General features: G+C 43.2%; 8 protein-coding genes across 10 annotated transcripts in view; 4 read left to right on the plus strand and 4 right to left on the minus strand.

Moving 5' to 3' along the window:
* Positions 1 to 2,330: 2,330 nt before the first annotated feature.
* Positions 2,331 to 21,051, minus strand: LOC308324253 (large ribosomal subunit protein uL3-like). Its single transcript, XM_080776255.1, has 10 exons — positions 20,918 to 21,051; positions 14,928 to 15,120; positions 13,280 to 13,448; positions 12,711 to 12,846; positions 7,613 to 7,799; positions 6,512 to 6,672; positions 5,607 to 5,708; positions 4,849 to 4,944; positions 3,648 to 3,767; positions 2,331 to 2,856 (listed from the first exon to the last, which is right to left on the minus strand). Exons 1-10 carry the CDS (start codon positions 20,918 to 20,920, stop codon positions 2,785 to 2,787), a joined length of 1,239 nt encoding a protein of 412 aa, XP_080632381.1. The 5' UTR covers positions 20,921 to 21,051; the 3' UTR covers positions 2,331 to 2,784.
* Positions 15,860 to 16,807, minus strand: LOC308324374 (metaxin-1-like; the record flags this gene model as incomplete). Its single annotated transcript, XM_080776418.1, has 1 exon — positions 15,860 to 16,807. One exon carries the CDS (start codon positions 16,805 to 16,807, stop codon positions 15,860 to 15,862), a length of 948 nt encoding a protein of 315 aa, XP_080632544.1.
* Positions 21,052 to 24,321: 3,270 nt separating the features above from the next.
* Positions 24,322 to 29,506, plus strand: LOC308324227 (NADH dehydrogenase [ubiquinone] 1 beta subcomplex subunit 10-like). Its single transcript, XM_080776223.1, has 4 exons — positions 24,322 to 24,592; positions 26,229 to 26,367; positions 27,440 to 27,579; positions 29,342 to 29,506. The coding sequence occupies exons 1-4, from the start codon at positions 24,445 to 24,447 to the stop codon at positions 29,434 to 29,436; spliced, it is 522 nt and encodes a 173-aa protein (XP_080632349.1). The 5' UTR covers positions 24,322 to 24,444; the 3' UTR covers positions 29,437 to 29,506.
* Positions 29,507 to 30,763: 1,257 nt separating this feature from the next.
* On the plus strand, positions 30,764 to 34,241 carry rps2 (ribosomal protein S2). Of its 2 annotated transcripts, none has more exons than XM_080776868.1 (7): positions 30,764 to 30,784; positions 31,131 to 31,268; positions 32,322 to 32,411; positions 32,642 to 32,749; positions 32,951 to 33,284; positions 33,711 to 33,802; positions 34,113 to 34,241. In XM_080776868.1, the coding sequence occupies exons 2-7, from the start codon at positions 31,134 to 31,136 to the stop codon at positions 34,188 to 34,190; spliced, it is 837 nt and encodes a 278-aa protein (XP_080632994.1). In that variant the 5' UTR covers positions 30,764 to 30,784; positions 31,131 to 31,133; the 3' UTR covers positions 34,191 to 34,241. The 2 variants fall into 2 exon arrangements, with proteins under 2 accessions (XP_080632994.1, XP_080632993.1); XM_080776867.1 differs by having other exon boundaries at positions 30,775 to 30,802.
* Positions 34,242 to 35,347: 1,106 nt separating this feature from the next.
* Positions 35,348 to 44,311, minus strand: LOC308323278 (RING finger protein 151-like). The gene is made up of 5 exons (XM_080775000.1): positions 44,194 to 44,311; positions 40,729 to 40,898; positions 39,409 to 39,505; positions 37,709 to 37,986; positions 35,348 to 36,323 (listed from the first exon to the last, which is right to left on the minus strand). The coding sequence occupies exons 1-5, from the start codon at positions 44,194 to 44,196 to the stop codon at positions 36,035 to 36,037; spliced, it is 837 nt and encodes a 278-aa protein (XP_080631126.1). The 5' UTR covers positions 44,197 to 44,311; the 3' UTR covers positions 35,348 to 36,034.
* A 563-nt stretch (positions 44,312 to 44,874) lies between these two features.
* Positions 44,875 to 83,491, plus strand: tbl3 (transducin beta like 3). 2 transcript variants are annotated; one of them, XM_080775303.1, is made up of 24 exons: positions 44,875 to 45,030; positions 46,195 to 46,246; positions 47,231 to 47,326; positions 47,459 to 47,506; positions 48,544 to 48,685; positions 49,996 to 50,080; positions 50,614 to 50,784; positions 52,278 to 52,353; positions 53,114 to 53,213; positions 53,806 to 54,032; positions 55,308 to 55,449; positions 59,496 to 59,554; positions 60,522 to 60,628; positions 63,646 to 63,784; positions 65,784 to 66,029; positions 67,662 to 67,732; positions 70,766 to 70,922; positions 74,119 to 74,177; positions 75,081 to 75,184; positions 77,699 to 77,770; positions 78,698 to 78,856; positions 79,161 to 79,254; positions 82,397 to 82,823; positions 82,878 to 83,491. In XM_080775303.1, the coding sequence occupies exons 1-24, from the start codon at positions 44,999 to 45,001 to the stop codon at positions 83,079 to 83,081; spliced, it is 3,069 nt and encodes a 1,022-aa protein (XP_080631429.1). In that variant the 5' UTR covers positions 44,875 to 44,998; the 3' UTR covers positions 83,082 to 83,491. The 2 variants fall into 2 exon arrangements, with proteins under 2 accessions (XP_080631429.1, XP_080631428.1); XM_080775302.1 differs by having other exon boundaries at positions 82,397 to 83,491.
* Positions 83,492 to 87,823: 4,332 nt separating this feature from the next.
* Positions 87,824 to 101,185, minus strand: noxo1a (NADPH oxidase organizer 1a). Its single transcript, XM_080776282.1, has 8 exons — positions 101,063 to 101,185; positions 100,147 to 100,227; positions 99,963 to 100,035; positions 98,142 to 98,328; positions 97,208 to 97,410; positions 95,025 to 95,156; positions 94,123 to 94,240; positions 87,824 to 89,437 (listed from the first exon to the last, which is right to left on the minus strand). Exons 1-8 carry the CDS (start codon positions 101,132 to 101,134, stop codon positions 88,147 to 88,149), a joined length of 2,157 nt encoding a protein of 718 aa, XP_080632408.1. The 5' UTR covers positions 101,135 to 101,185; the 3' UTR covers positions 87,824 to 88,146.
* A 5,871-nt stretch (positions 101,186 to 107,056) lies between these two features.
* The window catches only part of gid4 (GID complex subunit 4 homolog), a 10,868-nt gene continuing 10,099 nt past the window's right edge, over positions 107,057 to 107,825 (plus strand). Inside the window, exon 1 of the mRNA XM_080775712.1 lies at positions 107,057 to 107,590. Coding sequence (XP_080631838.1) covers positions 107,252 to 107,590 — 339 coding nt within the window. The 5' untranslated portion in view covers positions 107,057 to 107,251. The remainder of the gene's footprint in view (positions 107,591 to 107,825) is intronic.

The following is a 107,825-nucleotide window of genomic DNA, read 5'->3' on the forward strand; positions in this document are numbered from 1 at the left end:
ACAGTCCTTGGTCCTAGGAGTGACGAGTATTGTACAGTATGGGTGGTACCACCCAGGGACGTGCACCTGCCCTTTTACCCTTCTTGTAAAACAACTGAGAGACTGCCCTCTCCAGACCACGAATGCAGCATTTGCTATGGTGAAAGAAATGCAAAACAACGCCACTACTCCTTTCCATGCCATACCATTCCGTCCGGAAGGCAGAAATTCCGGAGAATTGCTATTTTCCCGAAGTCTCCTGAACGCAGCATTTTGTGTTGAACAAATTCGTTTTTTTTAGAAATCCATGTCGTACGCCAAGGTTATCGTGCCACCGAAAATAGCTGATCTACAAGCTCTGCGACATGTTGTTATCGAGCTTGTAGATCAGCTATTTTCGCTATTTTGGTCCAAAGTTTCCCTCTTGCGGGATTCCAGCCCCTGCCTCTCTAACACTAGTCTCTGGTACCACCACAGAGTGGGAGAACTATGCTCTGAGACTGGGGCCACGACAGGTACAGAGACTGTGGTGTCACAGCACCCCCTGCTGTTAAGAAAGAGCAGTGGACTTAACTGCGTCTGTGACTATGATGAGTATTCTTCAGTGTATCCACACTTTTCCTGGGCTGTGTGTGCTCCAGTTCCTGTTGATTTCATTGGATATCATTGGTCATCTGACCAGTTTCATTGGCTTTCATTAGATCAAATCGACAGGAACTGGAGCACACACAGCCCAGGAAAAGTGTGGATACAAGTGGTTCTCAAAGTGGGGTCCTTGAAGGTGTTCCCACTCAGCAAAATGAGCAATATACCATCAATAAAAAAATTGACCACTTCATCAGCTACCTGTATTAAAAAAAAAAAAAGAAACTATCTTGAATGAAATCTGCAAAATGTGGAATATTGTTTTCAACACAAAACTTGTATGTGGGGTCTCAAATATATCCAGATGGCGGTCCTCTGCCAAATACGTATTCATTCTTGAAGAAGTTTGGGAACCACTGGAGCGGTCCAGAATTAATTGAACAATTGTAACTCTATGGACGGTTCCCGCTGTGGTCAGAGAACAGGGTGACCTGTTGGAATGCTGACTTCATCCGTCTGGAACCAGTGAAGACGATGAGGATGATGATGATGAAGAAGAAGAAGCTGTTATTTTTTTATTAGTGTGTGTGTGACTTAATTCATGCTCGTTGTTGTGCATGTCACCTTTGGGACGGTGCGAAAAAAAAAAGATGAATCTTGTATTGATCTGTCTTTGAAACAAAATAAATGATGGTCCAATGCCTTTGGATTTATTTCCGTACAGTAGGCCTATATGTTTAAAGAGAAACGTTTTGCAAAAAAATATATATGTTAATGACGTTTAGAAGATTTAGAACACTTTCCTGGGGCGGTCTTATGTGTGTGTAATATGTGGTTTTAGATCTTTTTCGATTTTAGCAGTGAGCCCATGCAGTACCGTCTCTGATGTCATGGACACTGGGCTGAGGGCTCACTTACTTCCTGGACTACGTGTTGTCTCGGTAAGACAGCCCTATACCCCTATCCACAGGGAGGAGCAGTGCACCAAAGCATTATGGGAATTGTAGTCCAGGAAGGAAGTGAGCCCACTGAGAGACACTGGGCTCACTGCTAAAATCTAAAATATCTAAAACCACACATTACACACATAAAGACCCCCAGGAAAGTGTTCTACATCTTCTTAATGTCATTATTATATTTTCTTTTAGCAAAAAGTGTCCCTTTAACGTCACATGTATGCATGTGAATAATGGTAGCGCACCGCAAGGCTATTCTAGTTAAACGAAACTAACGACATCATGCCAACTACTGTAGATGTGGGGGGAAAACACATTACTGAAATAAAAAGTGATTTACTACAAACCAAACGTAACAAAGCTAACTAAAACTAGCTAATACTATGGAGAAAATGTCCTTAGTTTTAGCCATACATAAATCTTGTATTTTGGGTGGATATGTAATATATATCCTCCATTTTCTTTGTTGTTCTAGTATTGAACTGTGAATTCATCATTTGTTTTGTTGAATTTTACTTTGTTTTTTCCTGGCCTTTTTGAATCCCGCTCCTAAAAAAAGCCAACACTAATCACTAAAAACTAAACTAAACTAAACTAAAAAAAAGAAAAAAAGCTTAACTAAACTAGCAAACCACCTAAAACAAAATAAGTAAAAAAAGAAAATACTGAAATTTAAAACAAAATTTGAAAAAAATAAAATATGAAGAAAACTAATCTTGTTGCACCCGGGACCAATACGTGTAAAATGTATGCATTCACCAGTCGGTCACAACTCGTCCACACGACTACTAGACCACCACTACTACACGGTAACTTTAGAAAGACAACTTTATTGCAAAGTCTCAGTTTAACAGCTATTGTGTTCTTTAAACTTGCAATTTTGAAGAAATAAAAAGAGGAAGCAAAAATTCAGCCTTTTTTGTGTGTGCGGTGAATATTCTTTTTTTTTTCTTTGGTTTAAAACCCATTTTGGGGGCGGGAACCCCTTTTGGTGTTTCAAGCATTATGTTATGCTTTAGCTATTGAAAAATGGCAGATCTATAAGCTCATAGCGCGGCACAGAGTGCCGCACTATGAGCTTGTAGGTCTGCTATTTTTTTAATAAACTGCTCGTGAAGGAGAACACGCAGCATGGAGCTCTGTAGAAGCAGCAGTGTGTGATGATCCGCTCCGCGATAGGCTAGTCAGCAGTGTGTGATGATCATCTCCGCTCTGCGATAGGCTAGTCAGCAGTGTGTGATGATCCTCTCCGCTCTGCGATAGGCTAGTCCTCCACGGGCACCTCTACCGGTTCCACAACAGGGAACTTCTTCAGGGCGTCCTTCTTCAACGGGCCCTGTGTGTGTGCGAACCAAACCAAAACAAAGGTCAGAGGTGTCTATATAGGCTTGTCACAATCATTACGTCAATCGTTTAATCACAATTATATCCACACTTTTCCTGGGCTGTGTGTGCTCCAGTTCCTGTCGATTTGATCCAATGAAAGCCAATGAAACTGGTCAGATGACCAATGATATCCAATGAAATCAACAGGAACTGGAGCACACACAGCCCAGGAAAAGTGTGGATAGAGTTTACAGAGCCTAAAACCCAAACGGATTGGGTGGATTTGGGTTAATATTAATTAATAAATTAATATTGGATAAACGGCGGGTGAAATAATGCGGGAAATAAAGTAATGGCATCTATTCTGTACGCTTATTATAGCTTTTAAAACGCACAAAATCTCGCAATCCGCAACCACCCGCAATCCGCAGGTGGTTGCGAATTTATAAATTGGAATAATTAATGAATACGGGCGGATTATAAATATGGACACGTGGACTCTTTTCAGCAGCGGTGGATGGAGGAAGTACTCACATTTACTACTCAAGTAAAAGTAGCAATACCACAATGAAGAAATACTGCAAATTGCAGTATTCAAAATATACTTCAGTAGAAGTATACAAAAGTACAAAATGTATAAAAAAAAATCATTTGAAATACGAGATCTACAATATATTTTCAGCATGCAATCAAATTCCAACAGGTGCACGTGAGGCGCGCACACATGCGTGTGTCCACGCAAATGCACCCACACACACACACACACACAATCACACACACACACACACACAATACACCCACCATGAACGCCCTCTTCTCCTGTGCGGTCTGGAAGCACCCATGACCGAACTTGGAGGTTGTGTCGATGAACTTGAGCTCAATTTCTTCCTTGTGTTTGCGTGACGTGTGCACACGCATCGACTGTGAGGAGGGGGGGGGGGAATACACAATTATGTTGACATCACTGTTGTTTTTCGGCAGCAAATTTTGATTTTAGTTTTAGTCATAGTCTCTTGAATTGTTTTCATTTAGTTTTAGTCACATTTTAGTCACCTGGAATGTCTTTGGTGTTTTATTCTAGTTCTAGTTTTATTCGACTAAATATATGATTTTTGTTGACTAAATCTACAGTTGTTTTAGTTGACTAAAAAGTATTTCGGCTGGCCTTGATGCCGTCGTAATGACTGTTTACACTTGCTGAAAATAGCCGATCTACAAGCTCACAACGCGTTGCAGCGAGCGCGACGCGTTGTGGGCTTGTAGATCGGCTATTTTCAGCATGGAAACAAGTGTAAAATGACTTACTGGATCTCTAGTCCCTTCCTAGCATTTAGTCTAGTTTTTATTTGTTGACGAAATTGTCAGTATATTCAGTCTCAGTCAAGATAGCTTAGTTTTCATTTAGTTTCCATTTCGTTTCGTCAGTGGAAAAAGGTAGTCGACGAACATTTTTCGTCATAGTTTTAGTCGATGAAAACAACACTGGTTGACATTGATATATTTTTTTAATAATTGATCAAATCAATCCATTCGACTGGTGACCATGGCCACCCCTAACACTAGGCCTTAGTTATGTTTCACCAGTTTCAATTGAAACGGGCCCCCACCCTCAGGTGGGGGGTCTCCAAGCTCCAACTGAACGTCAGGCATCAGTCAAGCCCCCGCCACTCTTGGCCCTCTCTATCTCGCTCACTCACTGCCTTGCTCTCTCCCACAATGTTAAGTTACACCTATTTTATGTTAATAACCTGGATAAATGTGCAGCATAAAGGGGAGACACTTTAATTGATGAGGAGAGGTGTTGTTGTTGCTAACTGTTGTCGAGAGTAATGGCTGCGTGTGATATTGAACAGTCAAACTATTTGTATCAATACGGCTGTATCAACAAAATAATGATGTCATAGGTATATATGGGGGGCATCATATTTGGTCTTGAAACGGGCCTCAAGATTCCTACTGCCGCCAACAGTGAGTATATTTCACACCAGACAGTATAGGCTACCTTTCTGAGCGTGAGGCAGCGTTTCTTGTGGCCGATGCAGCAGCCCTTCAGCATGATGAAGTCGTTGTTCACCTCGCCGTAGTGTGGGAAACCTCCCTATACGGAAAAAAGTAGAAAAAGAAAATAAGTTTTTATCGTTAAAATGTGTTTCCATTGTCAGAGTGGGATACGTGTTTGTTTTTTTATATATCGAAGGTAGAGAGAGAACAGAAGTCTGTCATCACTGCCACTATACAGGGCCGCTTATATTTCCCCTGGGTAATGTTTTCGATTGTTTTACGATTTTTTTAGAACTGTGTTCCAAAAATATCATCCCGGAGATTTTACTCGTATAGATACGCACTAATTTAGTAAAGGAGCTTGCACACAGCTGCTGCGTTTGTCTGATTAGGTCCTTGTAGACTGGTGCGTCTTTCGGGAAAAGTGGTGGAAAGAACAAGCGACTCTGATATTCGGGTCCGAAAACAGCAGTGTGCTGCAGGGACCGACAACAGTTGTTTTCCACCAAAACACAGACGTTATCAAATGTAACACAATGTCATAGAGATAGACCACACAGAGTCACATACCTGACCCCATTTGTTTATTTTTGGGACACATTATGACGTGATTTCTCTACGGGGGATTTTTCTTGGAAAAATAAGTTCCGTTAACCCAGGGGTAGTATAGTGTTGGAGTGACATCAGGACTTATGGGTTCTCTCTAGGAAGAGGACAGTGGATAATGAGGTCATCGCGTGGCCGCAGTATATACCGTACCAGGGGAGTGATGGACTTCTGGGTGACGTCAAAGAACGTGGAAGCGTTGTTACGGATCACCTTGCCGTCCTGCATGTGGACTCCCTTACCCATGCGATACACCTGGGTATACAAGAAAAACACAGTTGTCGTCATCATGACCGCAATACTGTCTGCCACGCAGGGTGCATTATAATAAACATAATAGCATGTCATTTAATTAGATGTTTACGCTATTTATTCATTCATTATTTTCCTAATTTTCTGAGGCGCCTCAGGCCCCTCCTATATATATGCCCAGCTTTGTGTGTCTGTGTGTGTGTGTGTGTGTGTACCCCATAGTGATGATTTGATTGGCTGAGCACGCGATGTGATGTATGATAATAATGATAAGAGCGTGAGTGTGACTTTTTTTTTAATACACCTTTTTCACCTAAATTATAATTGACCCTAATTTAGGACGGAAGGAACCTTCTTGCTGAGCTGCGTGCAGTGGTGGTGGTAGCCCTTGCGTTCTTGTTGAGTTCTCTGTGCGTTGGTGGGGGTATAAGAAAGCTAGATGGCTCACCCACGCTGCTGGCCAATGGAGAGCGACGTTGGCGGCCATCTTACCTCGGGGCAGCATGACATTGTGTCTATGGGGGCATGTACTTTTTAAATAACCATAACTTGCTTAATTTTCAAACGCTTTGGTTTGTCATAAACGTCCGAGACGTCCGCATACATGTATATGCTTTTATATGACATTTGTATTAAACAAATAAAATTAAGCAGATAAGCGTCCTGAATCATAGCCAACACCAACACGTTTGTAAATACGTCAAGATTTGAGCGAGTTATGACTGTTTTTGTTTGAGCTGCCATATAGAACATATAATACTGTACTGTGTAGTATAGCCCCTCAGCAAGATGGCCGCCCTTTATACCTTCTTGTTGAGCTCTGTGCGGTGGTGGTAGCCCTTCTGGCCGGCGCGGGCGATAGTGTAGCTGACCCGGGCAGGATGCCAGGCTCCGATGCACGCCACCTTCCTCAGGCCCTTGTGTGTTTTCCTGGGCAGCTTCTTCACACCCCAACGGCTGGTCACGCCTAGTAGTAGTAGGGTCAGAGACAGAGACACAGACATATAAGTCAACTGGATATTGTGTGTGTGTGTGTGTGTGTGTGTGTGTGTGTGTGTGTGTGTGTGTGTGTGTGTGTGCGTGTGCGTGTGCGTGTGTCTGAAAACGTTTAGTGTGAAAACGTGTGAAATGCGACATCCTCATCATAATTATAGTAGGCTACTTTCTACTTTTGGTATACTTTTAAGTACATTGTGATACCAATACTTTTCTACTTTTACTCGTGTACATTTTTAACTCAGGACTTTTTTTTTTACTTGTATAACAGTAGTATTTCTATACATGGACTTTTACTTAGGTATAACCAGAGTAATCTATAGTAAGAGAGTGGCAACACTATAGCGTTGACTCCAAGGGGCCAGCTATGCACTCCAATGTTGAAGCGCTGGGCCCTAGTGGTAAGAGGAAGGACTGCAGGCGGAGCCGTGGATTCTTGACGAGGAAACCCCGTGCAACCGAGCGCCCAATGTAAAGCCCAGGTGCACTCTGGGTGCACTTCCGCATTTGGACACCAAATTTTGGTGTCCAAATGCGGAAGTGCACCCAGAGTGCACCTCGGTGAAATGCTGAATCAGCGAAAAGACGGTACTTCCGGCAGCCTTCCGGGTGCTTCAAAACGCCACTGAGCAACTTCCACTGACATGAATAGCAGAGGGGGCGGAGCTTCGCGTTAGTTTAGTCTCTATCCTTTTAATACTCTATGGTTGACTCCCATTGTAAACAATGGAATACGGCAGTGCTCATTCTATCTCAATGGGATAGTTCCAATGTTTGGAACTATAGCCCATAAGGCACCCGCTTTGCGGCGAGATCAAAGCTACTCTCCTACTCTACACTCTGGTATAACCCACGCTCTGACCATAATAACCAGCTCCTCTCTCCCAGCCGAGAGAGAGAGAGAGAGATACCTTTGAAGCCGTGGCCCTTGGTGATGCCGATCACGTCGATCATCTCGTTCTGGGAGAACACGGTGAAGACGGGCACCTGCTGCTCCAGGTGCTCCCGGGCCCAGTTCACCTTGTCCGGGACGGTCCCTCCGTTCAGCTGGATCTCCATGACGTGGGCCTTCTTCTGTTTGATGGGCAGCAGACGCATCTGATGGTTGGGAGGGATGGATGGGGAGAGAGAGAGAGAGAGAGCATGGAGAGGCATTGAGATCAGGGATTATTTCATCTGATGGTGGATGGATGGATGGATGGATGGATGGATGGGGAGAGAGAGAGAGCAGGAGAGGCATTGAGATCAGGGATTATTTCATCTGATGGTGGATGGATGGATGGATGGATGGGGAGAGCAGGAGAGGCATTGAGATCAGGGATTATTTCATCTGATGGTGGATGGATGGATGGATGGGGAGAGCAGGAGAGGCATTGAGATCAGGGATTATTTCAACTGATGGTGGACGGATGGATGGATGGGGAGAGCAGGAGAGGCATTGAGATCAGGGATTATTTCATCTGATGGTGGATGGATGGATGGATGGATGGATGGATGGATGGATGGGGAGAGCAGGAGAGGCATTGAGATCAGGGATTATTTCATTTGATGGTGGATGGATGGATGGATGGATGGGGAGAGCAGGAGAGGCATTGAGATCAGGGATTATTTCATTTGATGGTGGATGGATGGATGGATGGGGAGAGCAGGAGAGGCATTGAGATCAGGGATTATTTCATCTAATGGTGGATGGATGGATGGATGGGGAGAGCAGGAGAGGCATTGAGATCAGGGATTATTTAATATTCAGATCAGGGATTATTTCATCTGATGGTGGACGGATGGATGGATGGATGGAGAGAGCAGGAGAGGCATTGAGATCAGGGATTATTTCATCTGATGGTGGATGGATGGATGGATGGATGGATGGAGAGAGCAGGAGAGGCATTGAGATCAGGGATTATTTCATCTGATGGTGGATGGATGGATGGATGGATGGGGAGAGCAGGAGAGGCATTGAGATCAGGGATTATTTCATCTGATGGTGGATGGATGGATGGATGGATGGATGGATGGATGGAGAGAGCAGGAGAGGCATTGAGATCAGGGATTATTTAATATTCATATCAGGGATTATTTATTTCATCTGATGGATGGATGGATGGATGGGAGAGCAGGAGACATCAGTGTTGATTTCGTCGACTAATATAGGCTACAAAAAAAATCATCGACTGCCTTTTTTCACTGACGAAAACTAAATGAAAATCGAGCTATATATGATGACTAAAACTGTGACTAAATATACTGACAATTTTGTCAACAAATAAAAACTGGACTAAAATGTTAGGAATGGACTATAGTGGACAAGAGATCAAGTATAAGTCATTTTACACTTGGTTGCATGCTGAAAATAACAGATCTACAAGCTCACAATGAGTCGCAAAAATATTGACGCATCAAGGCCCGCCAAAATGCATTTCAGTTGACTAAATCAACTGTAGCTTTAGTCGACTAAATTTCAGAGGAATTTACTCGACTAAAGCTACAGTTGATTTTAGACTAACTAAAACATTCCAGGTGACTAAAATGGTGACTATAACTAAATGAAAACTATTCAAGACTCAGAGACGACTAAAAAATAAAATAAAATAATGCTGCCAAAATCAACACTGGGAGGCATTCAGAACAGCATCTGGCTTTCAGATATGACGCCATGTGGAAGTCAAGTCTATGGACTTTGTACTGTATGTTTTGCTTTATGCCCCCACTGACGTGGCAGCCACAGTGGGTGCCCCTCACTTCATTGAAGTGTGATTTTCTTTCTTCAAGAAGGACCCCCATCTGTGGGACCCCAATTTACACTGTTACCGAAGAGTTTATTTTACTCCGAGTGTACGGAATGGAATCATAAGGGTCAATATGGTTCCATGTTGTTCCATGCTGTACACTCATGAGCATGATAAAATTCTCAGTCTCAGTCTATAGACGTTTTTACTTCATTTTGTTATACAGTGAGTCGTGTTCGGTCAAGTTTCCCTATAGTTTTTGAGACCACCACTCCTGTATAGTTAAGTTTGAAAAAAAGGACGAAGAAATAAGGCGCAACAGTTTTTTCAGTGCTCCATTTTGTACACTCTCAGAGTTACAGACGCATTCGGTGGTTTAGACTAGAGAAACAGTGAATTAGAATCGGGTGTGTGCGTGCGTGTGCTGTGTGTGTATGTGTGTGTGTGTGTGTGTGTGTGTGTGTGTGTGTGTGTGTGTGTGTGTGTGTGTGTGTGTGTGTGTGTGTGTGTGTGTGTGTGTGTGTGCGCGTGTGTGTGTATTACTATACTTTTGAGGTCCAAACATGAAGAATTTTCCCAGTATTGACTGTTGTGTCTGATAGCTCCATATTACAATGTCCCATTTGTCCTATATACTCCTTGCTGCTTAAAAATAATTGTAGAACCATTGTGTTGACTGTTATGTACAACTTGACCCCTCTGGATATGGTGATACTCTAGTATGTCACAGTCAGGGACTTTAGTCCCAAGCGAGTGAGTGCCAAGCAGGCATTGGGTTCCATTTTCATATAGTCTTTTCTTTGGTATGACAAGTCATGACCGGTCATATAGCACGTGACGAAGGTCCCAGGACCGAAACATGTCATGCTTTTATTCAACCTTCACTATCAGCACAGAGCACTTTGTGCAGCATTTAAAAATATCCTATGCAGCGAGCGAGTCTTTTTTCTGACTGGCAGTCTTCTTTAAAGGTTTCAGACGTACAGGTTTCCACCCGACAACGACAAATTCCTGTCATATCCTCCTTTGAGTTGTGTGTGTATAGAAACTGACGTTTCAAAACGCACTCTAAAACGCAACGTATTTTCCCCCCGCAGTGTGAATTTTACTACTAAGGATTTGCTACTAAAGATTAATAGCAACATATCTCATGATGATCTCACCACAATACCGTGATCTCCCACAACACTCACTCTTCTTCACACACAGAACAAGACCGTCCGTCTGTGAGTGTATTAGTGTATCTAGCATGCAGGCGCGGCATTTGACTGCCAACATAACGGTTTCCCCCGGGCAGAGTTGGAGCCAGACGATTATTTTTAAACTGCAATTTGAAACTTCACACTTGAGTGCCGGCCGCTATATACTCACCAACAGAGAGGAGGGATGAGGGAGACGTGTTTGTTTGTGAAGTCAAGGGGTTAGATGAGAAGTCTTTTCTTTCCATGGCATAATGTGACCTAACTCTGCCCCTTACCAGGTGCAGGTTATATTGTTTCCCTGTCATTCACTAATCACTAGCTGAGCATGGGACGTGTGCACACATATAGATATCAAAGGGGGCTTCAGCCCTTGCCCTTTTACCCGTCTGCAAAACGACTGCCCTCTCCAGACCACGAATGCAGCATTTTTTACTACATGGTGAAAGAAATACAAATGAACCCTCCTCTCCTTTCCATGCAATACCGGAAGGCAGCATTCATGAGAATTGTTTTTTTTTTCTTCTCCGAAGTCTCCTGAACTTGAACGCCAGCATTTTGTATTGAACTAATTTGTTTCGAAATCCATGTCGTTATACACCGCATCTCCAGTAGATAAAGAGTGCTGGGTTGCGCCCCGGAAATAGCTGATCTACAAGCTCTCAACACGTCGCAGCGCAACGCGTCGTGAGCTTGTAGATCTGCAATTTTCGCTATTTTTGGCCAAAAGTGCCCTCTGCTGAGCAGACAAGCCCAGAGGTTCTCCAATAATTCATGTCAAGGAAAATGTATATTCATATTTGCTGATGCTGTTGTAAACTTGTACCCTATACTACCCTGTACTAGCAGGCTCACCTGCTAGTAAGGAGCCTCCACTGGGAGGACGTATAGAGCTTTCTGTACAACTCCTAGACCAGTGGTTCGCAAACTTTTTTCATGTCAAGGACCCCCAAATTGACACTAATTATCCCGCGAACCCCCATTTGAAAAGACATGCCAGGGACCCCCCATATAAGAGAAGATCTTTACGGCTAGCATGGGTGACTCTCAACCATGTTTAATTTCCTGGACCACCCAGTTTGACATACATTAGTGATTAGTCTACGGACACCCCATTTAATGGCATTTCTATCTCTGGGACCCCCAATTTATATTGTAAAATCAATGTTAATTTAACCCTGCTGACGGGTCCATTTGGTTCCATTTGTACACTCAACAGAGTTTCAGACCCATAAGGGCCCATTTGGTTCCAAACTATCATTTAGCTGGGGGGACCCCCTGGAACTCCCTCAAGGACCCCTGGGGGTCCCCGGACCCCACTTTAGGGAACCACTGTCCTAGACTTCCTATAGACTCCACGGTGGTGGACCCGAGTGCCCAGAATGTGCTATACTATAGTGATATGTTATTAAGATATTCTCCCATATCCATATTGGTTCAAATAACCTTATTTTTTTTGTCATTATAAAATACAAAGCAATGCGAGAGAGGACTATACTAACTAGCCGACACCAGTGGACTCCCATACATGCTCTATAGTCCTATATCCAGTTTCAGAGTCCGTGTCTCTGCAGTGTTGTCAGCTCCTCTGTCGCACCGCAGTGTGTCTGGTGGTGCCTGACAGCCAGCCTCACCCCCCTTCTCGCTCTCTGACCTAGTCCCTGACCCTCGGGGGTGGGGGGGGGGGGGGTGACCTTGTCTGATGTGGTCATTAAAACATGTCGCGGATTGTATATATCTTTAAATTTGAACTTATTCTTCCCACTCTGAACAGAAGTGCTGCACGGGCGGCTGTGTGCATGACTCAGGTCGTCCAATGAATCAGTGGTTCAAATCCTGCCTCCTCCTCCCGTCTGTCCCCACGTCGAAGTGTCCTTGGGCAAGACACTGATCAACCCCACATTGTCTCCAATGAGTCGGTTGGTGTGTGTGTGTGTGTGTGTGCTTGTGTTCGCCGCTTCACCTCCCAATGTGTGTATGAATGAATGAACCATTGAAGATCGAGCGGCTTGCAGAAATCACAATGAAAAGGTCTTTACTTAAAAAAAAAAAAAAAGAAAAAAATGCAATTAATTTGTATATACCTGGGTGTGGACGATGACTCTGATGGCTGAGCAGTACTTCTTCATGGAATTGAAGTCCTTCTCCAGCTGCTTCTTGCCGGCCTCGTCCTGCCACTTCTTGCTGTACTTGGTGAAGGCCTTCTTCTTTCCCTTGGCCCTGCAAGGAACACAGCAAGTATTTTGAATACAATTCCATTTACTTTTCAGTCATATTTTCTGTCGTTAATGTTTTAGTTTTAGTCTATAGTTTCAGTTCACGAAATGTCGTGAGATTTTGTTTATATACCCAGCATGCTTACCCATTTTGACGGGTCATCATGTCATGCTTTAGCTATTGAAAAATAGCAGATCTACATGCTCATAGCGCGCCACCGAGTGGCGCGCTATACGAGCTTGTAGGTCTGCTATTTTTTTTTTAAATCGAAGAACGACTGACATTTTTATAGAATCTGATCTCAGGTCAGAATGGGTTAATCAGACCAGCGTGTGTCCAGTGGAAAACCTCGTATGAATCTGATCTCAGGTCAGAATGGGTTAATAAAGAGCGTCTGGCTATATAAATGCAGCATAATTGTCATTTCTTTGCGTACCAGTTTCTGTAGAATCTCCTCCGGCACTCGTCACTCATGTGCTCGGCGAAGATGGTCTTGAAGGGCCGCAGGCCGCGGTTGGTGGTGATGTATCCCACCAGGCCCACCACCACGATGGGCGGGGTCTCGATGATGGTCACCGCCTCCACCTCCTCTCGTTTGGCCTGCTCTGTGGACACACAAACCATAGAGTATTAAAAGGATAGAGACTGAACTGGCGCGAAGCTCCGCCCCCTCCGCTATTCATGTCAGTGGAAGTTGCTCAGTGGCGTTTTGAAGCCGCCGGAGGGACCGTCTATTTCCACCTTTTTGGGCGCATTTCCGCATTGGACCACCAAATTTTGGTGGTCCAATGCGGAAGTGCAACCGAGCGCTCAATGTTAAAGCCCAGCTGCACGGGGTTTTCTCGTCATGAATCCACGGGTCCGCCTGCAGTCCTTCCTCTTACCACTAGGGCCCAGCACTTCAACATTGGAGTGCCGAGCTGGCCCCTTGATACAAACAAACACAGCACGTTATCCACATGGAATACCGGATGACTCGCCCCGGTGCTTGCCCGTTTTTCCTCCCGGAATTGTTCACCAGTGAGAGGGATCACTTTGTAATATGCTATTGGCTGTTTGTATTATTTTTTGGAAAAATATAAAAAGATACTCCTGTGGAAAGGCTATATTATTTAACTTATATTGACCCTATAAAAAATTTAGTATTATTTAGTATTATGTAAGGTTTTGCCCACTCAAATGGTACCTCGTCAGATAATCCCCCACATATCCTACAACAACTTCTGTGAACAGACTTCACTGTAGTAGCTTTTCATAAATTATATTTGTACTTAGGCTGTCTGCTGTCGTGAAAGTTTATAGTTAGAGAAATTCAAAGTCCAGCCGTCTGCTGTCCAGCCTCTCCCACCCCTCGCTGGGGAAAATTCTGGGAGGAAAACAGAAACGGGGCGAGTCATCTTGTTACCTCCACATGAACCCAATTTAGACCTGAGAAATTATTCTACAAAATGTCTTCTTTAAATCCTGACAGTCGTTGACTCGTTCTCAAAACATATTCATGTCAAGTCAAGGACACCCCCCCAAAAAATATATGTAATTTACCGCCGACTTCCATCTGAAAATATGGACAACATATCTTTCAATAGCTAAAGTATAACATAATGCTTAAAACACCAACGGTAGGCCTACACCAACGAACAAAGCCAACTCGGATCGTGACAAATCATGACAATAATTACAATGCTTTGGGGCCGATCAAATAATTAGTAAGAAGAAAAACAAAACAAATAGTGTTGTATCCCGCCTTTATTTTCTTCTTTCAAACGATTTGATCGGCACAATATATTGTGTTTGTTGTCATGATTTGTCACGATACGAGTAGGCTTTGTCCGCGGCGTAACGTAACCGTCTTCATATAAATACTTTTTGAAAAGCCTATGGAGAAAATGAATGGAGAATCATTTCGTCGTTCTGAAAGGGGGTGGGACTGCGACGCTCACATGCATCAGTAAGCAGGAACCGGGGATATTATAGGCAATGAAGGACCGGAACGTCTGTCGTGGCATTGTTTGAAAATCCATGATCTCGACCGCGGTCGAAAAAAACGATGATGAAGTGTGTATGTATATATACTGTATACGTACTGAGGCCGGTGCGGTGCACCTCCCTGAGGGTGTGGGTCATGCCAGCCTTGTAGCCCATGAAGGCGCAGAGGTGGACGGGGTCGCTGGGGTCATCTTTTGGCCAGGAGCGCGGCCTCCCGATGTGTCTCCTGCTGCGCTTGCGGGGCAGGAAGCCCATGTGCCCATGGCGAGGCGCCTCGAACTTACGGTGAGACTGGCAGGGAGAAACGCACACGCACACACGCGCACACACACAAAACTGTTATATGTATTGTATTTACCCATGTGAGTAATATCGGTAGTCACTGTTATATGGCAGTGCTTTGTGTTGCGATGTAATTTTTATGTTAGGACTTTTAGCCCTGATGAAGAACACTTGTGGTGAAATAACCCTTTAACTCAGAGAGCGCAATACATGTATGTTTACCCTCCGAGTTCAATGAATACTCAGGATTTGCTGGTGATTGAGTTGTTGAGGAATGCATTTCCATTCTCCATTTTGCCCTTTCTTACAAAGCATATATATTTATGGAATACATTTGACGTTGCTTCAGGCATTTTCAATCATTTCAGTCTACTCACCGTGTCACTATGGTGGGCCGTGGACAGCTCAGAAACCACCCACATCATCGATGGGGATTCCAAGCAAAAATACAGCCTCTCTCTTTCTGGAAAGCAGGTCTACCGAACTGTCCAAAGCCCACCAATGAGACACAGGGCACGTTCGGATGCAAACAAATAGGCGAGTGCGCTCCGGTGCGTTATTTCCGAACGCGCCCACAGAGTGCATGAGCAGACAAATGGTACCATTTTTTAGAAGCATTAGTGATATGAGGACCATGCAATAAGCTTTATGCACCCCATTTTGGAAAGAACATGGGCCCCTTCCCTACTTCCTTCAGGTGTTACCGATGATACGAATGAAGGCTCTGTTCCATTCTGGTTAAACAGAGTCAGGTTGCGCTTCTTGTCGGACGAAAATGGCCGAAGTGCTCCTTTAACGCCCCCGTCAGGATGGCGTAGCCTAGCATGGCTCCCGCGGCGAACAGCACCGACAGCAACTGGTTCCGTCTCTTATGAGGCTCGTTGTCAAAGTCACTGCTGCTGCTGCCGCCGCTATCCGTCTGGCCTGGAGACTTGTTACCGGACGACGGAGGCTCTTGTCCTGCGTTTGGGAAGTAGAGGACCAGGATGTTGGCGCAGAACTGTCTCAGGTTGTCCAGGGAGCCGAGGTGTTGCTGCAGCTTCCCGTTGGGCAACTTCATCTTCAACACAGGAGCCAAGTGACCAAACACGTAGGCGTCCAATGACGACGGCGAATCACCGAAGAAGAACTTGTGTGATCCGAGGCGTTGCGATAGCAGGGTCATGCACTCCAGAGCGTCATGGTACAACTCTTTCTCCAGCTGTTCCCCAGGCTCCAGCGTGGGGTCTCCTCTGACCCCTCTGAGTTTGTCCAGCTGTTGGTTGTGCATGCGGTTCGGCAGGAAGAAGTTCAGCGGAAAGGAGATGTTCTCTCCATACCAGCGCCGCGTCACGTCCACATAGTTCTTACCGTCCAACCACTGGGAGTAGATCAAGGCAGGGAGCAGCTTCTCCTCCAGCAGAGAGACAAAGGCTAGGGTGTCTGCTCCCTCCCTGGCTGACAGGTCATAGTCAGCGTTGTATTTCTGTTTCCTGAGGTGAATGATAATATTAGTGGTTTTAGACACGCCGCCTTCCTCCTTGGTCTTCAGTGCAGGTAAAACACCTGTAGGACTCTTCCATGGGTTGGTGATCTTGTGGATTTTGAGAGGAGCTCCAGCAAACTTGGAGTAAGCCAGGACAATGAGAGAGTCTACGTCTATGGAGGGTAAGCCCCAGTCGCCTTTCCAGCAGTACAGCTCCATGGGGGCGGCCATCTTGGATTCTGCTGCTCCCTCTTTTAACCCGGATCTCGGAGTTTGTGTTTGTGTTTATTTTATGAGCTGGCCTCTTGGCCAGTTCTTTATAGAGCACCGAAGTCTGACGTCGTCACTTTCAGTAGAGGGCGTGTATTTTTGCGAACGCACTGAGCACTTACTATGAGACCTATAGCAGATCATGTCTGTGTCCGTCCGTGTGTCACGCTTTTGTGCCCATATATGGAGCTGAGTGATTTGTTTGCGATTGATGCAACACACTCCATATTTGGACGTAAAGCTGCTTTGGGGACTCCTTATATGGTTATGGCTAAGTTAAAAACTTAACTTAAAAATAACTTAACTTAAATATGTACGAGCTGCGTTCGCTTCCCGCGTTTGCGCGTCTTACTGGTTTTAATTGCATTGGGGGGGGGCCATAGGGGGATTTTAGATCGCTTCATATAAGAACTGTGTTTGACAAATAAACCGATCATCTCGGCCTTTCGGTCAGGGGGGTGGCGGCTGTGTGTCGTTAATGATGTTCATTAATATTTCATACAGCCAGTTTCTGGAGAAAATGGAATTAATGTGCAGGCCGCAAAAGCCTTGAATCTACATATGAAGGCAATGTCGCTGCTAATATACGTCACGCCCAGCTGTCGACACATTGCGTTCTGAGATTCCTCGTTGACATAAGCTCAGCTGGTGGTGACTCAACTCGTACTAACCACGAAACATTAAATATAAATAAAATAAAAATAAACGTAATTAACATTCAGTTTCTGTTGTGCGACAGGCAGATGCAGACAGCCGCCTACCCGGAAATGTAGTCTCTGGGTTATTTGACTCGTTTCTAATGATTATTTTGTTACTCTTTGGGTATATTTGTACATTTCCACCTTCAGTCGATGCTTCATATCCATATGAGTGAAAAGGCCGGGGTGATCGGTTTATTTTTCAAACGCAGTTCTTATATGAAGAATAAAATAAAATCCCCCTATGGCCCCCCCCCAATGCAACAAAAAAAATACATGAACCTGGGGACTGACGCCCTCTACTGAAAGTGACGTCAGGACTTCGGCGCTCTATTGTAAAAGGTTATAATAATAGTTTTCTTAACAGCTGGCAGCCCACCAGAACGGTAGAAAACGGTGTTAATTAATCGTCTAGCCTGCCAGAAACGTAGTGTTAAATAGCTCTATACATCCTGATAGCAATCCTTGCTATAGATCTGTGTTTGTTCCATAACAGAGGTCTCCCTAATTGTCTCTCCATGGCTCTGTGATGTCACAGTTAGGTCAGGATATGAATTCCGTCCAATCAGGATACAGAAATCATTTAACCATAATTACTCCACAGGGAGGCTTTAACCCATTCAGGATGGGAACCCGTTTTTGGTGTTTAAGCATTATGTTATACTTGAGCTATACGAGCTTGTGCTTTTTTCTTTTTAATTGAAAATGTGGCGCAAATCTTTCAATATATATATATTCTTTCAGAGCGAGTGTTTTGAACTCAAATCTTTGCTTCTGGAGGGTCACTGGAACAACATATTTTCAGATGGGGGGGGGGGGGGGGTCAGCTGCGAATTACGTGTATTTCTGGGGGTCGTTGACATGAAAATGTTTGAGAACGACTGGCATAGAAACATATTAGGTTTTTTTTTCAGAAAACTGTCATGATTTAGAAGACATTTGTATAGAATCGTCCTCAGGTCTAAATGGGTTTTAAGAACAATACCTCAAAACCAATTTACCCCCATTTTATGACAGTGAGGCTGTTGCAGTGCAGTGGTGTAAATTTATTTATTTACAGTACTAAGTACTGTACTTAAGTACAATTTTGAGGTACTTTTACTTTACTGGAGTATAGTACTATAATATATATCAGATGAAAATATTGTACATTTTATCCACTGCAATTATTTGAAAACCTTTAGTTACTTTGTAGATTTCCATTATTATTACAGAACATGCATTCATCACTTCAGCCCTGTACTTTGGCTATATTGCAAATAGACAATAATACATTAAGCTCAAATCGGGACCTGTTGTGAGCTTGTAGATCAGATTTTCAAAATATGTTTTATACGTTGATCTTGTGAAATGGGACATTATCTGCATGATGAGATCGTTTTACCTTTGATACTTAAAGTACCGGTACATTATGAATGATATCAAATTAAATACTTTTTGCACTTTTTACATTTGAATTCCAAACTTATACTTGTAACATTAGTATTTCTACATTGTGGTATGGATACTCTTCTTTAACCCATTCAGTACGGGAACCCCTTTTTGGTGTTTTAAGCATTATGCTTGTAGATCTGCTTTTCTCTAGAAAAATTGTGAAAATGTGGCACAAATCTTTGAATATTCTCTCAGAGTGAACGTTTTTAACTCAAATCTTTGGTTCTGGGGTGGGGGGGTTGCTGGAACATCATATTTTCAGATGGGGGGGTCGGCGGGCCAATTACATTATATTGTTGTGGGTTCTTGACGTGAAAAAGGTTGAGCACCACTGACATAGAAACATATAGGTTTTTTCAGAAAACTGTCAGGATTTAGAAGACCCGAATCGTCCTCAGGTCTAAATGGCTTTAAAGGAGAATTCCATGCTAGAATGCTTTCTTATCTTTCTTACCTTTCTTTCTATTTTCCCTACCATAAGCCCTCAATGAATTGCATTGCATTGAATGGGAATTCAATGGGGCTATGGGGTGTTATGCTAATTTGCTTATTTCCGTCGAAATAAGTAGTAAAGTGTGCCGCTTGGGATATTATTTACATTATGAAGAGAGGATATATACAAAAAATATATAATTTTGAGAGATGGAAATAAGCGAATTAGCACAATACCCCATAGCCCCATTCAATTCCCATTCAATTCAATGCAATTCATTTAGGGCTTATGGTAGGGGAAATAGCCAATAACGCACTTTTGCACAAAATAACACCTCTTTGGTGGGGACGTAACAACTACAAAGAAAGGTGAGAAAGCTTTTTAGTATATCCTTTAAGTAAAAGTACCGTGTATATATAAACACTGCTCCACTAGTGTGCACACACCACACGGACGGGGCCCACATGCCATTCTGGCCTCACGCCCATGAAGAGAACAGATGTCAGGAAGAGGAGATATCTGCTGCCGCTTGTATTTTGAGAATGAATAGGCATCACTATGCACTTAACGGCTACACGCGGTGTCTGTCCGTCACACATGTATAGCCGCGTTGTGTGCAGGAGGAACCACACTCACACAATATCAATCATCTGTAAACCGTGCAGGAATGACATGTGTTGCTGTCCGTCTTTTTGTATTCTGCACTGCTGTGTTTGAGAGACGAGTATAAACCTCTTGTTTGCAGTTTACATATTTCAAGTTCTTTAAGGAATTACGAAAAGTATGAAACCACTTTGTCTTCTGCTATTCAAAATTATTTCTTGTTGTTATTGTGACTATACAATCAAATCGTATATATGAGATATAGCAATGCAGATTTTGAATATTGAATATTGAAACAGCATAAACTGTGTCATACAATTAAACAAGGGGCATGCGCACCACCATGTCCTATTAGGCCATTAATAAGCATAGTAGGCTATGAATTATTTATTCTGTTTCATTTAAAATTTAAAAAAAAAAGAAAAAAATCTGTTATGGGATCATTTGGACTGAGACAGCTGGACACGTCTACAGCGCAGTCCAAACGACGTCAAGTCAAATCTACGCAACCACGTGCAAGAAAGTGGTGGCCATTTTCACCAATAGTCCATGTGGTCTCATCTTAGACCACCAGGGCGAGAAAGTCTGCGAAATCCTGAGTGTTAATTTAACTCCAAGAGCAAAAAAGAAGAAGAAGAAGAAAAAGGAAAAAAAAAGACTAACTCTGGCAGCATACAAATGGAACCAAATGGACCCTTACGGTAGTTAAGGGCCCATTTGGTTCCATTTGTACACTCTCCCAGAGCTGAATATACTCTAAAGTCACACAAATCAAAACAAAGTCAGGCGACTGTATACGAGCCACGGACACAATTAACAAACAGAGACAGAGTTAAGTGGACACCGCAGGTGTCCCCGGTTAATAAAACGAGGTCAAAGACAAGATAGATATACAGCACTGACCATGTCTGTGTGTGTGCCTTCGTCCAGGCGAGGCACGGAAAGAGAGAGGGACAAGTGCTGATGTCAGGGTCATGCTTAAGACGATACTCTCTCTCTCTCTCTCTCTCTCTCTCTCTCTCTCTCTCTCTCTCTCTCTCTCTCTGGGCTCTAATTCCGTGGTGGGGGGGGGGGGGGCGAGTTAAGGAGCCATATTCACTTTCAAACTTGGTCATTGCTGCCAAAAAAGGGGGGTGGGGGACAGCCCCCATAAGGTCTGGGGAGGTCAGGTGGTGGGGACTGGAGGCCCAGTGAAAAGGAACCGTCTTCAGGAGGAGGGTGCAGAGGGAGGAGTGCACATGGCTCCATAAGAAGACTGAGAAGGGGGAACAAAATAGGACATCGGGGGTGCCTGGTGGCTCATTCAGTTAGTGCAGTGGTTCTCTTATAAATGGGGGGGAACCCCCAGGGGGTCCTTGAGGGGGTTGCAGGGGGTCCCCAGTGAAATTAGGAACAGTTAATTTGCTAAATGGTACATGTATAGTCAATGCCTTCACATACATAACACAGCATGCAAGCTATAGGCACCAACCTGCTCATCGTGAGCCGTTTGGGGTTAATAAGCGTCTTGCTCAAGGACACTTTGACACTAACACACGTTCAACAGCAGTGAACCGAACTGGGAAGCTTCCAATTCACTATAGCAGCTGCTCTACTGAACCACTAGCTGCCACCCCTTTTCGCAGCAGTTTTGCCGGCTATAGACACTATCTCAATGAGAGAATTGGTTTCACTCTCTCCACTGTAACCTCATCTTCCCACCTGCATAAACAGTTGTAGAATTATGTTCTAAATCTATTATAACAACACAAATGTTATCTCTTATTGTGTAGGTCACTGACACATAATTGTTTCACGCATAGGATTTTCAGTCTAATGGTCCTTCACATGAGCATGTTGGAGAACCACACTGAGTTAATGCACTTGTGAATTGCGGGGACCAACGTTTGACACCTGTCAATTAAGTCTCCCTTCTCTCTGATCATATTTCCCTAGGTCTCTCTACACTAAAAGCTAAAATGTATATTTGAAATCCCCTCAAGGTTGTTCCTGAGATATTTACATTCACGGTGTTGGGACGGACGTCGTAGGCCTATACGGATGTACAGACAGCCAACACAAAAACATGATGGCATTGTTGTACTGTATTGTGAAAAGGAAAATACAATAGAGCACATGGTGGTGGTGGACCCTATTGTAAACAAGTGTAATGCTTCATGGTGTCGTCCACAGTTAACAGTTTTTGTATGGATTTGTGCTTGAAATGTATACTGTAATTCTCGAAGCTGTTCAATCAATCAATCTTCAATCCACTAACTAAACGCCAGGTGCTGTACCGAGGTAAATAATAGTTGACAGACCACTGATGAAGAGCCGTTCATTTGCCAGCTGCAGGCATTACATTTCAATGCCAATATACTTTTGTACTTTTTGCTCAAGTAATCATATATTAATTTACTTATATTGATCCTATAAACTATTTAATATAGGTATGGTTTAATTTGCCCACTCAATAGAGGATATATGCGCATGCATAAAGTGAATGGCAAATTGAGTGGCAAAGTTAATTTAATGTCGTTTAACAATAACAGTGTTTAACGCAATGCAATGCGGTCTTTTCTGTGTGGATGTATGGGGGGCTGTCAAGGCCAGAAAGTAGTTTTTTTGCCACTCGGCGTTCCCGGCCCCTCGCATAAGTTCCGGGTAATGGGTATGATGATGATGTCACTCGCATACCCTGTATTCTTTTAAATCCCAACTCAAGACTCACTTCTTCACTCTTGCTTTTAGTTGAGTTTTATAATATGTGCGTTCCTACCCTGTCCTGACTGATTTGCTGCATGTGGTGTTTTTATTTACTTTTTCTCTATGTTTTTATACTCTTATTTTGTTCTTTGGCATTGTTCTATCATTTTAACTACTTGTTTTATTGTACTCTATTTTTGTGTCCTGCCCTAGGCTGTGAAGCACTTTGAGCTGCATTTATGTATGAAAGGTGCTATACAAATAAAGTTTATTATTATTATTCATAATTAACGTTCCAATTTTGGAGGTCTGGCTCATGAACTAAAAACTGGTTCTGAACGGAACCGGTTCCCAACCGGTGGAAAGGGCGTCTGTGTGACTTTCCTGTCGTTGTGCAGTCTGAGAAGTATATAGGCCTACTCTGGGCTCTTTGGTGTGTAGAGCACATTAAAACCTTCTACAGAAACCTAGGTGTTTGTAAAGACAATGTTAAACTAGTTATGGTGACAACTGATGAGGTACTTAAGAAATTGAGTGCCCTCCAACACTACCCCGGCAACTACCACCCTATTTCTATTCTAAGCTCCGTCTCGAAAGTGAAATAGTCTATGAACAGGTTGAAAAGTATCTTGCCACAAATAAATTAATGTACGAGTTCCAATCTGGCTTCAGAACATTCCACTCCACTGACACATGCCTTCTCTATTTGAGCGACCACATCGAACATGAGGTGGATGCTGGCAAATACTGCGGCATGGTCATGCTGTACCTCCAAAAGGCTTTTAACACCGTGAACCACTCCATACTGGTTAACAAGCTAAAAGCAATTGGTTTTGATAGCACATCAGTGAGCTGGATGCAATCCTACCTGGAGGGGAGAGAACAGATGGTGGAGGTGAATGGAACACTGTCCCCCTCCCAGTGAGCTGTGGCGTTCCACAAGGAAGCATACTTGGGCCTTTACTGTTCCTAATATTATGTAAACGACATGACTTCAGCTTGTGACTGCAACGTGTTCCTGTTTGCAGATGACTCGGCACTGCTAGTCTCGGACAGGAACAAACTGCAGGTTGAAAAGGCCCTCAGCTCTGAACTGTGTAGAATCTGCACCTGGCTCGCTGATAACAAACTATCTTTACACCTGGGAAAAACTGAATCCATTCTCTTTGGATCTAATATAGTAATCTCAGCAAGGCAAATGGCTTATTGGTTAGAGTTACCTACCTAGGTTAGTAGGTTCCATCCTGGAGGCTAATCTTCCCGGTGATAAAATGGCCACCAACGTAATCAAAAAAGTCAACCAAAGAACAAGATTCCTTTACAGTATCTCCTCACTGGTCAACAATCAATCAATAAGATTATTTTCAAACAGTCCAACCGCGTCATCTTCTGGCAGTCCACGGCGCTACAACAATTTACCCGGAGCAGAACTTTTACCTTTGAAGCCAAGGAAAAGGAGAAAGAAGGGGAAAAAAATACTAATAATATAAAACAATTAAAAAAACTATATTAGTGAAACCGTTCACAGACCGTTCACATTGTAAATCCTTCATTATTATAACGCATAAAATAAGTAAATGGATTGGGTTTCTTTGACCTTCCTCCGCCATGTTTAGTCTTCCTCCTCTGCGCATGCGCTAACCTCCAAAGGACTGAAAGGAGAGCGGAAGGAGGACGAGGTCGTTGCAGGGTTTGTGTTTATTTCCTCCAAAAATATAACATTTATAAAAACATAAAGGGTGAAAATGCCGTCGGACTTTGATAAGGACGCCTACCCGGAGCCTCCTCGCAAGACGCCGGTCGCGGAGAAACAGACAGGACTGCCAAACCCGGCCCTGATTGTGTCCAAACTCTTCTACTACTCTGTGGATCTTCCTGTCACCACGTTCAGAGGTAAATAACACCGCATTGAGTCAGGTTTATATATAGTTACAACTCTTGACAATACAACAATTATAAGCCATGTCGGTTACTAAACTATCCATCATTTTTAGCTTGGGACCACCTTAGCTCTGGTCCATAGTCATAGCGTTATCTCTGATCCATAGCTCTAATGCGTTGCATTTGGAAACGCATTAGAGCTATTGACCAATACTCCTTCTCTAATGCTACAATGGCCCAGAGCTGTGGACCCCCTTAGCCATTGGTTCACATGACGCTCGTACTTCATTATGACAGTCATGTTTCAGGGCTGTCATGCATTATTAGACAGCATCCGTGATGATTCTTCTATTGTTTTCACTGACATTACTGAGCCAGTGAGTGGTACGAATGTAAACAAACAAATGGTCTGGTACTACCATATTGGTCAGGCTTTACCACTATAGTGCCCTACCACCAAACACTAATAAGTATAAGTATTTTAATCATCCTTGACAGAAGGACGTCTATAACACTACTAGACAAATGAAAGGTTGTGGCTGTGATGGGTAGAGTAAAACAGATCTGTATTTTGATTCATGATTTACAAATCAATCTGTAATAATACAAATAAAAAATCCCCTGTTGCAGTGTTTGTGAACATTAGTAGCTGACACAGGAAATAAACTTGGAAGCGCAACTTGATGCTTAGCAAGTTGGGGGCAAAAAGCATTTTATTGTACACTGACAACTGGGTCCTGATTTGCTGGACGAACTGACCAGGTCTACAATTTTAATTTATTGGATAAAAAAAGAATGTCCTAAGTTGCTGGACGAATTGACCACGTCTACAATTTGAATGTATTGGTTTGATTTGCTGGACGATGTAGATCAGTTCTTCTCACACATGTATGTGTCAAGCACAAGGACCCCTATACATCTGTGGCCACGGAGGCCATTTGCCAGACATGAGAATCTAACAACACGCATACGTTTGTTTTTAGATACGATTTAGTACGTCATTTGACAACTGTCTGTACTGTAGGTGGGAAGAGTGAAACCTATAAAAGTTGTTCTTAGTTCTCACAGAATCATTATAGGCATATATATATATTTGTATATATACTAATACCGGTGTGTGTGTATATATATATATATATATATATATATATATATATATTTGTTATGGAGGGACAGACAGTAGGCTGACATAAAATGGGGGGGAAGACATGCAGTAAAGGCCGTCGGGAATCGGGAGTCAAACCCGCGGCACACTACCAGACTGGATTACCAGCCAAGGTGCCTGGACCGCTGAGCCATGGCCCAGGCCGGCATAAATCTTTAAACTAAAAAAGAAAAAACCCAAAAATAATAATAATCTATTTATTTTTACAAAGTATGAAACGGTCCATAAGTGGTTAAACTCAACTGATCTTGATTTAGTTGGGGACCGCTGAAAGGACGCCCTGGCCATAGGGTCCAATGTGGGGTGTTGTTGTAACTTGTAATGTAGAGCATTGGATGTTATAACTCTGACAAGAAGACGCAAGCATTGACGGGCCAAAGTAAATGCCTGCTATAGCATGAATGAACTGAGCTAATGACATGTAGCCTTTCCTATCACACATATATAACCCTGCTGTGTCTACTCTGCACCCGCTCCATCCAGATGCCGTCGAAAAGATCCAGAGTGGCAACAAGGCCGCCTACTACCACCAGAAATTCCGTCGTGTTCCTGACATCCTCGACTGCCACGAGGGGGATTTCGTCTGCCAATACGAGGCTGAGATGCAGTGGAGGAGAGACTAGTAAGTAGTTCGATTTCCTCTGCTACTAAGAGGGCCAATATTGATATCGAGGTATTGGTTAACCCATTTTGGGGGCGGGAAACCCATTTGGTGTTTCAAGCATTATGTTATACTTTAGCTATTGAAACATAGCAGATCTACAAGCTCATAGCACGCCACAGAGTGCAGCGCTATACAAGCTTGTAGGTCTGCTATTTTTTTTTAAACCGTCAAATCATTTAATATTTATTTCAGAGCGAACATTTTTAACTAAAATATTTGCTTCTGGGGGGGTCCCTGGAACTACATATTTTGAGATGGGCGTCCGTGGGCCAATAGAGACAATTATGGGGGTCCTTGACATGAAAAAGGTTGAGCACCACTGACATAGAAACATAGGTTTTTCAAGAAACAGCCTCAGTCCAAAATGGGTTATATATATATATATATTGTGATTGCACTCTGTGACACTGGACTGTATGCATGATGACACCCATTTAGGCCTGACATCGATTTTCTTTTTTATGTATTTCTTTTCTGATAAACCTCATGTTTTCTATGTCAAGGACCCCGAAATTGATATGTAATATGCCGCCAACCCAGTCTGAACATATGTTGTTCCAGGGACCCCCCCCCCAGAAGCAAAGATTTTAGTTTAAAACTGAAACTCTGAAAGAATATATATTCAAAGATTTGAGGCACATTTTCACGATTTTTAAAAAAATAGCAGACCTACAAGTACTGGCCAATTTAGAAAGAAACCAGTGCTTCACATCTTTTATTTAATGGATGGTGTCGGACTCGGGGCATTCTACATTTCGGTGGCAGAGTAGTAGGATGAGAATCCTCCATGTTTTTTCTTCATGTGGGTAGTTACCAGATGATGGTCGCTCCCTCGGGTGTTTTGCGGCTGTGTGTTTTACTCACTTTGCAGTGAGTTGTTCAGGTATGAGGGTATTGAGGTCCCTTTGATTATCTTGAGAGGTGAACCTAAACGTTTTTGTAGTCTTGTTGATCCAGTTGAAGCACCAACCGAAACCTTTTTCACGTTTGTACCTCCACTGAGCACCTTGTCGATTTGTTTGTTACTCAGCAAGGTGGACCAGGAGATTATTAAGACGGTCCAGGACCGTATGAGGGCCTGTCACCAGAGAGAGGGTCACAGTTATCAGGAGAACTGTACGAAGGAGATCCAGCTGTTCCACGACACCACCAAGGCCTACAATTCACGATGTAAGTATTCTGTGCGCATGTGTGCGTGCGTGTGTTGGCCATTATAGGCAAAGAACCAATCGTGATGAAATCCTTAAAAAAAAACTAAAAAAAAAACATGCTGTTTTCTATCACCAGCTATGGCAAACCTTTATATCTGATGGTTATATCTGATTCCCTGATGAAGGCTTAACCGCCACAACTTTGGATTAATTTGTCTTACCTGCTACGTCCTAATAAAATATTGGCACTCTCTGGCTATTGGCGTGTGCGGACACCTTCTTGTTTTTTCAAGATTCCCTCTGCGAACCTTTATATCTGAGATTCTGCTATTCCAAAGATATAACAGTTTATATTATAAACATAGTTTATATAGAATTTAAATATACGATATTACACTGACAACAGGCATTGTTTTCTTAAATTCTTTAAAGGAGTGGCTGTCACAGATGCTTTTATTCAGATCAACTTAAAAAGTGAGAGATCAGAGTACATGACATGAACCCTAGTCCACTAACGACAGGGAAAATGGAAAAGTCAATTTACAATATGGCCAGTTCTATCCAGAGCACGGTAAAACATTGTCAAATGCAGAGAGACAGTGTAGTGCCTTTAGCCTGACACTCAGCCTGAATTTTCATTTCGTTTCAAATCGCCTGAACATAATTTTTTTATGTGGCTAGCGATTCAGGGGCTGGAGCCAGGCTATAGTGCCTTAGTACATTTGAAGAATTTGAAGAACCTACAACTTCTAAACAGTATAATATAAAAAAAAAGATATATATATATATATATATATATATATATATATATATATAATCTGTGCACAAACTATAGGATGCCAGGTCAACAAATGAACGTGGCATCTGTCTAAAATAACATGCTATACAAATTACATGTTCACCTTTGCATAAGACTGCATGGGAAATATGTAAGTGCTACAACACGACGTACTTACTGTATGTCTGGTGTAACTACTAGCATCTATTGAAATACAGTATAGTAGCTATATGAAGTAGTGATACAAGAAAATAAGGAGTGGAATCTGAAGAGGTGAGTTTTCAGACAGTGAGTGTCCTCAGTCCTGGGAGCCAGGAGAGAGAATGGTCGTTTTGTATGTCCTGGGGTCACTCGCTCATCCCCTCGATTCCCCTGCAATTTCTCTATTGAGAATAGCATCTTAATATTGTCTACTATAAGCATTGTGGTCCACAAATAAACAAGCTGTCTCTGCGTTATTCTCAGGGAGGTGTCTCCGTATCGTTTGAGACAGTCGCATGATACAGTCTGTTTCTGGCGAAAATGTAACTAATTCAGTAGCAGTAACAATAGCGTTTTCTCACAGTCAGTTGATTCTTCATATGCATATGAGTGAAGCGGCCTGGATGATTTGTTTATTTTTCAAACAGTCCCTATATGAGGCGATCTAAAATCCCCCTATGGGGATTACAATGCAAATAAAAAGTACATGAACCTGTGGATTTGCGCCCTCTACCGATATTGACGTCAGACTTTGGTGCTCTATATACATGTAGTCAAATCAGCGGCGACAACTAGTACAGGGGTGCCTGGTAGCTGGAGCACCCCTGAAGAAAATAGGAACACAAAATAGCATCCCCTGAGCTTCCCTCCCCCATGACTGGGGTTTTTTGTCACGTAGTCACACCTTTACGGGGGTGGTGGGGGTGTTCTCAGAACAGGTATTCAAATGCTGGTGGCCCCTGACAGTCATAAGAGGAATTCACCCCTCTCATTCGACATGTTGATGTTCATGTGTTTGCAGATGCTGACCTGGGAGCGTACGCAAGTGGAAGGAAATGTCTGATGAAGCAAAAGGAGAGAATGATGGAGGCGGCAGCCAAGGCTCAAACAGCCTAATAAACTGTTCTGAAGCTTTGCCCTTCTTGTATTTAATGTACTACTGTAAAATAAATCTTTATGGGACAAACGGTGTGCCGACGTGTTCATTTATTTACTGTACATCCAAGTGTATCTAGAACATTGGCCTTAAACCTGGTGGTCACCATATTTTAGGAATTATGCAGACGATGTCAAGTCTGACATCCTCCAAGCTTTCTTTGTCATATACATATTTTTTTAGGGAGGGAGGGAGAGGTGGCTTCAACATTTTAAGGTCTCGTACGCATGGAAAGAAAGAAAGTTACCATGTTTACCCAGGGTAACTGGACTAAGCTCAAGAACCTGTTTACAGCCAGGCCCTGCTCATAGAACATTTCATGGTAGGCGTTCAATGCCTTGTTCAAGGGCACTTCAACGGTGGTAATTGTAACGTGCCGGTCCGGCGATACGAACTAGCGACCTTCCGATATTAAGACCGCTCCGCAAACCGTTCGGCCACCGCTGCCTCATAAGGACTTTAAATGCCATTAAATGGGGGCCCGTAGACTAATGCATGTCAAACTGGGTGGTCCTTGCAATTAAAATGTTTGAGAATCACAGGTAGAGCCACACAACTCATCTCTTATTGGGGTCCCTGGCATAACGTTTTCAAATGGGGTTCTGCGGGCATGAAAAAGTTTGAGAACCACTGCCCTCGGGTTCTATACTGGGGGTGGGGGATAAAACTATGATGACGATCATTTTAACCACTTTATCCATTTATGTGTTGGCTATTCAAACAAAATCAGGTACAAGCTTGTGAGCTTGTATATCTGATATGGCATCACTTCTGCTATTTTTGAAAAATGTTGAATAAAATGCAAATCACGTCAAGCACAAACCTAGCAAAACATTGTGGGGGGGGGGGGGGGGGGCTCTCCTGCGGCCAATTATATTTATAAATCAATCTGTGGGTCATTGGCACAAAAATGTATGGTGGTATTTCTGTGAGAAGTAGTTTATTTCTTTCTACTGAATATCCTGTGGTTTCACATAGTTCTCTTAATACTGCAACAACCCCCATAGGCATAAGTTGTTGAATAATAAAAATACATTAAAACAACAACACAAAATACAAGCCAAATTGTGCTTATGAAAATATGAATGTAGACAAGGATAAGAAAATGGTGGGTGAGAGAATATAGCAGCAATCAATTGATCAAACTGAGCACTGCAGCAAGTAAACATGACCAGCAGAGGGCGCAGTTCTACCAGAGTTCTCCAAACTCCATGTCCGGTCTGCTCGAGAAGGAAGTATCGCGATAACACCCTGGTATAAAACACCACCGGAACTGGTCATCGGTCTTCTTCCTATTTTATACTACACGTAAGTCGTGTGTGCTGGGTATGTACAGAGCTGTCACTTCCATACAATCCTCTAATTATCTACTCAATCCGTCCATTAAACGCATGGGAATTGTTAAATAACTTATCATTGAACCTTTTAGAACCATTGGATTTTGTTATTAATTGACCTTGGATCGGATAATGTTAAATTAACATGGCCAAGCCCAATAGCCAAAAACATGGCGGTGATGCTCGTGTGCATTGTGAACAGAACACTCAACATGCTTAATGCGCAACTGCGCATACATGTCAGAAATACATTGAATCAAGGCCGTTTAAAAGCCTGGCCTTGTGGTTAATTGTACCATGTTTTTGTGTGCCAACAGCAAATGGCGGACAACGCCGGTGATAGAGGAGGTTTCCGCGGAGGTTTTGGCGACAGGGGCCGTGGTCGCGGCCGTGGACGCGGCAGAGGCCGCGGCAGGGGCCGTGGAGCCCGGGGCGGCAAGTCCGAGGACAAGGAGGTAAGTTGTACATTAAGAAAACGATAGGAGCCATAAAATGTACATTTACAGAAAAACATTGTGGGTAATTTCTTTTGGTACGCTAGGCTAGAAGACTTCTCTAGCCGGTCAGTTGCAAATGTCAGACAGGTTCTCTTTTGGCGGTTTTGAATGGAGCGTAGGGGAGTCCTACTTTTTGACGGGTGATGATGGTTTGGCAGTACACTTTTTGACAGCGTTCCAGTAGAATGAATGCAGCCCCATGTTTGTGCTTGTGTTGAGCATTTGCGAGGATGTTAATCATGCTTGTGCTAAAATTACAAGAACTTGAATCTAAACTGTCAAATGGCATGATGGCATATCCACAAACTCATAAAGCTGCCAGGCATTGTTGTTGTTGTAGATTGGCCATTTCTGTAGTTTTTGAAATGGGGGTGGTTCCATTGACTAAATGTGACCACATATTGCCAATTTGCCATTGATAACGAGTGTTATCAGCTTGTGGATCTCCTCCCTTTGCTATGAGGTTTCCACCCGACATATGATCACGTCTATGTTTACAATTCAAGCATTGTAAACTCAAACCAATGTTTGTACACAATTCTCCTGCTCTGCCCAGCTTCACCTGTACAGTGGCGATGCTGACTTACGAAGGAGAGACAGTAACGAGTATATTTAATGCACGGCAGAATGGCCTTGCTAGTGGTCTCTTCTGTTCCCCTTTTCTGTACTCTACACAACTTCCCAGGATATGAATCCCAATGCATTTTTCCCATAGGCATTTCTTAAATGATTTATTTAAAGACTTTTTAAGTGTCGTACGAAGCCAACTCTTGTCGTGACAAATCACAACACACACAATATTTTGGACCAAACAAATAATTACAAAGAAGAAAAACACAAAGTGTTGTTAACCTGCCGTTTTTTTCAAATTCTTTGTTTGGCCCGAAAAATGCATTGGGATTAATTTCCTGGGCCACTCGTTGTTCTGAAAGGGGAATGGACTGCGACGCTCTCTAAAGGAACACTCTGAACTGTTTAAATTAATTTGGATGCATTGTGTCACCTCCTCAGTGGGTTCCAGTCACCAAACTGGGCCGCCTTGTCAAGGACATGAAGATCAAGTCCCTGGAGGAGATTTACCTGTACTCTCTGCCCATCAAGGTAAACAGTAGTCACTTGTGACTGGTCCTCAAAGCAGGGGTGGCTAAATTATGTGTGCTTTAATTTTAATCATTACATTGGTCAAAGGGTATTTTGATGTTCACTGGACAGTAAATTCTGGAAGAAATGACCAAATTGTGTCTTACTCTTAACAATAAATATGTTCTTGGTTTGCTGTCTTGTAGGTCTTTAAGTTTTAACTTTGACACTTTTGTGACATTTGTTTCCAGGAGTCTGAGATCATCGATTTCTTCCTGGGCTCTGCCCTAAAGGATGAGGTCTTGAAGATCATGCCTGTCCAGAAGCAGACCAGGGCCGGACAGCGCACCAGGTTCAAGGTGAGCTGTCAATGCTTCTCTTTATGCTGCACTGTCGTAAAACTGTCATGCGCTGAAAATGGGTGGATCTACAAGCTCTCGACGATTTGTGAATGCCATGCGTTGAGAGCTTGTAGATTGGCTATTTTCATTGCAAGTCACAACAATTAAGTCTTCATCTAATTGGCTTTGAAAACCATATTGATATTGTGTCTTTTGCAGGCCTTTGTTGCCATCGGTGACTACAACGGTCACGTGGGCCTGGGCGTCAAGTGCTCCAAGGAAGTGGCGACCGCCATCCGCGGTGCCATCATCCTGGCCAAGCTGTCCATCGTGCCCGTCCGGCGAGGCTACTGGGGTAACAAGATCGGCAAGCCCCACACTGTGCCCTGCAAGGTGACGGGCCGCTGCGGCTCGGTCCTTGTGCGTCTGATCCCCGCCCCCCGTGGTACCGGCATCGTGTCGGCTCCCGTGCCCAAGAAACTGCTCATGATGGCCGGTATCGACGATTGCTACACATCCGCCAGGGGGTGCACTGCCACGCTGGGCAACTTTGGTGAGAATTATTTGATGATCCAAGGATCAGTTAATATGTTTTTTAGGTGATATTCAACTGTAGCAGTTCTGCAAGCTTAAAAATGTGTTTTGCGATCTGCTGCCTTTGCCATGAGGTTTCCACCCGACATATGATATTCACATGTCTATGTTTACAATCCAAGCATTGTAAACTCAAACCAATGTTTGTACACAATTCTCCTGCTCTGCCCAGCTTCACCTGTACGTGGCGATTCTGACTTACGAGGGAGAGACAGTAACGAGTATATTTAATGCACGGCAGAATGGCCTTGCTAGTGGTCTCTTCTGTTCCCCTTTTCTGTACTCTACACAACTTCGTACCTATAGTAGGAAGTTAGGATCCCACTCCGCGGCGCGTCACTGCTCTCGGCCCAGACCCTAACACTTGTTCTCCTGTCTCTTGCAGCCAAGGCAACCTTTGACGCCATCTCAAAGTCTTACAGCTACCTGACCCCTGACCTGTGGAAGGAAACCATCTTCACCAAGTCTCCCTACCAGGTTGGTACAGTCCAGTGTTTCCTTCCTGTCAGGGCTCAACTGTCAATACATTCCTTAGCAATCACAGAACATGAAAAGTTCAGGTAGATTTTTATAATGGGACAAAATCGAGGGGGAAAAAAAAAGCCTTCTACAGAACAGAAATCTGACACTGGTTATATTTCGTATATAAAATAATCCCAGACTGAATGGGTACAAAGACTATTTTATACTGAGTGATCAACATGCTCACAATGTGAGCATCAAAGAGACGTGTTCAGTAGAGATGTGAGCTGAGATGATGGAACTGACTGTGTTTCTTGTTTCACAGGAGTTCACCGACCATCTTGCAAAGACCCACACCAGGGTGGCTGTGGCGAGGACTACACCTCCTGTCCCGCCCTCCTAAAAATAATGTTTGTTTTTTTACAGAATAAAATGTTCTGAAAAGCCACTGTAAGCAAGTCTTGTGTGCATTTATTTTGTGTACGCATCCTCCATCTCTAGTCTCTACATGAAGCAGACATGCGCAAGGGATTTCTAAATTGGAGGTAGCACTGGAAGTTGAGTCCTTACAGTTCTAGGTTCCACAGATAAATCTGTAAAGTCTTAAACTGTCGTTTGCCCCTTGGCCATAGTTAGATTTTCTTGATTACTTTTGATGCAGTAAGTGGTCTAATTTTTCAGGGATTCTAGGCTACCTCCTTTGTGTGAATAATGGCGCTGATTTGGCTGAGCAAAGTACATATTGAGGATAAAAAGTGAATTGAGTACGCAAATTGTGATTGGCCGGAATGAGATGGTGTATTTATTAAGAGTGCCCCTCACTTCACATGGTTGTGATGTGTAGGTATCAACTCTGTATATTGGCTATGTTCACAATGATTTCTGGATCAAGACTAGTCAAAACTAAAATGCTTCTCTCATCAGGACTGAAAAGGTTGAGAACCTCCATTGGGATGTTAAGGCATTTAAGGCCAAGGGTAAATAACTGGTAAAATGCTGTGATTTTGCAATGGCAGGGAAATGAGCAGAGTACGCTGCAATGTAATCCGAATGCTACTGATGTAGAGGGGATTAATCATGTAGTCTGAACTGTAAGGTGCGACTAAAACGCAACATTCCAAATAAATTGTATATCTTTAAATTTGGTTAAAAAAAATTCAAGTGGGTTACATTTTCATCCACTAGGATTTATAAACTTGTGCTATTGCCTTTTTGTTGCATCATTTCAAATGTAACGTTAAATATATACTGTAGGAGTTTGCTCCTCATCGGATGGAATTTGTATCGAGTCCAACCTGGTTTACGGACTGGGAGACCCCTATAACGAACAAACACTAGCATTAGTTGCTATGAGAATACAGTATACAGCTATGTTTGTCAGTGAAATATCCCAGGCCCTCACTACAATGAATTATGCCGTACACCACTGTGTAGTACTGTATCATGTGTTAAGAATATGAGGAAACAATGTGATAATTCCTTTATTCACCGAGGTGGCAAAGCAACATTCACAAATCTTGTCACAAATTCAAACATTTCAATTTATATACCTGCCCAGATTTTGGGGCAGCAGTGGCTTAAGAGTTAGAGGAGCGTCCCGGTTGCCAGTTCAATTCCCTGGACGGGCAGTAAAAATCAGGGTCTGGAAGTGATTGTAATCACTCACCCAACACTGCTGAAGTGCCCTTGAGCAAGGCACTGAACCCCCAACTGCTCCAGTGGAGCTGTATAAGACTGTGGTTGTACTGGTCAGGTCCCAGGTTTTAATGTGTGTGTCTGTCTGTGTGTCTCTTAAGTCTACTGTATGTGCAGGGTATTTCTGAAAATGAGCACTTGTGCTCAGCTACTACCCTGGGTAAAAAAATGATTTAAAAACATCTGAAACACACTTTCAAAGAGAACAACGACCATGGGCATTTCAAAAATGAATTGCACACAAGCATGCACAGCCACACCAGTGGTTCTTGTGGGGTCCGGCCCGGGCAACCCCAGTAGCTCTCTCTCTCAAGTGAGTTCCAAGTGGTCCCTATAGTAAAGTTTACAGAAACAAAATTAACCTATACAGATCTGTAACTCCGAGAAGTGTACACAATGGAACCAGATTGGACCCGTAACGTTTCCATTTTGTACACTCAGAGTTATGGGGGGGTCCGTACGTATAGCCTAATCAATAACCAAACTGTGAGGGTCCTTGAAATGTAACTGTCAGTTTCAGAAGTAAAAAAAACAACAGCTCTCCTGTCTTCTTTATGAGCCGCTGCTGCTGCTGCTGCTCAGGGTCCCGGCTGCAGCGGAGGAGGCGTTGGGACTACCAGCAGCGCTGCTGGCCCCCTCCGCCCCCAGGCGGAGGTGTTGTTGTTGTTGGTGGTGGTGGTGATGGTGCTGCCGGTGGTCTTCCTCCTCCACCGGCTCCGCCACCTCCTCCAGGTCATCCATGACCTCCAGGCTCTCACAGATCAGGCCGATCTGCCTCTTCATGTGGGCCATGGTGCTCTGCATTCTCCTCATCTTCCTCTGCAGGGCAGCGGCGATGGCCCTGCAGTGGTGGTGGTGGGGGGGGGGGGGTTAAGTTAAGTTGGTGTCACCCAGAGTAATATAGTAAGAGAGTGGCGACACTAGCGTTGACTCACATTGTAGCGAATGCGGAAGTGCTCATTCTATATCTCAATGGGATAGTTCCAATGTTTGGAACTATAGCTCATATACTGTAGCCACCCGCTTTGCGGCGAGATCAAAGAGTGTCGCTACTCTCCTATACTCTAGTCTACACTCTGGTGTCACACTCAAAAGCTTTATTGTCACACCGGCAGGTTTATGAGTGTAAAACAGTGGGGGGATTTTTTTTGTGCAAGCACCTTTTTTTGTATTTATTTTTTCATAAAGGGAAGAAGTAGGTAACGGGTTATGGGAAGAGAGAGATATCAATAAAAAACAATGTATCTAACATACATAGTTTGTCTCTATTACGGTGTGGTATAAGTACAGTACCTGATGTAAGACATAAGGTGTGGCAAGTACCTCAACCTGAGGTAGGACAAAGTGTGAGATCATAGCAGCAGATACTGTACATACATCATTATGATACTGACATTAGTTAAGGTGCAAGAATAATACAAAATCATGGGCGAATGGGTCAAATACATTGCAAAAGTGCTTTGGACAATTCCGTATAATAACCGCCCGTTCAAATTTGATTATTTGGGGGGGGATCACAGCAGTGTTGTTTTCGTCGACTAAAACTAAGACGAAAATTTTTCGTCGACTACCTTTCACTGACGAAAACTAAATGAAAAGTAAGCCATGACAAAACTAAGACTAAATGTATTGACAATTTTGTCAACAGATTAAAAACTAGACTAAAATGTTAGGGAGGGACTAGTTGACAAGAGATCCAGTATAAGTCATTTTAGAATTGTTTGCATGCTGAAAATAGCCGATATTCGCGCTGCGCGACGCGTTGTGAGCTTGTAGATCGGCTATTATCTGCAAGTGTAAAATCAGTCATTACGACGGCATCAAGGCCCGCCAAAATACGTTTTAGTCAACCAAATCAATTGTAGATTTAGTTGACTAAAATCTTATGACATTTAGTCGACTAAAACTAGACTAACACTAAAACTAAATGAAAACTATTCAAGAGACTATATGGGCTCCATTTTCGTCACCGCTAAACCCCTTATCCCTAAACTTATTTGCCTTTGTTACTATTTTGCAAAACATTTTTGAATAGTTAAAAACGTGTCAATGTAGATTGGCTAGAACTATTCAAAAATGTTTTTCAAAATAGTAAAAAAGTTTAGGGATAAGGAGTTTAGCGGTGACGGGAAAAATGGAGCCCTGTGACTGAAACTAAAATCAAGCCCCGGAAAAAGCTTGATGAGAACCCGGCCGCATCACCCGGCCTATACTACAACAGCGTACCTGTGGTTCCTCTGGCGGGCCTCGTACTCCTGCCTCAGCTGCCTGTAGCAGTTGTGCTGGCTCTCGGTGCGGTGGGACAGCAGCGTGCCGCAGCCCATGTGGCAGGGCTGGCGCCAGTGGTCACAGTGGCGGGCGTGCGCGTCCAGGTCCCTGCGGAGCAGCTGCGCCCGACAGCCCTGGTAGGGGCAGGGGATGAGCTCGAACAGGCAGGCCATGCTGTGGCAGTACTGCTCCGACAGCGCCAGGGTGTCCGGGCAGCCGCGGATCTCGTTCTTGCACTGCATGTGGCCCAATGAAATGAGAGGAATGAGATTAAGTATAGCCTTGCCGAGCCATGAGGCCCATAGGGCAGGAGCCTATCTCCTGTTTCTGTAGCGTGAGGCAGCTTGATGTACAAGTACACCCCCTGGACATGACGCTAGTATGTCGCAGGGACTTACCCCCAATCCAACCCTTGATGCTGAGTGTCAAGCAGGGAGGCACTGGGTCCCATTTTTAGAGTCTTTGGTATGACCCGGCCGGGGATCGAACCCCGACCTCCCGGTCTCACGGTGGACACTCTAACCACAAGGCCACTGAGCTGGTAAGCTGAATGAGATTAAAATGCCTTCTAAATCCTGACGGTTTTCTGAAAAACCCTGTGTCATTCGTTCTCAAACATGTTCATGTCAAGGACCACCCAAAAATATATGTAATTGGCCTGCCGATCCCCACTTATGCAAAGATATGAGTTAAAAACGTTCGCTCTGAAAGAATATACATTCAAAGATTTGCGCCACATTTTCAAGATTTTTCAAAAATAGCAGACCTATACAAGCTTGTAGTGCAGTACTCGGTGCCGCGCTATGAGCTTGTAGATCTGCTATTTTTCAATAGCTAAATTATAACATAATGTTTACAACACCAAAAGGGGTTCCTGCCCAAAATGGGTTAATGGTTTCCATGCTAGAAGGCTTTCTTACCTTTATTTGTAGTTGCGTCCCCACCAAAGAGGTCCAGGTGTTATTTCAAGTGCAAAAGCGCATTATTGGCTATTTCCCCTAATATAAGCCCTCAATGAATTGAATTGCATTGAATTCAATGGGGCATTGGGGTGTTGTGATAATTCGCCTTTTTCCATCGCTCAAAAATCAATTGCTTTTGTATACAGTATCCTCTCTTCATAATGTAAATAGAAGTGGCACACTTTACTACAAATTTTCGATGGAAATAAGCGAATTAGCAGAAAAACCCAACCCCCATTGAGGGCTTATATTAGGGGAAATACTAGCCAATAATGCACTTTTGCACAAAATAACACAACAAATAAACAACTACGAATAAAAGGTAAGACAACCTTCTAGCATAGAATTCTCACTCAACAGTAAACAAACCAACATACTGTATAACAGCCTATGTATCTGCCCCTTTATAAAGGGACAATTTAATGACTTTTAAGAAATATTTACTACCAAATTGTCATAAGTAAGAGGCAAACATTGTGAAAATAGCCTACAAGCTTGGCTATACTTTCACAATATCTCTCTGTGGAACCATAGTCAAACTAAATGTGTATGTACGCCTACAATTTCAGGTGTTTGTCAGGGCGGGGGATCCCCCAGTTTAAAGAAAATAGGGTCGCCGCCTTAAAAGTACGTTTGGCTGTGCTCAGTGTGCTGTGTGTATATTCCAGAACTGTAGATGTATAAGATATTTCTTACCTTGACCTTTAGCCGTCCGATGGATTTACTCAACTTGAACATGACAAAGATCAAGTTATGGTTAACAGGCTTCCTGCAGCAGGGGCACGTCTCCTGCCTATAGAAGGGAGAAATGGAGAGACGAGGCGTTGAGAAACATTCTCAGTTGTTCTTGTTGAAGTAGTAGTATGGTTAGAATGCATTCGGCTCTCCTCTGTGTGTGTGTGTGTGTGTGTGTGTGTGTGTGTGTGTGTGTGTGTGTGTGTGTGTGTGTGTGTGTGCGTGCGTGCGTGTGATTGTTTATACTTCTTGTTCTGCCCAATTTAGTCGCTTTTGCCATTTGATTGGCTGCTGATTGACTCCTCATCTGCAGGTGTGGAGCCCCCGCTGCGAGGACGTCGTAGTAGAGCCAAATTTGTTCTAATCCTCCCATCCAACACTACCCATATACTGACAGGTGCCGCCCCACCCCATATAGGAATATGCACCGTGATACAGTGTTGTTTTCGTCGACTAAAACTTTTTCCACTGAAGAAAACTAAATGGAAACTAAATGAAAACTATGCTATGGTGACTAAAACTAAGACTAAATATACTGACAATTCTGTCAACAAATAAAAACTAGAATAAAATGTTAGGAAGGGACTAGTGGACAACAGATCCAGTATAAGTCATTTCACACTTGGTTACATGATGAAAACAGCAGATCTACAAGCTCACAACGCGTCGCGCTGCGACACGTTGTGAGCTTGTAGATCGGCTATTTTCAGCAAGTGTAAAATAAGTAATTATGACGGCAACAAGGCCCGCCCAAATACATTTAGTAGACATATCAGACTGTCTAGCACAGTGGTTCACAAAGTGGGGTCCGGGGACCCCCAGGGGTACCTGAGGGAGTTCCAGGGGGTTCCCCCAGCTAAATGATAGTTTGTAACCAAAATGGCCCCTCATGGGTCTGTAACTCTAAGAGTTAAATTAACATTGATTTTTACAATATAAGTCGGGTGGTCCAAGAGTTAGAAATGCCATTAAATCTGTCCGTAGACTAATGCATGTCAAACTGGCGACACGTTGTTGTGAGCTTGTAGATCGGGTATTTTCAGCATGTATAAAAACAGTCATTACGACGGCATCAAGACCCGCCGAAATACACCTTAGACTAAAACTAGACTAACACTAAGATATTCCAGGTGACTTTAAAATGTGACTAAAACTAAATGAAGTGTCAGTCCAAAGACTATATGACTGAACTAAAACAGAAATGTGCTGCCAAAAACAACAATGTTTCTGGTGAGGCGGTATAGTCGATAGAGAGTGCATAGACGAGCGTATAGTTAGTACCTCTTCAGCCATTGTAAGATGCACTTCTTGCAGAAGATGTGGTGACACGCCGTTCTCACGGGACACCTCAGCACCCCCTGGCATATGGTGCAGATCAGGTCATAGTCGGGGTTCTCCACGAACATGTCCACGTCGTGGCCCCAGCTCTGCGATGACACTTCTGGGTCCGCCTGCAGGACGCAATGTTATACAAAGAGAGGTTGGTTGATTGGTTGGTTGATTGATTGATTGATTGATTGATTGATTGGGCACGGAAGTACAGTAAGACATTTAGGCTAAAGGGAGGACAATGTTTCCATTGTGGTCCTATTATTAAAAAGCTGCAACTCCGCTCCCCCCCCCCCCTCTCTCTCATTAGCAGGCAACAGTGCAGCACTGTCTCTCTCTCTCTCTGTTTCTGGCACAACAGCGCCCCCTACTGGTACTCTAGTCATACTGGTGCTCATTAACCTCACATATAGGTGAACCGACACACATAGGTGAAGACGGACATTGCTGTTCCTTGGAGTTCCTTGCACCACTCAAAAAATCACACTCGTGAGTGTTATCATCTTCCAACATCGCTGCCAATGTATACATCTTTCATGACGTAATTATCAGACAAAACAAACATGGACGAGGAGGAGGGGGCACGGTCGGTGGCAACGTCGGCAGTGCTGTCGCCTCACAGCACGAAGGTCCTGGGTTCGATTCCCGCTGGAGACGCTGTGCGTGATGGGGGGCGTGTTCTCCCCACCGCGTCATCAGTGCCGAAAGGGCCCTTTCTGTGTGGAGTTTGCATGTTCTCCCCGTGTCCCCTATAGGGTAGGTACCCTCACAAAAAACATGGAGTAATCCTGGTCTCTAAAACTACCTCCCCCTGGTCAGCCAGGGCGCCTGATGGAGGGGAAAGGAACTGGTCGGAATAACGTGTTCCTTCCACGCGCTATACGTCCAACCGGGGAAACTCCCCCCCTGTCTGGCGAAAAGAAGCAGCTTGGACTCCTCATGCATAGCAGGAAGCATGAGGGCAGTCCGCTGCAGTCCGTTGGCAGAGGAAGTGTATAGCACTCAGGATTTACATTAGATAATTGACACTGGGTGAAAAGATAAAACAAACTAAAAGACATGGACAAAACAAACATTAAACTCTGTTCATTGTTAATGGCATTTAATGTTTGTGTTAGTAACAAAACAAACATTAAACTCTGTTCATTGTTAATGGCATTTAATGTTTGTGTTAGTAACAAAACAAACATTAAACTCTGTCCATTTCAAGTTTGTTTAAGGAAAAACAAACAACTCAACAGAGCATAATAGGCTATTAACACACCTTGTAATCAAACGTATGCATGGTAGAGTTGTATGTTAATACAATATAAAGCTATAATTATATAACAATTGGGGTGGTTATATTTTGTCTCCCTGTTCTTCTATTGAATGTTTAGATCATGTCAAAGGTCAGGTTTCAGGATCTGACATGAATTCTGGACCTGATGGTCAATATTAAATTCATCCCCTGAGCAAGCAGGCTGCAGTTTTACCCATTTAGACCTGAGATTGATTCTACAAATGTCTGAAAAATCTATGTTTCTATATCAGTGCGGTTCTCAAATGTTATATGTATTTGGCCGCTGGCCCCCATCTGAAAATATGTCGTTCCAGGGACCCCCCAGAAGCAAAGATTTGAGTTAAAAGTGTTCTTCTCTGAAAGAATACATATTGAAAGATTTGCGATCTGCTATTTTTCAACATACAGCTAAAGTATTACATAATGCTTACAAAAACAAACAAAGGGGGTTCCCGTCCTGAATGGGTTAATTGTAAAAATGTCAGCAGGAAATAGAGGGTATATGTATGCATATAGTGAATGGCAGATCGAGTGGCAAATCGAGTCAGGCAAAGTGAATCGAATGTTGTTTAAAGTCATTTCATGTAATGAAATAGGACTTTTCTGTTTGGATATATAGGCTGTTTCAAGGCCAGAAATAGTTTTTGCCACTCAGTATAGGCATTCCCACATAACTTCCTGGAATGATGATGATGTCATGCGTATATACCCTCTATTAGGTCCAAATCCGGGGTAGAAGAGGAATACTATACACAGCTTCAATACGTGACATCAACAAAAACAAAACGAGCTATATTTACAGAGGAGAAAAAGGGCTAAACCATCATTTCAATGGCGTTTTGATATCTATCTTCACTTCACTCTTCACATGATTCAATGGATGATGACAGCACATTCCATTCCACATTATGGCGACAAAGTATAGTACTATATAGAATGAAATATTTTTCCAATGTCTGTGCTAAATGTTGGGGGGTATACCAGATCGTAGGTGGTCCCTCTGGTGTCCTGTATAGCTGTGGGGGTCACTTTGGAGAAGTGGTATAGGCCTACTTTATTTTAAAATGTAGTAGGTTCAGGCCTGGGCCATGCGGCTCAGTGGTCCAGGCACCTTGGCTGGCAATCCAGTCTGGCAGCTTGTGCCACGGGTTCGACTCCCAATCCCGACAGCCTTTACTGCATGTCTTCCCCCCCATCTCTCTCCCCATTTCCTGTCAGCCTACTGTCTGTCCCTCCATAAAAAATATAAAATAAATGCAAAAGCCACCAAAAAAAATCATTAAAAAAGAAATTAAAAAAAAAGTAGTAGGTTCAATGTCGTTGTGTCTACCTTATGGTCACTATAATTTATCTATATATATAGTTTTTGGCTTTTTGTGCCTTTATTGATAGTTTCAGTGAAGATGGACAAGAACGAGGGAGAGAGAGAAGGGGAGAGGCACGCAGCGAAGGTCGTCATGAACGGGACTCGAAGTCTCGAACACACAACACACTGTCAGGCCAGAGCCTATATATATATATATATATATATATGTGGCATGTGCCTGGACCACTAGGCCAGCGGGCACCCCAGTCACTATGTCTCAGTTACTTTTTCTGAACAGTATATGACTTGTAGTTCTTGGCTAGCTATTTTTCTTTAAAGTATAGCTAGTTATTTTGTATGAGACCGTTCGTTGCTTGTCATATATTCACATGCCAACGAAATGTATACTTGCCAAAACATTGTAGGCCTAATGAAAAAGCACACAACTGCCTACAGCCAGGCTACATTGTTGTCAAATGCACTGAAAAACTGAAATAACAATAGCCTTTGTTCTGGAAAGTCACATGTGATGTAAAAAAAAAAGAAGCAGGTAAACATTATGTTCTCATATACAATTGCAATTACTAATCAAGACATTTGCCTAAAAAAACAAGTTTTACAGTGAATTTAATATTTGAAGCCTTTGAAAAAACACAAAAAAACTACAGTAAGTACATAATAATCAATCATACAGCCAACTTGCTCCTATTCAACACACCAAATTATGAATAACGGACACATCTCAAATAGGAGAACAAACACCAGCTACTGTAAGCTACATTATAAACAAATACAATAAATAAACATAATATGAAAGTTCACAACTCACCATGACAATTCCTCTATGTTTTTACCCCCCTGATCCTGTGTCCATTCCTGTTGTCATAATAATATTATCAGTCCCAGAGTCCCCAGCACACACCACACACGCCCCCATTATCAATGCGCCACACACATGAACATTCCTGACACAACGACGTGTCGCGCGCGCTCACACACAATCACACATACGAAACCACTTAAATTATTATAGAAGGCCGTTCGTTCGAAGCCCGCTGTCCTTTCCGTGGCGTTCTAGCAGCAAACCTCACTAGTAGTGTCATTCTGTGTCAAACATAAACTTTTGTCAGTCACCGTCTGAATGCTATAGTCTCTCTCTCTCTCTCTCTCTCTCTCTCTCTCTCTCTCTCTCTCTCTCTCTCTCTCTCTCTCGCACCATCCATTGTCGCTCTTTTGTCACTAAAAGTGTCACTAAAATTGTCATGTGTCATTTATACGTTAGGCGGTTAATAGGTGAACAACAATGATGAATTTAGGGAATTTTATTTGATTTTATTTACTTGAATTGAATCCACCACGCGGTGTTTCGCGTCATTTTAGTTTTTCCATTAAATATTATTATTATTTGTATGTTTTATTTATCATCAGAAACCTTCCAGCCAATCAGCGCGCCGTGCGTCTGGGATCTGGATGACGCAGAATGCACGCGACGCACATCCACTCTCACTCAGCATGCAAGCAAGCATGTGAGATTTGTTGATGGTTGTTGAATGTGCTCTGAGTTAAAAAATAAAATAATAAGTGATTATTGATTCGTTTTTTGGGGGGGGAAACACTACTGTGTTTTTGTCAGGATGGCAGACACCAGTCTCCAGTTCAAAACCAAGTAAGTGCTCGTAGCCTACTGCATGTGGACCTATGATGTGGACTGACTACAGAAAGTACACTCATTAGCTTGTTTAGCTCAATGTGGCTAAGCTAGCTGTAACTACACAACCTCCAATATTGTTTTCATTGCTATTAGCCCCAAATCTTATTATACGAGTAACGCAAGAGAGAGAGTACCATTCTTTGTTTGCGGTTTCTCAACATTGTTGCAGTTGCAGCAATAACAACAAATTAGTACATAGTACATAGACATACTAGTACTGTAGTACTAAATGTACAGAGAAAAAGTTACATTTATCATAGAGGTGCTACTGCTAATTAATACAAAGGTCTAACATTGCTAACTACTGTATATCCAATCATTTCAGGCATAAAGAAGAAGTTCATGCATAATATTATGTATTTCATGCATATTTTAGCATAGCACATTTTCCATCCAGGTGGTGCCCAGTTGCCCACTATTCCTTAGTGTCCACTCGTCCTGTATCCCTTGAAGGTGCTTGTGTGCATAGGTCCTACTTCAAATATATAATATCATATGTACACATTTTTGTTGTTACAAGTATCATAATCTATTTGTGTGTGTGTGTGTGTGTGTGTGTGTGTGTGTGTGTGTGTGTGTGTGTGTGGGGGGGGGGGGCGTGTGTGCATTAATTTGTGTGTGCAGGTGTTTGTGCACAACCAACCTTTAATTTGCAAAGTCTCAGGTGCCTGTGATTGCAGTGGTGTGTGTTTGAATATTGTAGTAGTAGCTTTGGTGTGTGAGGGTGAGGGCTGGTCGGACTGTCAATCGTCTGTAACCTGATTATCTGTAGCTTTTCCTGAGCATTATGCTTCTAGCCTTCTACGGATACCGTAGCTTCAAAGCACAGCTCAAGACCTATTTCTTCACACTTGCTTTTAGCTGACCTGGAATTATGTGTGTTGTCGTTCATGTCCTCACTGGACGCTATTGCTCTGTAAAGCACTTTGAACAGCATCTCATGTCACGAAAGGTGCTATACAAATATGTATTTATTATAATTATTATTACTACTTACAGCCTCCTTGGTCTTCTTGAGGATGCTGATATACCGAAGCATCTGCCATCGAGTCGTACAGTAACATCTACATTTCAGTGAACAGTGATTTGATCCATATCCTCTTGTCTGTTCCCTTCTAGCTATGCTGCCTCCAGCAAGATAGAACCGTTTTATAAAGGAGGAAAAGTGCAGGTGAGGTGTTGTTGACTTGCATTTTTAAATATCTATCCTGCTCGGTTATATTTCATGGTGAAAACCTCATAATATGGTCAAGTTGTTCAACACTATTTCAGGATTCTTGGCCGAATACCGAATGTAGGTGGAACGTTGGCCGAAAACCGAATATCCAAATTTTCTTTTCCTACCATTGCTGTCATGGCCGTATCTTAAAGTTACCTGATTCATGGCAAAATAAATGGTTATGGCAAAACTTAACTTAAATAATAATCACTATTATGGCTCCATAAAACATGTATTCAGCTCTTTTGAATGCATTAATTGCATACACTATTCGGTGATATATTTTCTGCCTATTCGGGCCTAAACCGAATAGGCCGAAAATCCATGTTTAGCCATTTTCTGCCGAATATTTTCTGCCGAATATTTTCTGCGGACGAATATTCGGTGCATCAGTTTTCTGCTCATCAGCAGCGATATATGCATCCAAAAGTGACCGCATGTCCACGCAATGGACACAGTGTTTCTCAAAGTGGAACGGCCGGGAGTAATTGATTGGGTCCCCGACAAAGTTTGATTTCACTTATATTTCACCTGTAGAAGTGTACTAGTGGATGTTATTAACAGCGATATAAGTTACTTTACTGTAGAATGGCTATCCTCATCATACCTCTCCACTCTTATGTCCACAAACATGTATATCAGTGTTGTTTTAGTCATGGTCTCTTGAATGGTTTCCATTTAGTTTTAGTCACATTTTAGTCACCTGGAATGTTTTAGTGTTAGTCTAGTTTTAGTCTACTAATTATGATAAGATTTTAGTTGACTAAATCTACAGTTGATTTAGTCGACTAAAATGTATTTTGTCGGGCCTTGATGCCGTCGTAATGACTGATCTACATGCTCACAACACGTCTATGAGGGTGCTTTACCGTTTGAGAACCCGACTTGGCATAATGTTCAATTCTACTTTGTGTTTCTCCTGTTTATCTTCCTCAGATCAGCACAGATGAGAAGTACATATTCTGCATGTGCGGTTCACGCGTCAATGTGCTGGAAATTAGCACCGGGAAGATTGTCCACAGCATTGAGCAGGTGAGTCCATAACCATATTACTTCATACTTCTAGTAGATACTAGTAAACACGCCATGTTAATTAAAATTTTATATTATCTGCCCTCATCATCATCATTATTATAATAATAATCATTATTATTATTATTACAGGACGATCAAGAGGACATCACGTCATTTGCGCTCAGCTGTGACGATGAGGTGAGCAAACACTTGAGACAAATGCTGTGATCTACTGTATGCTCATGTCACTCTGCTTCTAAAGCCTAAATCTATAAATGCGTAATAAGACGGTTTCACAAGCCAAAAAGGAACAGCGGACGTACAACAAGCTAACATGTTGGCTAGCATGTTGTTACCTTGTGGGTCTTTTTGGCAAGCGACATAGAGTCAGTACCGACGTCCTGACGTCACTTGTTCAGTCCCTGGTTTCACGGAAGTCATTTCTCTATGGAGAATAACATATAGTCATCAGTTAGACTCGTCTCATATACTGTCCAAACTGTACCCGGTCGATATTGTCAGGGAGGTGGGCTCTGTATCGTTTACGACAGTCGGTCACACATATTTTGATACAGTCCGTTTCCGGTGAAAATCTTAACTAATTTGGTAACATCATCGATGTCTCACCGTCAGTTGATGCTTCATATATCCATAATTATGAGTCAAACCTCAGGGTCCATTTGTTTGTTTTGGAACACCGTTCGTATTTGATGCGATATTAAACAAGTATATGGGAATTCAGAATGGGTGGAAAGAAACGTGAGTCCCAGGTACAGGTATAGGATGCGTAAATGACAGACTTCGGTGCACTATTGTAAATCAAGCGTACCCACTTTACCGTGAAGAGTCTTACTGCATCATCAACTGTGTCTGTCTTGTCCCAGGTGTTGGTGACAGCTGCCGTACCGTATCATCATGTCATGTGTCTCTGGCAGTGTTGTTTTCGTCGACCAAAACTAAGACGAAGAATGTTCGCCGACTACCTTTTTTCACTGACAAAAAACTAAATGGAAACTAAATGAAAACTAAAATCTTATGATATTTAGTCGACTAAAACTAGACTAACACTAAAATTTCCAGGTGACTAAGATGTGACTAAAAACTTAAGTGAAAACTATTCAAGAGGCTAGGACTAAAACTAAAACGGAAATTCTCTGCCAAAAACAACACTGGTCTCTGGTTCCAGGTGTTGGTGTCATACTGTATCATCATGTCATGTGTTTCTATTGTCCCAGGTGTTGGTGACGGTCAGCAAGGCTCTGGTGCTGAAGCAGTGGGACTGGAGGCAGGCTCAGTGCACGCGCTCCTGGAAGGCCATTCACACTGTACCTGTAGCCAGCATGACCTTTGACCCTACATCCACGCTCCTGGCCACAGGTCAGCCGACCCTGGAGCAAATCGCCTGGGCTACTTTTACTGTGTGTGACTTTGTGTGCGTGCGTGCGTGCATGTGTGTGTGCGTGCGTACGCGTTTTCAGAAGGTGAAATGTTTCCCTGCCCAGTTAATTTCCCATAGATTTGTTTTATTGGCTTGGCAGCAGATTTGAACCAGAAAAAGCACGTGACACCGCCCTTCTCATGTGTTTCCAGTTCAAATCCTATGCCGTCAATCAAACAAAGCTATTGGACAACCTGGGACTTGTCATTTTGCACGGAATCCAATAATCCACTACACATTATGTGCAATGATCCCTCATATGTGGTTATCAAACACTGTATATAAAAAAAGTATTTGACAGTTTTAACAATCAACTTTAACCCATTTAGGCCTACCATCGATTCTACAAATGTCTTCTAAATCCTGACAGTTTTCTGAAAACCCTATGTTTCTATATCAGTGGTTCTCAAAATATTTCATGTCAAGGACCTCCAAAAATATGTGTAATTGGCCGCCGACCCCCGTCTGAAAGTATGTTGTTCCAGGAACCCCCCAGAAGCAAAGATTTGAGTTAAAAACGTTCGCTCTGAAAGAATGTTTACCGGTATTCAAAGATTTGCGCCACATTTTTACGATAAAAAAAAAATAGCAGACCTACAAGCTCGTAGCACAGCACTCGGTGCCGCGCTATGAGCTTGTAGATCTGCTATTTTTAAATAGCTAAACTATAACATAATGCTTAAAACACCAAAAGGGGTTCTCGCCCCAAAATGGGTTAAGAGGAACACTTATCCTAATTGGGAATTTAACAAGTATAAATAAAATAAATAGTACAATGTCTAACTTACCCCAAGTGTCTTTTTTTTCTGCATTTTGTTTTCCAATATATTTTTTTATCCCACGATTTTGTAACCCATTTTTCACCCCTGTGTCAATCATCTAATGTGACCCTGGGCTCTACACACCCTCCACCAACCTGGGGAGAGCAACGTACTTGAACTCATGCTTCCTTCATGCCTGAGTGTCCAAGTTGCTCCTTTTACACCTGACAGGGGGAAGTTTCCCTGGTTGGACGTAGCGTGTGGAAGGAACACGTTATTCCAACCAGTTCCTTTCCCCTCCATCAGGCGCCCCGGCCGGCCAGGGGGAGGCAGTTTAGTGACCAGGATTGCTGCATGTTTTTTGTGAGGGTACCTACCCTAGGGGACACGGGGAGAACATGCAAACTCCACACAGAAGGGCCCTTTCGCCAACCCCGTTCTGTTCTGTATACCAAGTTCTAGACTCACGCTGGCATATTGTGTTGCAGGTGGCTGTGACGGGACCATCAAGATGTGGGACGTCATAAAGCAGTACTGCACTCACAACCTTAAAGGCTCGTCCGGTGTCGTGAAGTAAGGCCACGACTCTGTGCACATCAACACCAACCTACCTCTTAATTAACGCATGTATAGATACTATTGACAGCAAGTGTGTTGTCGCTCGGGTCAGCCAACGCTATAGGGAAGCTTGGAAGTACCGTCACTAAAAAAACGTTGGGACAATTAACGCTCCACACGTCCCAAACTCTTCTCCCTTCTGGCTCCAGAAACTATGGAATGCACTTCCCATTGCAATCAGAACGGCAGCCTCACTCCCAACCATGAGCTTGCCTTGTAGATCTGCTATTTTTCAATAGCCAAAGTATAACATAAAATAATGCTTAACCCATTCTGACCTGAGATCAGATTCTATAAATGTCTTCTACATCCTGACAGTTTTCTGAAAAAGCCATGTTTCTATGTCAGTCGTTCTTCGATTCTAAAATAGCAGGCCTACAAGCTCGTGGCGCGCCACTCGGTGGCGCGCTATGAGCTTGTAGATCTGCTATTTTTCAATAGCTAAAGCATAGCATAATGCTATAACACCATTGTGTTGTTGTGTGCAGCCTGGTCCGGTTCCACCCAGACATCAGCCGGCTGCAGCTCTTCTCGTCGTCGCTGGACTGTGCCATCCGGCTGTGGGACCTGCGCTCCAGTCAGTGTGTGTGTGTCCTGCAGGTCCACTACAGCGCCGTCACCTCGCTGGCCTTCAGCCCCGACGGAGACACCATGGTCAGGTACTACCACGCGCACACACACACACGCACACACACACACACACACACACACACACACACACACACACACACACACACACACACACACACACACACACACGCACCTATACCTAAATGTTAGACAGGCGTTTGTGACAGGTTATAAATAAGCCAATGTCTCCTAAGGCTAGAGGAGCATCCTAGTGCATCTCTTCATAGGGTTACTTACAGTGATGCTATTATAGAGCGTAGCAGTCCCGCCCCCCCCTCGAGAGACCCGGAAAATAATTCCCCGTTCATTTTCCTCATAGACTTTTCAGAAAGTATTTATTTAAAGACGTTTACGCCGCGGACAAAGCCAACTCTTGTCGTGGCAAATCATGACAATAAACACAATGTTTTGGGCCGAACAAATAATTAGAAAGAAGAATAAATCACACCCGTGTGAACTGAGTGGTGCAACTCCCCTCTCTCTCTCTCTCTCTCTCTCTCTCTCTCTCTCTTTAGTCGACTAAATTGTATTTTCGTAATGACAGTTTTTACACTTGCTGAAAATAGCTGATCATCTATTTTCAGCATGCAACCAAGTGTAAAATGACTTCTACTGGATCTCTTGTCCACTATAGTCCCTTCCTAACATTTTAGTCTAGTTTCTACGAAATTGTCAATATCTTTAGTCTTTGTTTCAGTCATCATAGCTTAGTTTTCATTTAGTTTCCACTTAGGTTTCGTCAGTGAAAAAAAAAGGCAGTCGACGAACATTTTTCGTCATAGTTTTAGTCGACGAAAACAACACTGCTGCTTGGGTCCTCCTGTGTGTTACGTGAGTTTTATCACAAGCTCACATCCCGATTTTGTGACCACTTTACGTGTGGACAAATACGGTGGCTGGCTGCACATTTACTGGAAAGGATATCGGCCCCCTAACATGCAACGTATAATCATGCCTGACCTGATTTGTTGGAACTCGAGACTCTGAGCCCTTTTTTAAAGATGGAGTGCCGTGATTTCTGTACTTTTCCACGTGTCTATGGAGTTAACATCACTCTAATATTGGTTATACTATTCAAATATGTCTTCACTGTGTATTTTTGATTTCTTCCTGAAAAGGCCCAATCGAAATAACACCATTTTAGTGACATCATACCCCTAACCCCTCCCACATTATCAAACAACAACAGCTGTGGGCGAGGCTTATGTTCAGGTGGGTGGTGCTCAGGTGAAAACCAGGCATACTTAATGAACTGGTTGGGTGTGGCCACATAAAAACATAATTGTTACACTTTCTGTACACTTTATTGAAAGAAACCTTCCTCCTAGTATAATCATAGTACCTGATGATCATGTTTTAGGGGGGGGACAAAAACCCACGGCACCCCGTCTTTAAGTTACTTCACCTTTATGTGATCAAGGTTCTCACTCTGTAAAAGCGTGTTGTGGCCGTTTTTTGAACCAAAAAAAACATGCGATACAAATGTTTTTTTTAATGACTGACTGTACTACGTTGTTTTCAGCTCCGGCAGGGATAACGTCTGTGTGGTGTGGGACCTACAGAAGCGTGAGGCCAAAAGAACCGTAGCCGTCTATGAGGTGAGACTTACGTGACTTGTGGGGTTATACGTACACGGGTATAAAACGTTTGTTTTTGTTTTGTGTGTGTGTGTGTGTTTGTTTTTGTTTGATGTGATGTGATGTGATGTGAAGGCCAAGCAGTGTTGATTTTGTCGACTAAAACTAAGACGAAAAATGTTCGTCGACTACCGTTTTTTCACTGACGAAAACGAAATGGAAACTAAATGAAAGCTAAGGTATGATGACTTAACCCATTGACGCCTGGTGCAACGTATATGTTGTTCTACCCTTGATGCCGGCGCGCTCTCTGTGTCTCATCAGCTATTGCTATACATGTAGCAACATAAACTATTTTAAAAAAATCATCAGAATTTGAAGGTTTTCAGAAACCTTAGGTCAGGCCCTAGAAGGCGTTCCCAGATTCGGCCTCAGGCATCAATGGGTTAAACTAAGACTAACTGTATTGACGACAAATAAAAACTAGACTAAAATGTTAGGAAGGGACTAGTGGACCCTTAGAGATCCACTAGTGTAGAGAGTGTAGTCTGATCTCAGGTCAGAATGGAAAACTGTCAGGATGTAGAAGACATTTTTAGAATCTGATCTCAGGTCAGAATGGAAAACTGTCAGGATGTAGAAGACATTTTTTAGAATCTGATCTCAGGTCAGAATGGAAAACTGTCAGGATGTAGAAGACATTTTTTAGAATCTGATCTCAGGTCAGAATGGGTTAAGCCTGTCTTGTCTCACATTGTGGTGGTGTTTTTTTTGCCCGCAGGCTGTGGAAGGCGTTGTGTTGCTCCCGGACGACGAGGACCTCGCACAGATTGGAGTGAAGAACAACGAGGACTTGCATTTCCTCACAGCGGGCAGCAAAGGTCTGTCTGTTTGTCTGTCTACTGACCTCACTGTCCGTCTGTCTGTCTGTCCGTCTGTCTGTCTACTGCAAATGACCTCACACACAGACAAACCCACATAGTAAATGATGAGTTGTAATTAAGTATTTATTTTGAAATTTCACTTGAGTTGCTGCAACTCGTTTTCAAAGGGGGTCCCCTCTCTCTCTCTCTCTCTCTCTCTCTCTCTCTCTCTCTCTCTCTCTCTCTCTCTCCCTCTGTGGGTGGATAACCACGTTTAACCACTAACTCAACCCGGCATCCCTGTTTTATACGCATGTCGTTACAGGCCAGGGGGGGGGGGGGTTCAAAAATCAGTTGAGTTCGTTTGAGTTTTTATTCAGCATAGAGGGAGTATAGGGTTCGCATATAGCGACACGTTGTGAGCTTGTGTAGGACTGAGAATACCCAGGTGGAACAAATGACAGCTAACGAGCAAGCTACAGTGACATGAGCTTGCGGACCCCCCCAACGACACAGTCTTACGACCAAGTATAAAACGGGCGTGTGTGTGTGTGTGTGTGTGTGTGTGTCTGCTTCGCCCCCCCCCCCTCCCCTCCCCTCCCTCCTCCAGGCGTGTTGAGCGTGTGGTCGGCCAGCACGGGCCGCTGCGTCTACACCCAGGTCATGACCTCCTCCTCGGCCCCCCCGGCCTCCGGAGAACGAGAGGAGATCGACGCGGGACCCCGCAGTCTCACCCACCTGCTGCCCATGCCCGCCTCCTGCAGGCTGGTCACCGTCACTGCGGAGCACAACATCCAGCTCTACCAGCTGCCGGCCCTCAGCAGCGCACAGCAACAGGTCGGTTGGGAGGGAGGCCATCTTTATTTTTTTCTTTTCTCCAGAGAAGCAAAGGTTAACCCATAATTTAGGCACTTACGTCGACGTTAAAGAGAAAAGCTACAGTATAACATAATGCTTTAACCCATTCTGACCTGAGATCACATTCTAAAAATGTCTTCCACATCCTGACAGTTTTCTGAAAAAGCTATGTCCTTCGATTTTTCAAAAATAGCAGACCTCTATGAGCTTGTTGATCTGCTATTTTTCAATAGCTAAAGCATAACATAATGCTAACACCAAAAGGGGTTCCTGCCCCAAAATGGGTTAAAAATCCTGACAGTTTTCTGAAAAAACGTTTCTGTATCAGTGGTGCTCAATATTTCACGTCAAGGACCCCAAAAACTATATGTAATATTCCTCCGGCCCCCCCCCCCCCATCTGAAAATATGTAGTTCCAGCGGCCTCCCCAGAAGCAAAGATTTGAGTAAAAATGTTCACTCTGTAATAATATATATTCAAAGATATGAGGCAGACCTACAAGCTCGTAGCGCGCCACTCTGTGGCCAAAATATGGCAAAATATTGTCTTATATATATATACACTGATCTTGGAATGGTCTTCGCTATTGGATTGATACTCAAATTCAGATATCCGGAGAGTAAAAACTTGTGACATCTCTCTAGGTGCCCTGTATTTGTTGTCAGGAAGGTAGACTTCTAAACCACCCGCTTTGCTAATAGAATAGGTCTTATCCCATTTAGACCTGAGGACGATTCTACAAATGCCTTCTAAATCCTGACAGTTTTATGAAAAATACCCTATGTTTCTATGTCAGTGTTTCTCTAAGGTTTTCATGTCGAGGACCCCAAATATTATATATAATTGGCCGCCGACCCCCATCTGAAAAATATGTTGTTCCAGGGAGTAGAGACCACACCGAAGCAAAGGGTTTCGTTAAAAATGTTCGCTCTGAAAGAACATATATTCAACGATTTGCGCCACATTTTTCACGATTTTTCAATAGCTATATCACAATGCTATTTTTCAATAGCTAACACAATGCTTAAAACAGGCCCCGAATGGGTTATAGTAATTCTTGTGCCGTGTTTCTCGCTTGTAAGTCTGCTATTTTTGAAAAATCGAAGAGCGACTGACATGGAAGACATTTTTTTTTAGAATCTGATCTCAGGTCAGAATGGAAAACTGCCAGGATGTATAGAAGAAATTTTTTACAATCTGATCTCAGGTCAGAATGGGTGAAGTCTTATTCTATTCTCTTCCCCCTCGGTGCAGTTTGTGGGCTACAACGACGAGGTTCTGGACGTGAAGTTCCTGGGTAAAGGGGACAGCCACGTCGCGGTGGCCACCAACAGCTCCCAGATCAAGGTGTTCCACCTGCTCAACCACAGCTGTCAGATCCTGTACGGGCACACAGGTAACGGAATCGGAAAATTGGGAATGACACTTTCATTGTCGCGTCACATTTACAACAACATAACGTAACATGGGTGGAATTCTTGTTTTGTGTGCGCGAGGCTCATCATTGCAGTTAAAAGAAAGACATAACGTGCATAGCACATGACTAATCTACATGGTACAATATGTATGCATATACAAATAAAATAAATAAAATAAATAAAATTAAGAAAATTAAGAAAATTAAGAAAATTAAGAAAATTAAGAAAATTAAGAAAATAAATAAAATTAAGAAAATAAATAAAATTAAGAATGATTTGAATAGAATTAACGAATAAAACTAAATAATAGTGATGTAGCCTAGTCTACTAGAACAAGAGACCAATTCCCGGTGGCCACCAGCAGAGGGCACTACATAACAGGGCAAAAATAGAACGTGTTGATGAGGTGTATTAATTATTATGCTCCTGCAGGAAAAGCTGGTGGTGCCGTGCAGTGTTGTGTTTTGGCAGCAACATTTTATTTTAGTTTTTGTTCATAGTCTTTTTTTTTAATAGTTTTCATTTAGTTTCAGTCACCATTTTAGTCACCTGGAATGTTTCAGTGTTAGTCTAGGTTTAGTCGACTAAATCTACAGTCGATTTAGTCGACTAAAATGTGTTTTGGCGGGCCGCCGTAATGGCTGATTATACACTTGCTGAAAATAGTCGATCTACAAGCTCACAACTCGTCGCGACGCGCTGTGAGCTTGTAGATCGACTATTTTCAGCATGCAACCAAGTGTAAAATGACTTATACTGGATCTCTTTAATGTCCACTAGTCCCTTCCGTTTTTAATTTTTTCATTTTAGTCTAGTTTTTTATCGGTTGACGGAATTGTCAATAGTCTTAGTTTTTTGTCATCATAGCTTAGTTTTCATTTAGTTTCCATTTAGTTTTCGTCAGTGGAAAAAAGTAGTCGACGAACATTTTTCGTCTTAGTTTGATTCGACATAAACAACACTGGTGGTGTGCCAGTGTGGAAATAAATGTGCAAGACAGGAATTCAGTTGACCATTTTAACCCATTTTGACCTGAGGCCGATTCTAAACCAAAAAGATTAGTTAAAAACGTTCGCTCTGAAAGAACATAATATTCAAAGTCTTGCGCCACATTTTCATGATTTTTCAAAAAAATACGAGCGCTATGGGCCTGTAGATCGAATAGAAGATAGAAGTATAACATAATGCTTAAAACACCAAAAGGGGTTCCGGCTCCGGGAAACCTTTCCACTTTGTTGTGGAATCGTTTTTTGAATTTAAACTGAAGCTGGAAGTACCTTCACTGAAAACGCCGGGACAATTAACGCTCCACACGTCCCAAATTCTTCTCCCTTCTGCAGTGCCGGTTCTAGGAGTCTGGTGGCCCTGGCCCCTATGCAAGATTATTGTATCTTGCATAGGGGCCACCTTTAGATTAAGAGACAAAATCTATAAAGAACATCATATTACATTATTATCATCTTTACGGTGCTAGCCTATTGCCAACATTTCAATCAACCAACTGCGATCAATGGCAAACCACTTCACCTGTTATGTGGGCAGTGGGCCACATGTATATTGCATAATGCAATTTTCAACGTATCCAAAAAGTCTTTGGATAAGGTGGCAGGTGTGGGCAACTTTGAGAGCGCACTATAAGCCCACTGTGCAATGCAAACTAATAGGTATTTCCGAACGCGCCCATAGTAAAACATAGCTGATCTATTGGTCATGTTTGCACGTTTGGAATTGTAAACAGCTGACTATAAAATGTCAGTCGTTCTTCGATTTTTCAAAAATAGCAGACCTGCTATTTTTCAATAGCTAAAGCATAACATGATGGGTTCCCGTTCAGAATGGGTTAATAGCCTATATGAATTGAAGCCTATTATGAATTCAATTCAATGTATGTTTAGCAGGCTGTGCAGCACTGCACCGCCCACGACAGCAAGTAAATAGTTACTGTGTCATTTTCAAAAATATATATTATAAATCCAAGGTCACACAGTTCTCTCACTTGACAAACTGGCTATTCAACTATGCACCCGCTTTGCGGCGAGATCAAAGCGTTGTCACCGCTCTCTTAACTAGATCACTCTGCTCATACCTTCTCCATTTTGTTCATCTCAATCTGTGACGTATTCACCAGTGCCAATTCACGTCACTTTTTTACCACCACTTTATAACACCACTTCATTTCATTTTATTTGATGGAGATACTTAACAAACAAGCTGTCGCAAAACAGCATGCATAGGGCACTCCACTTCATGAATAAGTATCTATATTCCATGTTCCCCCAGTAGTCTAAAATGATGTCCGTTATTACATCACTGTACTATATGCCCTAATAAAGCTATAATGGCAGCCAGTTATAGCTGAATGAGCCTGCGTGGGAAGCCAGCGGTCCCAGGTTTGATTCAGGCCTCAGCCATCTGTCAAACACTTTACCCCTAACTGCTCACGAGGTGCAAATTGAACCAAATGGACACATGTGACACGTGTGTGTACTGTGTACGCTCTCAGAGTTATTGGGGGGGTCCACGGCCTAATGCAAAGACAACTGGGGGTCCTTTTAAATTAAAAAAAAGTTTGAGAAGTTTCTACTATACCAATGATTACTATGCTATATATAGAGAGCTATTTCTATGGTTATTTATTGATGTTGGTTAAATGTAAGTACCTACTGCAGCCACCAGTGGGCGGTGGTGGTGCATGTAGTGACAGCAGGTAGCTCACAGACCTATCCTCATCATCACCTTCAAAGGTGAAAGGTCAACATGTTCCCCCTTTTAACCCATTCTGGGCGGGAGGGACCCCTTTTGGTGTTTATACTTTAGCTATTGAAAATTAGCAGACCTACAGCCACGCTATGAGCTTGTACTGTAGGTCTGCTATTTTTTTTTAATCGTGAAAATGTGGGGCAAATCTTTGAATATATATATATATATATATATATATATATATATATATATATATATATATACGTTTTTAACTAAACTCTTTGCTTCTGGGGGGGGGGGGGGGAGTCCCTGGAACAACATATTTTCAGATGGGGGGGTCGGCGGCCAATTACATATAATTCTAAGGGGTCCTTGACATGAAATGGTTCGAGAACCACTTGACTGTCATTTTGTAGAATCGTCCTCAGGTCTAGGTTAATGAAGATGGAGAACCGTGCAAGCCATTGTCTTCCCTTTGAACACATTGAGTCCACTCCAGAGAGAGAGAGAGAGAGAGAGAGAGAGCGCGAGAGAGAGAGAGAGAGAACGTGGGCTCACTTTATTTACACATGCCTAAACTCTGGGAAAACATTGGCTCATTTGTTTAACACGGTCAACTCGGGGGGGGGGGGGGGGGGGACTTTGATTAATTAGTTTACACTCATACACTGGTAACTCAGCCCCACGACCCCCAAAATCATGTTGTCATTGACTCGCGTGACCCCAACCTAACCCCAGAGGTAATTGTATGGTCATAAGCGTGCACGTTTGGTGAACATTTTTGTGTTTTAAGTATTATGTTAGGCTTTAGCTATTGAAAAATAGCAGGTCTCGTAGCGCGGCACTCGAGCTTGGTAGGTCTGCTATTTTTGAAAAATCGTGAAAATGTGCCTCAAATCTTTGAATATTATATTCTTTCAGAGCGAACGTTTTAACTCAAATCTTTGCTTCTGGGGGAATAACATATTTTCAGATGGGGGGGGGGGGGGGGGGGGGGGGTCGGGGGCCAATTACATATCATTTTTGGGGTTCCTTGACATGAAATATTGAGCACCTCTGACATAGAAACATAGGTATTTCAGAAAACTGTCAGAATTTAGAAGACATTTATTTTTAATGTTGACGCCAGACCTAAATGGCTCAAACTATTGAGTACTTTTTCCACCACTGATGAAAAAAGTGAGCAGTCACTTCCGACGTGACTCAGCCTTTCCTTAATTCCTCCCAGCTGGGTTCTCTTTGTGTCTGTGCGTGTTGAGTGGACTGGTCGTGCAGGTTGGACCGACGAGGACCTCTCTGACTCTCCTCCTCTTTCCTCCTACAGATACCGTCTTTGCGCTCGACGTGTTCAAGAAGGGATCCCTCTTTGTCAGCAGCGCCAAGGTGAGTTCCTGGTCCCCGAGTATAAAGGAATGTTCCGGCGCTAAAAAAATGAGCAAAACAAACTCAGTGGAAACTTGAGACGAAAGTTTGTTGTTTGAAGCTCATGGAATTTGAAACCTGTCAAAGGAAAAGTATTTTTCACAGGGGTGAAAAATGGGTTACAAAATCGTGGGAAAAAAAGCAAAAACATTGTCCTGCGCATGTGAGACCAACCAAACGCTTTTTTTTAAACATGCCCTAAAAATTGACTGTCTGACTCAGCATTCTATTTTTTTAACCAACCAAAGATGGAGCGTTCCACAGAGCTACCCTCCACACACACACACACACACACACACACCCTTAGATTAGAATAGATTTAGGTCTGGTAATGGTACCCATTGTCAGAATACTTGGTGCTGTACCACAGACATTTAGAGGGGCAGGTACTCAAGTGAAAAAAAAGGGCACCTTGTGCAGCTTGTGGAACTGGCCGGTTGCCTTAATAGTGTGAGATTTATAATATATAATATATTAGAAGCTTTTTTTTAATCAAGAATTGATGGGGACTAGGTTGGCGGAGGGTGTGTACTGTGTAGAGCCCAGGGTGACATTAGTTGATTGACACAGGGGTGAAAAATGGGTTACAAAATCGTGGGATAAAAAAAAAAAGGATTGATCAATGTGGAGGGAGTGGATGAGGGAGTACGTTTAGCTGTATCTGTAACGTGTCTAGTGTGTGCATTGTGTATTTGTATTGTACGTAATGTTTTGTCTGTGTATATATAGGACCCCCTCTAAAATGAGATGCCGCATCTCAAGGGGTCGGTTATATATCCTCTTCAATGAATCCGATCCAGAGATCTCCATGCACGTGGATAAAAGGGACTCCTTTTTAGAATGACTCTTGCTGATCCGAGAATTCACTGTGTGTGTGTGTGTGTGTGTGTGTGTCTGTGTGTCTGTGTGCGTGCGTGTGTGCGTTCAGGACAAGTCGGTGCGTGTGTGGAGAATGGACGTGACCAGTGGCGTGGTGTCCTGTGTGGCTCAGGGCAGCGGCCATTCCACCGGTGTCGGCACGGTCACCTGCTCCAGGTAAAACATGGCATCACACGGTCAACCTGCTCCAGGTAAAACATGGCATCACACGGTCAACCTGCTCCAGGTAAAACATGGCATCACACTGTCAACCTGCTCCAGGTAAAACATGGCATCACACGGTCCACCTGCTCCAGGTAAAACATGGCATCACACTGTCAACCTGCTCCAGGTAAAACATGGCATCACACTGTCAACCTGCTCCAGGTAAAACATGGCATCACACGGTCAACCTGCTCCAGGTAAAACATGGCATCACACTGTCAACCTGCTCCAGGTAAAACATGGCATCACACTGTCAACCTGCTCCAGGTAAAACATGGCATCACACTGTCAACCTGCTCCAGGTAAAACATGGCATCGGCACGGTCAACCTGCTCCAGGTAAAACATGGCATCGGCACGGTCAACCTGCTCCAGGTAAAACATGGCATCACACTGTCAACCTGCTCCAGGTAAAACATGGCATCACACTGTCAACCTGCTCCAGGTAAAACATGGCATCACACTGTCAACCTGCTCCAGGTAAAACATGGCATCACACAGTCAACCTGCTCCAGGTAAAACATGGCATCACACTGTCAACCTGCTCCAGGTAAAACATGGCGTCACACGGTCAACCTGCTCCAGGTAAAACATGGAATCACACGGTCAACCTGCTCCAGGTAAAACATGGCATCACATGGTCAACCTGCTCCAGGTAAAACATGGCATCACACGGTCAACCTGCTCCAGGTAAAACATGGCGTCACACGGTCAACCTGCTCCAGGTAAAACATGGCGTCACACGGTCAACCTGCTCCAGGTAAAACATGGAATCACACGGTCAACCTGCTCCAGGTAAAACATGGCGTCACACGGTCAACCTGCTCCAGGTAAAACATGGAATCACACGGTCCACCTGCTCCAGGTAAAACATGGCATCACACGGTCCACCTGCTCCAGGTAAAACATGGAATCACACGGTCAACCTGCTCCAGGTAAAACATGGCGTCACACGGTCAACCTGCTCCAGGTAAAACATGGAATCACACGGTCCACCTGCTCCAGGTAAAACATGGCATCACACGGTCCACCTGCTCCAGGTAAAACATGGCATCACACGGTCAACCTGCTCCAGGTAAAACATGGCATCACACGGTCAACCTGCTCCAGGTAAAACATGGCATCACACGGTCAACCTGCTCCAGGTAAAACATGGCATCACACGGTCAACCTGCTCCAGGTAAAACATGGCATCACACGGTCAACCTGCTCCAGGTAAAACATGGCATCACACGGTCAACCTGCTCCAGGTAAAACATGGCATCACACGGTCAACCTGCTCCAGGTAAAACATGGCATCACACGGTCAACCTGCTCCAGGTAAAACATGGCATCACACGGTCAACCTGCTCCAGGTAAAACATGGCATCACACGTTGTGAGAGAGAGGAAGAGCATTCGTTGGCGTCAGTCAGCCACGGTGTCACCGCCAACAACTGCCGAATCGATAGCTTGTGTTTAGTTTCTAGTTTTTGTCGACAAAATGTCATAAGATTTTAAATCTACAGTTGATATACTGTAGTCGACTAAATTGTATTTTGGCGGGCCTTGATGCCATGATTCGTAATGACAGTTTTTACACCTGCTGAAAATAGCAGATCTACAAGCTCACATCGTATCGCACTGCGAGCTTCTAGATCTACTATTTTCAGCATGCAACCAAGTGTAAAATGACTTATACTGGATCTCTCACTAAGACAGTGTTTCCGCATTCGTCCGACACCCGACACCAAACCTGACCTAACCCTAACCTCACAGGGGACACCACAGGTGATTTGTGGCCGTGAAATATGAAGTAAATTTGTGTCAACACAAACATTAAATGCCATTGACAATGAAGGGAACATTTACATAATTATGTAGACGAGCGTCACACGCCACGTTCGCTCTGGCAGCTCCGATACATTTCATGCAATCACAGCTACACGGCAACACCTGCCACTGAGTCGATTGACCGTCGCGCTCGTTGACGCCAGCAAGCGTGTGTCTGACGAACACTGACGGCTGATAAGAAATAAGTGGTTCTTCCCTATCATTTACGAGCAGCGATTGTGTGAAGAGAGTGTGGAAGGGGTGTGTGGTACTGGGTAATGGCTTCAACACGTGGCTTCGTAGCTGCAGTTGAAGCCAGCCTTGTGGCGTTTGGTAGCAGCTGTGTCACATCAGGCTTTGTATCGTCTTCACGTCCGCTGGCTTCCGTCGTGAATTGTTATCTGCCAGTGAGTGTAAACGTGGCGACATTGTCACTTTTCTACCGGTAAAAACATGACACCACCACACCAGTGCTGTTTTCGTCGACTAAAGCTATGACGAAAATTGTTCGTACACTACCTTTTTTTCACTGACTGAAACTAAATAAACTAAGCTATGACTAAAATGAAGACTAAAGATATTCACAATTTCGTCAACAGAAACAAACTAGACTAAAATGTTAGGAAGGGACTAGTGGACAAGAGATCCAGTATACAGTAAGTCATTTTACACTTGGTTGAGTCGCGCTGTGATCTTGTATATTTTCAGCATGCAACAGTGTAAAACTGTCAATATGATGGCATCAAGGCCAGCTTTGTGCGTCTGTGTGTGCACAAATTATGTGTGCAGGAAATGATTATGGTTTTATTGGCTGAGCACGCAATGTGATGTATGATGATAAGAGCGCCCCTCCCTCACTTCACACGGGAGTGATTTTTTATTTATTTACGAGGGAGCCAAATCGTTTTTAGATGACGTTAATCTGTAAACTGTACATGGTTTCGGTTTGATGTCCCTGGGTTCAAAGTCCAATAAGGATATAAAGAAAGAAATCGGGATAAGCCTCTTTCCTCTTCCGCGTGTGTGTGTGTGTGTGTGTGTGTGTGTGTGTGTGTGTGTGTGTGTGTGTGTGTGTGTGTGTGTGTGTGTGTGTGTGTGTGTGTGTGTGTGTGTGTGTGTGTGTGTGTGTGTGTGTGTGTGTGTGTGTGCGCGTACGCAGGCTGAAGGAGTCGTTCGTGGTGAGCGGCAGTCAGGACTGCACGGTGAAAGTGTGGGATCTCCCCGATGACATCATCAGCGCCTCGGGAGGGGACGTCAAGCGGCTGTGTGCACGCGTCACGGAGAAGGCACACGATAAGGTGACCAATAAAACACACACGTCTCTTCTTCGTGCGCTGAGGTTTCAGAACGCACGGCAGACGTAGTCAAGTATACTCATACATCTACGCCTTTATAACCCCCGTGAATGAACCCTGTATAGCTTTCACATCGGCATCGTTTCGTTTCGAGAGAAAGTGTTTTCCCCAGGAAAGTGTTTCTTGTCTCCCAAAAATCATTAAAATAAGATCTGGTCGCAAAAGGGTTGAAGTGGCCCTTTAACCCTCTTATGGCTGCCCTTAATAATAATAATAATAATAATCTTATTGTGCATTGGGCCAGCTTTGGCGACTTTCTGAATGACAATAGAAAAATGTGCGATATGACCACAATGTCACGAAATGTCTCATTTTAAAGCTGCAAGGCTCTACTTTAACACCGAAAAAAGAATTATGTTTCTAGCATGTTCCATCGTTTGCTTATAAGCATTTTAGTACACCTTGGTTTCAGTTTTCATTGTCTTGCACACTGTCTGCACACTGCACAGCACAGCTGATTTTTATATTTTGATTAGTTTATTCGTTTAATTATCACGGCTGGGTTGTGCTGCTGTCGTGCCCGTTAGAGCACGGCTAAAGAGCCCACTTCACAGTGGGAGCACTAAAACCACATTCGTTAAAGCAAGCGTTGCAGTGGAGAGCCACGAGGCATTGTGGTCTTATGTGAAAAGAACACCCAATATCACTTACATGCACGTGTCTGAATGAATGTAAAGTGTGTGCGTGCGTGTGCACGTGCGTTGAGTCATACACATGCAGCCTCTTCTCATCAGGAAGTGCATTTGGGCCAGCCGGCATTCCCGTCATTGCAATGAGACACCTGTGAAGTGGATAATAGGCCAGACATCATAATACTCCACCCCACGCCACTTACTTACTGATGTCAGTCTTGGAGAAATGTGTGACCACATCTCTCATTCAGAACCTTATTAACCCATTCAGACCTGAGGACCATTCTACAAAGTGTCTTCTAAATCATGACAGTTTTCTGAAAAAACCTCTTGTTTCTATGTCAGTGGAAGGACCCCCTTCTAAAAATATGTTGTTCCAGGGCCCCCCCCACCCCCCAGTTCGCTCTGAAAGAATATACTGTAGAGTAGACTATAACAAATTTGTGCCACATTTTCATTTTTCAATAGGTTAAGTATAAAATTGCTTAAAACACCAAACTCTTTTTTTTTTTTTTTTTTTAAGGATTATACTTTCGCTATTGAAAAAAAAAGCAGATCTAATAGCAGAAAATGTGGCGCAAATCATTGAATATATATTCTTTTCACAGTGAACGTCTTTGACTCAAATCTTTGCTTCTTGTGGGGGGGCCCCTGAAACAACACATTTTCAAATGGGGGTCGGCGGGCCTATTACATATACTTTTTTGGGGGGGGGTCCTTGACATTAGATAGTTTGAGCACCACTGATATAGCAAAACGGGTTTTGTGTCACTGTCGTCATGATCAAGACAATCTGTTCTCAGGTTCTTAATGGGTTAAACAAAAACACGACGGTTGACAGCCAGGCGATGCGGGACTTAATCAGACGTTTCTTTTTTAATCAGAGGGTGACTTTGATTTCTGTTTTCTTTCCATGGTCGGAGCCAAAAAAGGCTGAACGTTTGTCCCCCGCCTCGAGTATAGACCCAAGCAGTCACAGCTCATCACAGCCTCAACGTGCAGCACCTGTTGCGGTCATGAAAGGCTGAAACGATAAAAGCCGAAAAGTGAAACTTATGAATTTGGAAACCCCCCCCCCCTGCCCCGTTAATGCCACCTGTTTTCTCCTTTCTCCCATTTCCTCCTGAGTCACTTTTCTCTTGTTACTTGCGCAAGCAGAGAGCGCGAGTAATGCGACCGGCTGGGTATGTACGTATGTCGGGTGTTTACTGTTGTCCACTGGCCAATAAGTATGTATGTCGGTGTGGTCAAAATGGGTTTTAACACGACCTCTCCTCTCTCATTGTCTCTCTCCACCCCACCCCCCCCAGGACGTGAACAGCGTGGCCGTGTCGCCCAACGACAAGCTGCTGGCGTCGGGCTCCCAGGACCGCACGGCCAAGCTGTGGTCGCTGGCGGGGCCCCAGGGCGAGCCCCTCCCCCTGCTGGGCGTGCTGCGGGGCCACACGCGCGGCGTCTGGGCCGTCTGCTTCTCCCCCGTGGACCAGGTGCTGGCCACGTCCTCCGCCGACGGCACCGCCAAGCTCTGGGGGCTGCAGGACTGCAGCTGCCTCAAGGTAAGGGGGGGGGGCGCACGCACACACACACACACACACACACACACACACACCAGTGTTGTTTTTGGCAGCACATTTCAATTTTAGTTTAGTCATAGTCTTTGGACTGAAACTTCATTTAGTTTTAGTCACATTTTAGTCACCTGGAAATGTCTTGGTGTTAGTCTAGTTTTAGTCGACTAAATGTCATAAGATTTTAGTCGACTAAATCTACAGGTGATTTAGTCGACTAAAATGTGTTTTGGTAGGCCTTGATGCCGTCGTAATGAGGGTTTTTACACACCGATCTACAAGCTCACGACGCGTTGTGAGCTTGTAGATCGGCTATTTTCAGCATGCAACCAAGAGTAAAATGACTTTTAGTGGATCTCTTGTCCACTAGTCCCTTCCTATCATTTTAGTCTAGTTTTTATTTGTCGACGAAATTGTCAGTATATTTAGTCTTAGTTTTTGCGAACGCAGTGAGCACTAACTATGAGAGCAGAACATGTCTGTCTGTCTGTGTGTCTGTCTGTGTGTCTGTCTGTCTGTCTGTCTGTCTGTCTGTCTGTCTGTCTGTCTGTCTGTCTGTCTGTCTGTCTGTCACGCTGTAACACCACCTGCCCGCCACCAGAGGGCGTGGCTGTATCACACAAAAAACACACGTACACACACGTGCGTTCGCTTCCCGCGTTTGCGCGTCTTACTAGTAGTCATCATAGCTTAGTTTTCATTTAGTTTCCATTTAGTTTTTGTCAGTGGAAAAAGGTAGTCGACGAACATTTTTCGTCTTAGTTTTAGTCAACGAAAACAACACTGACACACACACACACACACACACAATCTCTAGGTAACTGGGTGATTCGATTTCCGAGTCGGGGGGGGGGGGGGGGGGGCTACGATTCCGTGTCTATGCTCGGACGTAGAATAGATATACTCACCCAGGGCACACACACAAAACTACTTGATGAAGTGGCTGCTGCACCACTTAAAAAAAACATAAGTAAAAAAGTATGCCATGACATCACAGGTTAATCCTTAACCGTTGAGCCTTTTGGGCCTGTATAGATTTGAGGTGTGTCAGTATACTGACTGGCATTGCATGCATGCACACATTGGCATGGCCTGGGCTCTCGATTGTCATAGGAGCCAATGTGTGCCTGCATGCATGATCCACAGTATCGACCAGTGTTGATTTTGTCCACTGACGGAAACTAAATGGAAACTAAATGAGTCTCACGTCGTCATGAAAGGGGGCGGGACTGCGACGCTCTATAGGGAGTGTTTAGAATAGTTGGAGGGGGGGGGGGGTGGGGAGGATTTAGTATCACACATAAAATGTGCGATAAGGAATGTTATTATTATATATTTGTGTTATTATTGTTATTGCTACTAGAGACACTGATGAAGTGACGTGTGTCACATCATTAGTAATGTCGTACTCTTCACACAAGAGAAGATTAATTGCTTCTTTTGATGCACTTCAACACGTGTGACATTGGGTTCATGTCACTTCTATCAGAACGAAGCCTTTGATGTCGGTATTCTTAGTCACATAGCCAGTCTCTGACTGGAAGTTCGGGGCGAAATGTCAATATTGATAGATTTTTTTTGGCTGTGTGTGTTTTTATTGTAATGTTTTTATTCGTCCAGACCTTTGAGGGCCACGATGCGTCCGTGCTGAAGCTCGTCTTTGTGAGCAGAGGGACGCAGCTGCTCACCAGGTACCGACCTCTGACCTTCAACACATTACCTCCACACATTAACCCATTCTGACCTGAGATCAGATTCTAAAAATGTCTTCTACACCCTGACAGTTTTCCATTCTGACCTGAGATCAGATTCTAAAAATGTCTTCTACGTCAGTCGCTCTTCGATTTTTCAAAAACAGCAGACCGAGCTTGTAGATCTGCTATTTTTCAATAGCTAAAGCACAACGTAATGCTAACACCAAAAGGGGTTCCCGCCTAAAATTGGTTAACCCATTTAGGCCTGACGTCGAAATAAAAAAAGGTCTTCTAAATCCTGACAGTTTTGTCAGTGATGCTCAATGTTTCATGTCAAGGACCCTAAAAAATGATATGTAATTGGCCTCCGACCCCCATCCGAAAATATGTCAGTTATTCCAGGGACCGCCTCGAAGGATGGTTAGCAAAGAATTTATTTTATTTTTTATTTTTTCCCCCTACGGCAATGATGGATAGGCTTCTTTTTTAATAACTTCAATATTTGCCTGAGTATAGCTAGCTAGTGCTACAGGTTAAAAGACAAAAAAAACATAGCTGACGTTAGCTAGCTAGCTAGCTCGCTCACACACACACACTACACAGTAACGTCAACTGAACTTACAGTCAGCAGATGGGATCCACCCGTCGTGCTCTCCCGGACCGAGAAGCCGACTTTTCCAAAACATTTGCGCACGTGATATTTTAGATGAAAGAAAACTTTATTTTGACTTTGCGTGACCAGGTGGTCTCGCCAAAGAGGATTTTAGTTATCAAAGACCTTTTTGGTCTGACTCGGTCAGATTCTGACTTTTTCGCCAAATGCCAATAAAATCATCTGGGTCGTGCATATTTAATAGTCGTTCGGCAACCGGAGGCCTAAACTAGTCAACTAGTAAACTAGCCAACTAGTCAACTAGTGAAAATCTCTAGAAGTGAAAGCCGTAGACCCTGGTCAACTAAGTATACATGGTCTAATTGGTTAACATATTTTGCATTTGTCTCATGTTGATGCAACATCTACAGTAAATGTGGCTGTACTTGCACACTTTGTTGTACGAGTTTGGCAGTCTAATCCGATCAATAGATGTCTCCGCGGAAAAGGTCACAATCGTAGCAATCCATCTCGAGTTAGAGGTTTTATGACATTAATTTTCATTTATTTTTGTTTTTGTTTTTTCTTTTAGGATTTATGACCTCAATTACACCCAAAAAACCTGAACTTTGAACATTCAGTGGATTTTCTGTGGTCTGAAGTTTTCTTTGGGGTTTGGAAGCCTTTTGAGCTACAATGAAAACAGGCAACACAGTGAAAACAGTGACATCTGCTGGCAAATCCCATTGACATATATGGGATTTGCAGGCTCTTACATCACAAACTGCCTGCCGGCAAATCAGAGCACTTGTTTGAGCCAGAAAACCCCAGATCACAGAAAATCTACTGAATGTTAAAAGTTCATGTTTTTTGGGTGCAATTGAGATTAGAAAACCTAAAAAAAATAAGAACAATTCCAAAACCTTTTTTTTTATGTCACAATCCCTTTAAAGTGGAGATTATTCTACTACGTAGTGTGAGAAAACGGCAACCTGCATCAACCGACTCAGGCCGAGGGTCGAGCCAGGCTTTTTCCTTTGTGAGGAGGAGGAGGAAGGATTTGGTCCCTAACTTGACATTCACAGAAGAGGATAACAAGGGATGGCAGCTCTCCAAAGGGAAGCTGATAATATCTCCTCCCATCTTCCAGTAAACTGTCTGTACATATATAGTCAAGCATGCAGTGATTGATTCCCTGTCTTTTTATATAGACATGAAACCGGTGAAATTGGCACTGTGTACACTAATCCTCCGGTATAATGGTTGGCAGTTGCTGTTAACTCAACAATGAAACAGGGAAGTTCAACATCGTTTACTGGATGTGTTGGTGATGCTGGCGGCGCCAGATTACACCGACATAGCCCGAATTTTTGGACACTGCCATAACTCTATTATTCTATTTAGGGTTGATGCACACACACACCCAGCCAGCACGCACTTACGATGCAGAGCCGTTCTGCAATGGAAATAGAACACGCGTGTACTAGCTGCTACGTGTCGTACACTATAAAGTATAACCACATAGCCGTTTGGTAGCAACCCTTTCCCCGTTTCTTTGAATGTAAAAGCTTCACAGTGTAGACTAAGTGTTAGACACATACAAATTGTAACACATTTAACATTTTTCAAGTAGTCACAGTTCATGCCAAAAAAATGCACCAAACTCCAAATTGCACACACTAGTAGTTAGTGACGTCGGCTGTGCCGAAATATAACTTGCCAACGATGGAATGAGTTTAAAATTAGGGATGCTCCGATCAGGCTTTTTGGGACCGATGGCGATCACCGATTGTTTTTCCTCATGATCGGCCGATACCGATAGGTCCTTGTTACGATGACCTGATCGATACGGATCTTGTGAAATGTTGCACATTTTAATATTTCCTAAATGATTATATGGCAAAACTGTTCATGTGTGTGGGGGGGGGGGGGGGGGGGGGAAGGGTAGAATGTTTAGGCCTGTCACAAAAATTGCAAAAATGATATTATGCTCTATATCTGATTGACATTTATATACCACTTAAATGGTATAAAAGATAGGGTAAATTTGCCGATCACAGATAGGGTAAATGCAGAGTACCGAATATCGGTACCGATCGCTGGCCGATTATCGGAGCATCTCTAGCTAAAAATATCACAATCAAATATTGAAATAAGCTAAATGTCAACAAAAGGATGTGGTGGTGGAGAAGCGGTAAACAGACAGAGCCGGGCAGCGCCAGTTCTTCCTCTCCTCTCCGACCCACTGTTATACCATCGTCATCCTCCCTCTCTCTGTGTCCCCCAGTGGCTCGGACGGCCTGGTCAAGCTGTGGACCATCAAGTTTAACGAGTGTGTGAATTATGTTCTGTGTCCCCCCAGTGGCTCGGACGGCCTGGTCAAGCTGTGGACCATCAAGTCTAACGAGTGTGTGAATTATGTTCTGTGTCCCCCCCAGTGGCTCGGACGGCCTGGTCAAGCTGTGGACCATCAAGTCTAACGAGTGTGTGAAGACCCTGGACGCCCACCAGGACAAGGTGTGGGGCCTGCACGTCAGCCGCAAGGACGACAGGATGGTGACCGGCTCCGCCGACTCCAACGTCATCGTCTGGGATGTGAGTATATATATATATAGTCTACTGGAAATGGTGATTAACCCATTCTGACCTGAGTGACGATTCAAAACAAAAAAGGCTTCTAAATGTTTCTATGTCAGTGGTTCCTTATACATTTTCATGTCAAGGACCATAAAGATTATATGTAATTGGCCACCGACCCCCCCATCTGAAAATGTGTTGTTCCGGGACCTTCCAGAAGTAAAGATTTGAGTTAAAAGATGTTCGCGCCACTTTTTCACGACAAAAATAGCAGACCTACAAGCTCGTAGCGCGCCACTTGGTGGCGCGCTATGAGCTTGGAGATCTACTATTTTTCAATAGCTAAAGCATAACATAATGCTAACACCAAAAGGGGTTCCCACCCAAAATGGTGATTAATGTAAACTTGTATGATAGAAATGTTATCTATAGGCCTAATGGATGAAATTCAGCGTGGTTGCTAAAAGTTGCACGTTGAGCAATTTGAGTTATTCTAGCATAATATGCGACCATGCCATTAACATCCTCTATGGCAAAAATGAATCAAAATGTCATCATTCTTTACATGTGACATATGTACATTTTCATGATTCTGAATCCATTCCAAGCATTAGTTTTGCACAAAAAACACTCCTTGGGCTAAATTCGGCCATATCCAGTTAAAATCCAACAAAATATACTGCAAAACTGAAATATGTGACATGTGTCATATGTCACATGTTACTTGAAGAATAGACTAGTAGACTGAAGCAGGGCTGCCACCATTGGTCTCCTTTATGTTCATTACCTTTTTGAGTGGTGCAACCACTCCAAGGAACAGCAATGTCCGTGTCAACCTATGTGACTTTAATGAGTACCAGTAGGGGCGCTGTTGTGCCAGAAACAGAGAGAGAGAGAGATAGTGCTGCACTGTTGCCTGCTAATGAGAGAGAGGGGGGGGGGGGGAGTTGCACCACTCAGTGCACACGGGTGTGATTTTTGAGTGGTGCAACCACTCCAAGGAACAGCAATGTCCGTGTTAACCTATGTGTGTGGCTATGAGTACCAGTAGGGGCAAAAGTGGCGCTGTTGTGCCAGAAACAAAGAGAGAGAGAGAGATAGTGTTGCACTGTTGCCTAGTGCTAATTACAGAGAGAGAGAGAGAGAGAGAGAGAGAGAGAGAGAGAGTGCAAGTGCAGAAGGGGGAAGGGGGGTGGAACAAAAACAGTGGGCCTAATAATAGAGCCTCGGGTGGACCCCGTTAAATAGTTACTGGCACACAACAACGACAATGGTATATCAGCTTTATCTCTACGGTCGTAAAACCAGGTTGTAAAAGTCATACAACCAGTCGTACTCCTGTGTGACTCAATGTCAGGCGTTTCACTGCTATTCCTATAACTGTCTGCAGGCCCGTCTCTTGCCCTCAGGCCAGTATATACCGACCATACCGTACATGTAACTGTACAGTACTGTTGTATTTCCACATGCCGGGGGGGCCTTGGAAACAGGCCTTAAGCTACAATAACTTCCCAGTCCGGGTTCCTGTAAGATGTTACTCCTCCCAAAGGTGTGAGCTTGTTTCTCTGGTTCTGTAAAGATAAGTCGAGTCAACATGCAGGAGATGCTGGGATAGGATTAGAATGTCACACACATAGAGAGAAGCTATAGGCTGCCGTTGATTAGATTGATTAGAATGCCACACACACAAGAGAGAGCAGCGATAGGCTGCAGGCAGTCGTGGAGACACAATGGGACTTCATGTCGGCCTGACAGGTTGTGACGGATGGTTGAGAAATGCCGTCCCACTCACTTTGCAACAGAATAGATAGCACACTATAGGGGATGGCTTATTATTAACCCATTTAGGCCTGACCTCAAAATAAAAAAAAATCTTCTAAATCCTCCAGTTTTCTGAAATAAATATTTTCACGATTTTTCAAAGAATAGCAGACCTACAAGCTCGTAGCGCGCCACCGAGTGGCGCGCTACGAGCTTGTAGATCTGCTATTTTTATTATAGTTACAAAACTTGGAGGAATATTTCCTAATTATCACTAAAATTAATTAAAATTATAATTTTTTAGGTCGGCCTCATGGTGGCGCTATAACAGCCCACTTTACCTTTTGGCACATAACTCTTGAACCGTAGAAATTATTTTTTCCCTGGATTCCTTGGGTCATGACGCATCTCCACATATAGGCCACGCCCATGTCCGCCATGATGGATTTTCCGCCATTTTTAATTTTGTCCAAAACACACTTTTTGCTTTTCCTCCTACAGATTTTGTCCAAATCTCACAAAAATCTGTACACGTGATCTCTGGACCCATCCGATTAAAACACCAACTGCAGATTTTCGGTAGTGCGTATCGTTCGGCCGTAATCGTCTTCCGAAGTCAGTAGGAGGGGCCTATATCACGAAAAATGCCATAAATCACGAACGGAATGTCCAATCCATCCAAAATTTGAATCACATGTCCGGGGTGGTTCGTTCAACCGAGTTCCAAAAGCAATTCCATTTTCATCCATAGGGGGCGCCGCAAACGCGATAAATGTAACCGTTTGTCGGAAAACCAGAATTTCGGGGGTTAAATCCCCTCCGAATTACTTACACACGATCTAAGGTGTGACTTGAAACTGTAACAGGCTGGCAATATCAGTGGGAGGGGTATATATATGTAAGCCACTGCGGCAACCACACTCTGCAATTTTTTAAAATTGCGACCTCTACGAGGTTGTCTAGTTATAGTTGTTAACTTGTTATGAACTAAAATTTCAAATACATTGGACACAAAAAAAGGCAATAGAATTCTAATACTAGTCATTCAGTTTCTAAGTAATTAAAGCGTGTCGTGTTTGGAAATTGTAACAGCTGAAATAAATGCATCACTACATTACACATTTCTATAGGACTCCAGGTAAACAATGAACCTATAGCATCAGTCTATAGAACACTCTGAACCCCTAATTGCTCCCGGTTTTGCAGGTTGGTGCCTCGCATGGTTTCCTCCGCCGTGTGTGTGTGTGTGTGTGTGTGTGTGTGTGTGTGTGTGTGTGTGTGTGTGTGTGTGTGTGTGTGTGTGTGTGTGTGTGTGCGTGTGCGTGTGCGTGTGCGAGCGCGTGAATGTAATGCACAATCTATGTCAGGTGCTTTGTATAAAAGCACTATATCAATGCACCATTTACCATTTATTGTAGTACTGTATCTAAACATGGTCGTGTTGTGTCTGTAGGACGTGACCAAGGTGGAGCTGGCAGAGGAACAAGCTAAACTGGAAGGCCAGATTGTCAAGTGAGTCCGTCCCCCCCCCAAAAAACACCATCTCTCATTTCACTGTCGGGGCAGAAACTCCATATTCTATACTATAACTTTTTGTTTGTTTTTTTTCTTTCGTAAATGAATGTCCTACTTGAGTATTATAGCCAGTTTTGCCACTTGCCCCTTCTGTGTCACAAACCTGATGTATGGATGTATGTGCAGGTTAACAGACTCTGTGAACTGTATCATGCTAATAGATGGATTCTGATTAAAAACGGGGTTCAAATGTAGCTGTTCCTACAACTGCAACAAAATGAGTGATGCACCGACTATTCGGCCGCAGAAAATATTCGGCAGAAAATGGCTAAAAAAAAATGCATTTTCGACCTATTCGGTTTCGGCCCGAAAATATATCACCGAATAGTGTATGCAATTAATGCATTCAAAAGAGCTGAATACATGTTTTATGGACCCATAATAATGATTATTATTTAAGTTAAGTTTTCCCATAACCATTTATTTTGCCATAAATCGGGTAGCTCTAAGGTACGGCCATGACAGCAATGGTAGGAAAGAATATATATAATATGTGTTACAACTCTATAACACATATGTCTAGGAGTAAGACACTTTGCAGTTTCTCTCCTACTGGTAACATGATTCATTGCAAATCGTTTGAACAATGCAGGTGTGGACGTCCTTCCTGATTGAACATGACAGTCGTTAGGGTGGTGATGGTTGTTGTGATGGTTTTTTTTATGGTGAAGTTGCTCTATGAACTGCAAATCGTTTTCAGCTATAATAACGTCACTGTTTGGTTCTGCTGCTAGGGTCTAAGTTAGGCAATAAGGATATAAGAAAATAAATTGAAATAATCCTTCCGCCTCTTTCGCGTGCGTGTGTGCGTGCGTGTGCGTGCGTGTGTTACACATGCAGGCAGCAGGAGTTGTCCAACTTACTGCACGAGAAGAAGTACCTGAAAGCTCTGGGCCTGGCCATCTCCCTGGACCAGCCTCACACCGTGCTCAGAGTTATCAAAGGTACGTTGAATCTGACCCTGGACCAGCCTCACACTGTGCTCACTCAAAGGTGTGTCTCATTAATTATCAACCTCAGCTGTGACTCTGCTGTTGATGTGCCACCCCTGGGAGATGTATTGCTGAGGTGGAGCGCCACACCTAATATCAGCTCCCACGTACTTCCCGCACGACTTGCCACACCCAAGCTGTGCTACTAATGCTACTAATGCCGAGTTGGCTGTACCCGGGATCACTGTTGTTTTTGGCAGCAAACGAGCTACGAGCTTGTAGATCTGCTATTTTTGAAAAGTCGTGAAAATGCTTGAATATATTCTTTCAGAGCGAACGTTTTTAACTCGTATCTGCTTCTGCGGGGGAACAACATATTTTCAGATTGGGGGGTCGGCGGGCAATTACATATAATCTCGGGGGTCCTTGACATGAAGATGTTTGAGAACCACTGACATAGAAACATAGGGGTTTTTCAGAAAACTGTCAGGATTTAGAAGACATTTTGTAGAATCCTTCCCAGGTCAAAATGGGTTAAGCAAACACTTGGTTGTATTGCGACTTTGTAGCTGCAGTTTGAAGTCGGCTGAACTCGGATTGTAGATTTAGTATCGGCTACAAACGCCGGGTCGTCACTTTGCATCTCCACGTCACTGTCTCTCTCTTGCATCAAAAACGAACGGTAGCCTGTAGCTTAGTAGCTGCCCGTATGCGGCATTGAGCTTTGTACCTCCTAACTTCCTCAGACAACATTCAAAACGGTGCGATGCTGGCGTGGGAGTGCGGAAATAAAACAATACGAATCACCACGTGCATTGAGTGTCTGACAAATCACACACAGTGTTAAAGGAGAATTCCATACTACAAGGCTTTCTTACCTTTATTTGTAGTCATTACGTCCCCACCAAAGAGGTCCAGGTGTTATTTTGTGCAAAAGTTCATTATTGGCTATTTCCCCTACCATAAGCCTTGAAGCATTGAATTACATTGAATTGAATGGGGCTATGGGGTCTTTTGCTTATTAATTCGCTTATTTCCATCGCTCAAAAACTTATTTATTTTGTATATATCCTCTCTTCATAATGTAAATAGTATCCCAAGCGGCACACTTTACTCCTTATTTCGATGGAAATAAGCGAATTAGCACAAAAACCCAACCCCGATTGGGGGCTTATGGTGGGGGAAATAATGCACTTTTTGCACAAAATAACACCTGGACCTCTTTGGTGGGGATGTAACAACTACAAATAAAGGTAAGAAAGCCTTCTTCTAGTATGGAATTCTCCTTTTAACGCCTGGCGGTGACGGCCGGATAGTTAGGAAATCTTTGAGGTGCAGGAACTGCCGACATGAACCTCGCCAAGGCGTTTGTTTGCTTTGCGCCGCAAATTCCGCAATTATGTGATATATATGGTGCAGTACAGTACAGTACATGCCTTTGGCATCAGCGTTCCTATACGCTTTGGAATGCGCTGCCAGAGGAGAGATTATAAAAGGCCTGGTCTCCTCCCTAAGTGAGTCTGGTGCAGCAGGTGGATCCATTTAGCCGTCATTAACCCACTGAACTGATGATAACGCGTTGTGTCAAAGGAGCATGTCTTTGTCGTCGGGAGTTACTCAACAATTGTAAACGTCAAATACACAAGCTGACACAATGCTGTAATAATTACCGCTGTGTCACCTTTTCTTCCCAGTCGGTGCTGTTATGTCACTTTGTCTTCGGGGCAGGTTTTCTCTCATTCCATTTTCCCAACAAGTTCTGCTGCAATAATGGCATTTTATGTGTCGTCTTGTGTGATGCAACTCACGGTAATATAAGCCATGCAGATGTTGGATAATCGCACATGAATCCTCGGTCAAGTTAATCCTGTGCGTAGTATAGTGAGTTCTATAGAAGTAATGGACATGTGTGTGTCATTGTTATATGCACCATTTACTACAATTCTACGTACATATATGTGTGTTTCAAGATTTGAAATAAAATTCTGGATTTGTATTGTTGTTGCATCTCACTAACAAGTATTATTCCAACAAGACAAAAGACAAATATATATGTTTTCACATACTTTGAGGTTCTGTTGCATGGTTGCTAGTATCTATACCATACATGGGCAACTGGCGGCCCACCCACCTTCACTTAATGTGGCCCTCAGGTTAGAGGGCCACATTAGGTCAGAACACTGATATAATATTGGTTTCAGCTGTTTACAATTCCACAACATGCAAACATGACCCGCTTTAATTACTTCAGTCTAAATTAGTAGCTCAATGCTCAAGACAAGTATAATTAAAGGCATTTGAAAGTACATAAAAATGTACATTTTCAGGATTCCAATTCAAAAATAGCAAAAGATAATTCAAGATTTCAATTTGAATATTTCAAAAAATAGCAGATCTACAAGCTCAAAACGTGTCAACACTGGAGGAGGACCATGACCTTGGGTGTAGTTGACCCACGATGTGAAGTTGAACATCACTATGTGTGTTTGTGTTTGACCTCGTGACCTTTTGCCCTTTGTCCCCCAGCCCTCCGGCAGACTGAAGACAGCTGTGAGCTGTTGGAGAAGACTGTGCTGAAGCTTCGACAGGACCAGAAAGGTAACACCGCTGACCCCCGGTATTCACACAGTGGACATTTTGCACTTAACCCTATAAGCGCTTAAGTCCTATGTCATACTTCTTGAGAGCAAAATGGCCGCTGTGCACAGTGAAGCGGAATTCGTTCCAAGCGGCTATTTTCGTCGACGAGATTTGGTCTCGAGGGAAAGAATATGTGGACCTAGTATGCAGCCCTGGGGGACTGCTATTTGTATAGGACTTTTTCAAAAACAGGTTTACTAAGTGATTCACAGACACACAAGGCAAACGTGAAATATGAAGTCAATTCAATGAAGAAATTAAAAAGCCAACAGACAATACAAAGAATTAAGAGCGAAAGCTTAAAAACTATAGCTGTCCATTCCTTCTAGCTAAAGGCCATTGTTGGTCGGTCTGCCTAATTGCCTAATCGTTAAGTTTATTCTGCAAAAAATCAAGCCATAGCAGCGAATGCCCTATAATCGCCTTCCGTTACAACCAAATGAAATTAAATTAAAACGGGTGCAGGTCTGCTCAGTGATTTAAAAATCACACCCGTGTGACGTGAGGGGCACTCTCATCATCATGCATCACCTCATTCCGTGCTCAGCCAATCAAATCATCACATTCCGTGCTACAAACACAGACACGTGCTCAAACTCAACCAACACGCAAAGCTGTGCATAATAATTTAACCCCGTTTGGGGCGGGAACCCCTTTTGGTGTTAGCATTACCATTACGTTATGCTTTAGCTATTGAAAAATAGCAGATCTACAAGCTCATACGACCTTGTAGGTCTGCTATTTTTGAAAAATCGAAGACCGACTGACACAGAAACATAGCTTTTTCAGAAAACTGTCATTTTCAAACAGACATTTTTAGAATCTGATCTCAGGTCAGAAGAACGGGTTTTAATTTTGACTGTCCCCCTATAACGTGGTCCTCAGAGTCTCTGCTGGGTTACTGTGTGGTGTGGAACACCAACGCCCGGAACTGCCAGGACGCCCAGGCCGTGGTGCAGGTTCTCCTCACGCACGTGCCCCCCGACGAGCTGCTGACGTACCAGGGGGCCCGCGCCCACCTGGAGGGCCTCATCCCTTACACAGGTCAGTGGAGCCACTACATGTGCTGTGCGTCATTGATGGGGATGTTTTGACTGAAATGAGAGAGGGAGACGTGGGAAAAGAAAACGTCATTGAAAAGGGGAGCAAACGGCTCACTAAGGAAAAATAAGTATATAATGTTTTCCGAGCACTTTGATAGCACTGACTGTCTCTCTCTTAAAATGTCTTACGCTGAATAATTACGGCTCGTTTGGCTCACAACAATGTAAACGTTTCTTAGTAGTCGATTCACAAAGTGTAAAATGAGAGTTGTGATTGGTTTTAAATGAGCGTCGTCTCTTCACAGACAGACACATGCAGAGGATCGGCCGCCTGTTGCAGGCCTCCATGTTCCTGGACTACATGTGGCAGAAGATGAGAGTGACCGGAGCACAGGCCAGGTGAGAGAGAGAGAGAGAGAGAGAGAGAGAGAGAGAGAGAGAGAGAGAGAGAGAGAGAGAAGGCCAGGTGAGAGAGAGCAGGCCAGGTGAGAGAGAGAGAGAGAGAGAGAGAGAGAAGGCCAGGTGAGAGAGAGCAGGCCAGGTGTGAGAGAGAGAGAGAGAGAGAGAGAAGGCCAGGTGTGAGAGAGAGAGAGAGAGAAGGCCAGGTGAGAGAGAGCAGGCCAGGTGAGAGAGAGAGAGCAGAAACACTCAAATGCTTCGTCCACCAATCCAGTCAGGCCACAAGCCAACTCACATACTGGTTCTTATCCCCCGACATTTGGAAACGTGTTGAACACAGAAAATACTATGTTTTAGATTACAGTAACTCAGAATTGCTATAGATTGACGTAGGTAGAAAAAAAAAAGAAGTGACTAATTCTAGAAAGAAGATGCTGTGTTGCAGTCTATATTTCAGTAATAAAAAGGGTGGAGTCAATGTTGGACCGTGGATAAAATGTGGCCAAGTCTGTGATGTCACTCAGTCGATGAAGATATGATATATGATTTTTCTTTATTCAATTAAGCAAAGTTAAGCAAAGTTACCATGTTTACCCTGCAGGGTAACTGGACTAAGCTCAAGAACTTGTTTACAGCCAGGCCCTGCTCATAGAACATTTCATGGTAGGGGTTCAATGCCTTGCTCAAGGGCACTTCAGCGGTGGTAATTTTAACGTGCCGGTCCGGGGATACGAACTAGCGACCTTCCGATATCAAGACCGCTCCGCAAACCGTTTGGCCACCGCTGCCTCTACAATTCAGTAGTAGAGAGACAGGAAACGGGTTAGAGAGCGAATCCGAGACTGACGGGAATCGAAACTCGTCAAACGACACGATCGAAATCGTGTTGTTTACAATGTTGTATTTGTCGACTAAAAACGAAGACGAAAAATGTTCGTCGACTACCTTTTTTTCACCGGCGAAAACTAAATGGAAACTACATGAAAACTAAGCTATGATGACTGAAACTAAGACTAAATATACTGACAATTTCGTCGAGAAATTAAAACTAGACAAATGTTAGGAAGGGACTAGTGGACATAGAGATCCAGTACGAGTCAGTTTACAATTATTTGCATGCTGAAAATAGCCGATCTACAAGCTCACAACGCGTCGCAGCATTTTGTTCGACTAAAATCTTATGATATTTAGTCGACGAAAACTAGACTAAACACTAAACACATTCCAGGTGACTAAAAATGTGACTTAAACTAAAGTTTAATTCCAACAACACTGGTTAGTTTACTGGCAGTGCGGTCCAAGAGGCTTACGAGATTAACTCCGGGACATACAAGACAGACCAGACCCGACCCATCCAATTATTATACGCAGGCTTATTGCAGCCCTATTGTTTGCCCTTTAGTAGTGTGGATTTCACTGAGCATCGTGTTCTGGATAACCCAACCGGCTTGCCCTTTTGAGTTATTAGTATCACCGATTAGAATTAGATTACATGCTTCGTGTCGTCTGGGACAAAGACGTGATCACGTGGCGATTATTCAGTAACAGGTTTCCTTGAATGCGAATGTCACACAGAAAAAGACGTGTCATAATACCTATAATAATTACCTAACGGTGAATCACAAAGCGTGGCTCGTGTCTTTTGTCGTCACGCTTTGCATGTGAATGCCGGTAAGGAAAAGAAAAGAACGTTAACCGTTTCCACACGTCATAGGTAGGCATGTAACGATACACTCAACTCACGATACGATACGTATCACGATATGAGGTTCACGATACGATTGTTCACGATATTTTCAACACGATGATTTTCCAGACAAATGACCAATTTTTTTTTTTAATGATTTATCTTACCCTCAAAGCTTTTTTCACAATTTTTATTTAACTACATTGCAAAGATAATTGCCTTCCTTGATGTATTAATGAGCATCAATAACGACCATCACCTGGGCACAGTCACAGACACATATACAGCTCCCCTCTCCAGGCCTCTACTGTCTCATTTCTCTCCAAAATCATGTGAATATGATGGAATATGATTACAGCTGACATTTCTTATCACACACTAGCCCCCCCTAAAAAAACATGAAAAATGAAAATATATCGCGATATATGTGGGTGGAGATATACAGTAAGAATAGTTGCGTCGTGCATCATCGTACCAAAACACGTTCTCACGGATGACCGTTGACTGGCCCTTAAATACCCGCTGCTATATTATTATATCACAACATAATGTTAGCCTATATAGGCTATCATTGTCCTAAATGGTGTCATATCAACAATGGGGAAAAAGGTTAGGCTCGTGTCTTTTTCATGAATTACTTGTGGACATCTGGAAAACGTTCAACATGCAGTGTTTGTGACGCATTAGCCTACTTTACCTGGGGTAACATCAACTTCTGATACATACTTGACATGAAATGATAATCCTGTACCGTCACTTTTCATGCTGATTTTCCAAACGGTTTCCCAGTTTCTAGGAATTACATTTTGGGCAGGCAAGATGGGTCGTCGTTGCGCGTGCGTGCATGCGTGCGTGCGAGCGAGTGTGCAGTTTGATTTCAGCATCACTAATCAAAATAATACAAAACAAATTAACAACACATAATAATAATAATAATAATAACCCATCTGTTGCTACATGTGCAGGGCACAATACTGGGTTTAAAAAGTCTGTCAACTCCCACAATTTCCTTCTTCCCATATTGCGCTGCAACGTAAATTAGGATGAGCTGCCCGATGGGTGGCGAAATTCTAGTTTTGTACAAGCAGAAAATACGGCACGTCAGCAGGGTTATTATTGCACTAAAGAAAACGATCTTTCGAAAATTGTCATTACAGTTACGACGGCATCAAGGTCCGCCAAAATACATTTCAGTCCACTGAATCGACTGTAGATTTAGTCGACTAAAACTAGACTAACACTAAGGTGACTAAAATGTGACTTGTCACTAAAAACTAAACGAAGTTTCATTCCAAAAAAGATTTCAGTACGAGGCGTTACATTGGCCACGTTGTCGTGAGAGCAGAAGTAGATTCTCTCGACCCCGAAAGGGAGCTGGGAGTTTTCCAGCTTGAAGAACGAATGAATACCAGCATGAAGTAAATAAATCCCTGTGATGTCGTCTCTTCTCTCCAGCATGGACCACGGCGACGACGAGGAGGAGATGGACGCTCTGGCGGAGACCCAGCCTCTGTTCACGATCGACAAAGACCGCGACGGAAACGACCAGACGGAGGAGGACGAGGAGGACGGCGACGGTGTCGATGAAGAAACCACACGCCCAGGAGCAGACGTCATGGAGGTGGATGATGACGATGACGACGTCAGCGCCACCAAGAAAGCCTCGCTCAACGTCGCCGGAAACGGAGCAAACGTAGGCGAGGAGGAGGAAGAGAGCTCCGGGGAGGAAGATGAGGAGGAAGAGGACGAGAAGGAGGAGGGAGTGGTGAGACGCGGGGAGGGCGAGGAGAAGAACGAGGAGGGCGCGGAGACGACCCGGGAGGAAGTGGATACGAACGGGGAGGAAATGGAGACGAACGGGGAGGAAGTGGAGAGAAATGGGGTGGAACACGGGACGGAAGTTGAGACGAACGGGGAGGAAGTGGAGAGAAATGAGGAAGTGCCGGAGAACGGGAAGGAAGTAGAGCAGGGTGCTGGGGAGGAGAACAGGAAGGAAGCTGAGATGGAGGAAGAGAAGGAAGTGGAGAAGAAGAGTGAGGAGGCGGAGGCGGGTCAACCTTCTTCAACCCAGACGGTGAAGTGTCGACCAGCCGCCTCCTCCTCGCCTCCTCCTCCACTCCCCCAGGATCTCACCAGCTGACCGCCCGGTGGATCTCCACAAAAAACCAAACAAGAAAGGTGACTCAGTCCTGGCGTGGAAAGACCCAGGAAGTCCCCCCCCCCCCCGCGTGGCAGGTGGACTGTACCCTAGCTGGGACACACACACACAACACACTCGATACAGGACTGTTTGGGAACACAGTTGGACTGATGGAAAACATGACACCGACGTTAAACTACAGGACTGCATTTATTGGCCTCCTGTCTTGGCAGCTGACTTCTAAATAATCCTAAATTCGAAAATCTCTTTTTTTCCTCCCCCCCCCCCCCCCCCTGTGTGTGGCTTTTCTGGACCAAATAGCTATACATGTCAACTTTTATCCACACTCAGTCTGGCTAAAACCATTCGGTAACAAACATGGCAAAATAAAATATGTTTTATTTGTTTTATCTCTGGGGGTCACCTCCTTTTTTTTGTGTGTAAAACAGGAACTCTGCTTTGGCTCCTCCCCTTCCTTAACCCATTTTGGGCGATCTACAAGCTCATAGCGCGACACTCGGTGGCGCGCTATGAGCTTGTAGGGCTGCTATTTTTGAAAAATCGAAGAACGACTGACATAGCTGACATGTCAGAAAACTGTCAGGATGTAGAAGACATTTTTTAAATCTGATCTCGGGTCAAAATGGGTTATGCCTCTTCCTCCCGGGTGCTTCCGTGTTTATTCCTACTAACAACATTACATGTTTAAAGGCTGTATAGTCTACAGTGATCCACTCTTTGACAACATGAGCCAGAGCTGCTGTAGGACGATCGTACGGCATGACATTGCTGATCTACAAGGTCACGACGCATCGCATTTACGACACGTTGTGAGCTTGTAGAGTGGCTATTTAAACAGTGGCTTTTGTCACTGAAAGGAGGAAGGAATTCAAAGGTATTTGAAGTCCCTCACAGAATAATAACACCCATTATGAATATAATGCGTCAGGGATTTCCCCAGTATGTGTCTTGACCTGGCCCGGGGGTTCCCCTTCTGATTCTGTCTGTCTGTCCTGAATCCAACCGCTCTGCTCTCTCTCTCAACGTTGTAAAAGACCAGCGGGAGAAAGAAAAAAAGCTTCTTTATTATATTCTTTATATTTTGAATTTTTGAAATGTATGTGGAATAAAATATGTGCCTCGTGGTAAAATCAAGACCTTCATAGTGTTGTTTTATCAACCCGTCACTCTTCGTGACCGCGCTCTGACTGTAGGTGGCGCTACCCGTTCAAAACATATCCAAAGTAAGGGTAGTGGGTCACACACCAACACTGCAGTTCAAAATATGTGACCAGATTTGACTAAGAGACTGCCATCACGCAAATTACAGCTTTTCACTGTGACAGAGCAGCCTCTGTCAGACTAATATATGCTGTTCTACAATACATGTGTCATTCTAAAGGTTTTATTACAGACAAAACAGCCGATCCACAATCCCACTTGGTAACATTCACCAGAGGAGAAAACCTTTTTTTATTTTTATGAGTTAATAGCACGGGCAGACTCGTCGCATACTAGAGCGTGTCTGAAATAAGTGTCAGAGCTGAAATCGACATAATATGAAATAAATGCCCAAACATGTACAGTAGCTATAGGTGTAATGTTGGAGACCACAGAAGTGAACCTTTCAAGTCTGTTTTCTGCAAGACATTACCCTATAAGCCATATCTCCAAAACTGGTGGGACAAACTGAACAACCAATATGTCAATTTGAAGCTATAATTCCCTGCTTTCATATGACATGAAAAAACGAAATTCAAAAAAAAATCCAATGGCAGTCCCTCAGTCAAATTTAGTCACATATGTATTGCATTTTTGAACAGGGACAAATGTTTCGGCTACACTGATGAAGGCTGGATAGCGTAAACGTTTGTCCCTGTTCAAAAATGCAATAAATATTTTTGAACTGAAGTGTGCGACCCACTATACCGTTTCATCAACCTAAAAAGTGTTTCTTACAAAACATTTAAAAAAACAAGTCACATTATTTGTTTATTATTCTATAATGCATGGGTTTTCAACAGGTGGTCTGTGGACCACTGGTGGTCCGTGGAGGTATTGCATGTGGTCCCTGACCATTCATTTAGTAATGTAGGATTTGTTGATTTGTTTTAAATGTTCTTTCCACTAGTTGAGAAATCGTGAACTGAATTAAGTCATTTACTGACAGGTTGGAGTTCAAGAAATTCAACAGATAAAGGGAGTTAGAATCTCAAGAAGGGGGAAGTGCACCGGATTGTCTGGTTGAGTCATTATTATTAGGACATTTCACCAGTAGTAGTCAACGGTTGAGAAACGGTGGGAGTGGAATGGGATGCATAGCAAGTGTTAACTTACAAAAGCACTAATCTTAGCCCGTATCCCCAGCCAACACAACAGTGGTCCCCAGGTTGATTCTGAAGTCAGGGTGGTGGTCCCTGTTTCACCATCTGTTGAAAAACCCCTGCTATAATGTATCATGAAATATAAATGGTCGGCTACAGTGAGTGCTCTAAAAAAACAATTGTGCAATGACCGTGTGATTTTATTATTTTTTTCTAGTGTCTTTCTACTTGGAATGTTGAAGGTATCATCCCAGTGCCCAGCCCTTTCCATTACAGTAAGTGCTCTGCGGCTGCCGTGCCCCGAATTGCAATATGACAAAAGGATGCTCATTGTTGTATACTGGTCGGTTTCGTTTGTGTTAAGTCATGGATGCTCACCGAGGGTTTCAGTACCTGCTGGCTCCCCGCCAGAACTAGTTAACCCATTTAGGCCTGACCTCGAAATTTAAAAAGATCCTTCTAAATCCTCCATATTTTCACGATTTTTCAAAAAATAGCAGACCTATACAAGCTCATAGCACGCCACTCGGTGGCGGGCTATATTTTTCAATAGCTAAATTATAACATAATGTTTAAAACGGCAAAAGGGGTGGACGATGGAGGACAAGAAGATGTGCATTTCATTTAACCCATTTTGGCCTGACGTCGAAATTTAGAAAAAAAATCTTCTAAATCCTGAAAGTTTTCTGAAAAACCTCACGTTTCTGTATCAGTGGTGCTCATGTCCATATTCCAAGGACCACCAAAAATGATGTGTATATCTGAAAGTATGTTGTTCCAGGGACAAAGACAGTTAAAATGTTCACTCTGTAATAATATACACTGACATAGAAACATGAGGCTTTTTCAGATAACTGTCAGCATTTAGAAGGCATTTGTAGAATCGTCCTCGGGTCTAAATGGATTAAAATGATTTAACTCTTGAGAGCAAGACCCCGGTCAATGACGTATACAGTATAATTGTACAGTATAAGTGGTTCTGTCACAGCGAGGTATCAAACACAGATTATATATACAGGAAAATGACGAGCCGACAGAAATGTCATGTTGATTGTTTCAATACTTTTATTAAGTCAAAAATAATTTCAATAGCACAGAGGTACAGTGAAACGCTGTAGGCCAAAAGGATAACACAAAGACGTTCCTGGGGAATTGTTTCCATTGTGGTTCTGCAAAAAAAACACAATCGTGGAAAAACCAAACTCTCCAATTGTATTGCAGCGCATGAGCGTTATACAATATATATTGCTTTATATATACACTATATTGCTTTTTAAGTGAGTCATGAGGCCTCTTTTCTTTTCATCTTTATAGTTTTATATAGTTTCACTATATTAGTCATTCAATGTCTTAATTGTTATTAGGATGAAAGTCACCAAGAGAGACTTTGAGATGGAACATTAATTCATGCAATGTTAATAACATGATACACATTTAAGAAGAAAGGAGAAAAAAAAGCATTTTTTTAACTGTTTGATAGTCAACGCAGATTTACTCTTTTCAAACACTTCCACTATGGAAATACATTTATAATTCAAGATACGGTGGGAAATAATTTACATAATATCCGAACCTTTTTAATGACAATCGTCTTGTTCATAATTCATGCGGTCATTAGACATAAGTCTACATACAGTAAATTGATTAAAAATTAAAAAAAAAACCTTTTAAAGCCATCTACTTCTACTGTATACACGTTTTACGCCGCGGTCAATCAAATGCAAAATGCATTTAACTTTTTCAGTAAAAGCACACACAACAGAACTCGTCCACCAACTGTATGGCAGTGAACGCAGGTCATCCTAATATCAATAAAACATTCATAACTTATACAGTAAACAATGTGACGGCCAAGCAATTGGTGTCTTTGCTCAGGGGCACTTTGACACGTTGCTGGCCTGGAATGGTTCTTAACCATTCAGCTATATGAGTCGTTAAGATTGTGACATTATCAAACTATGTATAATCGAAACATGATATCAGACAGTCTACGTCAGGGTTGGGCAACTGGTGGGCCACATGCGCGCCCCCCCCCACCTTCACTTAATGTGGCCCTCAGGTTAATATCAGAAATTATAATATTGGTTTCAGCTGTTTACAATTCCACAACATGCAAACATGACCCGCTTGAATTACTTCAGTCTAAATGTAGTAGCTCAATGCTCAACACAAGTATAATTAAAGGCATTTGAAATTACATAAAAAATGTTAATTCTCAGGATTCCAATTCAAAAGTAGCAAATAAATTAATTTAGCAAAATAAATCGAATTTAGCAAAAAATAGCCGATCTACAAGCACAAAACGCGTCGCAGCGCAACGCGTTTTGAGCTTGTAGATCGGCTATTTCTCCTGCGACAGTATATATATATATATATATATATATATATATATACTGTATATATATATATATATATATATATATATATGGTCCTATAGGGAGTGAGTGTGGAAATATAGTGGCCCTCTCCATCGTCAAAGTTTCCCACCCCTGGGTCTACGTTTACCAAAAGGAAATGCATGAATTGAATGCTGTCCCGTCTGACCAGAAGCAGGGATCCAAACATCCCCGCCACCGTCTAGACAGAGAGGAGGGGAGGAGGGGATATCGGAAGCTTAAAGGCACGGATCTCCCCTCAACAAATCGAACCCAGACTCCACTGCCAATGTCAATCAACAGTATTCCGCTTCAGCGGTCGTTTCAGAGAGCCGCATCTCGAGGTGCTTTAAGTTAAAAAAAGCCTCATCGGCTGGCGCCCTGCGCCCTGGGCGACTGGGCCCTGGCGACGAGGTTCTTGCGGGTGACCGTGGAGCAGCGGGCCAGGATCTCCCCGGCCTTGGGCCTGGGCGGCACGCAGGGGGAGGTGGGCCTCTTGTAGAGGCTGGGGTCCGAGGTGGCGGGCATCATGGCCGCCGCCCCCATGCTGGGACTCAGGTAGTTGCTGCTCGACTGTCTCCCCGTCGCCGGAGGCGGGGGGGAACCGAGGGTGTTGTCAGCGGTCAGGTTGAAGCTGGAGCCGGCGGACGAGGAGCTGAGGCCGTCGATGCTGAACTCGCTGCTGTCGCTGCCGAAGCTGTCCTCGCTGTCCACCTGGGTCTGGCCGGTCCAGCCGCCGCCGCCGCCGGCCGTCTCGGTCTCGTCCTCCACCGTGATGACGGGAGTGCCGGCGGTGGGACTGGCGTATAGCCGCCTGTTGTTGTTGGCCCTGCTCACCACGGGAGTGCTGGCGCCCGCGGGCAGCGTGTCGTCACCGTCCATCTGACCGGCCAAAAACACGAACTGGAGCTGTTGTTGTTGAGCGTCGTTGACCACGACGACGGGCGTCGAGTGTGACCTTTGCTTCTCCGCCGCCGCGGGCAGCTGTAGTTTGTTGGCCTTGGAGGAGGACCGGACGGTACGGGGCGACGGCGGCGGCGTCCGCGCGTGCTTCTCCTCCTCCTCCTCCTCCTCCTCGACCTCCTCCGGCGACTGGCTGTCGTCCCGCTGGACCGGCGTGGGGGAGACCCTGCGCGTTCGCCGGGCGGCCACGGGCGACGGCGAGACGCTGCGACTGCGCGCCTGCGGCGATAGGACGTCCAGCGTGTGGTGGTGGTGGCCGTGGCCGCCGCGGGGGGGCACGGCGCTGTGACTGCGAGTGGATACGGCGTCCAGCGTGTGGTGGTGGCCGTGGCCGCCGCGGGGGGGGACGGCGCTGTGACTGCGAGTGGACTCGACGTCCAGCGTGTGGTGGTGGCCGCCGCGGGGGGGCATGGCGCTGTGACTGCGAGTGGACACGACGTCCAGCGTGTGGTGGTGGCCGTGGCCGCGGGGGGGGACGGCGCTGTGGCTGCGAGTGGACACGGTTTCCTGCAGCGAGTGGCTGTGTTGCACCGTGGGGGCGACTCGGGGAGACGGAGCCACCTCCAGCGAGTGGCTGTGCTGGAACTCAGGAGTGGGAGACGTTACTCTGCTGCTGCCGGTTGCCAGGCGGTTACAGGGGTCGGCGTACGGCTGCAGGAAGAGAGCGGGGACGTAGCCTCCCTTCCCCTTGTGCCTGTCGTGGACAGAAGAAGAAGAAGAAGAAGAAGTGAGGGTCAGATCGAGCTCTGGGTGATTGAGATTTGGTTAACCCCTTTTGACCTGGGAACGATTCTACAAATGACATGTTTCTCTGTCAGTGGTTCTCAAACTATTTCATGTCAAGGAACCCCCAGAATGATACGTAATTGGCCGCCGACCTCCATCTGAAAATATGTTGTTACGGGGACCTCCTCCCCCAGAAGCATAAGATTTGAGTTAAAAATGTTCACTCTGAAAGAATATTCAAAGATTTGTGCCGCATTTTCAATTTTTTTCAAGAGATAGCAGACCTATACAAGCTCGTAGCGCGGCACTCGGTGCCGCTCTATGAGCTTGTAGATCTGCTATTTTTCAATAGCTAAAGTATAACATAATGCTTAACACACCAAAAGGAGTTCCCGCCCAGACTGGGTTAACCCCTTCAACCCTGGCGTCCCTATTCTTCTGGCCCTGGGCCTATCATGTACCCCTGAATGCAGCCCGCAGATCGGGGCGGGGCTTCTCCTAGGAGGAGTGGGCGGGGTTATGGAGGAGGAGTGGGTGGGGTTTTGAGAGGAGTGGGTGGGGTTACACCCAGCCCCTTGAGTGAAGGGTACAATACTTATTCATTATCAATGTTTATAAGTTAAATACCGAAATTAAACTAAAAATAATTATGTATAAATTAGCCTATATTTTATTTAAGACATAGTAAAAATCGCTAATCAAAAAATCATAGGCTACTACTGATTAAAAGTCTTAGTAATAATGAATGTTTATAGTTTAATATAATATAATAATACCGAAATTCTTTATAGGCCTAAATGGTAAATGGTGCATTTATATAGTGCCTTTATCTAAATAAATCTAAATCTATCTAATCTAAATCCTGATATAAAAAGCTTGTTTCATGGTAGGCCTACAATGTCTTATAACAATAGAATCAGCATGATATAATGGAAAATTCCATACAGATTATGACATCAATAGTCCAATAATAATAATACTAATACTACTACTACTACTACTACTACTAATAATAATAATAAAGTTGTGCAATTGCTATAGTCTGGCAACCAGAATATTGCCCACTCACAATATGTTGCGTATTGAGATAAACACACACACACACACACACACACACACACACACACACACACACACACACACACACACACACACACACACACACACACACACACACACAAGCTGTGCCTATTGTAGAGCAGCTGTATATCAAGGTGAGTTACTGTACCAGTGACAGTGTCTGTTTACTATGACAAATGAAACACTATAGTCTGTCTGTATACACTATGTACACTAATGTTTTTAATGCGACTGTACATTTTTTTATTGTGTTGTGTTATGAATACAAGGGACCTCAGACATCTTGGCACCTTTTTTGGGATGACTGGATCCTTGATGAGTACCTTCTAATTCTAATCTTCAATATGATTTAATTTATAGCACTCTGAGAGTCCCTGTGAGTGACAAGTGCAATACAAATAAAATATGAACAACAAATTACCTCTTATAGTGACTTATGTACTCACTGTATAATGGATTTTAATGCATTTTAAGAGTGACTATAAAGCATTATAAAATGATTGCAATGTCTTACAACTATGATATTTAACATAGATAGAAACTGTCATTACACAATGTTTTGTGTTATGAGTGCGTATAGAACTGTGTTATATGCATTTCATGATGCATTTATACTTGGCCTTATACTGATTTATAACACATTGTTGTCGTGGATGGCTAGATGGCAACCACAAGGTTCCCAGTTCAAACCCGGGCTAGAGTTAGTGTCGAAGTGTCCTTGAGCAAGACACTGAAACGTTAGTGCCTTGCAGTTTAATTCCTCATGTGTAAATGGGTGAATGTAATGCACAATCTATGTAAAGAGCCTTGGATAAAGGCGTTCTATAATTGTACATCCAGCCAATGTGTTATAAATCATTATAAGGCCAAGTATAAATGCATCATGAAATGCATATAACACAGTTCTATACGCACTCATAACACAAAACATTGTGTAATGACAGTTTCTATCTATGTTAAATATCATAGTTGTAAGACATTGCAATCATTTTATAATGCTTTATAGTCACTCTTAAAATGCATTAAAATCCATTATACAGTGAGTACATAAGTCACTATAAGAGGTAATTTGTTGTTCATATTTTATTTGTATTGCACTTGTCACTCACAGGGACTCTCAGAGTGCTATAAATTAAATCATATTGAAGATTAGAATTAGAAGGTACTCATCAAGGATCCAGTCATCCCAAAAAAGGTGCCAAGATGTCTGAGGTCCCTTGTATTCATAACACAACACAATAAAAAAATGTACAGTCGCATTAAAAACATTAGTGTACATAGTGTATACAGACAGACTAAAGTGTTTCATTTGTCATAGTAAACAGACACTGGCACTGGTACAGTAACTCACCTTGATATACAGCTGCTCTACAATAGGCACAGCTTGTGTGTGTGTGTGTGTGTGTGTGTGTGTGTGTGTGTGTGTGTGTGTGTGTGTGTGCGTGTGTGTGTGCGTGTGCGTGTGCGTGTGCGTGTGCGTGTGCGCGTGCGCGCGCGTGCGTGTTTATCTCAATACGCAACATATTGTGAGTGGGCAATAATCTGGTTGCCAGACTATAGCAATTGCACAACTTTATTATTATTAGTAGTAGTAGTAGTAGTAGTAGTATTAGTATTATTATTATTGGACTATTGATGTCATCTGTATGGAATTTTCCATTATTACGTTATATCATGCTGATTCCATTGTTATAAGACATTGTAGGCCTACCATGAAACAAGCTTTTTATATCAGGATTTAGATTAGATAGATTTAGATTTATTTAGATAAAGGCACTATATAAATGCACCATTTACCATTTAGGCCTATAAAGAATTTCGGTATTGTTATATTATATTAAACTATAAACATTAATTATTACTAAGAATTTTAATCAGTAGTAGCCTATGATTTTTTGATTAGCGATTTTTACTATGTCTTAAATAAAATATAGGCTAATTTATACATAATTATTTTTAGTTTAATTTCGGTATTTAACTTATAAACATTGATAATGTAATAAGTATTGTACCCTTCACTCAAGGGGCTGGGTGTAACCATAGGGGGTGACCCCACCCACTCCTCTCAAAACCCCACCCACTCCTCCTCCATAACCCCGCCCACTCCTCCTAGGAGAAGCCCCGCCCCGATCTGCGGGCTGCAATCAGGGGCTTCTCGGGCCTATAGCTGTCAAAGGAAATAGCAGATCTGTAGATCTGGTATATTTGGCATAGAGATTGTGTGTACAAGGAATAGGGAGCCAGTATACCGGTAGACTGAATCAAAAATGTATTTTTCCGGGGATAACACCGGCAGAGTTGCTTTGGAGCAGCGGTATTATTAGAAATGACTATTAGAAATATATTATTTTGTTCTAAATATCCACAGGGTGACAAACTGGACATACTTGTAGCTACTAATCTATGTTGTGTTGCGGAAAACCTCCATAGACATTCCAAACCGAGAGAAAATATACCCGTTTGTTCACAAGCATTCAAACATTCTTTATCTGGTCTTTACACCCCTGGGGGGGGGGCTATAGGGTTGTGGGAAGGAGGATGACCGAGTTAAGCATGTCACACCTGGCCTGAGTCGAACTAGAACTGGACTCAGAGCTGGGTGTGGCTTGATCAAGTCCATGATGCACAACAGGTGCGCAGCCACACCCAGCTCTGAGTCCAGTTCTAGTTTGACTCAGGCCAGGTGTGACATGCTTAACTCGGTCATCCTCCTTCCCCACAAGGGTCAACTGTGGTTTAATGCACCACTGGCATGTGTCTGCGGCGCCTACCATCACTATTTTGATGGTTAATCCGTCTTGGCAATCTTTGACAATAAAGCAAACGCATTTTGCAACAGAACAAAACAAAAAATAACTCTGGCTTTCTCCAAGAATCCAGTCGTGGCTATAATAATCTACAGCTAGAATCTGCAGCTTGCTTCACAGGATTGTGAAGTCAACAGAGCAGAACATCCATTGTATTCATTCAGTACAATGGAGTGGATGTCCTCATGTGTTGCAATGTCTGTTTCCGCATGTTTTCTGTCTGTTAGCTAAGGAATTGTATCTTCTTTTTTTTTTTTCAAAGGCAAGGATGCCTTAATTAATAGTTGTTCAATGTCCATGACAGGCACACAAAGAAAACGCTCAGTCATCGAGCTTGTAGAGCTGCTATTTTTGATACTTTCGCGTGATGCTCTGGTATGATCAGGTATAGGGAATTGATTTACAAGAAAACACAAAAAGTTAAAATATGGGCATAGGTTTCTGCATGAACATGAGAAATAATTCAACATGGTTTTTAGCAGTGGTCTGCAGAACCAATTCCTGCCCTGATGAAGACTCCTGTGTGAGTTGAAACATGTTTTTTATACTTTTCTAAATAGAGTACCTTGATTTTTAATCTACCCTCTCCTCATTTTTTTTAAACTTTTTCGAGTGCTCGGGCAGCACACCTAAACCTAACCTTAACCCATGTCTAACCAATGACTAGTCTAAACTCAGTATATGCACCCCGGTACCACGTGCAATGACCAATGCAACCAAATAACAGTATATACAGTATAAATAACGTATATATATATATATATACCTGATGAGCCACCAGCCGTTGTCAGACTTCTGCAGCACCTCCACTCGCGTGCCGATCTCCACCGACAGCTCGTCTCCCTTGGTGGCCTTGTAGGTCCTGACAGCGATGTACTCCACACCTAGAGGACACACACACACACACGTATGTGATATCATGCACTGTATGACATCACAGAGTACAGCAGCCACTTGTAGGCCTTCATACTCTCACATTTTGAGAGAGAGAGAGGCAGAGTTTGACTTTAAAGGTATGGTTAAGTGATCGTTCCGGGTTTTTGTGGTTATAATGCTCAATTATAATTCTGACGGTAATTATTGCTTCAGTATATAGCAGCTGGGTCTCCCTGTCTCTCCAGTTCTGAATGAACAGGAAATACATGTTCAGGTGGGTTGCCAATCTCAGTCAATCAGGAGAGAGAGAGAGAGAGAGAGTACTCAAATTCCATGAGCTTTTTATTCCCGTTACAATTTTGTCTGATCCATTTCCTTTGTGTCATCACTTCCAATTGCACTCTCTCTGTGTGAGTTCTCTCATCTGATTGGATAAAAGAGCCGGAGAGACATGGAGACACCTGGCTGTTACTGAACAAACACTATATACTCATTGAGTACTATCGCTTCACAATATAGAGCAGCTATTTATAAACACTTAACAAAATATCCTTGCAGACTCGTGTGTTTTTCAGTGTTTTTTGCACTAACTCTAACGGCGGGGCTCCACCGGGCGCGTTTGCGTCTCCGTCGTGTGTGCGTCAAAAAACGAACCGGGGGCAATTTTAATGCAGTCACGCAACGCAACGCGGGCAGTGGAGCCGCCCTTCATTGATTAAAAAGGGGACATTCCCTGACGGTGACACGACGCACCTGGTGGAGCCCCCGGTGTAAGCGCTGACAGGGACTTACCTCCCCCGTGAGGACCGTCCACGTTGTCGTCTTCCTCATTATCATCATCCTCGTCATCCTCGACGACCTTCTCCAGGTAGGGAGCGGGGAACCAGGCCATGTTCTTGCTTTCGTTCTCCACCAGCCACCAACCTGGAAAACATAAACCATAGACATGACGAGGTGAGATTAGAACTCATGGGTCACCATTATTGACATCCCGCCACACTAATAGCCGGCGCAACCTTCTGCGGACAATCCTTTGTCCGCCTTCTACCTACCAAACCACACCGTTTGCACACATCTCACCATGCACAACACCAACAGCATGCCTGTCCAGACATCAACCACTACTTAGCATCCATGCAACTGTCATATTTACAGTACAATAACCATTTATATGAAAGAACACATTCTTGCGCAAGACCACCAGCCTACGTCGAAATCGTCATCGCTTTGCCGAGTTACGCCAACTCTGTTCACTTCATGGGGTCAGTCCAATGGCGCATATAGTCTACGGCCTTCACACCCTGTGTGTGTGTGTGTGTGTGTGTGTGTGTGTGTGTGTGTGTGTGTGTGTGTGTGTGTGTGCGCGCGTGTGTGCGCGCAGTACACATACTATTTACCCAGGGTGTGCGTGTGTCTATGATGGCCAGCCACACACACACACCACCTCTCATCGCCACAAAACATCGGATGCCAAGTTCTTCCGCGCATTATTTATTTCCCAGTCCCACCACGGATTCAAAGTAACCAGTGACTGTGTGTGCGTGTGTGTGTGTGTGTGTGTGTGTGTGTGTGAGTGTGACTGTGTGTGTGTATGTGTGACTGTGTGACTGTGTGACTGTGTGTGCACGCGCAACAACACATAATAATAATTAATAACCCATCCGTTTCTACACAATACTAAGTTTACAAACACAGCTGAAACATGAAGTGGAGTCTGTCAACTCCCGCAATTTCCTTCTTCCCATATTGCGCTGCAACGTAACTCTAGGATGAGCTAACCAAAGGGCGGCAAAATTCTAGTTTCTATAATTGTGATTTATGATTTCATTGCGTTTCTGTTGTTGGATATTGGATAGAAATTAATTACTTGTGTGTTTGGCTTCGTAAACAAAAGGTGGACGGATATGGCAGATATGACAAATAACTATTTAGTAACTTTGTACTGCCCAAAAAATAATAACGTTGAGAAAATAGCCGATCTATATAAGCTCAAAACGTGTTCTGCTTGTAGATTAGGCAATCGTGTAATAATGGTGACAGGCCTACAGTTGGTGAGATGACTAGACATCTTTCAGCCACCGATATAACTGGTTGTGATGACTTGAATAGAGTCAAATGGAAAGAGGGCCCTCTGACAGAAACAAGGAAACAAGTCAAATGACAAAAGGGAGTTATTGTCACCAGAAGAGGTTGATATCAGATAAGCGGGGGCAGGAGATGATATCAATTGAGAATGATATCCAGGGTATTAGTCTCACGATCTCCGCCTGCTGACGAATCTCATCTGGGTTCGATAATGAATAGGCAGAATCAATTCTGATATTTAAAATGCAATTAACTGAACCGATGTGCTTCGTATCGGGACGGCATCGGGATTGGCTTTGGAAGCAGTGGGCGTAGGTTTATGAGCAGCCACGTTCTCCGCTGGCTGTTCTGTGACCCCGTCTGTCTGTTGATGGGTGTAATGTAATATCGTACCTGCCAGTGTTGTTTTTGGCAGCAAATTTCTATTTTAGTTTTAGTCATAGTCTCTTGAATAGTTTTCACTTAGTTTTAGTCACATTTTTAGTCACCTGGAATGTTCTAGTGTTTAGTCTAGTTTTAAATGTCATACGATTTTAGTCGACTAAATCTACAGTTGATTTAGTCGACTAAAATGTGTTTTGACAGGCCTTGATGTCGTTGTAATGACATATTTTACACTTTGGTGCTGAAAATAGCAGATATACAATCTTTTGTATACAAGATTGTATATCTGCTCTTTTCAGCATGCAACCCAGCATAAAACTGGATCTCTTGTCCACTAGTCCCTTCCTAACATTTTAGTCTAGTTTTTATTTGTTGACGAAATTGTTTAGTTTTAGTCATCATAGATTCGTTTTTATTTCGTTTTTATTTCGTTTTAGTCAGTGAAAAAAAGGTAGGCGACGAACATTTTCCGTCTTAGTTTTAGTCGACGAAAACAACACCCATACCTCCTTGGTCCTTGATGAGCACCTCCAGCTTCTCGTCCAGGGCCACCTTGAAGGCTCTGTTCTTGGTGTCCTTGGTGTCGAAGGGCGCCACGCAGCGGTACGTCCCCGTCACGAAGGGCTGCGAGATGTTGGCGGCCTGGTTGAAGTGGTTACGGCCGCCGCCACCGCCTCCGTCCAGCTGGTCCGACGGCACGATCATGGTGCTGTCGAAGACCATGAGAGAGCCATAAGTAAGTAGACTGTACGCTGCGTGCGTGCGTGTGTGCGTGCATGCGTGCGTGCGTGCCAACATATAGATAAATATGGATAAAGGGTTTCAAATGATTGTGAAGTACCTGGAAACCCCTTAGTTGTATTGTGACCCTACAGCTGTGCCGTTTGTAAATACGCTAGAGACCCTACAAGTGTGCTGTATATGTTTGTGGAACAAGCTTCTAATTGTCTTTTCTGCCTTGATCTCCTTATACCCCCCCCCCCCCCGCCCCCCACCCTCTCTCTTCTTCTATATGCATAAAAACTAATTTCACCCACTTTTTTTTACTTTTTACTTTTTTTACTAGGTTTGACGCCCTGAAAAGGGCTCCTGGGGCCACTGATTTTGTTACATTTAGGTTAAAAAGAAGATAAAAAGCACGGTTTTATTTTATTGTTGTATTATTGTTGCTAAAGTTCAATGGATAGTTCAAAGACTGATCTTAAATCAGAATTTGCTACTAAAAGTAAGACTAAAATACTTTTAGTCTCACTAGAATTACGAAAATTACCAGGTTAGATTTCTGGTTTAGGTTTAGGTTTATTCTAAGTGGGGAACAAAGAACCTTTTTTGTGGGGTGGTGGGGGAACATAGAACCTGGGGAACCCGATTTGAGAGCCACTATAGCCTGGCCCTGAAGTATAGGTTTATTTCCCCGATCGGTGCATGCAGGCTTCATACCAGTTCTTGATGAAGTCCTGCTGCAGGTCCTGGTCCTTGGGGTGGAAGAACTGCGTGAGTTCAGAGTTCTGGGTGACCTGCGGGTCGCAGCACAGCAGGTCGTTGCAGTACTTCTCCAGGAACGTGCAGCGCTGGATGGACCGGCTCGGATGGCCTTTCTTCTTCACGGTCCTCTTCATCTTCACGTCTGTTGGGGAGGGGGGGGGGGGGGAGAAAGACACGCGAGACCATGCAGGGAGACGTGCATAGAGTGTTAGAGAGGGCAGGGACTGAAATCCACGTTAAAATCCCCTTTTGACAAAAAATAGCAAAAATAGCTGATCTACAAGCTCGTAGATCAGAGCTTGTAGATCAGCTATTTTCGGGGCCGCAACCCATGCAGCGCTTTTTAGCTATAGTGGAGATGCGGTGTGTAACGACATGGATTTCTAAACGCGAAATTTGTGGCGTTTTGCATTTCTTTCACCATGTAGTAAATAAATGCTGCATTTTGTGGTCTGGAAAGGGCAGTTGTTTTCCAGACGGGTATAAAGGGGCAGGGGCTGAATGATGCCCCCCTTTGATGTCTATGTGTGCTGCACGTCCCTGCACGAGACATCGACCAATCAATCAATCAGTCAGTCAATCAATCAATCAATCAATGTACATCTATAATGTCTGTTGTAACGACAAGCGAGACATCAGTCAATCAGTCAATCAATCAATCAATCAGTGCGCTTCATCATATATAGGAAATAAGGAAGACTGAAAAGAGCAAGACAAAAAGCAATGCTAAAAATGTGGATCTTGAGATTTACAATAACAGGCATTTTAGCAGACGTTCTTATTCCAGAGCGACTTGCCGTATAAAGCAACACACGGTAATGGTAACACCTGTCATCAGACTGTAACAGTAGAATATCAAAACGAAGAACAACCTGTAGCCTACTAAATAACCAGAGAGTCTGAATAACACGTTTTTCAGCCTTTGCATATAAGCAAAAGAAGGTTGTCGAGGCTATACGCAAGTGCTATAGGCTATAAGGTGAAGTCTGAAGAGGTCAGTCTTCAGACTTTTTGTCTTTTATCAGACACTTAAGATCATCCAACCGGCAACCGCATGCAAGCAAGCTGTTCTATATCCTTAACCCATTTTGGGGCGGGAACCCCTTCTGGTGTTTTAAGCATTATGCTTTTGCAAAATAGCAGATCTACAAGCTCATAGTGCGGCACGAGTGCCGCACTACGAGCTTGTAGATCTGCTATTTTTTTAAATCGTGAAAATGTGGCGTAAATCTTTGAATATATTCTTTCAGAGTGAACGTTTTTAACTCAAATCTTTGCTTCTGGGGGGAAATATGGAATATATGGAATATGGAATATTAAATATGGATATGTTATTGTTCGGGGGGGGGGGGGTCCCTGGAACAATAACATATTTCCAGATGGGGTCTGCGGCCAAATACAGTTAATTCTTTTTTTTTAAAGATTCGTCCTCAGGTCTAAATGTGTTTTAATTGGAAGAGCTCAGAGAGACAGAGACAAGGTGCCAAGGATCCAAGCATATTCAGCTAGGCAGGTGCATTTCCATTGTTATTTAAAAAATAAAAAAAAGATCTTAATTAACATCAATTCTAAAACTTACAGAAGAGACAACCAATGCAGGGGGCATACATTTAACTTGGCCCAATATTTATACAAATTGCTACAAAAACCTATGATATAGGCAATATCCATGGTCGAACTTTATTCATTTTAGTTGTGTTACTAAATAACTTTGTTTACTCGCAATCAGCTTATTTGAAACGGAACAGGAGATAGAAATATATATCACAAACAAACCTCGAAATTTGGGGATGGTTCTGTCCGATTTCTTCAGTGGACTGGAAGGTGGAAAGATTTTCTTCATCCGTTTCTGCAATGAAATATATTTATTAGCTTATTGCTACGTGACTGTATGAATACAATACAATATAATTGAAACAACGTGCATGCATGCACCTGCTACTTTGTGCGAGCGACTTACGTGGATTGCCATGAATTCGTCGACGCCTCGGTAAACTGTAATCTCGTTCTGATCCGACCAAAGCACCTGCGTCATGTACAGCTGCGAATGGAAATGTTGAGATTTGAATTACAATTAAAGTGGTTGCACACTTGACGCGTTTTTCGGAAAACCGATGGAGAAACACCGCTATAAAAGCGGCGTTAAAAAGTTGCATCTCGAGACCACAGTCCACAAATAAGCTATTCCAATAAATATTCCAATAATAATAATTTGTTATGTTGCATGTTAAGACTAGTGATTTTAGTGTTAAATAACTATATTCTGATAGCCTATACACAATGGACTATGGAGTGTTTGTTCAGTAACAGGAATGTCTCTATACAGCACTTTATTTAAACAGAAGAAGAAAGAAATAAACATTTTCAGGATACCAATTAGGCCTCAATCAGGATAGAGAACTCAACGTAGGCTATATCTGCTGTATGAGCAGACATACAATTGGAACTGGAATTGCCCATAAGGCTACTATAAAAATGAAGCTATATGATATTAATTGTATGGAGAGATGGGGAGACTTCCCTGGGTCCTGTTACGGAACACAAACACTCTGAGTCTATAATTAATGATTAATTATAGTTATACTATATATATCACAATAGTGCTTTAACCCTTTAACAAACACAAAAGGGGGAAACAAGAGGGGAAATAGGATGAGACGGGAAAAGAAAACTTTTTGTTTTAACGCACAAAAAATATCACTTTTTTATCGATTTTGACATTTGCAGATATAGACCTATATAGCCTGCAGTAGGCTATAAAAGGCAACTTGTCACTTGACTTGATCAAATACATTATAGGCTAAACCAGGCTAACGAGGCTATATATGCCTACTTTAATATAAGACTAGAATATCTACTAAAATATCTCTACTTACTTTGGTCTTTTCGTGAAGCAGAACTCCAGAGATCCGGACACTGATGGGATACCTCGGCCCTATATCCGTCATCCTATATATATTCTGCTAAAAAATAAATAAGCGAAGGATTCCAAGTGGCAGACTGTATGCGTGCTTAGCAGAGAGAACAAATTCCAACTCCAGACAGAGACAGACAATAGATCGAGTAGGCTAGGCTATACAGTATATAGGACAGTGACTCTCTGCAGTTACGCAGCCTCCGTGAAACTGCAGTCCGTCTGCATATGTGAAGTGATGCTCGACAAAACAGGTGCTTTTGTAGGCTGTGCTTCTGCATGCAGGTGGGGGCGGGGCGGGCCACGTATATGCCACGTCCAGAATGTGCCTGCGGGGATTGACACATTTTGGGAATTCCACAGTTCCATCATCCGCAATAAAAGGACCTGCAGCCTCTTTAATGACTGTTATATTGAGGCAGCGGTGGCCGAACGGTTTGCGGAGCGGTCTTGATATCGGAAGGTCGCTAGTTCGTATCCCCGGACCGGCACGTTAAAATTACCACCGCTGAAGTGCCCTTGAGCAAGGCATTGAACCCCTACCATGAAATGTTCTATGAGCAGGGCCTGGCTGTAAACGAGGTCTTAAGCTCTTAGTCCAACCCTGGGTAAACAATAACATATAGTACCTTTCCTTTCCTTTACCTGGTTCTCAAACGTTTTCATGTCAAGGACACAAAATTGAATGCGTAATTTAATTGGCCGCGGACACCCATGCCTATATATATGAATAATTTCCTAGAGAGAGCCCAATTTCACCATGCGTTTATATAGGCTATAAGCCAATTTGACATCATATTTGAAATGTGTTTCTCTTGTTTCTTATTTACTTTCTCTATTCTTGTGGCTTTTTTTTAGCTGCAAAATGTTGGGAGCATACATATAAATTACAAATAATGTCAACAATTTACAGTATAGGCCTACACCTGTAAACTTATATGATATGACAATACATTTGAAGTTGGAGAAGGTATTGTTTTCTAGAGAAAAACATAAAACAATTTAGACTAATGAATCTCAATAACCAGATGACACTTATATGGCCGAGGTGACTATAGATCATATAACAGCTTTCTGGACTCGCATAAGATACACATTACCAAATTGTTTTATGACGTGGTTATTAGCGTATATCAGTTTCAGGTAGTCTGCTTCCTTGTGTAAACTAAACAGAAAACCAACCAAGCAGTATATCCTTATGGTTTTACCTCCCAGAATATGTTAATGTTTTATTTTAATACAAGATGGTCACATATACAGGTTATTTTATTCTGCAATCAATGTTTCAAACCTCATACAAATTACGATTTCCACATTTGAATATAGGCTATACAACAGTATTGATCTCACTGGTCAAAGTTTGTTCTTTGGATTGCATGCACAGGTTTGAACTTGATGCATATTATGCTGTATTGACATTCCTTGCCAGTATAGCCCAGTATAGGGACTGAAATGTGTTCTGCATGTCTTTTAGTCCTTGCAGTGTTTGAACGCTATAACAATCTCCATTCTCTATAATGTGTCATTAACATATACTGTAGCACTAACCCTCTTCTTACTGGGAATTACAACATCACTGCATGGGGAGAGTCTTCTCCCTTCTTGCTCCCAAACTGTGCATGGATAAAACTCCCCTTATCCCTAAACTTATTTGCCATTTTTTTACTATTTTAAAACATTAAACATAAAATAGTACAAATAGCCGTTCTACAAGCTAACAACGTGTCGATGTAATAGATTGGCTATAGTTGAACTATAAAATAGTAAAAAATGGCAAATAAGTTTATGGATAAGGGGTAAGGGGTGGCACAAGATGGAGCCCGGCCCATCTCAGTTAGAACTGCAGACTCATTCCCAATGTCCTGCAGCCATCATTTGAAGACTCACCTCTTCTAGCCGAATGTGAACTAAAATAAAAGCCTAGTGTACCGAGGCTATATACACCTCTTCAGGCTCCACTTTACTTGATCTATAGGTATGAGAACCATGCAGTCTTATTTAAAGGTTGTAATTCAGATAGCATGTTATTTAGACAGATGCCATGGGTGGCAGGTTCATTTGTTGGCCTGCATGGCATCCTATAGTTTAATTTATTTTTTTATATAAAGGTATAGGTCTAGGTCTATAATGCTTCTACATTATTGAGGCACTACTGTCTCTCTATGCATTCGATGTGTATCATGTGTTTACCTTATACTTACTGTAAGTCTCTCTGCATATACTCCTGTGCATGATTGGTTTAAATTTGAATACTACAAGCCACCTTGAGGTAAACACATCAAATGCGTATAGAGTCAGTAGTGCCTCAATAATGTAGGAGCATATAGACCTATATGATAGTAACCACAAGGTTGCCAGTTCAAACCCGGGCTCCCCCAGAGTTAGTGTTGAAGTGTCCTTGAGCAAGACACTGAACCCCCTAATTGCGCCTGATGTGCTGGTTGGTGCCTTGCATGCATGGTTTCCGCTGCCATGTATGAATGTGTGTGTGAATGGGTGAATGTAATGCACAATCTATATGTAAAGCGCCATGGCGCTATACATTTTACCATTTACAAGCAGTGGTGATTTATAGTCTGATTCAGTGTGCTTCTGCTTGGGGCAGGTTAGAGTATAGGCTATGGTTCCCAAACTTTTTACATGTCAAGGACCCCCAAATTGTTTTTAACATCATGGCGGCCTCCTATGTTCGCGGCCCACCGGGAATATGCCCGGTACGTCCTATGGCCAGTCCAGCCCTGGTACCCACAGAGTAAAGAAAGACAAACAGAGAAAAATACAAGATGACAGAATATTAGCAGAGAGGTATATAAAAACAATGCAGACAAACAGAAACAAGCTATAACAAAAAAACACAGAAAGGCAGAGTGGTAAAAGAGGAGTGAGAATGAAAGAGATAGTTTTTAAGGGGTTAGAATAAGTGCAAAAAGGACAGAGTGTGTATCTCTATACCTGTGTGTGTATGCAGAGTCAGCTGTCTCTGACCGTGATATAGGCCTACCCAGTCTGCGACCGTGAAATAGGCCTACCCAGCCTGCCTCACTGCTTCCCTCCAGGAAACGTCATAACAATGGTCCCAGTGTACTCTAACTGCATGTGGGGATTAATTCCAATGTGTTGATAGAATCCTGAGAAATGAAGTGCTTCTCTGCATTCTCAGGTTACACATTTTTGGTGTGATACGTACAGAATGACAGTCAGCAGGAGGTCGAATAACGGACATTTAATCCAAGTAAATTATTTTTTTAAATCTCCATGCGGTTGTACTTGCTTTAAACTTTTAACCAAAGACTGCATCAGTATAAATGCAAACTTTGGGTGATTTATTTGATTAAAAAAAAGCAGTCTCTTTATTTATTTAGTATTTTGTATCATGTATCCCTTTGATGAAAGGGATACATGTATATGCATGTACATGTATTATGTATGTACATGTATTAAGAAAGTACATCCTTTCAAAGTACATGCAGGAAACATTATGATGTATGATGTACACATTCTTCCCAGTGCAAGTCAGAGCACAAGTCTATTTTTGGCAGGGAGTGAAAAAAATGTATATGGGCTCTGTATACAGTATGGGCATTGTGTACATATACTCATTACTCATAGACCTGTTTGATCATAATGTAACAGCGTCACACAAGAGGGAATTAAAAGGAACTGGTTGGAATAACGTGTTCCTTCCACGCGCTACGTCCAACCAGGGAAACTCCCCCCTGTCAGGTGTAAAAGGAGCAACTCAGGCATGAAGGAAGCATGAGTTCAACAACGTTGCTCTCCCCTTGTCCCCCAATGACCCCATATATGGGGACTAGGTTGGTGGAGGGTGTGTAGAGCCCAGGATCACATTAGATGATTGACACAGGGGTGAAAAATGCGTTACAAAATCGTGGGATAAAAAATATTAGTTAAATAATTGGGAATGGGAATTAAGGGAAGCTCTGCACACTCAGATCTACGCACAATCAATGTATTTATTTATTTCATTTGAATCCTGAAAAGTTTTGGACGTGAGGTTTCCAACCGACAGAGACGATATTTTAATCAAAAATATAAAGATTGTTGTTTGTTTACTTTACTGAATACTCTGGGTTGTTTTTTTGTTTTGTTTTTTTCTAAAGACTGCAACTTATTTGCATTAATCGTACAAACTGGGTGATTTTATTTGATCAAAAGCAGTTTCTATGCAAGTCTGTGGGTATACTCCCCCAACAAGCAGCCATGCAGGAATCATCATGGAATGTGTAAAATATTCTTTTTCCACATTCTTTCCACAGTCAGAGGTCTAACATTTTAGGTGTAGCTGTTTCCTGCTCTGTATATGGAGTATGGACATGCGCTCTATTCATCCACATCTCAACTTGGCATGCAATGCAGTTTATGATTCTTATCACTGCATGGGAATAATCTTGTTCCTTAAAGGCATGTTCCTTAAACACAATGTAATGTAATGTATCTTGATTGATTCCTTGGCTTCCTTGAAAAGTGATGGTGTGTGTGTGTGTGTGTGTGTGTGTGTGTGTGTGCGTGCATGCGTGCGTGCGTGCGTGCGTGCGTGCGTGCCTGTGTTTTGAGGGTGGAGAGATAAAGAAAAAGAGACAGTGAAATTGTTGCTTTTGACTGGGTGACGACCAGATCCAAACTGTTCATTTGAGGGACATGGAGTCATGGAGTGTTCGCTCGTTTGGGCAAAGTGGGACAGACCAGGGTTAGCAACGTATTTTAGGCTACTTAAGTTGCTTTTAAATGCCTTATGTCATGTTCGACCGCATAGGCCTAATATTCCCTCATTTATTTATTAAACGCTCTGGTCACTGGTGTGTCACTTTTTTTAAATGCTAATTTTGGTATGGCTAAATTGATACTATAGCATTATGACAGTCTTAAAAACACATCTTGCAGGAAAAGAGAGAAATGTACAACTGAAAACCAACTAGGGACTAACTATAGGGCACTTGAATAGGCTACATGGAATATCAGTCAAAGTATAGCTATGACTATGCAAAAGTAGTAAGCACAAAGCTCGCATAGTGCCAGTGTGCCACGCTGTGAACTTGTATCTGAGCATGTATCTGCTATGTTTGCTGTAAAACAACATAATTAATTTATTTAGCTTATTGCTTTTTCTTTGTTTTTTTGTATGTTGTTTTCTTTTCTTTTTTTGGTGACACATTTCGGACCCTTTTATTCCCTTCCCTCAATTAAAGTGCTCACCTATAATAGCATGCCCACAATAGTGGCATCCGGTTGAAAGTGGACAACTCTACTGCGAATCAATAATATATTAAAAATGAATCATGTGCAATTTATAATTATTTTACTCTGTGAGGAAGAGGGTTTTTAGAATCATATTCGTGGTTTACTGCTACCATCTAGTGGTCATGTAGAGAGAGAGCACTATTTCTATTGGATTTCAAAACACTTGTATGAACTGCTTTAGGATTGCCAAACTTGCCAAATTAGTTGGCTGGTTATTTAATAACTTCTGTGTCTTTCATTAGTTAGTTATTTAATACCTATAATTCAATCTGAAACTACGCATACATTCATGATTCATCAGAAAGAAAAGACAAATCATTCTGTACATTTCTGTAGCTTCAACTCTTATCAATGTATATCAATGCCCTAACTAAACAGTTTGAAAATAAAATAAACATAAAAAAAAAATTGGGGGAGATTAAAGAAATGATAATTATTATAAATGTCCAATAGTTTTAAAGTTGTGAAAATTAATTAATTAATTAAAAATACAAAAATAAATTACAAAAATGTCTACAATACATAGGATAATAAAATAAAATAAACAGAAGAAGAAAAAAACTCCGAAAAATGCCAAGGTATGACACCCAATCAGACTCCAGCACGAGCTCGTGTCTAGCCAATCAAAACGCAGCCAAGCTGCTCTCTCTCTCAAATGCGACGTTCTGACTTGCAGCCGAAATAAGTGCCGAGCAGCCGAACCCTCCACTAGAGAGAGTGAGTTAGTTCGGAGTCCAGCAGCACCAGCACAGCTGTGAGGAGCCGCTGAACACTTTCACACGGCCGGACCGTCCGAAGAAGAAGCGCATCGCCGCGGTAGTAGTAGGTACGGAGCTGGACCTTCCCTCCCCCCAGTCCCCTGGCAGTGTGTCCCCCTCCAGCAGCACCCTGCATGTCGCTAGTCTCCTCCCCGAGAGGAGCTGGGTTGATGACCGTGGTGGTGGTGGTGGTCGCCTCATCGGTCGGTGACAACAACATCAACAACCACACACGACACGGCGTCCCTCCTCCCCACCAGCCCCCAGCAACGGTCAGAATGCCCGTCCGAGCGGTGGTGGGCAGCAGCAGGACCCCCGCCGCGGCCTCCTCATCCCCGGCCTCGCTTAGCCCTCCTGCCCCGATCAACACGCGGCAGCCGGGGGTCGCCACGTCGCTGCTCTACAGCGGCTCGCAGTTCCGCGGCCACCAGAAGAGCAAAGGCAACTCGTACGACGTGGAGGTGGTTTTACAGGTATACAAACTATACAAGAATTAGACATTTACATGTGCTTGCCTTTAATGCGTTTTGTTGATTAGTTTTAATACCGTGAGACGTTGTAGAAACCTAGCGGAAGCTAAAAGCTAAGCAGATACAGTATAGTAGTAGTAGTAGCCCCCAGTGTGTGTTGCTATTTGTGTCTGTGATACAAGGCTGACACCCTGACCTAATTTCTGAAGCCCTGAGCCAGCTGATTGATCTGGCATCA

Source organism: Protomyctophum bolini, assembly GCF_963924005.1.
Source record: "Protomyctophum bolini genome assembly, chromosome: 11".
Taxonomy (NCBI): Eukaryota; Metazoa; Chordata; class Actinopteri; order Myctophiformes; family Myctophidae; genus Protomyctophum; species Protomyctophum bolini.

Excerpts from the sequence above, each read along its gene's own strand:
- rps2 (XM_080776868.1), top strand. The coding sequence starts at position 31,134 with ATGGCGGACAACGCCGGTGATAGAGGAGGTTTCCGCGGAGGTTTTGGC. Across the intron at positions 32,412-32,641 it reads TGTACTCTCTGCCCATCAAG|GAGTCTGAGATCATCGATTT; the intron begins GTAAACAGTAGT and ends ATTTGTTTCCAG. Across the intron at positions 33,285-33,710 it reads TGCCACGCTGGGCAACTTTG|CCAAGGCAACCTTTGACGCC; the intron begins GTGAGAATTATT and ends TGTCTCTTGCAG.
- LOC308324253 (XM_080776255.1), bottom strand. Across the intron at positions 6,673-7,612 it reads CAAGGGCCACGGCTTCAAAG|GCGTGACCAGCCGTTGGGGT; the intron begins GTATCTCTCTCT and ends TACTACTACTAG. Across the intron at positions 5,709-6,511 it reads GCACAGAGCTCAACAAGAAG|GTGTATCGCATGGGTAAGGG; the intron begins GTATAAAGGGCG and ends TTGTATACCCAG.
- noxo1a (XM_080776282.1), bottom strand. The coding sequence starts at position 101,134 with ATGACGGATATAGGGCCGAGGTATCCCATCAGTGTCCGGATCTCTGGA. Across the intron at positions 100,036-100,146 it reads ACGAATTCATGGCAATCCAC|AAACGGATGAAGAAAATCTT; the intron begins GTAAGTCGCTCG and ends ATTTCATTGCAG. Across the intron at positions 98,329-99,962 it reads AACCATCCCCAAATTTCGAG|ACGTGAAGATGAAGAGGACC; the intron begins GTTTGTTTGTGA and ends CCTCCCCAACAG.
- LOC308323278 (XM_080775000.1), bottom strand. Across the intron at positions 39,506-40,728 it reads ATCTTACAATGGCTGAAGAG|GCAGGAGACGTGCCCCTGCT; the intron begins GTACTAACTATA and ends TCCCTTCTATAG. Across the intron at positions 37,987-39,408 it reads TCGGACGGCTAAAGGTCAAG|TGCAAGAACGAGATCCGCGG; the intron begins GTAAGAAATATC and ends GGCCACATGCAG.
- LOC308324227 (XM_080776223.1), top strand. The coding sequence starts at position 24,445 with ATGCCGTCGGACTTTGATAAGGACGCCTACCCGGAGCCTCCTCGCAAG. Across the intron at positions 24,593-26,228 it reads TCCTGTCACCACGTTCAGAG|ATGCCGTCGAAAAGATCCAG; the intron begins GTAAATAACACC and ends CGCTCCATCCAG. Across the intron at positions 26,368-27,439 it reads ATGCAGTGGAGGAGAGACTA|CAAGGTGGACCAGGAGATTA; the intron begins GTAAGTAGTTCG and ends TTTGTTACTCAG.
- tbl3 (XM_080775302.1), top strand. The coding sequence starts at position 44,999 with ATGGCAGACACCAGTCTCCAGTTCAAAACCAA. Across the intron at positions 60,629-63,645 it reads GGCACGGTCACCTGCTCCAG|GCTGAAGGAGTCGTTCGTGG; the intron begins GTAAAACATGGC and ends GCGCGTACGCAG. Across the intron at positions 66,030-67,661 it reads AGGACTGCAGCTGCCTCAAG|ACCTTTGAGGGCCACGATGC; the intron begins GTAAGGGGGGGG and ends TTATTCGTCCAG.